Source organism: Dysidea avara, chromosome 3, assembly GCF_963678975.1.
Source record: "Dysidea avara chromosome 3, odDysAvar1.4, whole genome shotgun sequence".
NCBI lineage: Eukaryota > Metazoa > Porifera > Demospongiae > Dictyoceratida > Dysideidae > Dysidea > Dysidea avara.
Window position 1 is genome coordinate 1 of NC_089274.1, and position 101,971 is coordinate 101,971.

Sequence of the window (101,971 nt, forward strand, 5' to 3'; positions counted from 1 at the left end):
CACCTAACACCCTAACCCTAACCCTAACCCTCTAACCCTAACCCTAACCCTAACCCTAACCCTAACCCTAACCCTAACCCTAACCCTAACCCTAACCCTAACCCTAACCCTAACCCTAACCCTAACCCTAACCCTAACCCTAACCCTAACCCTAACCCTAACCCTAACCCTAACCCTAACCCTAACCCTAACCCTAACCCTAACCCTAACCCTAACCCTAACCCTAACCCTAACCCTAACCCTAACCCTAACCCTAACCCTAACCCTAACCCTAACCCTAACCCTAACCCTAACCCTAACCCTAACCCTAACCCTAACCCTAACCCTAACCCTAACCCTAACCCTAACCCTAACCCTAACCCTAACCCTAACCCTAACCCTAACCCTAACCCTAACCCTAACCCTAACCCTAACCCTAACCCTAACCCTAACCCTAACCCTAACCCTAACCCTAACCCTAACCCTAACCCTAACCCTAACCCTAACCCTAACCCTAACCCTAACCCTAACCCTAACCCTAACCCTAACCCTAACCCTAACCCTAACCCTAACCCTAACCCTAACCCTAACCCTAACCCTAACCCTAACCCTAACCCTAACCCTAACCCTAACCCTAACCCTAACCCTAACCCTAACCCTAACCCTAACCCTAACCCTAACCCTAACCCTAACCCTAACCCTAACCCTAACCCTAACCCTAACCCTAACCCTAACCCTAACCCTAACCCTAACCCTAACCCTAACCCTAACCCTAACCCTAACCCTAAACCCTAAACCCTAAACCCTAACCCTAACCCTAACCCTAACCCTAACCCTAACCCTAACCCTAACCCTAACCCTAAACCCTAAACCCTAAACCCTAACCCTAACCCTAACCCTAACCCTAACCCTAACCCTAACCCTAACCCTAACCCTAACCCTAACCCTAACCCTAACCCTAACCCTAACCCTAACCCTAACCCTAACCCTAACCCTAACCCCTAACCCTAACCCTAACCCTAACCCTAACCCTAACCCTAACCCTAACCCTAACCTAACCCTAACCCTAACCATAACCCTTTTTTAAATGGTCGCATGTCCGGTGCCCTAACCCTAACCTAACCCTAACCCTAACCTCTCATGAATTTACAGGCCCATAACTTATTCTAATGGAAACCAATCATATCTAACCTCACTATCTTGTACCTTCATCCTTACAATACATGTTAAACATAATAGAGAGGCCATATATATCAGTACTGTCCTTTTAAAATTCTTTGGTGTCCCTGAAACCTCAACAATGTCCGGTCCATATCTCACTCATTCATTAATCAATTTTGTATATTTTACACCAATAAGTATATCTCAGTCTAAAGTATGTTCTCATTGATTAATTTGAACCATACAAGTCATGGCTGATACTTGAGAATGTGCAGTAGTTTCCGTCCCCGAGCTCCCTCCGCGTCACATCTTCCAGCAGTATCCGGGCCACCAGAGCACCACCAAGCAATTTCTATGTTACTATAGGACTTTCTGTGAAGTACTGCACCTGGAAATCGTTTTACGTATTAAGGTTCTGGCAAAATTGATTCACCACGCAGTCGTCACGAGTTTGAATCGAAATACTCTAATAGAACGTTCAGTTGCTATAGTGATTTGTAATAAAGGAAAAGTAGTCTACAAAAACCTGCACTAAATTTTAAGAACATTAGCACGAAATGAAAAAAACTAGCCCTTGTAAGTTGCGACTATTCTAGCATACTACACCCCCTGAATTACATAGCAAGACGTTTGCAGGGCCAATGCAGGCTTTATAGGGCAATCCGCATCCACGAGAATAATGAGTGGAATTAGGGTTAGAGAACTTGTCTTTCTAAAGACCTGAGAATCAAGAGATTGATGTCTATGAGCACAGGTTGAAAAGTCGACGTACTCTAATAATAGAATGTTCAACTACTCTAATAGAGCAGTCAAACAGTGACGTCATCAACTTACTGTAGGAGTGCACTCATGTGATTGCCTAATATCGTGGTCGCACTTTTAGCATGAATATTAAAATAATCTTGAGCTACAGCAGTATGCAATGGCTAACAATGAGAATCAGTAGATTATTTGTGACATAATACATAAGAAGGCCCTCCAAGCAGTAATACAACAGTCTATGGCAATTTAGAGATATTCTAGTCCTAAAGCTGCTTATCAAGCAATCAGTTACTCGCAATAGATCTTTTTGGCATGTGATTGTGTAGATTGGAACATTTACTTTGCCTTTGTAGTTTGTGTGTGTGTTGTACTATAGCTTATTTTATTTTTGTAGCTTCCTACATCTCTATTGTTGCATGTGTCCGAGGTGTTGTACTTATCTGTTTTGAACATGTTTACTTTCTCTCATACAGTATAATTATCTACACCACTAGTACAATCAATCTAATAACATGTGCACGTACACATGCACCAAATACACACAGACACACTGCTCCTGATGAATTCAATATGGAACAATAAAAACATAGTTTAAAATCATGGCTAAATAGAACATATATTTGACTATACACAATAGAAAAAAATCAAGTTTAGTTTGTTCATTTCAAATGGCTACCTGCAACTAAAGCAAAATATGTATAGTGACGTAGAGGCTTATGCGAGACAGTGACACACTCACCACAATACACATCGAGACACACTACACAGGTAGACTCACACACTACACTACACAGGTAGTAGACACACACTACACTACACAGGTAGTCACATACAACACTACACAGGTAGTAGACACACACTACACTACACAGGTAGTCACATACAACACTACACAGGTAGTAGACACACACTACACTACACAGGTAGTCACATACAACACTACACAGGTAGCCTCACACACTACACTACACAGGTAGTAGACACACACTACACTACACAGGTAGTCACATACAACACTACACAGGTAGACTCACACACTACACTGCACAGGTAGTAGACACTACACTACACTACACAGGTAGTCACATACAACACTACACAGGTAGACTCACACACTACACTGCACAGGTAGTAGACACACACTACACTACACAGGTAGTCACATACAACACTACACAGGTAGACTCACACACTACACTGCACAGGTAGTAGACACACACTACACTACACAGGTAGTCACATACAACACTACACAGGTAGTAGACACACACTACACTACACAGGTAGTCACATACAACACTACACAGGTAGTAGACACACACTACACTACACAGGTAGTCACATACAACACTACACAGGTAGTAGACACACACTACACTACACAGGTAGTCACATACAACACTACACAGGTAGTAGACACACACTACACTACACAGGTAGTCACATACAACACTACACAGGTAGTAGACACACACTACACTACACAGGTAGTCACATACAACACTACACAGGTAGTAGACACACACTACACTACACAGGTAGTCACATACAACACTACACAGGTAGTAGACACACACTACACTACACAGGTAGTCACATACAACACTACACAGGTAGTAGACACACACTTCACTACACAGGTAGTCACATACAACACTACACAGGTAGACTCACACACTACACTACACAGGTAGTAGACACACACTACACTACACAGGTAGTCACATACAACACTACACAGGTAGACTCACACACTACACTACACAGGTAGTAGACACACACTACACTACACAGGTAGTCACATACAACACTACACAGGTAGACTCACACACTACACTACACAGGTAGTAGACACACACTACACTACACAGGTAGTCACATACAACACTACACAGGTAGACTCACACACTACACTGCACAGGTAGTAGACACTACACTACACTACACAGGTAGTCACATACAACACTACACAGGTAGACTCACACACTACACTGCACAGGTAGTAGACACACACTACACTACACAGGTAGTCACATACAACACTACACAGGTAGTCACATACAACACTACACAGGTAGACTCGCACACTACACTACACAGGTAGTAGACACACACTACACTACACTACACAGGTAGTCACATACAACACTACACAAGTAGACTCACATACAACACTACACAGGTAGTAGACACACACTACACTACACTACACAGGTAGTCACATACAACACTACACAAGTAGACTCACACACTACACTACACAGGTAGTATGTATCAGAAGCCATTAACAAAGTTGCCAAGTGTTTTAATCTTGAAACTCCAAATGCCACAATCCATTGCCAAGTTGTATCCACGGAAACCAAGAAGCACAAGACAAGTTGCATAGATGAGGTATGTGATCAGATGAGCCACAGCAGGGCAACCTGTGAACGATTTTACCAGGGAACATCCAACGAGCAATCATTTGCAGCACAAGAAACCATATAAGAGCTATGCTCTAATAAATACTTTAGAGTCACATACAACACTACACAGGTAAACTCACACACTACACTACACAGGTAGTCACATGCAACACTACACTACACAAGAGTATCTCAATCTGGTAGCTGTGTTAGAACGACCATTCTATTTAGAGTATCTCAATCTGGTGGCTGTAATAGAGTGACTGTTCTATTAGAGTATCTTGATCTAATGGCTGCATTAGAGTGACTGCTCTATAAGAATAAGAGTACCTTGATATGGTGGCTGCATTAGAGTGACTGTTCTATTCACCATCACTTTAGAGTACATACTAAACACACACACACACACACACACACAGAGGACAGATACTAAATTCGTACCTGCATTTTCAAACAACTCAAATCCGATACGTCTCCGCTTCACTGCTACAGTAGGGTACCACCTGTAAGTACACATCAACAGTACAAATTTCAGATATACAGAATCACTTTAAAATACATACCAAACACACATAAATATCAATACAGTACAGTATAGTGTAACACTATCATGTACCTTTATTTAGAAATAACTCCAACCCCCAAATATCTTCACACGGCTCCGACTCAATACCATTACCTGTAAAATTATGAATCATTGATCCAACATTTAGATGCATATATTATCCCTGCAGAGAATATTAAACACACATATACCATTTTCACACCTCAGATCAAAGGGAAAACCCAGTGTATATATCACATATTGCACTGGTTCTGGAATGTTAATGAGATATACGCTGTGCAATAACATTGATATTGCACAGTTAAGTGTGCATATATCTCATAAAACTTTCCTAAAATTCATCAGATGTCTTTGATACACCATTGTGCTCCCTTCTGTTATATATGGAACCAAAAGTATGGTGATTGTGGGATTGAATTTTCCAGTTCTCCTGTGGTTTACAATTGAGTCTCCTGTGGCTCTCAATTGAGACCAACTGAATCGCACAATCAAAACTGTCTCTTGGTGATGTAGGTTTGTTAAAAAACCTTACATAGTATAGTTGGAACTAATAAACTTTGATATAGTAACCATAATAATATATTAAGCCACTTCAAAGGAGTTTGACATAATACCAGGCCACATCAAAGGCACTCTCAAATACATCAAAGGAAAGTGGTATATTTATTTATTTATTAGTTTTACAACCACACCGTACATGTACAAAATTATAGTTGATTACAAGAGTGTCGATGATAATTGGTGATTGGAGTGGGGTGGCTGATAGCTAAAGGCACGAACTGCCAATAGCTAATTACAAAAACTAACTACCTACTTAAATATACTACTTAATTACATATAGAGTAAAAAGGGGTAGTGTGTGTGTTGTTTGTACATGAAGAACAGGGACAGCAAAAATATTAGCTATACCACAGGCACAAGTACATTTGTCTCATATATACGCACTCGTGCCTGTGGTATAACTATTACATATAATTAATATAATTGGACACCACAGCTAGACACACACTACGCTACACAAGTGTAGGCTTGCACCAATTATGCTGGTATACTTTTGACCATAATAGGCTAGCAAAAGCATCAAGCATTATGCCAGCATAATAGGAAAAATTGTAATTAAAATGTGCAATGCGTACTCCAAAAATATTGCACAACATGAACACACTGCAGATTATTACTGCATTTCATATCAAAAACCTTGTAGTGTTATTATTTTTACCATTTCTTGTCTGATTATTCACACTTCATGGCAATAAGATCGAGGTACTCTAATACAGCAGTCACTTACTCTAATACAGCAGTCAAGAAATGCAGATATACTCTAATAAAACAGTCAGTGCTTGAGCATAATCTAGATTTTGATTGAGAGTATAATTTTTAGCATAATAGGCTGGATTTTTGAGCACTGCTCAAAAGCATAATAGGCAATTTTCAAAGTATAATTGGCTCAAGCCTACACAGGTGGACACACATCACACTATATACACAGGTGGACACACATTACACTACACGGGTACACACACACACACACTACACTACACACTGCGAAATGTTTACACAAGAAAGAGCCAAAATAACAGATAAAAATCCGCTTTTGAGGGACACCAGTTACAGCCCTAACCCTAACCCTGAGTCAGGTCTACAATTATACATAGTATAGAAAGTCTGAAGAACAGATAGGCTTGAGCATTTTTATATAACTAGCTAGCAGTGAAACATTACTAAAATTGCATATCTGAGTGTCTAATTTTCAAAAATTTCCAGTGGGGGCATGCCCCCAGATCAGCCCCTAGAATGCTCGTACTTTGCACTTTGCAGAGTGTGCTTCACACACTGTGCAACAGCTCCGCTCTCATTGACATGTATGTAGTAGCAATTCCAACATTATAGCCAATGGCCTGACCAACTCAATTTTCCCTCCTCCAGCCCTGATTACTGAACGTTTGTGTAGTTCAACACCACTCTGGCAATGTTAAATCCTTGTCATAGACTACTTAGTACATACATCTAAGTAAACAGTAACTTTAAGAGTTTGGGCGAAGCTGCCTGATGAGCTTGACTGCCCCGGCGCAAGCAAAACGCGTAGCGGCGTAGAAACCCAAACCAGGATACAACATACCAGTTGTGCCAGTGCAGTGACTTAATATTTAAATTAGAGACATTCAAATAACCAGAGTGACTAGCTATATCACTAGCTATCTACTCCTGGAGATTGTGTATAATGGCATTGCCACCTGGTGAGATAGCATTCCACCATTACACAGTTACAAGTGTAGGTAGCTAAACAGCTACAGTGTGAGCCCATTGAACTAGTCATATAACACAACCATACTCCACTGATCTTCTTAAACCAACATAACTATACTCTGTTGCCATAGCTATCCAGCTATATCTCAGCAAACTCATAGTGACATACACTGGACCGGTGTATCATACAATCTTGCCTCTTCAACTGAACACAGCATAGTCTTCAATACAGCCTGAGGGGCCCCTCCTATTTTAACATTTCGTACATGACTGTTAAATCATACAACACAGCACAAATAGGCTGCGATTAAATACCAATGACTGTTGCTAAGCTGAGGATGGCCTTAAGAGTCTATCACAACAAAATTTCATGTTGACTTGCCATTACCTGCAAGAAACATAGCAGAGAGTATATACCAAACTGAGCTCACTTCAACCTGTAACTGAAACACCGTACAATCTTCATGCCTTTTCAAATCAACTGTACGGCAAATTGTATGAATCAATAGTGTATACTATGCTATCCTGTAACCAGTATAGACACATATACAACACTGCAGGGCATAGAGACATAATAGAAGAGAGAAGAGTAAGGAGAAAGAAAGAGAGAGAAAAAAAAAAAAATATATATATATATATGAAAACAAAACAAAACAGGCACATTGGTTGACATAACACTTTGGTGTCTATTCATCTATCACATCACAACTTAAGTTCATAGACACACTTACAGCAGTATAGAAATGGCCAAAACTCACTAGCCACTCTAAAACATTGCTGTTCAGACTTTATAAAACCTGATCAACTACAGAGATAACCTTGTTCACTAACTTGGTTGACAGGGTCGGGCGGCCATCACCATTTACAATAACCCTAACCCTAAGCAATGGCGGATCCAGGATGGGGCATTTGGGGCAAATGCCCCCCCCCTTCAAGAAATTGCATACAAGATCGAGATACTCTAAGAGCAGTCAGTTACTCTAATAAAGCAGTCACAATGTTCATCAGGCAGTGTAGCTTACCTATGAAGCTATAAATAGGATTTTATTTTACATAACAGACGTGATATATTTGGTAAAGGATCACTAGCTATTATTGTTGTGACCTTTTTTTTTTTTTTTGGTCTTCAATTGTTTTTCAGCAAGGTCCCCCCCCCTCTTACCAAACTCTGGATCCACCCCTGCTAAGTAGGCTTTGATAGGTAACAATATTACAGCAATGCGCTAGTTAAGTAACACATTGGTCTTCCATTAGATAACAATATTACAATAACAAGTAGTATGTGCTACTTTAGTTAACACATTACTTACGCAAAATAGCTACCCATTAGATATTACTATAGCCTAAGAAATGTAGTGCATTATATTACTTCGTTACTGCATTACACGTTATGCCCAACACTGACCCTGCTGTACAAATAAGCAATAATATATAATTAGCATTTGTCACTATTAATTTTTATACTCTGTACATATTACACACGATGTCATACTGTGAGTGTGTGTGCTGTGAACATTCATTGTCATTTTGGACAGAAATGTGATAGCTTGCAAGGCAGCCGGTCAGCATCTTTTGCATAATGATTAATCAGTTGTTGAATAGTAGAAAACTCAGGACCATCATCAATCCTGTACAACACTGACATCGATGAGCTGCCACTAGAGTGCTGTAAAATAAAACATCACAACTTGACAAATACAATAATCCAGGTGTACAGTATAGTGTGGTATAGTGATGTGCAATATATTGGAATATCATGATATTCTGGTTGTATCATGATACCAATATCATGCTTGGATATAAATACTTTAAAGCACTTACGTGGGCAAAGATCAAATGAACAAAAATGCTATTATTTCCATACAGCACTAAAAGGGAAATACAGTATGCATACGGAAAATACTGCACTATTGAATCCTAAGAACAAAGGTGACCAGAAAGCACTATAAACCAGTACAGCACTGCCACGCTCGTGCAATATGAAGCATAGCAGCACCCTGGCATAGTCTCAAGCTGAATACAGCACTTGCCTTTGCCTCATGCTGTATTAGTTTCTCGTTCACGCCCTTGTGCTATTTTTCCATATTACACTCACAGTGGTGCTTTAACTACTATGTGATTGTGAGACACGTTTTGTGCAGTTAACAGTGTAGCTTGCGTTACCAGTTTCCTAGACTCTTCAAGCTACTGTTAATACCAAGTCCTATGCATAACACCTCACAGCACTAGCATCTTCCTTTGTAATTTTCATATAATGCAAGCTGTGCATCATATATTTATAGTACAGCCTCATTATATCTCCTAATAGGAAGTATTTAGGCAGGAGTCTATTATGCTTTTAAATCTTCCAATTATTCTTTCTGGCAATTCTTTTTAAATTGACCTATTATTCCCAAAATTATTCCTGGAATTGACTACACAAGACAGTAATTTATGCCATGAGAAAAATGGTGCATAACACAATACACTTACAGGCTGAATTTGAAAGTTGCGAATAATTCCCTCAGCTGCCATTGTCAATACATATGTGCCAACACATGATTTACTTGTCCTTATGAGAAACGTCCTATGAAATATATATATATATATATAAAAAAAAACGTGTCACATACACTCCTACATTATTACTCACTCACTCACTCCACTCACTATCACCCACTATTATACACAAACACAAACAAGCAAACACACGAACACTAGTGATGTGCAATAATATCAATAGTCTGAATTGTATTGCAGTAATCCATTATCATGTTATGAGAACAGCTTATAAATGAAATACTCTTACAATTAAACTGCCTGTTGGTTTATTTCAATTATTTAATTAACTCACAAGATTAGATTTGCTATATTTCTAAGCTGTATTAACATTTCTTACATCTCAGTATGGCATAGGATTAATAAAATTACTACTAAATTATGCAACTTATTATTGGATCTACTATCATGATAAACTATCTGATCACATAGTCCCAATAGCAGGAGTACAATTAATCCAAAATTGCACTGGTAGTTGCTAAAATCGCACTATTAATCTGACAGTACGGTGTGTGCTCATAGCATAACAACATAGTGGTTGCTTAGCAATGGTTGCTAGTTAACCATTGCTAAGGTAAATGTCATTTTGCACCATAGCAACAGTTGCTAAGTGTGATTACCATTTTTCCATGATTAATTTTTAAATTTCTGTTGCTTAGTAACAGTTGCTAGCACGAAAGGTGGTCACTATGTGATTAGTAGGTGATCACACATATTTCATGCAAACTGGGAATCAAACCTGGAACCTTTTGATTACCAGGCCGATGCCCTAACCACTTGGCTATGCTCCCCCCCCCCCCCACACACACACACATACCCATCAGTCATGGAATATTCTTCTAATCTTTTCACTGCAATGTCACGGCTTATGTCACCGTGAAACCATGGAAACGACTGAAGAGATGAAGGTTGTGAGGGTACAAAATGAGAGCTGGATACAGCTGGCAGTGATGTAGACAATGCAGGAGGTGATGAAACCTGTGCTGGAGATGATGCAACATGCCCACTACTATGGCCACCTCCACTAGATTGCTTGATGGGTACTGCAGGTAGCACCCTGGGATGATGTACTGGTGACAAAACACTATGGCTTCCATTGGACAGGTCTTCACTAGGAGCCTTAGGATAACTAAAGCCAGCAGAAGCAGGTTTGACAACACCAGTAACAGGAACTGGAGATGGTTGTTTAACAGAAGAAGCTGGGACAGACATTTGTTTGGCTAATTGTATACGAGATTGTTCTTGCTCTTCCATTTGTTGTTTTTGTTGTTGTTGGTATTCCTGTCTGACCTTGTCTATATGTGTCTCAGCAATCATACCAGTTAGTTTCTGTTGTCTCTGTTCCACTGTCTGCTCTCCACCACCACCTTCCATTTCTTCTAGTTTGAATTGAGTCACATGTGACTTGTGATAGTTATCTCTCAACTGAAGACCATACTATTGAAACATCATATGACACCATAACTTTGTCATGACACATCAAATTACATACACTACCATCTCTCACTAAACACACACACACACACACACACTCACACCACACACACACTGACACACACACACACACACACTAGTGTTGCACCGATAAGAGAATTACCCGATATTCCGATAACCGATATTGGATAATTTTTTCAAGCCGATAAACGTAGCCGATCCGATATAGCAGAGAATGTCTATTTTGTAGCAATTTTTACTAGAAATTTGATTGTGAAGGACCAATTTAGCATGTTTATAGCAGCAGTATTGCTACAACAATAGCAAACGGTACACTGAAGCAGCAATAGCAACATTGTGATGCAGGAAAATGCAACACAATGCATTTATAAACATCATTTGGTGCACATGAGCATGTATTTCTAAACACATACATATATCTGTATCTGCTGCTTTTTTCATTGTGGCGCCGATCCGATACCGATATACAAAAACAAGCCGATACATGGTTTTTCCGATAACTGATCCGATTATCGGTGCAACACTACTACACACACACTCACACTGACACGCACTACTATAAAGGGATGATCAAAGCCATTTAAAGGCATTCTTACACTCAATGCGTACTGAAAGCAAATTGAACAAGTGAATCGACAAAGGTGAATTGAATGTGCATAAAAGGATTTCAAAATGGCACATTGAGAGCGCATTAATAACAATCATATGATATATTTATTGCTTATTTCAGCACGTGACTCTGTTGCAATGGCAATAGATTTCGCATCTGCAGCAGTGTCTTTATCGTGTCTACTACTGTACAGTTATTTTTTTACCCTTAGGCAGAGAAATGAACATTACAGACTTTGAAGATGACTGGACAAAATGAAGTGAATGAAATTCCGGAGAGCGATGCCAGAACAGAGACGAGTGAGGATGCAAGTAGCTGCTATAACTTTGTGTAACTCAATGTATTAAGAACATGTTTATTGAATATTCTTTTGTAAATATATACCACTTTAGCGTGTGTGTTCAAAGGTGCCGCTTGGGGTTTAACTCGTGTATTGCCCGGGCAATACAGTGGAACCTCTCAATAACAGACACTTCGGGACCAAAATTTTTAGGTTTTAATATAGAGGCTTTCCTCTTTTAGAGGTAAAATATATGGAATTGGACCTGTTGGGACCAAAATCCTTTGTCCTTAGTACAGAGGTTTCCTTAATTCAGAGAGTCTTTTAAGAGAAGTTCCACTGTATCATGGGAAAGCGGTTTGCCAATGACTTTGATGCCCAGCTAATTCAAAGAAACGATATGCTTTGACTCATTATATTATATTGAGCGACATAGAGCCTTATATTGTGGGACTCGTTTTTGTAGTGGTTGCTAAGCTGAATTAATTTGCTAAGATAGACTAGTCAGTTGTTAGTAAAGGATAATGAAGGCACAAAATAATTGTTTGGGCAATCGTGGATGCGTAATTCTACCCACCGCTTATCAGCCTTTGAACTGCTACGCTGAAATAGGTTAGTAACTTACAGTCTTAAGTACTTAACTTAATATAAGTTACTGTCCCAATAATGAAGTTAGTTGGCTTAACTTAGTACAAAAATGATAATATAAACTCCATCCCACAATCACATGTTTTCTAACATTACACGTTGAAGCTTAATAACGTATTAATGACATTTTAACATATGGATAATGTTCTAGCCCAAGTTATTAAAACCACGATTGATCTTCAGATGCTACTGTATAAAACAAATGGGGTGAGTTTGCATTAGTTGTTTCACCTATTGGGTAAGTGTGCCCTAAGTGATATATATCACTTATACCACGGCTGCTTGGTATTTGCTGATAGTACATACCAACAGCCCAAGGGCTGCACCCTTGGGCTTTGGGTGTATATATCAGCAAATCCCTCACAGCCGTGGAATAACTATTAAATTCAACACAATTTATTCCTTTTGTATTGCACATTTTAATATAAACAATACAATTATACTTATAGGATTTATTGGCTAACCTTACTGTGTCAAGGTAGGGTCCATCGTAGCACATGGGTTAACCCTTTATTACCAAAGTTTTTTTTACAAAACCGCAAGTGTGAAAACTTTTATGGCTTGTGTGAACTGTGGGCAATACGAGTGGACCCCACCTATTAATTAACCCATCAAGCTATATACCGTTTGATAGCCATCTCTCTCTTCTACCAACACAGCTAGAATACTTACAGATCACACACACAACTCACGCACTATGAAGCGAAGAAAGCGTATCTTCTCCGTATCGCCATGGCATTGAAAGATGGGCGCCGCCATCTTACTAATCAACGCGATGACATCACACTATTTATTTTTAGAATCCTTATCACGTGGGGAATGGAGTAATTCCAACTAAAGCCTCCTAGTAGCAGGGAGAAGGCGAACATGGAGTTTTAAACAGGTATTATTGTTTTGTATACGCTATTTTATATTGCCAAGTGCCATAACTTTCCCATGCTTCTTCCTATCGCCGAACGGTAAACTTCATTAAAAACGCCCGGTCCTTCTGAGCAGTTTGGTAGCAATTTCAGCTTCGTAGCCCCTAGGAAAAAGGAGTTATGGCTCCGTTTATAAAGGGCACTCGTTATGGTAATATATTAGCCATTCGATAATAAAGGGTTAAACCAAGACCTCAAGAATACTGGAATGCCGTGAAAGGAAGTTTGCTCGGAGAAGATTGGTGGGTGGAAAACTTACAAATGACCAAGAGAACATTATTTTATTAAAGTCGCCAATGAGTTACAACCACACTTGACAAAATCTGCCACCAGACTCCGAAAGCCGATTCCTATATAGACCTACAGCTAGCTGTGACAATATGGAGGTTGGCTACTAATGTGGAGTACTGTACTATTTCAGCATTATTTGGAATAGACATTTCCACCGTCTGTGACATAGGTCATTGATCTTGCCGTGCCATGGCTGAACACTTGGTGCATGGGTATGGAAAGCTGCCACATCAGAAGAAGGACTGAAGAATATCATTGAAGAATTTGAGACTTTGTGAAGTTTCCCCCAGGAGTCATTCCATGTCAAATCACCAAGGAATTGTAGGGTCACCTCTTGGATTTTGACGAAACTTGGTGTGTTTGTAATACCTATGGTGCTCATCATCCATACCAATTTTTAGCCTCATACACCACATAGTTTCTGATTTATGACCACAAATATTTTGATATTTCATGAAAAATTATCTCATTTTGAGTTACAAAATCAACTGTAGCTCACCACTGTGTTAATATTTTAAAATAAAATTTCTACAATTAAAGACTGTTAATTGATCTTTCAAGTAATCCATAAACTATGGGGTATCAATTCAATTGAGGTTCAAAAAGGCTCCATTGAAAACTTTAATCCTTAATATTTCAAAAAGTGCTGCTTCGAATTTTTTAGTAAATAATAATTAGGTTATGGTCTATTGTTGGTAAATTTTTTTGTGGTGGGGCCACAATGGGTTCAAGAGATATAATTAAATATGTTGTGGTATGTAGTGGAATTTTATAGCCTATTGTTACTATATGGGGTGCACACCTCTAATAACCACTCCTGATAAGGCCATACCAACTTTTGTCTTACACAATGAAGACATTGCAACCTGTATTAGTGACCACCTGTATTGAAAGACCACCTTTGTGCTGCAATTTTTTAGTTGGATTGACTGTATGGATAATCCATATCAGTTGACCAAAGTTTTCAGAATTGGACAAAATTTGGTGTGTGGGTAGCCTAAGTGGTCGTGTGTCCCTTCAACCATTGCTTGTATGACTTCCCAGAATGGCTTATTAAGTATTCTATTTTTTTGCTGTACCATTCAAAGCATCATAACTTGGGTGTTTTTATAGCTCTAAGAATAAGCTTTCGTTTGGTATATTTAATCCCATCCAAAAACAGCTTGTAGCTGTAAAAAAGTGCGCGTCCAAGTAAAGCAGCAAAGGAAAGGCGGCCAAACTCAAACTATTTATTGCTATCAGAGAATCTATACACATTGCTTTATTGAGAATCAAATTCATATGGCATTTATGAAGATGCTCACACACTTAAAAACTAGCAGCATCACATAGTTCTCATTAACACTTTAACAATAATATTGTATTATCCGATTAGCTAATATTAATTTTACAACTTGCACACCTCACACATGGCCGCATTATAATATCATTACTTTTTGTCGCAGTTAACTCTGCTTTACTTCGACGTGCACTTTTTTATAGCTACAAGCTGTTTTTGGATGGGATTTTAATACTTTTTGTTAGAGTAAGCATATACTGTTGAAAATAATAGGTGAGTTTCCATGGTTTTGACAGAAACCCCAGATTACAGTGATAGAATATTAAAATACAACTGTAATTTTATGGCATGCAACTGCAGTCAACTAATACTAGTAAACCCTTAGTAACACTTTGCCTTTCATCTTGTACTGCATCAAGATACTCTTAATAGAGCAGTCACAAAACAGCTGTAACACAGCTATCAATATTACAGCATATTTACAACTTCTGCCTAACAGTTGTATAGTTTAAATCACTAGCTACTTACAGACTTTACAATATAAAAATACAGCACTTGTAGAAACGTGACTGTTCTGTTGGAGTCATTGACTGCTCTATTAGAGTATCTCGATCTACTTCACGCATTGACTAATTCAAGCGGAGAAACCACGCCTTTGCAATAGGAACTCTTGTGAAATGAAATAAGAATAGTAGAGAAATGGCAAGTATGTACAGAGACAATAGAGGGGCGCGTAATTATGTACTGTTGTAAATAAACGCCGTTAAAATTTATATTACTACTAAATAAGTGCACCAGAATAGGCTGTGATCTTTGAGAGGCTGTTGTCTCATTGCTTGCCTTTTCGTGTAGAAGGGATTTAGTGCTACTGAGACACAATTGGTGAGTCTAACTATACATGTATTTGTGTTGTAAAACTTAATTGTAAAAAGGCGATTAGCGCATACCAGCATGATAAAACATGTGTTTGTATTTAGAGTCTCTCACGATTATTAGAGATAGAGTAGTAATACCTGACGTCACAGTCGTTACATAATCACTTCCCCGGGGCAGAAAATGTACGCATACCATTGGGGCACGAGTTTACTTTGCCTGAGGTTTGCTGAGACTGTCTTTCTAAATGAAACCACGTTGTCAGGAACAAAGAAGAGAGTAGTATAACAAATATTTAAGTAGTGCAGGTTAGTTTGATCCGTGCTGGGCGAGTTATGGCTGATAATTGTGTGGGAAGCCGTTTTATCCTTTTAACCTGGGTAAAACCAACCTGACAAGATTGGGCAGAGTTTGTCTCTGTGCCCACTGTGAGCATTTATTATTGATTTATATTATCAAAGCTGCTAGCTACCTTTTAAACCAACCTGATGCCCAAGTGATGTTTTTCATCATGTTTCTCATCTATGTCCTGAGTAAGTTTCATGCCGAATGGAGCACCAGAAGCCAAGTTGCAGCCTCTTGAAGGTGCTCCACCATTGAATTTGCCCCACTTTTTGTCCCGCGGAAGTTGCGGTTACACATTTTAACATAATTTTGTGACGTAAAAGTTATCGCTCTATTGGACCAGGGTAGAAATTTTACTGCTATATTTAGAGGTTGTAGCATTTGTATATCTTAGTATCTTAATAAATAATCCTCCATGATCACTAATCACTAATAGTACAATGAAAACTGGTCATTATTCAGGTACAGACAAAATTTTCTGACCTAGCTTATTAAGGAGGTGGCTGCATTTTGCGGCCTTACAATGGTAAGAAGCATGCTGTTCTAACTTGCTATAGAGATGGATTTAGTGTGAACAGTGTATGAGACAGTGAGTACCTGCAGCAAGGGGGTAGCCAATCTGTTAGAGCACAAAAGGCACTGCTTCAGACATAGGCAGTTGGCTGTCAGCCCAACGTGTAAAAATTTTCACTTTTGGTCCTTATAAGTGAAAGTGATGAAGTCATTATCCTTAGGATATTATATTATTTTTCAGAGTATCCCTTCAGTTCTACTACATAGTAGCCAAGCATAAGATGAACATAACACAGCATTCCAGTGGTTTAGTGGTGACCACAACACTGCCTGAGTTAAACTGGTGAGATTTGAGACTACCAGAAGCCCTGGAATGCCTTGAATACATGAAATACCAAATATCTAATGCCCGGCTTTCATCCACAGTGGACCTGTCTTGGTGGCCACTTGTACAGAAGGGGAACAGCTGCCACACAGTCTTGCGAGCGAAACAGTTGCCATACCCTTAATTATCAATTTTTAAAATTTTGAGCAAAATTGTGCGTGCAAGCAAGTGCGATGTTGTGCTTTGGCAGTGCTGTGTATATGGTAGCCATATCAGATACTGCCTAGCAGTGACACATCATGAGTATTTAAGTCATAATGCGTTACTTTATCATCCATCTAAATACTATCCCTGAATGTGTCATTTTGTGTACAGAGCAATCTGCCACAAGAAGTGACCTGAGTAAGGTTTCAGCGTATTATTGTTAACCATTAATATTGTTCACCATTGTTAACCATATTATGTATAGTGAAACCTCACTTAGTGTCCACCTCTTCAATAAGACCACCTCATTATATTGGCCACCTATAGAAGGTTCAAAATATAGATAAACAGTACATTAATAAGGCCACCTTGTTATTCAGGCCAAATTTTTTTTGGTCCCAGAGCTGGCCCTATAAATGAGGTTTCACTGTATTTATGTGCATTTTTATTTTTTGTAACTTTTCTTCAGGTTTACTGATGGGCACTATGAAGCATTGTTGACTGGTCCGTACATAACGTGGTGACTTGAAATGCTAAAACGGTACGTAGCATGTCTTGTATGCACATGTTGTAATGTGTTGTAATGTGTCCACACATCATTGTGCCACTGGGTCATAAGTGGGTTGAGTATGGATCAACCAGGACATTTGGGTCACATTTTGTCCTGGCCAAGTGGATCTCATCCACTGACAGAATATACAAGATCAGATCGGTGGAACTTGTTTATTGCCACTTTCACTCAATAAGCAGGTAGCAGTGTATAAATTCTCAATTTGGAATTGGCTTTTCAAGAGAGGTTGTATTTCTATACTGGTGACCATTAAGATAGGTTGTACTGATAGAGTGTACATACTAGAGATGCAACAATATCCTCCACTTAGTGTCGTTTGATAGTGATACAATGGAGACTATGTATTATTGTAAACTATACTATTATATTGCAACTCTAGCACTTATTTATAACAGGAATGTTTGTTAACTGTTTAGACATACTGGAGCCACACCCACTCATCTGGATTCTACAAATGGAGTCATACCAACTTGTGACTGCACTTATTACTCGTTACTCCCACTGTGTTTGGATGAATATACATGCCATCATGTGAGACTTGCTACCATGGCGGGCCACTGGAGAAGAGTTTCATAGCAGTTATATCACAGTCATTGTTGTACAATTCTTACATTATTGTTGTGAAAACTATTTGGTATTCATGTGTCCTCTGTTGTTGTAATTTCATGTGTAATTTTGTGTGGGGGTGCTATAAAATGCATGGTGACAATTGCAAATTTTTCAGGTGGTTTTGCATACTTCCTTCAGCTACATGTGCTAATTACTTACAGCTTGTGTCAACAACTGGTAACCGCAGTTGTGCTCTGTGCCATTCTTTAAGCCGCGCACTTAGAGAGCAAATTACGTGGGGGCGACTAATTTCAAAATCGAACGATGGTATGCAGCACCATAGATTATAGACTATAATCTATGGCAGCACACTTCTCTTTGTGGCTACATGCACTGATTAACTACACACAGCGCCAGTTCATCAATAACCAGTGACCGCAGTTGTGCTCTACGTCATTCTTTAAATTCCGAGTTAAATTCTTACAGAGAGCAAATTACGTGGGGGCGACTAAATTCAAATTTCAAACTAGCCATTCTCGAAAACATATGTTTCAATCTAAACAAAATTTTTAGAACAGTTTAAAGACGCATTGCCCTACATGCCAAGTGAGTATTGCGGAAAACAACAATATGGGGCTTGTATTTGGCCTCTAGGTCGACTGAGGACGACTGAAACTTCGTTTGGTGCTGAGATTACGACTGTAGGGTAATGATGTCCGGTGAAATCAATGATGTGAATCTTGAGACGATCGAGATAGTACTGAAGCGATAGCAGGGCAATCAATGTTCGGAATGCACAAAGGAACGCAATGCATGCACCTGCGGTTGTGTCTAACCACATGCAAAAAAAAACAAAAAAAAACAAAACAAAACATCCCCTTTCATGTTGGCAATCTCGATCACAAAACAGTCGGCATGGATTTGCTTCACTGCTTGTGTGGTAGTTACTAGTGACACGATAAGTTTAACTCTAGAGTTTCAGAGCGATAGCGTAAAAGATGGGTGAGTTATAGACAAGCCAAATTTGACAACGTTCGTTCCTGTAAAATCCTCACGGTAGTGGTTGCGTCATTTATTGCCTGCGGTACGCGTTTCTGCTTTACTGGCTGCGCGACTCACTACCGTGGGTCTTGATTTGATGAAGTTGATAATCAGCCACATTTCCAAATCTTTGACTTTTGCCCTACCAAAAAGTGCTGATTAGAATTTTATTGTGGATACTCATCAGACATTCACCTATTAGTTGCAAAGGTTTCAGCTTGGGGTCTCTATGGGATTATGAGATAGGTAGCTAGCAGTGTTTATGGTATTATAGCAGATATCTCATGTAGTATTGCACACCTTGAAGCCCATTCTGCTGATTTAGGTTGGCAGACACAGAAGACTCTTTGCAAGTTAAATGCATGCATGTATAAACAAGTTGTGACAAAGGCATGTAATACAAGTTTGTTACTGTGGTGATACAGTGTGATGCTGTTTGGTAGCAAAGTCATATCTTTTTTGTCAGAGTACACACAACCACTTCTTGTCCTTGGGTCTACAAGAGTTAGATTGTCATCCATTGGTATAGTGTGGATATTGTGGGGCTCTGGGTACTTGAACAAGTTTTACGGACCGTGTAAATGCAGGAACGTCAGTTTAACTTCCTCAGTGTCACTGCAAACGTCAAGCAAATGAGCTAACCACCAATTCTCTTCATGCCAACAAGTGATAAATCCAGCAATCAATTCTGGTGAGACATCATTCTTTGCTAGAGCAACCTGCTCTTTCCTGAAAACATCAGATTATGAGTGAAATTTTATTTCCACTGTGCTATCTGAGATTGGCACAGTTTTCTCATACCAGGGATTGTACATGAGAGTTGAAAGCGACATCCCTGTTCTCTTGAATAATCTTCATTATTACAATTACCCAAAGTAAGCAGCAGGTATGTTGCTACATGCTCAATCAAGCAACTGACGTGGTGTCATTAGTTGGTCATTGTACTTCTTTTGCAAGTTGTACAAGCTGGCTGCATTTGAAAAACTATACAACTAAATAAATAGCAGCACAAAGGTGGTCTTTCAATACAGGTGGTCACTAATACAGGTTGCACTGTACGTGGACACCTTCATTGTGTAAGACAAAATTGGTAATAAGGAATAGTCGTGGTTTCTATCACCTCCACAAAAACTTCCACCCATTATACGATTGCCAACACGGATTCTATTCCCGGTGAGTGCAAAGCCTTAGGCCTTGTAGTTATCTCAAACATTATTTAATATTTATTTATTTATTCATTATTATTTATGACGTAATTTTAACCGCATCTTATATTATTCTTAGTACTTGGTTGTATAATTACTATTTTTTTACAGGCATAGCAAAGTTTACAAGGAGAATCCTGGGATAAAAAGTAGCAAGGCTTGCTGAATGGATCATTGTACGTGTCCATGACCTATTTTTGATTTCGTTTTCGGATGGAAACAGCCCAAACCAGGCCGTTTCTTCTTGCCAAAAACACCATTATGCTCGAGAAGTCATACAAGATTGTGCTTATAGTTACGTTTTCTGGTATGCACTGCTTGTGGTTAATAGAATCTGTCTTTATTAAACTCAGTATAGGCCAGGAAGCTTAATCTGTGCTGAAGACTTTGTTGCAAGGAGGTTTTTTTTTTGCTCCGTGATTATTGTACGTGGGCGGGTTATCCAGATTAAATACTCTAATAGAGCAGTCATGTAAATACTCTAATAATGCAGTCAAGTGTATAACAACAATCCTTGCATTGAATTTGACAGCTACTAAAGGCACCAGTAATGTAAATTGTAGCTCATATCAGGAGACTCTCAGTCTGTATACACATTACAATTTGATCAGTTTCATGTTTGTACTGAAACGTTGACAGCGTTACTATGCAGATTGTAAATTACACTATTCACCAGTCTTCATTATCAATCAAAGAAATTCATGTTAATTTGTACACATGATATTGTAGTCAATAGTGTGAGAAGATATTGCTGAGGAGATGATATGTTCCAACAACTTGCAGCAAATACTAGTCAATGATATAGGTCTATAGTTCAATGGATTAGTACATGGGCCTTTCTTGTATACTGGTGTTACACATGCCCTCTTCCAGTCTGAAGGGAGCTCACCCTGATGTATAATGCAGTCAAGTGTATAACAACAATCCTTGCACTGAATTTGACAGCTATTAAAGGCACCAGTAATGTAAATTGTAGCTCATATTAGGAGACTCTCAGTCTGTATGCACATTGCAATTTGATTAGTTTCATGTGTGTACTGAAATGTTGACGGTGTTACTATGCAGAATGCAAAATACACTATTCACAACAGTCTTCTTCATAATCCATTACTGGATTAATAAAAGTACACAAATTAGATGAATAAAATTGCTGCCTGAATCGTCCATACTAAATGTATGGGATATTTTTAAAGCCTCATAACTCACTTGTTCTTACCCGTATCAAAGCGCGTTTAAAGGGTTTCACAGCGCTACTAAATGTTTGGGAAGCTAGCTCATGTAACAAGTGTTATTAACAAGAAACGAGGGCTCAGGTGAACACGAACACACTATATAAAACCGCTTAAAAGATACACCTGTGCACAATATGTTGTTAAAAGCGGTTTGTGTAACAAACCCTCACTGAAGACACACATCACAACCCCGTACAGGTTCAGTAGCTATATACATGATAAATCATTTTATTCAATACAATACATAGATTCGCACAAATAACAATCTTCCATGATTCCTGAAAAACCAAGTTAACCCTTTATTATCAAATGGCTAATATATTGCCATAACGAGTGCCCTTTATAAACGGAACCATAACTCCTTTTTCCTAGGGGCTACGAAGCTGAAATTGTTACCAAACTGCTCAGAAGGACCGGGCGCTTCTAATGAAGTTTACCGTTCGGCGGTAAGAAGAAGCATGGGCAAGTTATGGCACTTGGCAATATAAAATAGCGTATACAAAACAATAATACCTGTTTAAAACTCCATGTTCGCCTTCTCCCTGCTACTAGGAGGCTTTAGTTAGAATTACTCCATTCCCCACGTGATAAGGATTCTAAAAATAAATAGTGTGATGTCATCGCGTTGATTAGTAAGATGGCGGCGCCCATCTTTCAATGCCATGGCGATACGGAGAAGATACGCTTTCTTCGCTTCATAGCGCGTGAGTTGTGTGTGTGTGATCTGTAAGTATTCTAGCTGTGTTGGTAGAAGAGAGAGATGGCTATCAAACGGTATATAGCTTGATGGGTTAATTAATGGGTGGGGTCCACTCGTATCGCACACAGTTCACACAAGCCATAAAAGTTTTCACAATTGCGGTTTTATAAAAAAAAACTTCGATAATAAAGGGTTAAAAGCTGGGAAGCCTCAAAGCAACCCTAGGCTGGCTTTGGGACTTACAATTACAAACAAAGCGATATCCTTACCAAAACAGCCAAGCTGTGAAAAAAGGGTGCAGCCCTTCTAAAAGGCTAGGGTGAAAAGAAATGCAATAATGCTAGTGCCAATGTTGGATTTGGCATTATAGAAAGTTAGATATAATACAAAACACCTAGCAACCATACATCAAAACACTGCTCATGAACTGCATAAAATAGTTCTTATGTCAGTTATCCCATAACTCTTACCAAGTCGAAGCAACAGGCTGATTTCCCCAAAATAACTATTCACGCATATGGCGGCGACTGAAAATATTGCAGGTGCACTTTCACAATTGGCTGAGGTAAGTCACAGGCATCAAGGAACACCATCATACCATTGGCGGAAGTAGCGATTAAATCCTGCGGAAGATACAGTCCTTTATTGTAGAAGCCATCTTCCCCATCGCTGGTTCAAACAAATGCGCATGCGTATAATACATTGCGCACAAAAATGGAGTTGCCACACCGTGAATGTAATCTGTGTGAAACTAAACCTATCGTGGAAGATTTCATGTAAGAAAGACGTCGCTGAGTACCCAAAAAGTTTGTTGTATCTGACATCATATTCTCGCCATTAAACAACGGAAACTTCACCCAGACGCCATGCCAGTTTTAGCCAATTATCTTCTCGGAAAGAAAGGTGTGTTATACTGTCTTGCTTTGTTTACCACTGTGATATTATTACTATTAGTTCATTACATAACTTAATTGGACGGTTGTACACAATAATAATACTGTAACTACTATATATATATATATATATATATTGCAAAGTATACAATATACTTATTTGGCTACATGTAGCTAGCTAGTCAGTCCAATATTCTAACTTGGTATGATACTTGGCGAAACAGTTTCTGTCTTTTTCAATACACAGGTATACATCACAATGGGAACACTTATTTCTTGTCTGGTGGCGGACTTCTGCTCTTGGTAAGTTTAGTCTGGTGTTTTTTCATACATACGATACAATCACGCTTGTTTTCCACTTTTGTAGGCCAGTGGCCAAGTCCCACATTCCTCCTGGTCAAACAATCACTGTCTTGGTTGGCAGCCCTTTGCCTTAAGCAAAAACTATTTATCAGTGAAGTGGCCACCTCCACCCGGAATTGCAAAAAGTCAATTTTTTTTTGTCCTTTGGCCTGGTGGAGATGAGGATATGCCAATCCATGGAGCACATAGGCATTCAGAAGGGAGCATTTTAGCAGGTATGAAAAAACATCTCTTCCACCATTTTCTAGATCTTCTCCCAACATTATAGAAGCCCACCAGCTGATCACCTCTGTCTACCCCCCTCATGTATTGCTGGTAATCAGGGAGCAATGGAGGACATGGTACATCCAAACGAGACTCATCCTGATTATGCTGACGGATGGTACATGGTTCAGTCATCTCTACTCGGTGCATAGTGGTGATGAAGTAGACATACTTCTGATCAAACCATGCTACTGCCAGAAGAGATCCGTTTTATCTATAGTCATAATATCTTCTGTTCTCCTTTTTTTTTACTAATACTTTTGGAAAGCCTTTTCTATTAGTTCTAGCTATTCCACAGCAGTTGACACCTTTTTTGTGGAGGGTCAAAAACAGTTGTGGGCTTGTATAATAATTACCTGTGTACAGCTCAAACCCATGGTCTTCTAGGCCTTCCATGAGTTCCAGCACTGCCCTAGAGCACAGCCCCACTTCAACACCCTGATCCATGCTCTTTCTAGCATATATTTGAAATCTGTAAACATACCCATTGCTGGCATCACTTAGTACAAAAACCTTTATTCCCCACTTGGCCGGTTTGTCCTTCATGTATTGTTCGAAGGACAAGCGTCCCTTGAAAGGGATCATAGCCTCGTCTACTGTAACAGTTTGTTGTGGTATCTGATGTGGAAACATATTTGTGTAACTCTGATGTACTCCAATACATCTCAAGACGAGGCAGTCGAAGTATTCCCATCAAGATAAGTACTCCAATAAACGCCTTCATCTCATCGATGTCAACATCATCATAAATCAGAGCATTGGGTTTTGTGGATGGATGATTGTGAGCATATCTATTAGTCTCCGTTACTAGTAGGTCCCACACTTCATCAGTGAAGAACCTACAAAATAAATCTAGTGAAGATGTACCATCTGGAATTGGCACAGTGGAACCTGGAGTCTTATTGTATACGTAAGTGCAAGAGTCAGGTTCTCTTTTGTGCCAGTTATCAGACACTGCCTCTAGGTAATTTGTTGACCCTGGAGTTGTTGTTGATCCTGGAGTTGCTGTTGTTCCTCGTCCTCTACCACGGCCTCTAGTGCTGCGGCTATGACTTCTGGCCGTGCCTCTAGATCTGCTGCGACCTCTAGATCTTCCTCGTCCACGCACAGGTAATGCTACTTGTTCATCATCACTGTTTTCACCCCCCCTTGTAGCTGTTACTCCACGTCCCCTGACTGCTGGTATCGATTCTTCATCATTATCAACTGTATCTCCACCTCTTCTAACTCTTCGTCCTCGTCCAGCACTGGTATCCACGTGATCATCCGTAGGTGTATGCCTTGTAGTGCAGTCACACCGTGGCATACGGCGTTGAGCTCTGGTTACTAGAGCTCGCCTTGGCCATTTTGGAGCACTTGGATGTGCATCATCGTCACTGTTATCATCACTACTACTACTACTACCCTGAAATATAGTTATTGTTTTGTAAACAATGTAATAAATAATAAATAAATGGGTACAATATAATTACATGTGTGTCATTTGTTATTACCTGTAATTAGATAGTGTTGTACATATGTAGCTGATTTGTAATACATGATTGTTTAGATTTTCATGTTATCTATTGTATTTATGCTAATTATGGTTTTATTCTTACCGTGTATGCTGCCAAAACCTCTCTGTCAGATAAATCATTTTCAATAGCGCTAGTGTCAGGGTTAGCATTGCTTGAGCCAGTCGTGCTAGCTACTAATGGTGTGCTACTGACTTCTTCGTGTTCTTGATCACCTCCAGCTATACTAAGGTAGCCAGCCATCAGATCAGCATGATCAAATTGGTCTTCCTGTTCTTCTTGATCCTCGCCTTCGTCCTCAACAAGGTTTGCCACCATCAGGTCTGCTCGCCGTACTGTCGGAGTACCCAAGAAGGTATAGATTTTGTTGTCTTCATTGTTATCACTTTCATCTTCTTCAGAAAGCCCATCAAAAACGGCTTAAATCAAATCCTCTTCTAAAACCTGTGTAGACGCCATTACATCACCTTCACGCAAAATGAATCGACTTTGCGGGAGGGATCCTTTCATCATAGTTACGGGGGGTAGGTGGGCGTGACCCTTTGCGACATCGTGCGTCGGCAGGAAACTTGTCAAACTGACGTTGAAAGAATTCCCAGACGACTATTGTACGTTACTTAGAAACAAAGCCTCCATAAGGCACCAATGACGGTTAATGGGTTAATGATGACATTAGCATCAATGCAGCCATTTCTTGGCTGCCACCTTAACTTTTTTCAACCTGGCTTTTTAGAAGGGCTGTACCCACTTGGATGTTTTGGTAAGGATTCAATAAATATTCAACACACATGAAGCATACACTATTATTGGTAACAAGAAAACATTTTCATGAGTACACCGAACAACTTGTCTACAAAGTACGCTAATGGGTTCTGATAATTACCATCTAGTGAAGGATAGCTTTCACCAGACACAATCTGCTGGTACAACCTGCTGTTTCCTCTCGTTTCCACGATGTAACAATCTACACATATTGCAATAGCTGGAAATTTTATTATCACTTTTGTTGATGATGCCAACAGCCAGTACATTCCTCCTATGCAGGCAAGTGTCATTCATTATGACTATAGATACGTTCTTCTGCCTTCTCCACATGCCTGTGTTTACCTCACTTGCATCACAGTAGAATTTTTTGGGGTGGCCTGTCATTATCATTGCCACCATGGATGATCATCACGGGGGGTAGGACAAGCCCACGTGAACTAATGTACATTACGCAATGCACTTAAGTGATGCTTGAAAATATTTCACGTGAGCAAATGGTTACTGTACAAAATATCAATGAAGACGTTCAACAAGGTTCGATAGATATTTGAGTTCTACCATGTTTGTACTTTACGAAGGTGTGATTTTCGTGCAGAAATACAAAACCGTTACTAAGAAATCAGCGTTCCGAAATGATGACACATGGTGATCACCAATTCGCCACTAACAGTCTCTGCATTTATCAAACAATCACAAACAATCGTCTGTGTTGGATATATCCCTACAGAGAGGTAGAAGAATCCGTTTCTTTTCAATATATTTTAGTAGCACTAAGGGCCTTACATAATGCCATTACGAATTGATGTGGGCTTGTCCTACCCACCCTGGATGATCATCATTACAATTATATTACTCCTTTGTAGCATACCCTTTGCCAACTCCATCTTGATCCCGGAGAAGCTTTATTAGTAAGGACTCTTGCTGCCAACAGATTAAACCAATAATGTTCAGATTTGATTTCTTAGTTCACTATATTATTTCTTCATTTCCTATGTGCTTGTTCGTATCATTTCTTAAAAAGCACGAAGATAACGTCTCTTCTTTTACTGGTTGACTCTCTGGACCTTACTCACCTTGATTACCAGATCATGCAAAATCAGCCATTTCCTTTGTATGGGCATTGTTGTGTTCTCTTACACGTGGACTTGCATTGGCAAAACTACACCGCACGATAGGAAGCACGTTAACATAAATACTCGACTATCTGAGTTGTGTTCATCATGATTAACAGACTCTTAACTCTTCCTGCTCTTCTTACTAGCACGTCTCGGCAAAACATTCAGCCATTATGTCCACGGCAAACATGTGATTACATTACACATAGCAAATGCATAATCATTGGTGTTTACAAAACTTAAACAGCTTCAATTATTGCACTGTCGCTTTAACACTACTTTAACACACACACACTACACACACACACACTACACTACACTACACTACACACACACTACACTACACACTACGCTACATATACACACACACACTACACTACACACACCACCCACACGCTACACTACACTACACACACACACACACACACACACACACACACACACACACACACACATTACACACCCACACACACATTCATACATACACTAATTCATATAATTTACAGCCCCACCTTAGCTAATCGTATCCCAGCTACCCAGGTCTTCAAAAGTTGCTCGGATTCACAGCAGAAAACTTTGGCATCTTTTATGCTTGTTGGTGGGTTGACTTGAGCAGATGACTGGAGAAGAAACAGTGACCCCATAACAAACAATAAATGTCCATTACTTTCAGACAAAAGCAGTAATCAGAAGGAGCTGTCAACATCTTCTTCAACCCAACACCATAGTACACATCGTGTCCTTCAAACTGTACGAACACTCGCAGGTTCTTTGGTAACTAAAGTGATACATGTATAACAATAATTGCCTTTTACTAACAAGATAATTCACCTTTGATTTTCCTTTGGTTGAATAGTATACACCAGAAGAACGCAATATGAAAAAAAATTTCTTCCAAGGCTTCTTATAGCCTTCCTTGGAATAGAGAATTCCTTCAATCTCCGGTACTCGATGAGTAGAGGAAAAATATTCTTGTAACAGAATCTTTCTTGCCTTCTCTGCTCTTTCCTGAGCTCCATGTTTATAAGCTGACTCAGCACTCAATGATAAATGGGATGGAAAATAACCCTACATGTCCCATTATTATAAACACAATCTCCTCAACTAATTGACTTACTATAGGATTCTCAAATAAATCATATTTAATGTCTAAATGTTTGAAAATGAAAGTATTAGAGTTCTGTCGAGGCCATGTACAGTATATATCCACTACAATCTCATGGTCTTCAACAACTCGTTCTAGGTATAAAACAATCAACTAACATACACTTGACAAGACAGCATACCAATTCCTAGATCTTCCCACTTCTCAACTAATGCCCACTTGGGACTCTCTTGCGCCATATTCTTAACAACCAGCAAATGGCAAACAATGGCTGCAGTCATTCCTTCTTCAATCACTACAGTCTTACTACTGCCATCTGCATTAAATATCTTTACTGCAACCTGACAATATCAGTAAACACTAAATTAACATTCCTTAGCAAAGTGGTATCCACCTTCTTAACATTAGCAAGCTTCATTTTCTCCAGAGCAATTCTCAGTTTTTCATCTTTCAACTTCTGCTGTATCTCTGCCTGAATTGAGCATGTAGACATGGTAACCACTCATACAGCATATCCCATCAGGTACCTCTGACAATGTGTGACTCTGACGCAGGTCTTCAGCTAATTTATCCAACCGTTGTTTTACTTCTTCTTCACTAATCTGTAATAACAAGCAGTTAGCCTACTAAGTACAGTCAAACACAGCATAGCTAGGGTGACTACACACTGCTGAGATGCTAGAGTTGGCATGGGTAAACCCTCCTGGGACAAACTATTAACCAACAGGAAGACTGTGCCAGCATAATCCAGCACTGCTATGCAAGACATGAACCATACTGCGTTTGCTTCCCTAGTGGACACCAGGTCCCATTATACAGCTACACGACTTATCCTTGAACACGCATACACGTACACATAACTATACCATCATTGAAGCACTTCTCAGGTCTGGCATCACAATAGTTTCCACATTTTCTATCAACACATCAACAATGCAAGGTTACCAAGAATATGAACACATTACATTACAGGGTGTACACCTGTACCTTCTTCCTGCTGCTCAGAGGGAGGGGCTTCACCTGCAGCAGCATCATGTGTCACTACTACCTCGGATCGTATACTCTTTACTAAAGGGACACCATCAACCACATCTTGTGGCAGCTGCTGAGGTGACTTTTGCTGTTGCTGTTGTTGCTGGACAATTTTGTTTGGATCAAATTTTACAATATCATACAGGAGAGAATCCAGATCAAAATCCTCTATTATAGAAGAATACAATGTAAATTGTGTTCCCCAATCCTAACCTTAGGGTGACTACCTTCTGCTATTCTTGTTTGGCCAGTTTCCGTCTCCACCTATAGCACAACAGTGTAAGGCACCTATAGCTACAAGTAACTTCTACTCACAAAAACGGTTGATGTCCTCTTTACTGGAGATACCACAGTTACTTTAGTTGCTGGTTCACTCCCATTAGCAAATGGCTTGGGAACTGGTTTAGGCGCAACTGTTGGCTTTGGCTTCACGCTGGGGGCAGGAGCACTAGGCTATTTATATGTTGGATGTACGGCACAATAAAGCGTTGCGTGTAAGTACAAACTCACATTTCCAAAGGCGCCTAATTCTCCAATAATGCTATCCAGATCGCTTAACACATTTGCAAAGTCTAAATCACCACCCGAATCTTCTACGGGCGTTTCTGCTTCACCTTGCTGTTGAGAACGAGTTTTTATTAACTTTCTATGACTGGGATCCGTAACACCGATAGCATCCAGATCTTCATCTTCAAGGTACCTACAAGATCAGAAAAATTAAGCAATTAGCGATCCCACGTCCCCCACCCGTGCCTAACCGTATCGCATCCAAGTCGTCATAACCGTTATCGATAAAACCTTCATAGTAAACTACTAGATTTAACCCGCTAAGCCATTTCTTCACCTCCTCCATTTTAAACGTTTTGACACTAGACACACACAAATGTTACCATATAAGGTAGAAAGTTAGTGCGCATTAATTCAGGTGTATGTAATTGCAATAATCTAAAGTAAAATACACTTTCTTTTCTTTTTCTTGTGCTTGTCTTGTTGCTGTTCTGAACCATGCTTCCTCTTACTGATGTCCGTCATTAATGCCAGGTATACTTTCTCAACGTTGACACGAGTTTTTGCTGAAGTCTCAACATAATTGACACCCCATGATTGGGCCAAATCCTCTGCCTCTTGCTGTGACACCTCCCGACGATCAGCCAAGTCTACCTTATTACCAACCAGGATCATGGGAATTTGTACATCAACTTTGACACGGAGTATCTGTTCACGAAAGTCACTCATTACGGCAAAAGATTCCCTTTCTACAATGGAGAATACGCACAAAAAACCTTCTCCGCTTCTGAAGTAGTTGTCCCTAATCACTGCATAATCTTCTTGCCCGGCAGTGTCTAGGATATCGATTTGGCACTCTGCACCATTAAGCGTCAGTTTCTTCCTATAACTGTCCGCCTTAGTTGGTTCGTAGTCTTCCACGAACTAAACGGAACAGTTGCAATAATATAGACCGCTATAAATTAGACGAAGTTACCTCGTCATACATGAACTGCAGCGTTAAAGCCGACTTGCCGACACCTCCGCTACCAACCATTATCACCTTATGTACAGCCAATTCGCTGGCCCTCTCCTTGCCCCGTGACATTCTTAATACAATAGAATGCGTCAGCAACTCTACACTTCTGCTAGAAACGCTATGTTGTCGCCATATTTTATCCTCAAGCGCTATTAAAACATATTACAGACTTTTGGCGTAGGCTTGCCTTTCCGCTATGTTGTCACTATGGCAACAGGTTGCGCAAGCTATACCTTAGGTGATAATAGGGCTGTTTTTAATGGTTATAGATTGTAAAGCGTATGTATTATTGTTTGTCATCCAATTCTTTTTCATCATCAGTTACAAACGATTCTTTATCCAATCCAAGGAACAATAAGGCATTATCAGCCCTCAGTTTATTCTAAAGTGGTAACATACACATAAAGTATTAATTATAGCACAGTACCTTTAAAACATCCGTCCAGTCTGTGATGGATTCTATTAGCTTCCCAGGATGATGTTCCCCAAGAGGAAATGGATAGTCACTGCCTAGTATGATCATATCCTACAACAACAATGACCACTGTGTTGATGTGATGTCACAAACCTCGCCAATTGTGGACACCAGGTACTTCAAAGCAGCTTCATCGTGAACAAGGGAGTCACAGTAAAACTGACCAACATATCTCCTGTAATCAAGTACCAATGAACACAGAAATAAAAATACTTTGTTAGCTCACCTAGGATTAAATGGGTTCTCTGTTGCACACAAATCAGGTCGCACATTATAGCCATGTTCCACTCTACCCACCAAATAAGGAAAAGCCCCTCCTATGATGACAATTAAAATAGTTCCACAAAATACCATGTAACTGACCTCCATGTGCAAAGCACACACGTAACTTTGGAAACCGCTCAAATACTCCACCAAATTCCATTGAGCAAATAGCCACAGCTGTTTCACTTGGCATGCCCACCAGCCATGGCAACCAAAACTTTGACATTCTTCCATCACGCTGCATATCCCAAGGATGGACAAAGATACAAGCTCCAACCTCTTCAGCAGCCTGAAAGTGTGCTACAATCATCTTCACCAACCACAATAACATACACCTACTGCAAAGACACACTGTAACTCTGGAGCATCAAGGTTCCAGTCATTGATGTGAGAGCCAATCTCTACACCAGGAAGGCCAAGTTCTTTGACACATCTTTTCAATTCTTGAACAGCTAGTTCAGGGGCCTAACAAACAAGGCATATGACACTCGCTTACCACTAGGATGAGCTCACCTGCATTGGCAGTGTGCCCAAACCAACAAATCTGGTTGGGTATTTCTTGACAGTATTGGAAATATCATCATTAACTATTTGACACAAATCAAGAGTGTCCTCTGGCTTAGCCTAGTAATGTTACCATGGTTACTAGTACAAGAGACAATAGCCACTTACCCAATAGCTAAACATGATAGGAACTGTTGACAACACTTGCACACTAACACCTACAAACACACCAAAATGATGACAGACTATGCCAGTACATGTACATACATACAACTGAAAACTTACTACCTCGCTATTACAAAGCACTAGCTCTAACACTCATATGTGACTGAATTTGACAAAACCCAGCTTCGACGCACAAAGCTTCGTTAAGAGATATGGCAATTTTAAGTAATCATTGTGTAATAACTTCCCAGTGCCTACAGCTGTGCAAACACAATTTGCACCAAGTACGCATCTATTTACTAGCTATCACTGAGTGAGTGTATACATTTCTGATACCCAAAATTAGCCCTGTTTTGGGCAACTTTTCTCGAGCGGGTAATAATATCACAGGTGGTAGTAATAGGGTGGGAGGGTGGGCTTAAAATAGGGGTATAAAATGAAGCAAGAAGACGATTGGAATCCAGAGGCCAAGTTTGGGCTCTCCATGGCTGTCCATGGCCCTCAAATCACTCCAAATTGACTGAGAACACTATTGGCGAGCTCTATGTGAAGTCCCAGCTCACTACACATGATTATCACAAAGCCATGGCCATTCAATGGCACCAATCTCCCACTCGTGGCTTTGACAGAGTCGGAAGAAAGCTGCCACAGAAACCAGACTTACCAGTCCTGAATGAAGTACAGTGTGGAATATGATAGTGTATTAGGCCAGCAATCCATTTCTGGTAAAAACGTAAGTTTGATTTTGTGTGTGTGGAAGCCTTGTTATGTGAAATCCGGTCACATATGATGAGTAAGCTGAATGGCTCAGGTCTTTACCTGCAGTTCACTATGCAAAGAATTCCAGCAAGTTTTGTTCTACACACCACGTAATAGACAACAAACAGCAGCAGTTAATACTTCTCTTAACTCAGTGAAGTCAGATGATAAACACTTTGATACATGCACCAGTCGGAGAGATAATTCACTGACCCAAAAGGAGTACAGATGGTAGGGCATGAACAAATTTCAAACATTCATATGAAAGTTCGTTAAGCATTATTCCAGCCACACCGTAACAGACTGGGGCACCCTGTCACAGCACAAGGACTGGACAATCTGGCCGCAATACTCTTATTAATGCAACCCTGAATATACACTACACGCACGAGTCCACAATACTCCTCCCCTTCAAAAGGTTGGACCTCAAAGCTCCATTCTATTCCATAACACATGCATGCATGGATCATCACTCTTCTACATTTAAACTGTAATAGATTACATTAATTGAAGATGCTGGATGAAGAATGTTGAGAATAAAAGTGAAGTAGGGGTGGGCGGTATCAAGAGTTCATAATATATATACTAAGGAGAGTATCCTACTCTCATATACCCCTGTAGAAGGGCGTATCGTGAAGTTATGACGTAACGACAAGATGTTGTGGTTTGTGACGTACGAGCAGCCGTAAAAGTGAAAGTATCGTTAGCACCATTTCACACTCGCGACGCTCAGAATAGCCGTATTCACGAATGGCCAAGCAAGAAACACCTACTAAGCGGTCTTAAGCCATGAGGGAACAATTGTAGTTCGGTGAAACGCTTAGAGCTGGAGATGATTTGGTTGCTAGCGACGTTGTTAGGCACGCGCTCAATCGATACCATGTTCAACTAATGACATCATTAATTATACAAAGAAAAACGGGCAAACTCAGAAGTGTTACGTCATAACTTCACGATACGCCTTTCTACAGGGGTATATGAGAGTAGGATACTCTCCTTAGTATATATATTATGAACTTTTGGCGGTATTGATCAATATCATACCACGGTATTTGGTATTTTGATTATAAATATTGCGGTATTACTAAATACCTACTAAATATGTACAAGCCAGATACTGACTATTACCCACAATTAATGCTTAACTGTGTTTCTTTTTCTTTTTAGGATTTGGAATGCAGTTGAACAAGTTTTAATTATTCACAATTATAATGTCATACTGTAAACTGTATACAATCACAATTAACAATATTATTTGTCTTGATGAGTTCTATAAGGTTGATAAGCCAGTCTTTCGTCATCAAAAAGTTGTACAACAAAAAGCTAATACTTTTATAGATCATTAACTTACAAGTTTTTGATAAAAAAGACTAGCATATCAACCTTGTCAGGTTTCATAGTAGCTCTGAACGGTGAGACAACATTTCCTGCTGTGCTAAACAGCCTCTCTGATGCCGAACTGGTGGCACAAACACACAAATACTTTTGTGCAAGCTTTGCAAGTACTGGAAAGTTAAACTGCTGCCTTTTCCACCACATCAGTGGATCCTCTTCAAAATCTAGCCTGTGTCCTGACAGATATCAATCTATTTCCTTCATCACAATCTGTCTATGCTGCCCCTCTTGATTGACAGGGGAAGCGTGCTCTTGTTCTTGTTCTCTAATCCTAGACTCAAAGTCCTTGAACAAAGTTCCAAGGTTACGTTTCTTCTTTGGGGCTGATGGCTGGAGAGAAGAGTGTGCAACTTCTTGTGTTCTAGATGATTCTGCTCTAGAACTATTCTGCTGTACTTCTTGTAGTTCGTGGCAAACTTCTAAAGCATCATCAGTCACTTTCTGCTTAATGGACATCAACTCAACTTCTTGCACATGTTCAAAGTATTTTACCTTGAAGCGAGGATCTAAGAATGTAGCTACTTGAAGAATTTCATTCACGGTGTCATTTAATCTGCTATAGCGGCCTTTGATGTCATCAACAATACGATGCTTGATATCCCTAGTTAACGCTGTATCTTCAGCACCTTCCTTCAGCAAGTCAGTTTCCAACAAATACAGCATTGGGATGACAGCTGACACTGTACATACTGCTCCCCTGATAAGATGTCTGTCAAGCCAGACAGTAGTGAGACTGCACTATCAATTGATTCCAGAACATCAAGGTCCTGTCAAGTAGGTACCAGATGGCTAGTAATGCGGTCACTGCTCAGCACTAATCTGATAGGCTCCTTCTGTTCCAAAATTCTTGATACCATTTTTGACATTGAACCCCACCTGGTAGGGCAGTCCTACAGGTAAAAGAAATATTTCATTTTTTAATTTGTACAAACATGTTTGTACAAACATTGAAGCCTTACTTACTGCAACTAAGGAATGCTGCTTGACATCCATGGTAATCTGAGCTTTTGTCAGTTCCCTTTTCCTCTTCCAGCTCATTGAAAAAGAACTGACAATTTTCCTACACACACCAAGTGCCCGACTGCATCAACTGTCATCTTGCACAGCTTTAGTGACAGCAAGGTGTAAGTTGTGGCCAAAACAGGGAAGCCTTAGCCAGTCCAAGATCTTCGCAGCAGAAATGATGTTGCTACCATTGTCTGTTGTAAGGCAAATTTGGTTAACAACATCCAAGCTCCAGGTCTCCAATGCTGCTTTCATTGCTTCTGCCAAATTAGCTCCTGTGTGATCCTCAGGTAAATATTGGGTCTGTAAGCACTTATTACACAGCTGCCATTCATCATTGATGTAGTGTATGGTGTAGCTGATATAAGGTACCATCTCCAAACTTGACCACATATCTGTAGTTGATGAAAAATGGCTTATCAAGCTAATTTCTTGCTTAACTTGCTGCTTCACGGTGGCATGGAGGCTTGGTAAAGCTATTCTTGAAATATGATTGCGACTTGGAATGTCGTAGTGTGAATCAAAAGTTTTAACCATTTTTCTAAAGCCAGCACCTTCGACGGTATTAATAGGTAAGCAGTCTTTGGCTATGAAATAAGTAATAGAATCGCTTAGTTCCTTCTATTTCTTTCCCTTCCGATCGTATGGCTGTGAGCGGACCATCGCTTCTTGATAAGTAGGTTGATTAACCGGTGGAACGCATCTTGCTCGTCGTTCAGTGGAGTCCTCCTTAGCTTTCACTGCATCCATAGCCTCTTTGTACACTGTTGAGTGATTATTCTTTAAATGTGAAAACAAATTCGAGGTGTTTCCATGTATAGCCAACACGCGTTTACGACAAAGACGACAAACGGCACTTCCATCGTCAACCACTCTCCCATCAGCACCTTTCTCTAAATCGAAATAATCCCATGCTACACTCTTCGTTCCAGTTATATTAACAAGTTCTGCCATACCGTACAAGCAACTAGCACCAGCTGGAATAATACGTATACCGTTCGAGAACCAGTTATTTCCGGTATTCCAGGTATATCGGTATGCGGTATTTATAAATGTTAAACATTTAGTTAATCGGTTTTAAAAATATATTTCACAACAACTAAATACCGGTATACCGCCCACCCCTACTGTTAAGAGAAATTACAATCCATCTCTTGACTAGCTAGGTGCAGGCAATACTGGTAAACACATTGATCGCAGAACCTCTCAACATTTCTCCCAGACGCTAGTCCGACTACTATCCCTTCAAACTAGTGGCCTAGTGTCAACTGGGGAAACAGCCCACCCAGCTGTAACATCAATGGGTATCTGGGGAAGTAAATGTCCAACTGCCCTTGTCTCGCTTAGTGGTGTTGAGGTCGTTGTGGAACTTTGGGTTCCGTGACCGCTCTTCATGAGACCTGGACAGTCCTCCTGTGGGTTACTAGTCCTGCCCCAGGAGGATTTGCCTACACAAGGCTCAAGCGCCTGAGTGGTGCACAGGTATCCCGGTGCTGGTTTACTGAGTGTGTTTCATACAACCTGTGCATGTGTGTGCGTGTGCGTGTGTGTGAATCAGCTCATGTTGTATGGACTGAGCTGGTTGACTCACACCTGTGCATGCACCACTAGTAGTTATATCATGCTGACACATTCTGTACTTGTATTCTAATTATATTGCACACTGCACGCATGCGCGAGAGAGTCAATTAGTAATGTTGAGCACATGTTACATGGTGTCAGAAGTGCCTTTCTGAAATCAGTGAAATTACTGCCTCGAACTCTACGTACAACGTATCTCTCCAGTCTCTGCCACCATTTAACTTCAGTTCTCCAGATGAATGGCCCAAGTGGTGTCAACGCTTTGAACAGTTTCGAGTAGTGTCTGGATTGTGTAAAGAAGACGAAGAAAGATAAGTTAGTACGCTTCTGTATTGTTTGGGAGATGATGCAGATGATGTCCTTACTTCCACAAATATTTCTGGTGACAATTGCAAGAAATACGCCGAGGTGCTGGAGAAATTTGATGGCCATTTTAAGGTGCGGAAAAACGTGATATTTGAGCGTGCTTGTTTCAACACCAGAGTGCAAGCTGAGGGGGAATCCATTGAACAATACATCACTAGTCTCTATAATTTTATAGAACACTGCGAGTACGGCACCCTAAAAGAAGAGATGATCAGAGACCAGATAGTAGTCTGCATCCGTGATAGTAGTTTGTCTGAACGACTCCAGATGGATGAATCATTAACCCTAGAGAAGGCAAAGAAACTCGTTCGCCAAAGAGAGACAGTTAAAGAGCAACGGCCCTTTCTAAAGAAGGATGTACTCTGGAGTATGTTAAACAGAAACCTATGGGTAACCCGGCCCGCACCAAGACAAAAGCATCACTGTGCTCCAGATGTGGTAAAAGTCACCCTAGGGACCACTGCCCTGCTAAAGATGTAACATGCTTTAAATGCAACCGACGTGGACATTTTGGCAAAATGTGCTTTTCTAAAACAGTGGCTATGGTATCCGAAGACATTCCTGATCCTGATGACGATGGCCAAACAGAGACATCCCCTTGCTACCTTGATGCCATAAATGACGAGTGTGAACAATCAGTTACAGCCTGGTACATCCGAGCAATGGTGAACAATAATGAAGTGGTGTTCAAGGTTGATACAGGAGCAGAGGTCACTGCAATTTCAAAGGAAGTCTATGATGCCATTGGTCAGCCCAGACTTCACAAGCCAACAAAGGTACTTTGTGGACCAAGTCGACAGCCTCTGGATGTGTTGGGCAGAATTACGGTACAGCTAAGGTACAAAAACAACACAATAAAACATCACATGTATGTTGTAAAAACACTGAACCAGAATTTGTTAGGTCTCCCAGCTATTTTGGCTTTAAATATCCTTACAAAGGTTGATGCTGCTGGTGACACTACCAGCTGCATTCCTTCCCAGTTCCCAGAACTGTTTCAAGGGCTTGGAACAATGAAAGATGAATATGAAATAAAAATCAAACCAGATGCTATGCCATATGCACTGTTCTCAGCCCGCTGGATACCGATTCCCCTTAGACATACGGTAGAACAAGAGCTTAAGCAGATGGAGGTCACAGGAGTTATAAGTAAAGTTGACCAACCAACAAATTGGTGGGCAGGCATGGTAGTAGTCAAGAAAAAATCTGGAGGGGTTCGTATCTGTGTTGATCTAAAACCATTAAACCAGAACGTGCTTAGAGAGGTACATCTCATGCCACATGTGGAAGACACCTTGGCTCAACTTCAAGGAGGGAAAGTGTTTTCTAAATTAGACGCCAACAGTGGCTTTTGGCAAGTGCCTTTAGCTAAGAACTGCAGACACCTTACCACCTTTATTACACCTTTCGGGCGTTATTGCTTCAATAAACTCCCGTTTGGGATATCTAGCGCCCCGGAGTTTTTTCAGAAACAAATGAGCCACATTTTAGAAGGTCTGCCGGGTGTCCTTTGTCATTTAGACGACATATTAGTGTTTGGCAGTGACAGAACCGAACATGACACTCGACTACGAGCTGTGCTGCTTAGAATTCGTACTGCTGGAATAACTCTGAACAGAGCCAAGTGTGAATTTGGGAAACATGAAATTACCTTCCTTGGCCACATTATCAACCAATCTGGTATCTCTGCTGACCCTGAGAAGCTTTCTGCCATTAAAGAGATGCCTCCCCCTACTAATATTACCAAACTACGTAGGTTCATGGGGGTAATCAACCAGCTTGGAAAGTTTTCTCCAAACACAGCCGAACTCTCTGCTCCATTACGTACACTGCTCAGCACCAACCAAGCTTGGTTTTGGGGTCCAGACCAAGATATAGCCTTTAATCAACTGAAAACAGAACTCATAACACCTCACATATTGACCATGTATGACCCTAAAGCACAAACTAAAATATCCGCAGATGCTTCATCTTTTGGTCTTGGTGCAGTACTCCTTCAGGCTAAGGGCACATCCTGGCATCCAGTTGTATACGCTTCCCGTTCTATGACCAGCACTGAACGTAGATACGCCCAAATAGAAAAAGAGGCGTTGGCTATCACCTGGGCTTGTGAGAAGTTTAGTAGCTACATTATTGGCAATCAGATCCTCTTAGAAACGGACCATAAACCCCTTGTACCACTGCTGACTTACAAGCACATAGAGAATCTTCCTCCAAGAGTACTTTGATTTCGACTCCGTCTAATGAGGTTTGATTACAATATTGTTCATGTTGCTGGTAAATACCTTCATACTGCTGATCTACTTTCCAGGGTACCACAACATACCTCTCCGGATGCCCAGACAGCAGGAGGATATTGAATATTTCATACAAAGTGTTACCTCCTATTTACCAGCTAGTGAGAAACGTTTACAAGTCTACCGTCAAGAGCAATCTGAGGATCCAGTCACGAAAACAGTCATATCCTATTGTCAATCAGGGTGGCCTAAGCACTCTTCACTTCAAAAGGACCTCAAACCTTTTTGGCCATTTCGTGGTGAGTTGAACCTATACAATGGGTTGTTGCTGTATGGGAGTCGCATTGTTGTACCTGTCAAACTTCGTACTGAGACTCTAGAAAAAATCCACCACGGTCATCAAGGGATAAACCGGTGCCTCCTTCAATCAATGTCATCTGTATGGTGGCCTGGGGTGTCTAAAGCTGTTGAAGCTTATGTAAAGAGCTGCCCCCACTGTCAGAAGACATACATTCCTCCCCGAGAGCCACTGATCATTTTGCCACTACCACAAAGACCTTGGGAGAGAGTAGCTGCAGATCTATTTGAACTGGATGGCACCCAACACCTGGTAATTGACTACTACTCAAGATACCCAGAAGTCATTCAGCTACATGGCACTACTTCAACCACTATAGTGAATGCCCTCAGATCAATTTTTAGATGACATGGTATCCCGTCAACACTAGTAACTGACAATGGACCACAGTTTAACTGCAGTACCTTTAAACAGTTTTCCTCGCAATATGGCTTCCATCATGTTACAAGTAGCCCAAGATACCCACAAAGCAACGGGTTGGTGGAGAGAGCAGTGAGGACGGTTAAAGGGTTACTGAAAGGATCTTCAGATCTGCATATGGCATTACTCAGCTATCAAGCCACCCCACTTCCATGGTATCCTCTCAGCCCTGCAGAGTTATTGTTTGGACGGAAAATTGCCACAGACTTACCTCAACTTTCCCCTCGGCTGACTCCCCACTGGTCTCACTTAAAACATTTTAAGAAAACATATGAAGCCTACAAGTTCAAACAGCAAATACAATTCAACCGCAGGCACAGAACTAGATCCCTTCCAATGCTTAGCACCAATACTCCAGTTTGGGTGCGAACCGGGAGACAGCAAGTACCAGGGACAATAGTTTCAAAGTCTCTCATGCCTAGATCCTATACAGTTCGGACTTCCTCAGGATTAGTTCGCAGAAACCGTTATCACCTAGCACCCAGGATAGGAGGTCCTTCACAATACTACAGAGATGTAGACCTTGAGATTGACACACCTCTTCCAGAGGAACCCATAAGTGAGGGAGCAGCTAATGCTACAGAACATCAGACAGTGCCAAGATCTCCGATCCGGACTCGTTTACAAACTGGAACTACAATGAGACCCCCGAAACGTTATTCTTAAGAAAGGGAGATGTTGTATGGACTGAACTGGTTGACTCACACCTGTGCATGCACCACTAGTAGTTATATCATGCTGACACATTCTGTACTTGTATTCTAATTATATTGCACACTGCACGCATGCGCGAGAGAGTCAATTAGTAATGTTGAGCACATGTTACAGCTCACTTGATCAAAGTTTGACTACACTGGCTTGCATTATTTGCTGTCAGTATTGCTGTAACAGTCACCTTCACTGCTTGCACTTGATGACCACCAACATTGCTGCAGTAGGCTGCTGACCATATATCATTTTAAACTGAAAATTCTCCATCCTCACGTCTTTTGCTGTCTTTTTGTTGTCTACCTTTCTGCATTTTAACATATTCAAGTTTTACTCTCTTCTCCTCCAGATCAGCAAAAATGCAGTCATTCTCTGCCTGTTGGCTACTAGTCTAACTATAAATCTTCTCTATAACCTTTCTACATTGTCATGTTTCCTTCAACCTGTGCTTTTACATCATCATCTTTCTCATTAGCAGCTGCAACTTCTCCATTATCGTACACTCTATTCATCACAAAGTAGAGAAATAAAAAGTTTCTGCAACGACAAAGGGAATTGGAAGACTATATCTTCGATTGGTATACTACATGAGTGCTCCAGGAGAAATGCTGGTAGTGCCCAAACGGTTCCCAAGTTGCATGAGTCGATATGTTTTGTGCGACTCCTGGACAAAATTTAATGTGGCACCAGTAATAAAAAATTATGCAAGTGAGTTTGCAGAATATCTTTCCAGTTTAGTTGCATACTGCTATATAGCAAGAAGTTTTGTCTGAGTAGTACAACTACATATACATTACTCAGGATCCCCTACCAGATGAATCTGACTCTAAAATTGTCAAAGCAACATTAGCGCTACCTTGAAGCTGGTAACAAGATATTTGAAAGAGGGCTGTTGAGCCATTGTGATCCAAGTAGCAAACAGGGATTCGTTTACTTTAAGAAATTCATGGCATAGTGGTCTATTAAAAGACAGTAATGTTTTTTTTTTTTTGTATAAAGTGTAATGATGTGGATAAATTTTATACAAAATAGATGATGTTGGTGCACTTGATAAAAGATTTATCAGCTGGCAAAGTGATGTATTGACCCTTAAAACTTGGGAACACTTGCGGAGCAACTCGCCATATACTGTACACAACTACAGTACATTATAAGGAAGATCTTCGATCTCTCTTTTCGCAATAAATACTTTGTTGAAACTGGGATCGATACAACATCAACTAGTTTGAAGGATGCAGCTCTATCATTGACAATTCACAGTTCCAATCAACCAGAAAATAGCTGCAGTAGCGCGATGCCATTTTAATTGGAACTGAAGATATCTGCTGAGATGGTAGCACATTCTTCATACAGTATCACAAATCTTCTTGAAAGGTTTTCAGGTCTTCGCTTGAAAGGAGCAATTGGTTGCATACTCCCATCATGGTAAGCATAGACAGCATCACATTGTGCATGCTACTCACGTGATCGACAACACTAGTCTTCTTGGTCTTATTCAGAGCTTTTCTTTGTTGAGTTAATATTCGGCCCATCTTTCTCTGTATTATGGTCCGCTACAGTGGTCTTCTTCCTCCCAGTAGAACCGGTTAGACCTTGAGTAGAGCCATCCGTAGTGTCTTCTGCAGACGACTGAGTGCGTTTACTTTTATGAGTGGGTTGCACAGATGCTCTTTTTCATGGCTGTCTTGACGTTCTTACTTCGCGGTCTCTCCACGTGTACCTTAGTCCCCTCCACCCTAGTCCTCTCCTAGTCCTCTCCTAGTCCTCTCCTAGTCCTCTCCACTTGTACCCTAGTCCTCTCCACTAGAGGTGTGCGATATATCAAAAATTTATCGATATCACAATAATTTTCTGGTATTATTATCGTATCGAATTCGATATTGCAAATGCTGATCTCGGTATTTAATTGATTAATCAATATATCGAGAAAATTTAGATAAAGTTATAGTATTTTGGTCTGTGATTGTGCAATTGTGCTAGAAATAAAGGTCAGTTATGTGCAATTTAGTTTTAAAAGCTTATCTATTGGTTTCCTAGGCTTGTTAGTAGTACTACATATTATGGTTTTAGTGCATCTATTGCATTTAAAGCACATATCAACCGCCCACCCAATTGATCCACCCACACTATTTAATTAATTATAGAAATCGAATCGATATCACAATATTTTACTAATTATCTATCGATATCGTATCAAAATCAAAATCCTGATATCGCACACCCCTACTCTCCACATGTACCCTAGTCCTCTCCACGTGTACCCTAGTCCTCTCCACATGTACCCTAGTCCTCTCCACATGTACCCTAATCCTCTCCACATGTACCCTAGTCCTCTCCACGTGTACCCTAGTCCTCTCCACATGTACCCTAATCCTCTCCACATGTACCCTAGTCCTCTCCACGTGTACCCTAGTCCTCTCCACGTGTACCCTAGTCCTCTCCACATGTACCCTAGTCCTCTCCACATGTACCCTAGTCCTCTCCACATGTACCCTAGTCCTCTCCACATGTACCCTAGTCCTCTCCACATGTACCCTAATCCTCTCCACATGTACCCTAATCCTCTCCACATGTACCCTAATCCTCTCCACATGTACCCTAGTCCTCTCCACATGTACCCTAGTCCTCTCCACATGTACCCTAGTCCTCTCCACATGTACCCTAGTCCTCTCCACATGTACCCTAGTCCTCTCCACATGTACCCTAGTCCTCTCCACGTGTACCCTAGTCCTCTCCACATGTACCCTAGTCCTCTCCACATGTACCCTAGTCCTCTCCACATGTACCCTAGTCCTCTCCACATGTACCCTAGTCCTCTCCACATGTACCCTAGTCCTCTCCACATGTACCCTAATCCTCTCCACATGTACCCTAGTCCTCTCCACGTGTACCCTAGTCCTCTCCACGTGTACCCTAGTCCTCTCCACGTGTACCCTAGTCCTCTCCACGTGTACCCTAGTCCTCTCCACCTGTACCCTAGTCCTCTCCACGTGTACCCTAGTCCTCTCCACGTGTACCCTAGTCCTCTCCACGTGTACCCTAGTCCTCTCCACGTGTACCCTAATCCTCTCCACGTGTACCCTAGTCCTCTCCACGTGTACCCTAATCCACTCCACGTGTCATCATCTCTCTCACGTAAAACCACTGGAGGTAGAGTTTACACATTGAATGTGTTAAACTGCTAAGATTCACAGCGATTTTGATGGAATCAGTACAGTTAGACACTATTTTTATTATGTACTCTTGACTCTTGGTTTACCTGATCAACACAATTTGATATTCATCAAAAATTTGTCATCATAATACCGTATAGCCTAAATATTTTGAGGGGGAAAATTTCACTGATTTCACGATTTTGAGAGTTATCCGCAAAAATTTTAGCCTCAAAATATTTAGACCTCCATATAGTGTAATACATTTTGGGAATGTTTGCTCAACCTCGAAATATTTGGCCCTCGAAATATTTAGGCTATACGGTAAACAATACTAGAAAATATAAGAGCCCCTAAATAGAATTTTTCATAGACTAATTATGCACCTATCTGTAACAAGTGTCACTATGGACACTTAATGCCTCAAATCCTCAATATGGTTTAAGAAGATAGCAATATGCACACAACAAGCATTTGCAAGAATTCAAAGAGTACATGCAGCAACATGGTGGTTGTAGAATAACAACCAGGCAAATGGTGGTTGTAGAATGCCTCTAGCATAATCAGGCTGGCAAACAGAACAAGATCTACAAGTAGGTACAACTCTACTAGAGACCGAGACAGGTAACCCTCTAACTGTTGGGTTTTCAGCAAAGCACATTGTGGACTGAAAATGGGGCTGTATTAGCCCACCTGTACGGATATTCACTGTAACTATATATCAAAATGCTTCCTATGGACTAAGGAACTTGATTAAGGTGTTTTTGCATACACAGTGTAAACTGCAAGATTATTATTAAACAATAAAATTTAAAACGGTAAAATCAGCTGTAGACATGATCCTATCTCTATCAAACCCGAGAGTATAATACTACTTGTGTTAACTCACGAAGCTTCAAATTTTCCAATGTCACGCCCAATGCACATGGCCACCATGCCATTTCAAAAGTAGCTTGAAACTGTCTCAGTGTCTTCTTTATTAATGATAGACATGATTCACAATTCAAGGAACTAACAAACAAGTTTTCTTTCATGACATTTTCCACTATTATGTAACTCTCACACAATAATCTGTGAGGGATCCAACTATCCCAGTAACCGGGAACCTGTGCGCATGAGGAATTCAGCGCAAGCGCACTGCATTATTAAATGCACAAACAAGCTGTAGTGAAGTCGGAATTATACTCAGCGCATAAGTTATTAGTTTGATCTGCCATTGTGATGGTGAGAGGGTTAATGCTAGCCCTAAAGTGAGGTCTTGATACTCTACTAGCAGCTACCCCCACCCTCCCCTTACAAACTAAGATTAGCTACCTGCTACAGACCATCAGGTGCTAGCAAAGGATTAGTGTGAGCTGTTGGACTAGTTAGAAAAGCTAGGGTATCAATAAAAGATAATGGGAACCTTTTCTTATCGTGGGGCAAACCCCACTGAAAGCCAAAAATGGCAATGGGATATACTGAAGACATCCATTAGGCAAAGAGAAGTTTGGAAAGCAAATGGCAACCAGTGCAAATAAGTGTCCAGCAAGTTTCATAATCTGGTGTAAAGTTCTGCATACACTGACTAGTTGTGATAATGTGGTTTGGCTGACTAGACAGAAACTGAACAACGGTAGTTCTTTATTAGGCAGTTCTTTATTAGGCAGTCTAGTACTGTTTATAATAACACAATAAACATCGACAGTTGGAGCGATTATCTCCCAAGTCTAGTTTTCAGGCATTTCAGCAAGCACGCATATACACAAGGCTACTGATTCGACGCATAGAAAGGCCACTCTAACCTACATAATCCATCTCCTTTAGTAGTGCCAATATCACTTTGAAAAAATGTCTACAATGTTTATTATCGACCATTAAAAAGTGTGTGATGATGTCATCTTTCCCACAATTGTGTGTGAGGGACCAGTTATCCCTGCTCCCATAAGGGCATGACTGATACAGGTAAGCACAGGGGCTACTAAAACGTAAGGCAGAAGCTACAGAATGCTTAGAAAGTGATGCTACAAGTGTTTATAATCAATTGCGCCATATGGTGGTTGTGGCAGTGAGTGGGTTATTTAATGTAAGGCAATTTAAACAACGGCCTAGCCTAAACCAAGGACTACTGAGAATGCGTTTCTACTGGTATCTATGGAACTAATTCTTTTAAACTGAAGAAACAAATTGATATTGTGTTATGTTACTTCTAAAAACCAGGTGCCAACAACCATTTTTGAAAAGTTCACAGAAAATTTTCAATGGGTCTTTTCAAGTGGAAAAATGTTTTTGCATATAGGGTTACTTCTTGTAAATTCTGGAATCCCCTATACTAGCACATGATCATATACCAACAGAACTAGGTAAGTCAACACCTGAAAATAGTGTTTGCCTAAATTACTCATTAGCATTAATAGTGAACATTCTCTTCCCCGCAGCTGTGTAAATCAACCAACTGCAATGGGAACATAAGATATGTAACACTTTCACACCTCAGATCAAAGAGGATACATTTGCCATGAATGCCTCTTCCCTAGTCTCGTGTTCAGATAGCTTTTTTTGTGTGGGGGCAAAGAAAAAAGGGTCTGGTGGATCGAATCTCCCAATAGAATTTTTGTGCAGCCGGATCTACAACTTTTGGGGAACATTTGGTTAGCAGTGACGAATAGCAAAGGCCTATTAACGAAGCAACAATGGAAATACTGAGGTTGTGCCCTTGGATGTAGAATTGCACAGCTTTCTCATTGTTGCTTCACTAACAGGCCTTTTCTATTCATCATCACTAACCAACAACCCCCAAAAGTTGTAGATCCAGCTGCACAAAAGTTCTATTGGAGAACCACCAGAGTCCAGACCCTTTTTTCTCCACCCCCACACAATAAGAATGCGGTCTGGGTGCACGAGACTACACGGGGATAACTAAATGTACACTTGAGATGTATCCCAGGAAAGTGGTTGTACTTCAAAAGAGCAAGCCACTTTCAACAAAGCAAGCATAGCCTTGAGGTATAGTGGTACCACCCTGTTTAAAAGCTCAGACTAAAATCAATTATGGGAAATGCTTAATGCTCATGTGACTATTATCACAAATAGGAGGCATTTCAGTATCCTTACCATTCTACAAGTAGTTTAAGATGAGAATGAGTTATAACGCATTCACAAATGTTCCGGCACATTTTCGAATACAGACCACGTGTACACCCACATTACAGATAATACCAGATAACCACTCTGTATATATATATATATATATATATATATATAAATAAGCTAATTCCTATAGTAGATGTTGGAATTAGTCTTATTGCATGCTGCCTAGCCATAATCGAATCTTTCAAGCATTAACGAATCTAGTGGTTGTACTCATGTATCAGTCCTCACCTGGTGCAGGCTATTAGCCTGAAACAGAAACATTACATATTAGCTGTAACATGGGCACTTGGGATATGCCTGATATGCATGCCCACAGCCCTCGGATGTATCAGGCAGATCCCTCATGCCCATATCACATATCCAACGAATACCAGTCAGTTTTAGCAATATTTTCCACTGGCCTAACATCAGAAAAGTTTGGCCATATGTATGTAGTGATTTCCAGGTTGAGACAGAACAGTTATAGATACAGTTCACTTGCCAACTACTATACTAGGCCTGGCCGACTAGGCCAGCCATGACAACTTAAATGCTATTCTATATGGTATGCCAGCTAGCCTGTACCTGTTTCATCCATCTCCTTAATTCTGGCTTCAGGCGACCAGCAATTCTCATCGATCTCTCTAAACAACTGCCCATCTCTCATCATCTTCGCTTTACCCTTGCAGTGATGTTGAAGTTGTATCCAGCCTCCGTACCCGTAGCGCTAAGTTATTCATCATCATTAGACCATTCTACTATACACACCATACCTCCTTCAGGTCTGGCCATCGCTGAGGTAGAATATGAGCGTGAAGGTCGATCTTTAGCGACATCTTTTTGTTATTACAGTGTACGCCGATTGTTCAGCGCTACGCGCCTAAACACATTGTTTTTGTGACGTAATTTGACCACAAGTTCAGCATTTTTTTCTTCCGAGTTATTTTCTTCAAGATGCTAGTAATTGCGTTGTGTCTAGGTGTCTTAATAGTCCAAGGTGTATCTGGTAAGATATTAGAATAGTTAATGTGTTAGTATATGTTCACAATAGGCCAGCCTTGTAAGGGTTACACTACATGTAATGACTGTATACGATCCTCGCCACAATGTGTCTGGTGTGACAACTTGGTGAGCGGTTATTGCTCCACCATAGATTTATAAACCCCAGGTACCTGGGGTTTATAAATCTATGGCTCCACACAATATTGCGTTAACATCTGCTCCCTCCACAGACATACGAGAACGATAGCTGTTTCGAGAGAGACAACAACGCCAGCCGTCTAATGTGCGGAGCTAAAAATGTCGTTGATGTTGTGGGCAGCTTAAACATCACCGAGGTGAGAACAATTGGACATATGCAGGCGTCCCTTAAGGTGTCACAAGAAATGATTCAAGTGTGACAAAGTGTAATCACATCTGTTTCATTACAACATTAGCTACAAGTTGGAATGATGATAACATGTCTTATGTCTATGATTAGAACTAAATGGCCACAACAACTAAAGCTCTACTGGTGTTTGAAGAATTCCACACAAAACAAATTATGACGTAAACAGCAAAAATGTTGATTGTCAGATATTGTGAGGGTCTGAAGGTAAAGCCTACAGGTTTTCTCAATGGTTCAGTGTGTAGAGAGAAGATATTCACTAGGTTTAGTCACTTGCATTAATTAAAAAACTGGTCAAACACGCACATGCCCTTAGTTTAAATTCAATATTTGTGAATATTAATGCTTTGTGGACTTTTGCCTTCAATGTTTGTTTCTAGCATCTACAGCGATATGTGTTATGTGTAGTGGGTGACTTAAAAGTGACCAGCAACAGTGTTCATCCCATTCCATACCATTGAAAGTTTGTAATGAGCCACTATATTGTTTTGTGTGCAAACCTTCTATCATTATTCTGGCCCATACCATATAGAGAGGAAACTTTGGCGAATAGCAAGCTATACTGCATTTGGCAAAATAAACTTTGGCTAATTCAAGCTCGATGTGTTTACAGCTATGAAGATGTTAATCTGTGGCGCTATGAGTAATTGATGGGTTAAATATTGGCAAATTTGTAGCAAATCGCCAAAGTTTTCTCCTGCCAAAGTTTCCTTCTATGTGGTAACATTTTTTCAAGTAACAGTAATAATGCACGTTTTCTTGTAGCCGGCTAGCTATAGCTATTCTGATAAATTACAAAAATTTATATTTGAAAACACATTGTAATGTATAGCATGCTGTGGTTAGCATGCTGTGGAATGTATGGCTTCAGATAGTATGTATGCATACATGTGACACAACAATGTTGCCCTGGTATGAAATTAATATACTGTGGTTAAATATAGGTACCATATTTCCTCATATAAATCCCTGGCTTGTATTTCTTTCCCAGCATTTTTGACCAGCCTGTAAACAAATAGGGCCTTTATTTGAGACCGGCCCTTTATTTGAGACCGGGCATTTATTTGAGACCGGGCCTTTATTTGAGACTGGGCATTTATTTTGGATTGGTCTGACCGTTTAATCAAATTCCGGTGGTGATAGAATGGGATTACTTTAATGGAAGCTTAGAAAACAGTGATACAGTATGTTGACTAGTCAAGGCTTAAAATGATTGTAAAATAGTTGTATCATACATATCTGCATGAATGAGGACTCGCCCAGACTACTCGCATGATTACTCGTAGTACCTTTATCCCTCAGAGAGTTCTAAACTCAAGTATGAAGAAGCAGCAAAAAGGGATACAATTAAAGCCATCAACAGTACAGCCCGGGCCTCTATTTGAGACCAGGCGTTTATATTCCAAAGATGCTGGAAACCCCTCGGTTTATAATCGAGACAGGAGTGTAATTGTACAGTAATGATTAGGGTTTCCAAATGAACACGTTAACATGAATAGATTGGATACTTATTACCACATATTAACATGTTGCATAGACCAAGTCAAATCAGTGAGAAGATGCATTGCTGCATATACAACAATGTGTAACCACCTCCTGTATGTTGTGTACGCATAATATTATAGGCAGTGATCACTGTGTCAATGTCACACCGCTTATTTACTAACACATCACCAGTGGCCTGTAGTTACAACAGAGTTGTGCCTTCACCACCTTTTTGTGCTTCATGACTCACACCTAAATTGCAAAGTAGGTAACTGAACCACATTTTTTTTGATTCAGACTAAAGGTTGTTTATGACTGGTGTCTTCTTGTTTTACAAGTGTTCAGTCTTGTTTCCAGGTGGCACAGTGCGTAATATCGTATTGCCTCGAATTACGGCCAGTCTCGTATAAACGCCTGGTCCCATTTAGTCACCAGGGGTACACAGCATCATAACAAAAATAAATGTTGGGTCTCAAATAAATGTCTAGTGCATTCATTATTTTTAACAATTCCGGGCGGTGTTATAAACGAGGAAGTGAAGAACTTTTACAGAGTTCCTTTTAAACTTGAATCTGCAAAATATGCTGAGGGGAACATCAAGGAGAGTACAACACCAAGGTATGAAGTTGACTCGTGAATGCTGATCAGGTATATAAATTCTGGTCTCGTATAGTTGCCAGTCTCATTTAGTAGCCGTGGTAAAAGTTGCTTGAAAGAAATAAACGTCCAGGCCATAATTTGAGACAATACGATACATTGCTGCATACACTACCCCTGCTTTAATGTGTATCTCCAGTATGTCATCTCTGGTTCAGTATGTTGTGTATCCACATAGCGTATGTACATCAATGTGACATTACCACACCACTGAAGTACCAACACTTCGCTACCAGTTGCCTTTAGTCTGTGCCATATTTTCTTGATTTGAGACCATAATGCTGATAGCCTTCACCACCTTGTCGTGCATAGCCTCACTTCTTAACTAGGGCTCTCAGTTTCCACTAGTCATCAATTATTAAATTGATTAATCTATATTTAGTGAACACCATGCATATAGCATCAGCCACACTTAATCACCACCCAGAATAACATTATAGTGGTAAAAGGAGAGTTGAAGGAATGGCAGATCTGTCATGGATGTGGTGAGCCAACTAGAGGTGTACTGTAACATTGAGAAAAGAGAAGTTATGTAACTTTTGCTATAAAGCACAACAATACCTGGTTACCTGTTTTTTGTAACACGCTACAAATTTCAAAAAATAAATGCTAGAGTGACCAGACCCTTCCCTTTAATGCGCAAAGGGGGAGGCGCCGCCAGACTAACTGTTAACCCTGTTGTCATGGTGTTATCTGTTGGCTTTCAAGGCTAACTCAAGGGCGCCCTGACCCTGCTGGCCTCCACCACATTGTCAGGATCAGGGCTGCCACCATTAGCCACACCATCAGAGTGGCATGTTACTAGACCTGTTTTGTATACTCACATTATACACATATACTCACATACATACCCATGTAAATACATACTCGTACACATGTACACACTCATATACATGCTATACATATATCACACACCTGTGCATACACACACACAAAACAAAGCCTCCAGCAGCCTGCAAAACAATTATTACCATCCAATAAGCCAGCACTGTGCACCACCCATTCACTCAAGTCTTGTACATGCTAATCCTCCTGGGGCTGGACTAGTAACTCACATGAGGACTGTCCAGGTCTCAAAGAGAGAGGTCACAGAACCCAAAGTTCCATCACTGCTAAACGACAGTTGGGCAGTCCCAGTTGACACCAGGTCCCCATTTAAGCAGCTGGAGTAATGTGAGTAAAACTCAAGGAAACACCAACACCAGCTTAGCATCACACCTGGAATTTTTGAATTACTATGGCAATTGCCACTGCTAAGTGGCTACGCACGCATGCACACACTACACACACGCGCGCGCACATGCATGCACACCTACAAACACAACCCACATATTTACCGTAGTGGCTACTAGTGCAACCTATCACGCAATATATCACCCGTAATTGTGTCATCAGAGGCTTGTCTCCTACAGGTTGACAAAACACTCGACACAATTGTGGATCTTGAGAGGGTGGCTATACGTACTCGGCCCAGTAAGTGCTCAGTTGTAAGTATGTTGTTATTGTCACACTCGTTAACAGACAAAGTTAATTCATTTATTATCAACATCCACATCCCTCTTAATTATCCGCTGGACTTCTACTATTTGATGGACTTCTCCTGTTCCATGGCTAACGACTTAGAGACTATTCAAGGACTCTCTACAGATATTAGTAAGTATGTCATGGCACCCACTGTTACTGTGGTAACCATTACAGTTGGCACACTGAAGAATTTGACAACTGATTTTCGGGTTGGATTTGGTGCCTTCTCAGATAAAGAAGCTCTGCCGTTTACTTTTGAGAGAAAGTATGTCATTAATATTGTTTGTACAATTGATGTCATAGCATTTATAGGGAATCGCCATTTTGTGTTTCTGGTAAGGACAGGACTGTTCCGTTAGATCCTCAACATATTCCATTTAACTACATCCATTATTTGTCATTAACTGACAACCAGACTTTATTTATAGTGAGTGATAACTGCTTGTTGCTAGGCTGTTTTTTATGGTCATATAGGATAGCATTTCTCAATTAAACATCACATCAAATATCGACAACCCAGAGTCTACTTTGGATGCTTTAATGCAAGCAGCAGTGTGTAATGAGGTAACCACACCCCATTTTCCTCGTATGCTACTAAGAAACCTTTATAGCTGATTGGCTGGCGTCCTGCTGCTAGTCATATTGTGTTAGTTGCATCGGATGCTGCATATCATATCGCTGGGGATGGCAAGGTAACTAATAGTGGTTATCATGTTGATGGTAACCATGGTGACTGTTAACTAGGTGGTTGGAGCACTGAAACCTAACGATGGAAAATGTCACATGTCACGGAGTGACGAGGGAGAAGGAATATACCAATATGATCAGAGCTTGCAGTTGGTAAGAAGCATGTGGTAGCATCTATATCATTTACCTTGCCACACGACATATTTGATGATACGTGCACTTACTCTGCAAAATAAGCTGATCCAATATAGCCCTGTTAGCAGAAAATCTCAAAAGTTTGTAGGTATGGAGATATCCAAAGTTTATTGCTACTACGTAATAATTTGGTGCACCAGTTAGACACTGCTAATACCCTACATGTACATATATGGTATTGCTATATGTAGGACTATCCCTCCATTGGACAAGTAGAGGCAGTCTTGAGGCAGAGAAATATAGTGCCAATATTTGCCATCGCTAAGGACGTGCAAGCTAGTAAAAGTGTTGAGCAGTATATGGTTAGTCTGGAGTTGTCATGGGAACAGTGTAATTGAGTGTGGTTTAAAGGATCTACGCAGTCAACTGCAGACAACAAGTTTCTTGGATGAATTGGAGCCCGATTCTGGAAATATCTTGCCACTAATTAGGGATGGATACAATGTGGGTCATGGTTGTTATTAACTGGTTGCTATAGTAACACTGTAGAGTTTGTCGCAAAATATTAGGCTGTCCTTTAGTACTCCTGAAGGTGTTAGTATTGAGATACAGCCACTCTGTAACCAGTAAGTGTTCCTTACTCTACCTTAACTAGAGTGTACTTGTATGTTGCTAGAACGGACGGTTCTGCATGTACGGGTATTCAACGTAATGAAACTGTGAGTAGTATATTGACTATTGTACCATATCTATGTGTGTGTGTACTAGTGTGTAGTGAGTGTAGTATAGTTGTTTTGGTATGATGTTACAGGTGGAATTTAATGTGTCAGTTACTGTGACAGACTGTACCAAGTTGAAATCACTTCGTCAAAAGTGAATTGTTTTTGTTTATCACTATGCATTATGCAGTATTATAGCATATTGTTGGAGTATGCATTCCTCACTGTTTCCGTGCCGATAGAATTGGAAGCTTTGTGTGACTGTGACTGTACAGCAAACAGGGTTGGTTGGCATGGTAATTGTACTGGCTGCTATTTTAATTATTAGGGTGAGAGAAGTGGTAATTGCAGTAACCATGGAGACATTGAGTGTGGGCGTTGTCAATGTGATGATGATAGGTACAATGTTGCCATAACATTTCCATAGGATGTTGCCATGGTGATCATTTGTTGTTAGGTTTGGACGGTTTTGTGAGTGTGAGTTTGCAAGTGGAGCAGATCGTAGTGTAGACCAGGGGACTGGACATGACCAGTGCATGTTTGTTGTGTTCTAATTGTCTTGGTGATGTGTTTACTGCAAATTTTAGGAGAGGAACTAATGGTTTACTCTGTAGTGGACATGGGGAATGTGTTTGTAACCAGTGTATGTGTGAGGTGTGTATAAACAATGTGTGTTGTGTTTGTGTGTAGTGTAGTGTGTGTGTGTGTGTGTGTAGTGTTTGTAGTGTTTGTAATGTGCATGCGCAACAAGGTGGTTGGTGTACACACTATACACTAGTAGTGATACAATAATAGTATTACAGTGTAGCTCTGTGAGAGAACCCCTACCTTGGCATGTTATAATGTTCAATTATTTTGTTTGGTTGGTTTTACCTGTAGGTTATATCCATACACGTGTTACTTTTCTATTAGAGGTGACTTCTGTATTAGAGTATTTCAAGTTTGCCTTCACCCAAGGACATATCACTATTTCATATTTTCACTGTGGTGGACCAATAATAAGGGGGTGTGGTCATCATGATTGAGTAAATGGATTGTTAAGAGGTGTGGTCTTCTCACTTGATGGACTTTATCCACAATGACACTACAAGCACAAAATGGCCATGTTGTTTGGGGTACTAATGTACAGGGGCCTATGGAGAAATTGTTTTGATTGATCATATTTCAGCCAGGGAAGGAGATATCGAGCTCTAAGCAACGGGTATGGGTACAAGACAACACAATAAACGATTTGTATAGCATGGTTGAAAATTTTTGAGATAATGCTTGTTTGCAATGGCTTTTTGTTACGTTATACCCATACCTGTTGACTACATGTCGGTATGTTTCTTCACGAGTGAAATATGATCAATCACAACAATTTCTCCATAGGTGCCTGTACAATAGTATCCCAAATAATGCGACTATCTTCTGCTCACGACGTCATAGTGGATAAAGTCCAATGCTATTTATCAACCAGGATCGTTAATAGGCAAATGGTCTCAAACCTATTATGAATTTACAGGTATCTATTGAGCATAAATACTTTGAATAATTTTACCTCTAAATGTGCTGCTCAAGATAAGTGTTGATACGGAAAATTAACACCTCAATATGGTTTCATTGCATGGAGAAGACAATGACCAACCTGATTAAAGATAAAAGGAAAAGAAGGCACACACTCATCAGAACCCCAAAAGGCACATCCCACTGGTGACTTGGTGAGTTTGTTATTGTGGCATAAAATGGTGGCTGTGCTCTGCTTCATTTGGCATCCAGCCTTGTGACCGTAGTCTGGCAGGCAAACAAAAACTGAAGTTTTGATGGGGGTTTTTTTGCAGGTTTTTGCAATTGAATTCATCGCCTTTGCGATTGAATTCGTCGGTTTTGCAGTTGAATTAGTCAGTTTTGCAATAGAATTCATCGCGTTTGCATTACAATTCGTCATAAACAAAACAGCTCCAAGAAATCAACCGTTCATTAAGAGATGAATTATTTATGTCATGGAGAGTTACACTTGAGACACTAGAAGGTAATTGAAGCTGGTAGTATGCGAAGTTGATAGCTGTCTGACAAGTTAATTAGCTTGCTCGCGAGTGACCACATCCATCACGAATGGCGTAGTAGAGTTTGGAATGTTGCTGGATAGGCTGTAGAGGAAGAATTATTGCCTTATAAAGAGTTGTTTACTACTGTTGTACTTGAACAAGTTCTTGTAGCAGCCGCTACATCATGTTTTCGTGTTTGCTCCAGCTGCCATTCTTGTTGGACGAATTTAACTGCAAAACTGGGCAATTGCAAACGGGACGAATTCAATTGCAAAAGCGACAAACTCAATTGCAAACAGGACAAATTCAATTGCAAAGTCGCCGAATTCAATTGCAAAAACCTGTAAATTCTATATCCGGCTACCTGTAAGTGTTGTCTTGTTTTTTAATGCTGTATTTGATGTTAGATGGACTAATATTCTGTAAAGGTGACTTTCATCACATAAGATGTCTCTAGGATAAAGGCAGCAGCGCATCACTTTGGGGCAATCCCTACTTAACAGTACCACCATACTGTTTGATTCATGTGAACTTATAATTGTGGGTTTGAGTTTGTCTTTGCACCACATTAAGGCTACTAACTTCACTAGTAGGACAGTAAGTACACTGTAGCTATAAAGTATTTAGGACTATAAGTTACCAACCTATTTTCAAAAGAGTGATCTTGTTCTGTGGTCTGCTCAATGGCTAACATGTGATGTGTAGAAGTACACATTCATGCATCACCCAAACAATTATTTAGTGATTCTCCATCATTAAACAGAGTAGTACTGTTTAAGTAAGGATCCCCCCCAAAAGTGCATGATGAGTGCCGCCTAAAACACCACTTCAAAAAATCACCGTTACAGAATATTAGTCTATTTAACATCAAATACAGCATTACAACTTTTCGTCTGCCTGCCTGCCTACCTGCCAGACCACAGTTGCGAGGCTGGAGGCCAAATGGAGTAGCGCACGGCCACCATTTTATGCCACAATAATATACTCACCAGTGGCATGTGCCTTTTTGGGGCTCTGATGAGTGTGTGCCCTCTTCACCTTATCTTTCTTTTAACTTAAGTCAGGGTAGTTGTTCGTCTTCTTCACCATATCAACTCAAGTCTTTGATTTCCCCTATCAACACTTTCCTTGAGCATCATATGTATTTAGACGCCACCAACTTATTTAAAGCACTTACGCTTGGTAATGTCATGATAGGTTCAAAGTAATGATCTACCATGATCAAGCTACACCTCTAATTAATAATCTTTACTTGATCACAACATTTGAGGACAGAGAGACCACACCTCTTAATAATTGATTTACTCAATCACGATGACCGCACCCCCTTATTATTGGTCTAGCTAGCAGAGTGAAAATATGACTCACCACAGAAGGCTAAAACTTTGGTGATCCATTCCTTGGACGTAGCAGATAATGCTGAGAAAACAAAAAAAAAGTTGTGTGAACAAATCGGGTTTTTTGCTGAGACAGTCACATATTAGTTTGTTTGGTTTTCTTGTTATAGCATACGGCTATACACGTGCGTCTGTTCTATTAGGGTGACTGCTGTATTTGCTGTGTTAGAGTATCTTGAGTCAGCTTTTCACCTACCAGAGACACATCACTATTTAGTTTTGGAATTACAGTAGGAAAAGCAAGATAATCAATTTGTACAGCAATTATACTGAAAATATACTACAGCATAACTTCCATTTGCTAAAACTCCCCATGAACAGGAAAATAAGATGGTGTATAGTTTTAGTCAATCAGAGTCTTCCTTCTTCGAGTAATGACCAGATACAAACTTGCATACATTTTACAATTTTTTTTTTCCGTTTTTCTCAATACTTATACTTGTGTGAACAAGTCAAGTTTTTACTGAGATGGTCACATGTTAAAAATGATTAATTTAAGGGATCCAAGCAATAAAAAGTAGTAAAACAAGAGATGAATGATGGTATTACAGCATAGCTCAGTGGGAAAATCCCTACTTTGGCATTGAATTGTTATAACATGCCAATGTAGGGATTTTCCCACTGAGCTATGCTGTGATACCATTATTCATTCATCTCTTATTCATTAATTATTATCACTTGAATCCCTACTTCATTTTTAAAGTAATAAATTTTAATATACTTGTAGAAAATAGTTTAACAATCAAGTCATCATAATTTTGCGACTACACTCAGCCTGGCTAAGAAACTGTTGCTGAATCCCACAATGTATTCCTGTGTGTCACTCATTGTAATGTGGAAGTGTTTCTGTTTGTACTGAAGGCACTTTTGGGCTTGATTATACCTAACCAATGCTGCCAAGATGCCATGAAGGTATTGTGAGGTAGCTGGTTTTAGGGTGATATTTTTGGCCAAAAAGCCCAAACCTTCATGATCCCTAATATACAGTACCATCGTATATGATATATATATATTATTACGTGTGATTGTACAACCAAAAGATGGTGCTTGAAATTATGCTTGAAATTAGCACCATCATTACGAAGTCTTTAGTCACATTCACAACAGAGGAAGTTGGTCACGCATCATCAAACATCTCGTGATCTCAAAGAAGAGTTCAACTCATTCAACCTGACACCTCAGTATCAATATAAAGTTTTCTAATGCACAAAAACTGATATCAATAGATTACAGTTCCCAGTACCCTTGTTTCAGCTGCCCAACACTTTGTGTGGTTTTTATAACCAGAAACTAACACTACATTATGCATACTTCTCGTTAATGTGACAAAACACTTCATAATAATGATGCTAATTTCTAATTTCAGGTGCCATGTTTTATTGTGTAATCACACATTGTAGTACATCATAGGGACATGACATGTGACCAATCTCTTCCAAGTATGTGTGATGAAGCACTACTAGGAAAGCCATACAAAGTGTTAGGGCTGGGAGGTTATATCGATTGTGGGATTAATCGTGATTGTTTCTGAACATTGTGATATTGATATGTACATCTGTATTATAAATAGTTGTGATGCTGTGACATCACATGTATATGGTGGCACATACTGTTGTGGGAGAACTTGTTCTGGACTTCACTTCTGAGACAGTTCATTGTGTGAATAAGTTTTATTACATAGTTAAAAGCTTACCCATGAGAAACTATGAATTAATTTCAAAGGATACCATTATTTATTATACTGTTTGACTGTTACTGTGTGGCCTAAATTGTGTTAGAACAGTTTGTACACAATTTCACCGTGTATTGTTAAAATAAATGTTTTATACAAAGTTGAACATACACAATGTTAGTGATACATGTGAGTTATAACATTGTGATATTTATCATAATCGTGGTATGTTGCATCCTACAATTGTGAAAGTAGCAAATGTCACAATCTTTTAGCCCTACAATGTGTTCTGTATCTGAAAGAAGAGCACTGATAATATCAATTTGCCTGTTGGAATACTTTACATTACTAAGGTGTTCTGGTTGAGATCACATGAGAAGGTTATAACCACACTATTGGTGATATTGATAAGGCGTGTATTCATGTGAAGTGTGTAGTATGCGCTTAATGTCATTGTGTGTGTCTAGCTTAACTTCAAAGGAGAAGCTTGTGAGGACCAATGTCGTTGTCCCACAGATGAGAATGGCATGGAATGTGGAGGTGTGCTCAACATGTCATGTGACATCACATGAGGTGTATATTGTTATTCCAGGTGCAGACAATGGTAACTGTTCATGTATTACTGATGTTAATGCTGATGTTAATGCTGGTGTTAATGGAAAGTGTGAATGTAATGATACAAGGTTTACTGGAGACAGTTGTGACTGTCCTATTGACACAACTGCATGTATGACTGAAGTAAGTTTCTATTTTGTGTGGCGTTAGCTTTAGTTGTGTCATTTAGTCTACTCTGTGTTCTGGAAATGGAACGTGTGAATGTAACAAGTGTACTTGTGCACCGACATGTCTTGGAGAGGTCTGTGAACGCTGCAGGGACAAGGTATGATGTCACTGGTGTTTAACAATGCTTTCACTATTTTGTTACACAGCTGCTTCAATGTGCTGCCCACCGACCTTGTGTGCAATGTGAATTATCAAGTGCAAACTACAGCAATTCAATTCGTCGTAGAATAACTCGTCCTGAAAACTGTGAAAACCAATGTTTTAGTGAGACTGTCTCAATTGCCCCAGTAGAGTCTTCGTTGGTCACAACATACACAATTGATGGTAAGAAACTATTGTTTTGCCTGTCATCTCATTATCCTCATTGTTATAGGTTCTGAGACAATACGTTGCAGATTATCTGACAGGGACAATTGTTTCTATGTTTATTATGTAGCATTAGATAGTGAGAATAATCTACACCCAATCAGGATTGAAGACTCACTGAGTTAGTATCATAATGCCAACTCTGTCACTTTACTCATTAATATTGTAGGTTGTGAGGGTGGTACCAGTGATTCCACCAGTAACCTTATATGGATAATTCCTGTTGCCATTGTAATTGGGCTGTTAGTAATTGGACTGATTATCTTACTAATCATCAAATTGTGTTTAATAATGTTGGTACGTAATCCAACCTCTGTGTGTGCACATATAGTAGTTTATTTGTGTGTGTGGTAGCGTGTGTGTGTTTGATAACAGCTTTTATTTCAGGATTATGTCGAGGTGAGGCAATTTGAGAAGTCAGTTAGAGATGCTGAAGGAAAACTAGCTCAGGTATACACCATACTTTAGTATTATGTATGGCCATCTATTACTCCATACAGACATCACAGCCATTATACCAGTCTCCTGTCGTTGAATATCAGAACCTTGCTTATGGCAAGGAGAAAAAAGATGAAAAATAGTTGACATGCTGAACTCATCCACTCCACATTAATTTTTGTACCTATATTATTGTATGTATGGCAGCCACTGAACATAAGTCTCGTGCCCAGACCGCCTTTTTTCTTTTTGTGTGAGAAAAAAAAGCGGTCTGGGCACGAGACTACTGAACATGGCAGCCACTACACCACGTGATATACTCTGTAACCATATGCTGTAACCTATCCGTACCCAAGGGAGTGCCATTAGGGGCGGGTTAATAAAAATTTTGTTAACAAGACCGCATTGATTTTGCGAATGGGGCGGGCCACGCCAACTAATCCTTAGTACGACACCTGCGCAATTTATAAATTTTTGCGCATTTTATGAATTCACAAAATGCGCAGCGCAATTTATAAACTGCGCAAATTCACAGATTGCGCCTAACAGATATCTATGGGTAGATCAAGGTACAACGAACTAGAGGAGCCGCTGAAGAGAAGGATTAGAGTTTGTTTATTAGTCGCCGGTGGATGGCTAGGCTTACTGATGTTGGGAGCAGGCAGCTTCATATTAACCAAACCGTTACTGGACAAGCGAAGAAAAGAACGAATGGCGAAGGTTGAAGAATCGGAGAGACAAAACAGTGACTAGCATATGCTAAATTTGTGCCAAGTTCAAAAGTTATAATTTATTATAGTCAACCGCCCACTGTTTTTTTTTGGGGGGGGGGGTTACGATTATATGCGCCAGTGCCGCGCAGTCATGCTAAGAGCTGTGCAGATTCCAGTCTGTTGTTGTTTATACAATTACATTTCATATTACCAACCGCTAATACCTTAGAGTTAGGAAACAAACAATGCTTTTTCTACAGAACTGTACAAGAAACTGAGGAATGAGCTGCCAGCACCTTCCATGCAGTTATGATGAACATATAGCTGAGTACAAGAGTCAATTTATATTGGATGTATATCAGCACATTGCTGTCTTCCCATGTAATCATAATCTTGGTCATGGTTTTTGCTTGAAATTGATGGTTCCCAATTCCCACAATTATCCTCCTGTTATTGCTGGCTTTCATTAATTATATTAAGTGGCTGGAGCCAAATGACAAACAGCCTATAGTTACCTGGATGGTATACCACATGTTAAGGTGTTAGAATATTCTGGTGGTGGCTCTCGAAGTTGTAGTACACCTCTCAAGACTAGATGTAGAATGGGGTACGTTATCAGTGATCTGTTATAGCCAGTGAAACCCTATAGTAGTTGGAAGAAAGGATTTTTTTATAGCAATTCAGTGGTGGCAGAAGGGGGGGGGGATAGCCCCCCAACAAATGTGTTTTATGATGTCATAATATATATCACGTGATCAACATCGTATACGCTTGTCAGCATGCTTACAGGGTCACTATAGCGAATAATAGCTCAAGTATTTAATGCTGAATTATAGTAATGCTTACTTGTTATATATATATATCTAGCATTAATATTACTGTGATTAAGATTATTGGCTAAAATTGCCTCCAGACTCAATCTCACAGCACTTATTTTTCAAAAATTTTCTGGGGGGGGGCATGCCCCTAGACACCCTAGAAGGAGAGCATGTACTTTGCATGTATAGCCACAATAGCTATACTCAGTCCCACCAGCTTTTCATACCTTTCTCTGCCACTGCAATTCTAAGGAAAGTTAAGTGAAGGACTATGCAGATGATGCCACACCTCGGAAGAGATCCGTACTACATACAGTTTTATCCGAAGTTGATTAAACCATCTAAACATAGATTTATAAAACCCTGGGGTTCAGTATAAATCTATGATCTAAATGTGTTTCAGTAGTATATGCATAGTGAGATTTCACCACCTCTTGGGAGGTGCAACTAAGTCAATTGCAAGCTAATTGACATTCCAGTAAAGTTGCAGTTTAGGGTCAGGTGAGTGAAGTAGGTCTGAATTTACACTTCTTGAAAAACAGGAACAACTGAAGCTGCTTCCAGACCTCTGGTAATGTACCCTATCCAATGAAGCTGGGCAGGTGCAATCTCAAAGCTAAGAAACGGGCTGGGAGATTATCAGGGCCATTAGCCTTGTTAGGATTAGTGTTATTTGTAATAATTTACGATTACTGTACAAACTTTGCTCAGCGAAGGCTGTGCACAGGAACAGAAGAAAAAATGCACAATTACAATTATGATTTAAAGATATCTAGTTAAAGGAGTCAGTTGAATTACTTTTCACGATTTTCTTCAGGAAGCTGATTCCACGGAGTAGACATTTGAACATACTAATTAAATGGGATGCTAGCCAAGTTGTGAAAGATTTTATAGTAAACACGTTGATCTTCTACGGTTTCCCATTTCAGTGCATCAATCCTTTCAGTCACACTAGAGGTATAGTTATAGTCATTGCAGACATAATGAGCTGGAATGACACTGCACTTATTTGAAATCATCATAGATACTCGGTGGGTAGAGTATCTATGATATCATTGATAAGACAATTTTTTCATTGGCACTGATTGGTGACCATACAGTAGATGCGTACTCTAATTTGGGTCTCACCAGAACTTTGTAGGTAACTTCTCCTACATGAGTTAAAGAAACTTTAATATCACTACATATCAAACCCCAAAAATAGAATTGGCATTTGCCACTTTCTCTTTGATGTGCTTATCATCAGGGGGATTTCTGAGGTTTCCGCACGTTTAGATCGAGATACGCAAACTATGAAGTTGTGAATAAAGATGTTTATGTGCTTTGCAAATATTATTTAGTGGAGAATAGCCATTCTTAGGAGGTGTCGACCTTTATTATTATTTTTTTGGTCTTCACTTAAAATCCAGCTGTGTTTTTGATCAGAAACCAGTCACTGGAGCCGCCTATATTATCCTATTTAAAGTTTGATTGTAGAGTAATACCTAAGTACTTGAGGATATCAGTGGGGTGCCATAATCCAGCAACACTTTCTTGATCCCCAGCTAACCCTTACTGGGTTTTGCAACTTAAACTTATGTTCAGTAATCAATAAATGAATAAATAAATACAAAAACAGGTTGGACTCAGTAGTTCCAGCCTGTGCCCATCAATGTGACCAAGTTTTTGAAAAGTCAAATGTAACTGGTGCCGCTCCTCCCCCGGACACCTGCCGTATGCACGAGGGGCATCTCCATCCTTACTGAGTTTGGACATTTAATGTTCATTTTAGCTGGTCTTTGGTTGCTAGCAGATATATTAACCCTACCTGTGGATAGTATATCTATGATTTTGCTTATAAAAATGCATATTAGTGCAGTTTTAAATATCGGTGAAAACCTGCAAGAAATAGCCTCCTGGGGTTTATAAATCTTATGTAGGGTGCGATTGATATACTCTAATAGAACAGTCAAATAGTAAATTCAAAAATTTTTCTAGGAGCAATGTTACAAACACTGGAGGTCCACAAGGAAGCCTAATATTTCAAGGATAAAATTTTTGCTGGTAACCCCCAAAACCACTAAATCAGCAATGTTTTGGAAACAGCATAGATACTAGAACACATAATTAATGCTTCATAATGGTCAGTTTTTCATCTATCTCACCTATACGTATATGGTTTAAAATCCACAAACTTGGCATCAAATTAATGCTCTTGCTCTGAAAAGTACACTACCATTTTAAGGAATGTCCATAGCTTTTACTAATTCAAAGTTATAACCATTTATAAGAGCAAAATGTAGTCCTATGTGTGACCCGGTCTGTGAAACTGAAAAGGGGTCTTATAGCCTTTCCAAATTGTCACGTTTGACTAATCATAATTTCTTATATTTTCAACGTATCACCTTCATATTACACCAAGCCATAGTGCTACGTTTGGGGTATAAGGGGCCAACTAAATTTCAGGGTGATACCACATCCACAAGTCATGTTACAGGGTGCCAAGTACATGCAATTGAAAAGGCTATAAGATCCCGTTACACAGACTGGGTCACATTTTCTCCTGCCCACGTACATCATGTAATATAGTACAGTACAATGAGTACATAATATGCATTTCCAGCATAATAATGAGATGCTGAGTTAGATATTTGATATCATTTATAATTGATTATTATGATTATGATTAAATTGTATTGTATTGTATTAGTGCTTTACAGTGACCAGCACTGAAGGTCTGACAGCAACATGTGCTGCAGCCTTAGGATTACCTAACCTAATTTCAAGGACTTAGACTTAGTGACTTATAGCTGAAAAGGTGTAACAGAAAAGGGGCCAAAGTAAGGAAAAAAATCCCTCCAACCCCAAGATTAAATACGGGTAAAGGCAAAGCCTGTATACCCACCCAATCAATGCGTTATACAAAAGTAGATCTAAAATCTAAAAAATAATTATCTGACAGTGATTTAAAAGTGTTATTATTATTTGTTTACTGTACAGAAACCTCCATATGGAGTATATAGTACAACAGATTAAATTAAGAATAAATTGTAGTGATTGTACTTAGCTATAATTAATACATTGTTTAAATGTGCTTAAGGTAGGTGATTCCACAGTACTGCTAGATAGGTTATTCCATAATCTAATTGTAGAGGGGTAATAAGAGTAAAGGTAAGAGTCAATTCTGGAGTGTGGCTGCAAAAATCGTTGATCGTGACCTCATGTTTGGCTTGCTGTTGGGATTAAATAGTTTCTATTATCGATGTGAACTTGTCTATGCACCATTTTATACATCATAACTAGCTTCAAATTGTTCTGTCGCTGTTCAAGAGTTGGTAGATTTAGGTGATCTAGTATCTCAGTTACACTAGCCCAGGGTGAATAATTGTTTGTAATATACCTTGCAGCTCTTCGTTGGACCATTTCTAACTTGTAGATGTTACTGTTAGTGTATGGAGACCAGACAGTTGATGCATACTCTAAGATAGGACGTACCATTGCTAGATAACACAGCTTCTTAGTTTGTTGAGTGCAAGAGCTAATATTACGTCGCAAAAAAAGGTATTGGCTGAGTTCGCTTTACAGGTAACAAGTTGGATATGGTTTGTCCATTTCAGGTGTTCATCTATTGTTACTCCCAGGTAAGTGGCATTGTTAAATCTACAAATTTGATGTTGTTTCAGAAAATATGTTGAGTTAGTTGTTAATATCCTGTTAGTGATCTTGAGGTGTACACATTTGCTAAGGTTGAAAAACGTTTGCCAGTCTTCACTCCACCTCACTATGGCATCAAGGTCTCTCTGCAATGCTAAAGTGTCTTCATTTGAATAAATTGGTCTAAAAATAAGTATATCATCAGCATAGAGTCGTATCTGAGAGTTCACTAGAGCTGGTAGGTCATTGATAAAACAAGTAAATAGTAAAGGGCCAAGTGCTGTACCTTGCGGTACGCCAGAGATAACTTCACACTGCTCATGCACTAGTTACACCATTCAGAACTACTTGCTGTTGCCTTTGTCCAAGAAAATCTTTTATCCAATTGACAAGTTGTGGACAAATTCTGTAATGCTCAAGTTTTTGAAGAAGTCTTACATGTGGAACTTTATCGAAAGCTTTGCTAAAGTCAAGAAATAAAGCATCCACTTCTCCACCGTCATTAAGTATTGTGTAGATCAGTTGTGTTTCACAGGACTTATTTTTCTGAAAACCATGCTGTTCTTCTCGAATAAGTTGATGATTTTCCAAATGAGAGCTGATGGAAGAATAGATGATGTGCTCTAGAACTTTACAACAGATTGATGTTAAGGATATTGGGTGGTAGTTAGATGGTAATTTAAATGAAGAACTTTCTACAACAGAGGTAGGTAAACTGTTCCACTCATTAATCACTCTGTTCATAAAATAATTAGATCTGCATAACCATCTTGAATGTTGCTTGAGCAATAGTAGTAGTGCATGGAGTAGGTGTATAGATTAGTAAAGTCAGAGCTGAAGTAGTCATTAAGAATTTTGTATAGAACAATTAAATCACCCCTCTGGCGTCTGATGGTAAGGATAGTATTGACAGCCTCTCAGTATAGGATTAGAAAGGTGGATATAGTGGGCACCTATCATATCTAGACCACATCTATGTATTCTAGTATCTATGGTAACAGGCAGACGCTAGTGATTAGAGTGCGCGAATTTGAATAACAGAGGGCGGGAATGTTCACGACGTTTTATTTATTGCTGGTCGCCATTAACTTATCACTGTCTCAAATTGATCAGGATCAAATGTCAAAGTCTCTGGAACATGGCAGAAGTCAATTAGAGACTTACCAGGAACAAGCAAACAAAGACGAATGTTGGAGACTGGCTGTATCTTACCTCAACGAAACTTGTAGTACTATTAGTCAAAGTGCTCAACAAAGATTAGCCATCGCATTTGCCAACTGTCACTGGCTCAGCGCTGGACGGCGTTCATACGAGTGTACTGAAGAAATGTCCATTAGCGAGTGTACTAAGGACATGAGCGAGTCAGCCTTTGATGTATACACACAATTTTATAATCATATTGAAGACGCTTGTTTCTATTTGCAAAGTCAACTGTGGCAGGAGAAAACAGAAAAGTTGATAGGAGATTTGTCAGACACATCACAACATGCAGTAGAGAAGATTACGGAAAGTTTGGAACGACATAAGATATTGGAGAAGGGCCAGGTGAGTCTGTTCATTATGCACCTGTCAATGTCATCCCCCACTGGGTGGGGCAATAAAGGGGATTTGGCACAAATTCCCCAGTACTGGGGCTAAGAAGCTTGCCAAAACCCCACTATGTCCCCACCTCAAGAGGGGTTTGATTTACCTATTAAAAGATATTTAGCCGGTCACTGGTCACAGTGCAAATATTTATTTAGCCTGTCACTGTAGTTAAGAAACAAGGTTGTGGGATTAGGAACAGCACTTCTAGGATTAGGAAAAGTGCTATTAGGCTTGGGGTCAAATACTTTGAAAAGTATTTAAATACGAATACTCTGAAAATATGAAATACAAATACTTATACCCAAGATGTATTTCAAATACAAATACAAATACTTTTAAAAGCATCTAAATTACGTCTGTACTTTGATCTAAACTACACGTTACACAACCACCCAATAGTACACACCTGTTTTAATATTGTTTTAATATTGTTTTAATAAACTTTCAAGTGTATGGTAAAAGCAACTGACCACTCATAATAGCTTAGTAACTAGCTAGCTACTTAACTTATTGAATACATGTCTTATAAGCATACTGTATATCCCTCAAATTGTTTGTCAGTTAAATGGCATCGATCAGGGTGAAAGACTTTACCTGCTACATTAAACAGTCTTTCTACAGTGCTGAGGATGCAGGTATGCAGAGAAATCTACAAGCCATTTTGGCTAAAGGTGGAAATTTTGTTTGATTTACTTTCAAAAACACAAGTGGGTCTTCTTACAGTATGCAGGGTGAAAGTAAGTATTTTTCAACAATTGTGTTTAAATCCTTGGAAGTATTAGCAGTTGCAGGTCAGACTCATTTTATTAAATCACTGGAAAAGGTTTTTATTTTCTTGGCTGGAGGTTCAGATTCTTCCTATATTTGTTCAGAAATTTCAGAAGCGAAGTATTTGTAGAAAGTATTTTAAGTTTTTACACAAAGTATTTAAGTACAAATACATGTTGTTTCAAAATACAAATGCAAATACTCAAAAATAGTATTTAAATACAGCTAAATACAAATACTCATGTATTTGACCCCAAGCCTGGAAGATACGCAATTAGGATTAATTTTTAGTCGTTATATTAGGACTAGGGCATAGGTATACTGTACTAACCCCAGGTACGGGATTGAAAACAAGCGGCACACCTCAACAGTGCTGTTGACACACTCCATGTCTGATCACCTTTGCCTGTCTTCAGAAATCGTGCTCAAGCGTTCTGGCAGGTTTTAAACAAGTTACTGCATGCAAAACTAGACATTGAACTACTGTTTAAGCAAAACAGACACCTCGTAGACTAATCCAGTGAGGCAGTACAAGCAGACAAAATTTTTCCACTCACCTTTACAGCCATTTCTTGTTTTCTCATTGAAACTCGCCTGAAAAGTCATGCAAAAGAGTACTAGTGGAAAGTGATGGCAAGAGTTAATAATAACTCTTGGTGACGGTCTATTCAACTCAGTAACTGTTTAAACCTGCCAGAATGTTTGAGCATGATTTCTAAAGACAGGAAAGGGTGCCGAATTCTTAAGATTCATCAGACATGGAGTGTGTCAACAGCACCATTGAGGCATGCCGTTTGTTTCCAATCCCGTACCTGGGGTTAGTATGTCTACTGTTAGGGTATAGGCTAGACAATATAATTGTAACATTTAAATAGTACAAATTTAAGAGGAGTGAGGAAAAAAGAACAACACAACTCGGGCTTGGACCCGGATGTCATGGTTTGGAATACCTACGCCCTACCACTGTACCACTGGTGCTTGCTGGCCACTTCGTTTCTTATACCAGTGCATTGCAATGGCCGGCTAAATATCAACAGCTATTAAAATAGTTTTTGGTTTAACAAACTGCCACCATCAAAAGCCCCAGGGGGTGGCAAATCCCCAGTAGATTTATGGGGACCCTAAGGGGTGGGGCTTGATTTTGATAGGTGCATTAGTCCAGTCTTGTTTACTAGGAGAGATCACTGAGTAATCAAGATCAACTGATCAAGGGAAGTCAACAATTGCAGGATCAATTACAATCTGCTAGAGAAGAAGTATCTAGTGTATTCAGCAACATTCAACAACAAGCGTGGTCCTTCAAAGAACAGTTTAATGAGGTAAACTACAAGCTTGTATCTGTACAAACTGATACGGTGTATCCATTCATTGGGTTCACATAAAGTTTGCTTTACCAACTCTTAAAAGTGATATCATTGTATACCACACTCAGGCTTCTCAGTATCTTGTCTTGCATTTTACAGGCACATTCAGGTACTAGCTTTAATGGTATGATAAGTTCATAATTAATAGTTTGTACATGTAGTTTTTCACAAAGATGCATCCTTACCTGTTAGATAGCGTGTGTGTGTGTGTGTGTGTGTGTGTGTGTGCATTAGGAAGTGTTTCTCTGGCTAACTATTGTCTTGTCTGGCTTTGTCCATTGTTTTTGTAGTACTATTTATACAAGCTAGTAGAAATATGGTTAGGGGTTGGTGATGTATACCTTAGCAAGCTATAACCAAATGATCTATCCCAAGTGCAAACTACATACATTAATTGCCACATCAATTTGTAGATAATTTTTCATGATGTTTTTAAACCATCACATTTGTGAAGTATAGGTTAGGAGCCTAGACTGAGGTAGTCTCACGTAGCCAGACCACTACCTTTTCTTTTGTGTGTGGGCAGGAAAGAGTAGTGCCTGGTATGAAATCCTGTTCAGACTTTCACCAGTTTTCAGTGAGCAAAGCCCTAAACTTCTTATCACAATGATGCTTGCACCATTTACAATAACAACTTAACAATACCTTGTTCACTATAGCCACTTGAGGACTAACAGTGCTAGGCATCTTCTTTAAGTGTTGTTGTAAACGGGCTGCGTATCACTTGTTAATTAGGGCTTCACCAATCAACGCTCACTGAAAACTGGTGAAAGTCTGAATGGGATTTCTATTGTCAGACACCACCCACACACAAAAGAAAAGGTAATAGTCTGGCTACACGAGTCTAAGACCGAGGTTCTTCATACATTTAGAAACCGAACGTAGCTTAACTATGAAGAACTGAGGACATGGTTCCAAGCCAACTTATGTCGGTATATAGGTGGAGTCATTGTGGGATTGGATTATGTAATATAACATCTTTAAACAGGCTGTATAGACCAGGTGTCTTACAGACCTTCAGTGCTTGTGCTGTAAAGCCTTAAATACTACAGTTGCTGTATGCGTCTCTAATATGCAAGACAAGGCATGGAGAGTCCTAGCTCCATGTTTGGGGGTTATCAGCAAAAATTAATATTTAGACTTCCATATAGTCTAATACATTTTGGGAGTGTTTGCAAATCCGTAAAAGAATTATTTTTAGCAACATTACTCAACCTTGAAAAATTTGCCCCTCGGCTATATGGTATTCTTGTAATCATATTTAGTGGTTGAAAAGGTGTTTGAGCAAATTTTGTTAGTCCAGTAATCCAGTCCAGTGAATGGATACATCCTTTATATTGAGGTTGAGTTGTGTAGCAGTAATGGCCAACTTTATTTGTTGTGTGTAGATATTCTTGTCTCTGTCCACTGGTTTGGACCATATCCAATTCATCCTCACTTGGCTGCTGGGAGAGTTCATTATCCTCGAACGTATTGTTGTATTTATAGTTGGCATGGTGATATCATACCTGCTAACTTGTAGTAAGTATACAGCAGGGGCCAGGCCCCTAATAATGGTGATAATTGTAGTGGAGTGTCTGTTTGTGGAGAGACAATTAGTCAACTGGTACCTTGTGGGTATCAATGTAGACACCAAGTATGATATTATGGTGAGTAGTGATTGCTGGGTAACTGGTGTTGAATTACTAGCGCAGGAGAGCCTTCATTTTGTGTTATGGATTGCTCGCTATACAATGGTCTTGTTATGTCTTGGTGTGTTGGTACACTGCTATATGACTTATCGTAATTACGAAGTTGTCAATTATCAACTGCTCAACAAGATCATGGAACAGAATCGTCAGATCAAAAGACATCTCAAATTGGAGACGGAAGAAATTAGTGAAGAGAATTGGCCAGTCACTTCTAGTAAGGATTAGCATTATAATGATACTATATGTCATCCCTTGCCTACTGTATATAGCCCCTACTCAACCAGTTATTAGTCAAGAAGCATTCATCATGCCCACACCTCAACACCCTACTACAATTACTACTACTGCTGGAGGGGTTATATCAGCAGAGAGTGGTAGACATGATCAAGATTCAGTAGATGGGGACCACCCAGACTCTGGACTTGGTGAAGACAATTTGGTATGTACCAACACCTGTTAATATCACCATTGGTTACTGTCATAACCAGTTCAACAGGACAACCAGGTGCAACTCCAGGTACAACTTCAGAAAGAAATGTCTACACACTGACCAGCTAACAAGACAAGGACTACACACACCAAGGTACAGAGGTTATATTACTTGGGGTCATATTTATATTCCAATGTATTGGTAGAGTGAGTAGCAGCTCACAAGGTAAAAGACATTCACGTAGACTAAGCAAAGATGACAGCACATAATAATATATTTTATCTAGTTTCTTGTGTGAGGTAGATAAGTTGATGTTTCTCTACCATGGCTATATCTTGTTCCAATTGTTTCATTTCAGCCTCCATGTGTTCCTTCCTACAACTACACTTAACAACTAGTGATACAGCAGCAGCAGCTTACCTGGCCTTCTTTGGTACAGTATCAGTCACAACTGATAGTCCTTGATATTGGTGATGTAACTGTTCCCAGTTCTTCTTCAGTCCAGCTAATATCTCTTTCCTACACCATTGTCATGTTAGTTATACGTATGCTACATATAGCCACACCTTTCATCATCAGACACTTTCAACAGAGCTCCCTGTCTCATAGTCTCTTCTATGTACTTGTCATATTCAGCTTGTGCTTGGGCCACTTCTTTCTGTCTTTGTTGAATGTAGTCAGGTAGTATACCATAGTCCTATAGTAGTAGTACACGCACAATAGATTAGCATACTAGCACGACCTAACACCACCATAATATACTAACATGTCTACCACAACAATAGGCCAGCGTACTAGGTTACTGTAATTTATTAGTGTACTAGCAAGAGTTCATTATTATTTGTATAAAGGAGAGTGTCAAACTCACAAAGGCACTGCTACCATACAGTGTGGTAGTATTGTACAGTAGGGATCCCCCCCCCAAACCCCTATGCTTCCCATCATAGAAACATCATGTGATCAAAACGCCTTAATGGAAGAGTCCTAGTGCTACTATAGCATTAAAACCTTACAGAAAAAACCGTCTGCCATGTTACACCACAATAAAAAAACTTGCTAGTGCTATGTGCCCTTTGGGTCCCTGCCCTCTACACTTTCCATTAATCTCTTCTAGTCATCTTCATTCAATGTGTCAAGTCATTTCTGCATTGACACTTTCTGTATTTAGACACCACAAAAATTTGAAGTGCTCGCATATTACTAGCTAGTAAACTCTGTAGACAATAAGATATAACAGCACCAACATTGATCAAGCATTGTGACACACCCCTTAATCATCTTAGCTGTGTTTATTTCAATCAGTCAACTAATGGAAAGACCATGCCCCTTGAAAAAATCACGTGAGCCAGCTGTCTGAGGCCCACTTGAGATACTTTAATAAAGCGGTCACCCTTGATCACTTCATTTTTTAAATACAGTAGGGTAATATATGTGACTACTGGGTCTGAGAAAACCTTATCACCCATGACAGCAGATTCCAAGAACACAAAGCTACATTAATAAACTATCAAATTTCATTATCAGTTAGACTTGAGTGGTCTGCTTTTGCTGGCTGCTTTTCCTAAGCAGGCAGCGTATTGAATAAAGACCTGTGCTGTAAATATCCTTTCATTTTAGCCAGTTTTGATTAGATACCTGAATGGCCAACATTCATCCCTACACCTTCCTCTTAAACTTTTTTAAACAGCCCCTTGCCCTCCAGCCTCCTCCTCACATACCTTTCAGAGCTCACCTGATACTGGTTTAAAATCTATTTTAAATGGTGGGAAACTTAGCTGTTGGCTACTTGTATAGTGGATGCTGTGGAAGGTAAGGAACTGGTGTAACAGTGAAAATTTGGTACACAGCTTCATGCTACAACACACCAAATACTTGAAGCTAGCATTTCTCGATACTATTAAATAGATGATAGAACCGATTTTCCCAGACTGTGTCACATATGTTAACACTACAACAGTTTATACACTAACACCACAATAGATTAGCACGCTTAAACACCACAATAGGTTGACACAATGAGTTAAATACAAGCACAACAAGCTGACCGATTTGTTAGTGTAGTGTGGGGTTAATCCTGATGGATCCAGAGGATGTTTCTGTCCTTTACAAGTGTCCACATAATGAGCCACTGGCTTCCTAGGAACTACACACAACAAAAGTCTGTAGACACGCAATCACACCATCTCTGGGTTCCCCCTAATTTATTCATTGCATGAGCCATCTGCTGGAGCAAAACTTAATATCTGAGTTATCCAACCATCAATGATGGTTGAATCATTTTTAAAATCATTATTTAGTCAGAAAATCTATTAGAGTACTGTATAATTATTATTATTAATAATACTTTACAATACAGTAAACGTATTGAGGGTCAACCAATAAGAGGAAAGGATTGATTTTAACGATTTAGAGAATACCTCCTCAACCATACAATGTAGTTAGGGGCATTTTCTAGGTCTGAGTATCGACGTTTCATTAAGAATTTTGTGGTTCTGACTCAACCCTTGACAGCTCTCAATAAGAAAACATGACATTTAAATGGACACCAGGAGCATTAAGAAACATTTGACAAGCTGAAACAATGTTTGATAACAGTGCTGGTGTTGTGCTATCCAACAGGAAGGCATTGGTGGGGTGTGAGTTACAAGTAGCAGAAGATGGTTACTGCTATTGGCAAGTTATTGCAGACTAAATTACCACAATAAGGAGCAAAGGAAAATACTCAGGTTAGCAAATTGATCTATTTCTTGGAGACTGAAAAGCTGCTAATAACTGATCTTCTCAAGTGAGGAAAGAAGATAGCATCTCACAGCACCATGTAGGAACCTGGGCCGGTGACAACCCAGGTGGTAGTTGGTTAGCCTAGATAACTGATCATGATGTATATTGACATGCTATTTGTACAGACAGGTGGTAATAGCTACCATACAAGTACAGTCACATGATGTATTAATTAATAGGTAGGAATGCGTGATTAGTCAATATCCTACATCAACAATTTGCTATCATAGACAACATGTCTCTTCCTCAAGCACACTTATCGATTTTAGATTATAAGCGCACATTGGAAAGGGTCTGGTGAGTACCCCCATCCAGTCTTGTCCAGCCAATCCCCAGAATCTAGGGAGTGTTAATTGGTGCTGAATGACTATACAAGAGGTGAAGATTATGCCATTGCGTCACAAAGCCACAAACCTCTGTAAAGATCTTGGAGTGAACTGAGAAACGGCAAGCCCACCACCTCTACGATGCTTACAACGACTCCCTGCCACTTCCCAAGTAGGCCAGCTTTAGTAGTGAGGTTTGTTGCCCCGGAATTATCGTGACAAGCCCCATATGAGCACTCTACTTACTTAAGAAGTGGCAGGGAGTCTTTGTAAACATCGTAGAGGTGGTGGGCTTGCCAGAGAGTACTGTTTCTCAGTTCACTCCAAGATCTTCACAGAGGTTTGTGGCTCCGTGACGCAATGGCATAATCTTCACCCCTTGTATAGTCATTCAACACCAATTAACACTCCCAAGATTCTGGGGATTGGCTGGATAAGACTGGGGGTGCTCACCAGACCCTTTCCAATGCGCGCTTATAATCTAAAATCGATAAGCGCACTTGAGGAATGGTCTGGGGGACAAGACTAATGTTGTACTATGTTGATCCTAAACTTTCGGGAAAGACTCCTCGGAGAGGCACACTATGGACTGACGGGTGGTCATCTATTAGGTAGGCATAGTACTTAACTAAATACTGGTGGTGTATGTGTAGCAGCTGGCTTTAGCTACAGAGAAGCCATCACCAGCTATGTGAAGAAGCCATGCTACAAGTGACAATAGACTATTGATTGCACACACCTTTTCATGCCATAGGTAAACAACATCTGTTCATTGTCTTTACTTTTATATAAATGTTTTACATGTTCACATTGTCATCAGTGGTTGTCCAAGTCATCATAAGAACACACTACCTCACCTGCAGCTGATCCTTCAAAGCCACGACACTCATTACCTACATATGCATGTCAAGAGTGCACCATTGCCACAAGGACAAAGATAGGTGGAAAGATCTAACGCTGCAGCTACATTTCTTTTATAAGGTAGAATGCCGATATCGATTATGGAACTCTAAAACGACATTATTACGTATCAAGCATGGCCTTGACCATACAATATCACATAGCAACGCCACAATCGATTGTTATGGTGAGTATCAATTAGAATAATATTTTAAAAAGCAATTTGTTACGGTGGAAGCTTTGATCAAACTAGTAAGGTATGTAACTACATTTATATATATATATATGTAAATAGAGTTTTACCTGCCGTGTTCGCCTCTTTGATCACCATTGGCTGCTTTTAGATCGCATGTGTAACGTAGTAGCGACGTTTCCTGTATGGCCCCACAATTGAATTACGCATGTTAGGCTATATAAGAATTTGAGTAAACAGTGTAGCGTCTTGCCACCTATTAGGTGAGGTGTCCTTAGCCGCTGGCACTTGCGCAAAGTAGCACAAAACTGCAGCCAGTGCAATATAAATATATTTAGTACAGCAGTACTATATACGAATTATAGCACCCGCGGCGCCTTTGAACTGCCCACGCAGAGTGGTACATATAACTGATATACCACACTTTGTGGCTACACTTACCATATATGGTGTATCTTTGCACAGTCCATGAAATCCTTATCTAAATGGTAAACAAGTCTCTAAATCAGAGGAAGTTGGAAATGATTAAGTTCCTTTAGAAATAAATTATCGGATAAAGTCAGTTTTCTATGATGTACTAAAAACATGTGGACAATGGAATGGAGTGTAGCATCATTTGTTTTCTTTAAAACAATATACATACCTCTAGGACATCAGAATAAAAGTGGTAGCTAAGGTTCAGTCCAAATTAAAGCATGGGTTTGGGGGCATGTGTCTTCCCCCCATCCCAGGAAAAATTTTGCACTATGAAATGTTGTCATATAGATGTAGGTAATTTTGGGCTGTAATACAGTCAATTGCAGAATTGTTGAAAATTCTCTTCCCGTGCCATAAACATTCCGTGCACTGGAAAACTATTTGTAATGATGCTGGATCAGCTGGAAAGAGGAAAAGATCAGTGTGGTTCAATTGCTGTTGAATCTGTGGCAAAGACAACAAAATTTACTCACAAGGAGCCTTACGGAAACACTCACAGTACGGCAATCAACTGTGGCTACGTACTGTGTGCAATGTGTTAGCGCTCCCTGACAAGTATTCAATGTTAGGGATAAAACTGGGAACTGCACCAAAATACCTTTTAAATATTAATAAACTGCAAGGAATATTTTCACATGATTACATTATCAGTAATAACATTACCAAAAAACACCATAGCAGGCTTCTTAGGCTACTAGGAAATGCATATCTCTTTGACTCAAAAGGGGCATGTCCCTACATACGCGAACGAAAATGAAGGGTAGCCTTGAGGTTTGTAGAGAGGATTTGTGGGGGGAAACACTATAGACAAACTATAAAACAGTTGAGAAGATACTTTTGTGCGTAAAAAGTTGTTGAAAGCAGTTTGTTCAAAATGCGCTTCCTTAGCAATGCATAGCAACGTAATTAGAGAATTAATTCACCAATCACGAAATCTGAAATTACAATAACTTGCATTATTACAAAACAGAAGCCTTAGTTAAAATATATTTCCAGCTATATAACTAGCACCTGATTTTTAGAAGTAGCACAACAACTTGTTTTCCAAATAGTTATATTGACAAGGTCCAAAAATAAAGAGCTTTTTACATGCCTCCCTTTCTAGTTTATGCATGTGGTACAAACTCCATTTTATACATTATTATTTGCCATTGTTATCAAAACCAATGTCATCTAATATTTTAACAATACCTGACATGATTGCTGTGGTAGCATTGGTAGATACAAAGTTCTTATTGGATTGAGTACCCATTAGAGGCTTGTCACTCGCTCGAGGTACTGCAGGCTTCCTCTTGTCACTGTTTGGATATTTGAAGTCTCTTTCTAAACATAGGATGGTATGATACACTTGATGCTGTTAGCTGTACCTTACTTTCTGGTAGTGTTCGGTCGTTCTTCCTTAAATAACCTTCTTCTGGCCCAGTATTGACTTTGGCCGGTCCCTATTAGAGCCCATGGCACTCTACTATTAAACGCTCCAAGACTCACCATGGTCTTTGCAGGAGATTTTGTTTGTATCACTTCATTACGTACGGAACTGTTGAACTTAGAAGTATGCCTGTACGGCGACTTCATATTAAACTACCAAAAATAACATGGAGGTCATACCTGGGTGGCTTTACTAGCGGAGGGACTGGCTTAGGAATAAGATTGTATATGCTCTCCTCTACTTCGGCCGCCATTGTTGTAGCTTCGTTACTATAGAAACAGCGCTTTTGAAATTTGGGGTACAGTTTAATTGATTAAAGTACTACCGTATTCAAGGATGCCTTTGAGGCAAAGGATTAAGTCGCCGAAAAACAAGCGTCATGAAATTCAGACTAGTAGGACAGAGAATTTACAGGAAGATAAGCGATCGTCCACTGTTAATTGGAGAATTATAACTGGTATCGTGTAGCTACTAATTACCTGTGTGGCTATTAATTATATAATTACAGTGTTAGCGGTGGCGGTAATTGCGGGGGTGTTACATGGGTAAGTGTTTATTTCCCATAGCGAATGTGATATGATAAAAGAACAGGACACATCTATACAACATGTTTGAAAATCAACGATTCTTCTCGCATCTTTCACCATTAGAACGAGAATTATCATTCAGAACTGAAATGGTATTTACTATAATACAAATAGTGCATTGTTCACAAATTACAATTTAGGGGTTGTACTATTCCTACTACAAGACTGTTGTGTATAGTGACTCATTCACTGCTGGCCTGCGCCAATTACTACAAGATAATGTCACAGAATATCCTGATACTATTAACACATTTAGAAGGTTCAACTTGTTACCAGAGGTGTGTGCGTGGTCTATTTGATGATGTCTAATAATGTGTTCTGCAGGTGATATTGTCTGCTGCTTATCGTGTCTTCCAGCAATTTGGTGGTGCTGGCTGGAAGGAATGTTACCAGATAAATCGTGGGTTTGGCCAGCCACCAATACACTCCTGTGTTGGTTAGTAGTATGGCTAGCAACATGTGACCAGAGTTGGGGTAGTTTTAGTTCTTTACTATTGTAACTTAGTTACTTTTGGACAGTTAGTCCTAGTTACTAGCTACAAGAACTGTAACTAGTTACATTTCTAGTTGCTAATCTATTATGTAACTTAGCTACAAACTCTGCATGGTACACAGTGGAACATGACATGTTTAATACTCTAATTAAACAGTCACCCTTAGGCATAGCCATCTAGTTCGAATATAGTCAGGCTAGTTTGAGCTGTCTTGAGTCAGAGCAATTTTCCAGTTAGTGTAAACAGGTACCGTATCAAACCAAATCATCCTGAAATGGTCTTGCCAGTGCATCTGGTTCAATCTACACTTACCCAGTATAAATGGTTGCAGCCCTGCAGTTTGATTTGGCTTTAATAAATGGAATAAAGGTACAGTAAACTACAACTAAAATGGCAACTGTAATGATGAAAGTATTTAGGCAATGATATGGAAGGATAGAACAAATACACTGTAGGTACACATGAGTAAATAGTCCACAGAATGGAGAGGTTGTCATGCCTACTAACCTGACAATAATAGAGGGTCCATCAACCATCTCTACTTTGATGAAAATTATGATTGTGGTTTTTGCTGATTGGAGTGGGCCTAGCCAGTACTGGGCCTGGCAACAATTGAACTCCTGGAGGAAGACTGAGTGTGGCCCCGACTAGACATTGGGTGACCTGCAGTTCGGATCCTGGGGTTGGAGGGATTTTTTTCCTTACTTTGACCCCTTTTTTTGTTACACCTTCTTTTTTGTCACACCTTATCAGTCATTAAGTCAAGTCATTAAATCTTTAAGTCCTTGAAATTAGGTTAGGTAATCCTAAGGCTGCAGCACATGTTGCTGTCAGACCTTCAGTGCTGGTCACTGTAAAGTGTTATAATAATAATCCCATCTAGTGTAGTATAAATAGGTTGTATGTACCCTAACTTGACCCTCAGGGTTATTGTGTGATTGTATGGTATCAACTTGTGCACCTTAACCTGTAGTCTACATCACTTGTGTTTCATTAGGATTGGGAGAGCCATCATATTTCTACCTCTATGCTGTGTTCTCCCTCAATGGCGTCATGTTAACTGTGTTTTGTCTCCTTTGTTACCTCGTCAGGTGAGCACTGACCACTTATCATGGCAACCTGTTCATTGTTTACCTCCCTAGTGACAGTGTATTGGCAGCGTTGCTAGGGACATTACAGTTCTTCTATAATCATGGAGAGGTATGTGATGTTGTATGTCAGTCAGTGTGTATGTTCCATTGTCAGGCTACAAGAGTACAATGGACACCTCCTTTGAGAGAAAGTTTTGCTTTTCCTTTTTTGATATTGCAACTACTGTTGCTTAGTAACATATTACGGTGGGTGTATTGCCATGTTCACAATGTGACACATGCAAAGTAATAGGAGTCGTCAAGGAACAAGATTAATGTATCTCTGTCTGTCCGTTGCTACCCTGTGCTTTATGTTGCCATGGCAATTTGCACAGTTTGCCCTTCTAACACAGGTGAACCCATGTGATCAGTAAATCACATGATCTTATACTAACAGATACTTTCCCTATTTGGAGTCTACCTGCTACGACTACTAAATATGGACAAGTTCCAGTTGATTGTAATGTCATGTGGTGTAAGTGTGTGTGTGTGTGTGTGTGTGTGTGTGTGTGTGTGTGTGTGTGTGTGTGTGTGTGTGTGTGTGTGTGTGTGTGTGTGTGTGTGTGTTATATAATTGTCACATGTACTACTGATAGGTCAGCTTTATACTAAACGTCATATTACAATTTGGTAACACCTTATTATTAAGGTTAGTAACATTATCACTCATGTAATGTACTACCACTACACATTATAGCTCTTATTATGCATCATGTCTACTGGCCTGTCTGGTAAGTATTATATTAGTGGTACTTGTTGTCATGGAGACCACTACAGCTGGTGACACGATTATTATCTCCTACCATTCAATATTGGTTTCCATGGTTACTAAGTATGGTGAGTTTACATATTCCATGTGTACAGACTTGTTACCATGGATACAGTTGATGGAGGTCTCATTAGTGTTGGGGGGGACAGTCGGGATCAAAATGTTGACCAGTTTAGTGATGGATATTAAGGATGATGTGAGTTTGTCCTTCTATGGTTTACAATGAACAATTTAACAGCTAGATCATTAAGAGGCGTGCCATAAGGGAGCATGTCACTTGATTTTTATTGTTCCAGCTAGTGTGTAAAAGGTCCTATCATGCAGCCAGTGCAGGTACAGTGTCTACCAACTATCTACCGGTAACAAAAGTCACTATTATAATTCTTGCCAGTGATGTATCAGCATGAGCGCTTTAGCTACAGTAGCTAAATAAATTTGTGGCATCTCAAGTGTTGATACAGGCATCTTGATAAGGTTTCCTAGCATGAAGGAAGACTACAAGCAGATTGAAGATAGAAGGAAATGTAAGGTGCAGAAAGCAAGCACTCATCAGAACCCCTGAAGTCACATTCCACTGGTGAGTTGGTTATTGTGGCAAAAAAAATGGTGGTCATACAATGCACCATTTAGCCTCTAGCCTTGCAACTGTGGTAAGGCTAGCAGGCAGGCAGACCAGGTTTGGAAAAGTTTTTTCAAAATTCAATATTACAGTTTATGTGTACGATTTTACTGCTGTATCAAACAATACAGCACAGCAGTACTGTTTACAATACAGCACAGCAGTACTGTTTAAGTAGGGATCCCCCTTGAAAATTGACAAGCGCCACCTAAAATTCTGCCTTTAAAACCTGGAGACGTCTTGCGCGATAAAAATCACCTTTACGGAATATTAGTCCATCTCACATCAAATAAACAGGCAGACAGATATAAAACTCTTTTTAAAAATCACGAATTTTTGCCTGCCCTGCCTGACCACAGCCACAAGGCTGGAGGCCAAAAAAAGCAGTGCACAGCCACCATTTTATGCCACAATAACAAACTCACCAGTGGCATGTGGGTCATTCCGTGTCAAATCAACAAGGAATTTAGGGTCACCTCTCGGATTTTGACGAAACTTGGTGTGTTTGTAGTACCTATGGTGCTTATCACTCATGCAAATTTTTAGCTCTATACATTCCATAGTTTCTGATTTATGACCACAAATATTTTGAATATTTCATGAAAATTTGGTCCATCTCTTGTTACAAAATCAATTGCAACTTTGCACTGTGTAAATATTTGTAAACACAATTTTCAGTGATGGAAGACTGTTGATTGAACTTTCCAGTGATCCCTAAATTATGGGATATCTACTTAATTATGGTTCAAAAGTACTTCATTGAAAACTTTAATCCTTTATATTTTGAAATATGCTGCTTGAAATTTTTCGAATTCTTTTGTGAATAATGATTGGGTCATAGTCTATGTTTGATAAAAATTTTGTGGTGGGACCACAATGGGCTCAAGAGATATAATGAATTATGTTGTGGTATGCGGTGGAATTTGCCGTCTATTTTTGCTGTATTGGAGTGTACACCTCCAATAACCACTCGCAACAAGGCCATGCCAAGTTTGTCTTACAGAGTGAAGGTGTCTAGGTGCATTGCAATCTGTATTAATGACCACCTGTATTGAAAGGCCATCTATGTGCTGCAGTTAAGTTATACTTCATTAATGTATAGCACCAAAGCATCAACCCTTTCTAGCAAATCCAAAAATGGTCCTTATTAGACAGGTTGACTATAAATTACAGATCTGACCACCATGTGTCCATGAACATCATGTAAATGTACTATCTCTTCACAAATACCTTCTTTATTAAGTTGAATACCACGTAGTGGACTTAGCCATATTTAAGCAGCGTATGTGGCTACATAGATACATACAACAGAATTCCTCAGAAGGGATACCTGGATATCTTGATAACCAGGACACCTGTTTATACACTGTACTCCCACTCTAGTGGTGCACATACATTTAGACCAAGATACTTCTGTGGCTTCTGTAATATGAGCACTTCATTATGTTCCTAGCAATGGAGGGGTTTTACCATACATGCATTAATTGTACCTCAATATGTGAAATTAATTACTACATTACTTTACATTCATGACCACTTTGAAGATCAAGTCATAAACTCATGCACATACTCACATAGGACATGCTGACCACATACTTAACATTTGCTTGTACTGATTTTCAAAGCGTCAACCCAAAATACTTTGAAAAACCATTTTAGTAATTACAGTACTATAAATCGCACATTGAGGTGCAAGCAAGTGTTAATAATATAAAAACTCTGGGTACAAGTAATGCATCTACTGTATATAGTGTAACTATTCTATTCCCTGGACCATTGATGAAGTGTTCATTTTTGAGAAACCACAGACTTGTCTTGGGCACAAAATGTACGTACAATTATAAAGTAAGATCATGAGGCTATTAAGGTGCCCAGGTATCCTTTTTGAGGAGGTCTATTGTACCTATGCAGCCATGTACGTAACTTGAATAGTGTAGAGTTGGGATATGTATGTGAGTGCACTATAGCGAGATTTTACTTAATAAATAAAGTATAACTGAAGAGATGGTATAACATTAATGTGTTTATGGACGCATGATAATCTCATTTATAGTCAACCTGTCTAATAAGGACCATTTTTGGATTTGCTAGAAAGGGTTTATGCTTTGGTGCTATACATTAATATCCAATTAAAGTATAAATTAGCCACAGCTTATAGATGGTCTTTCAGTACAGGCGGTCACTAATACAGGTTGCAATGCACCTAGACACCTTCACTCTAAGACAAACTTGGCATGGCCTTGTTGTAAGTGGTTATTGGAGGTGTACACTCCAATACAGCAATAATAGACTGTAAATTCCACCGCATACCACAACATAATTCATTATATCTCTTGAGCCCATTGTGGTCCCACCACAAAATTTTTATCAAACATAGACTATGACCCAATCATTATTCACAAAAGAATTCGAAAAATTTCAAGCAGCATTTTTCAAAATATAAAGGATTAAAGTTTTTAATGAAGTACTTTTGAACCATAATTAAGTAGATATCTCATAATTTAGGGATCACTGGAAAGTTCAATCAACAGTCTTCCATCACTGAAAAGTGTGTTTAAAATTATTTACACAGTACAAAGTTGCAGTTGATTTTGTAACTAGAGATGGACCAAATTTTCATGAAATATTCAAAATATTTGTGGTCATAAATCAGAAACTATGGAATGTATGGAGCTAAAAATTTGCATGAGTGATAAGCACCATAGGTACTACAAGCACACCAAGTTTCGTCAAAATCCGAGAGGTGACCCTAAATTCCTTGTTGATTTGACATGGAATGACCCATGTGCCTTTGGGGTTCTGACAAGTGTGTGCCCTCTTCACCTTGTCTTTCTGGTCGTCTGTCTTCTTGATGCAATGAAGCCATGTTGAGGTGTTAAATTTTTTCCATATCAACACCTTCCTTGAGCAACATGTTTAAGCACCACAAAATCATTTCAGAAAGCGCTTACGCTTGATAGATACCTGTGACTTCGCAATAGGTTCGACACAACACCCATTAACAATCTTGGCTGATTAGTAACAATCGAGCACGGGTAGCATACCTCTTAATAATCTATGTACTTGATCACAATGACCACACCCCTTATTATTGGTTTAGCTGTATTTATAATGCTAGTGTATTGAAAATATGAAAGTGACATGCTCCTGGTAAGTGAAGGCTGACTCTATTACATGTACAGCATTCACCCTAATAAAACAGTCACACATACATAGCTGTATACATGACCAAAAAAACCCAAACTAGTGTATTAAAATTTATTGAAATGTAGTGAAACAAGAGATGAATGATGGTATTACAGCATAGCTTGGTGGGACAATCCCTACTTTGGCATTGAACAAAATGATTGTTAATTATAACATGCCAATGTAGGTATTTTCCCACCGAGTTATAGTAAAACCATCATTCATCTCTTATTTTACTACTTTTTATCGCTTGGATCCCTACTTCATTTTTAATATACTAGTTGACACTAAGACTGTTCTGTAAAGGTATTTTTGCCCCATAAGATGAGAGGCGGCATTTTGGCGGGCACTGTTCAGTGTTCAATATTGGGGTGATCCCTACTTAAACAGTGCTACTGTGCTGTTTGATAATGATAACATTTTATATGGGTATGTACCACTCTGTGTGGGCAGTTCATAGGCGTCGCCAGTGCCATAATTTGTATATGGCACTATTGCAGACCGCAGTGAGTACATCATGAACCACGATAGTGGATTCATAATAGGGATCGCCCATGTTTTTTTGCAAAAACTCTAATAGAACACACACCTAAAAACCACCTTGGAAAGCATCCTCCAACTCGAAACAACCCTCTGGTGGTTCTTTGCAATGAGTATAAGTCCACTAGTAAGTATCAAGTGAAAAGGAAACAGTATCTGTATTTGAGACAAAACTGAAATTTGCCATTTTGTTCATCATGAACCACGATTGTGGGTTCATAATAGGAATCGCCCATGTTTTTTGCAAAATCTCTAATAGAACACACGCCTAAAAACTACCTTGGAAAGCATCCTCCAACTTAAAACTACCCTCTGGTGGTTATTTGCAATGAGTATTGGTCCACTACTAAGTATCAAGTGAAAAGGAAACAGTATGTGTATTTGAGACAAAACTGAAATTTGCCGTTTTGTTCATATTATCATTATTCTTATTATTCATAATATTATTTTGTTTCACTCATGTACAGCAAAAGTTATCCACTTTTTCGTGCTAAAAACTATATAGCCATGCTTACCGAGTCCTTTTTCATGTCCATGACCTATTTTTTGATTTCGTTTTCGGATGGAAACAGCTCAAACCCGGCCGTTTCTTCTTGCCAAAATGCTATTACGTTTGAGAAGCCATACAAGATCGCACTCAAAGTTAAGTTTTTTTGGTGTGCACTACTTGTGGCTAATAGAATCTGTCTTTATTAAACTCAGTATAGGCCAGGAAGCTTAATCTGGGCTGATGACTTTGTTGCAAGGTGGTTTTTTCGCTCCGTGATTATTGTACGTGGGCGAGTTATCCAGATTAAATACTCTAATAGAGCAGTCAAGTAAATACTCTAATAATGCAGTCAAGTGTATAACAACAATCCTTGCACTGAATTTGACAGCTATTAAAGACACCAGTAATGTAAATTGTAGCTCATATTGGGAGACTCTCAGTCTATGCACATTGCAATTTGATCAGTTTCATGTTTGTACTGAAACATCGACAGCATTACTATGCAGAATGCAAAATTACACTATTCACCACAGTTTTCTTTATCAATCAAAGAAATCCATGTTAATTTGTACACATGATATTGTAGTCAATAGAGTGAGAAGATATTGCTGAGGAGATGATGTGTTCCAACAACTTGCAGCAAATACTAGTCAATGATATAGGTCTATAGTTCGATGGATTAGTACACAGGCCTTTCTTGTATACTGGTGTTACATATGCCCTATTCCAGTCTGAAGGGAGTTCACCCTGATGTATAATGCAGTCAAGTGTATAACAGCAATCCTTGCACTGAATTTGACAGCTATTAAAGGCACCAGTAATGTACATTGTAGCTCATATTAGGAGACTCTCAGTCTGTATGCACATTGCAATTTGATCAGTTTCATGTTATGTGTGTGCTGAAATGTTGATGGTGTTACTATGCAGAATGCAAAATTACGCAATTCACAACAGTCTTCTTCATAATCCATTACTGAATTAATAAAAAGTACACAAACTAGATGAATAAAAAATTGGAAATTTTAAAATGGGAATAGGGATCGCTGAAAAAAGCCACAAAACAAGAAGGGATCACTGGGGTGGTAATGTAAACCACAAATCCCTATTTTGACTCACTTTAAAGTGGGAATAGGGATCGCTGAAAAAAGCCACGAAACAAGAAGGGATCGCTGCAGTGGTTATGTAAACCACAAATCCCTATTTTGACTCACTTCAAAATGACAGAGCATAACTAAAGATTTATGACAGAGAGTCAAAATAGAGATTTGTGGTTTACATTACCACCCCAGCAATCCCTTCTCTTTTTTCAGTGATCCCTATTCCCATTTTAAAATTTCCAATTTTTTATTCATCTAGTTATAAGGCCAGGCCAAGTTGATTCACAGTTTATCGTCCGGGATATTTGAAAAAATCATGCAGGTGGGAGGTTATTTTTCATATTTCATAAATTTTTAACATGGAAAAACATTTAAAAAGTAGCTTCACACAGTTACTAGCTACTTTAACAATAATTGCAAGCTTATTTGATTACGTCACTGTTAATACTTAGCTACTCGTTTATGCAATCTCTCTTTAGAAATCCATTTATTGAAGGTTCTAATGAGTCCAGGCTGGGGATAATCGTCACGTTTGTTGCACACACCATGTTTTAATACACAAAAACGAGTTCGGAAGCGTAAGAAATGATTATTACGTGAGAAATAATGAATTATGAAATTATTGCTCTATTCCTAAACATTCATGCGGGCGGGGATGATAAACTGTGAATTAACTTGGCCTGGCCTAACTTACAATGCACTGGTTGTGGTTTTGCAGACTGCAACAAGTGGATTATACATTATAATGCACCGACCACAGTGCAATACAGATATTGCACTGACTGCAGTTTTGTGCAGCATTGCACAAGTGCCGGCAGCCGAGACCACTACAACACCTCACCTAATAGGTGGAAAGACACCTCTTTTATAGCCTTACATGTAAAAGTCGATTGTGGGCCATAACGTCATCAATATGTATAGTAAGTAAGCAGCCAATGGCAATCGAAAAGCCAACATGGTGGCCACAACTCTAGTCTACATCTATATATATAAAGCTGAAAAGTTGTCTGTCTGTCTGTCTCCAACGTCCGTAACTCAACAACCAAAGCACGTATTGACACAGGACTTTAACAAGATTAAGCGCTCATCATCTGGCAACTCCACGTTTGTTGTTACAAACCGCTACTTGCTTCCTTTCGTTCTCTATAAGGCTACTATAAATTCTCTGTTTCCCGTCCTGGACTCAGACATATTTGCATGTGGGCGGGTGGTCCATTTCCATTATTTCATTATAAGATTGGCAGCTTTTCAAGCCATTATTTGCCTGGAACAACCATAAAAAGCTGCATAAAAGCATGCTTAAGCTTGTTCCTTCCTTTTTAAGTTGCAAAAATAACACAAACGTGAAGTGTGTGCCAACTTGATAGCTCTGCTGATACGCAAGCTTACACCGTTTCGAGATGGCTTTTACTGAGCCTGTCAGTATGCAAGAATAACCGGAAAATAATGGAAGAATACGGAATAATGGAAGTTTTAGAGCTGACAGTAACCAGATGTGGCCGGTGGACGGGAAACAGAATTTATTTGGAGTGGCCTAAAGCGTTGAAAGCATTTTATTTATTTATTATTTTTTATCTAATTCATCCAAATAGGAAGGGGTGGCACCAAAAGGCTAGGCCTGCACGAGGGTGCGTTGGTGTAGAGGAAAGCTTGAGCTACCCCTGTGTCTATGCTTGTACTGTATATTTTGTCTTAGTCATTAAGACGTTTATTCTCCCTACCATGTGCTGATGGAGCAGTACAGGAGCCCTGGCAAAACCACGAACAAACAGCCAAAGCGTTAGCGCATAGAACTGTTAACCCAGAGGTCCCGGGTTCGATTCCTGCCCATGACAACTTTTTTTTTCTTCTCGGTGCCACCTTTTCATGACACACGTTTATTGCAAGCTTCTACGTGCGTTCCTTTGTCCGCTACAGCACCTTGAAGGCCATGATGTAGAGAAAACTTCAGCTGCATTCCGTTGCTAACCACACGATAAACAGCTCAGCTGGTAGCTGGTAAAGCACCTCCCTGAAGTTGTTGTGGTTACTGCTGTGTAGTGTGTGGGTTCGAATCCCGCCAGTGACAAAACTTTTTTTTTTGTTTTATGTACCTTTTTGGTGCATACTTTTTCTAACTGAACTTTTTTTCTCATAGTAAGTTCATAGCATCCTGGTATTGCTACACTACATGTGGACTGTTGGAAGGTATACAGTAGCACATTTGATAAGTATACGGGCAGGCCAATTAGGTGCAGTCTGTATGTTTGTCCCGAGTGTTCTATTAGAGTAAGAGCCTCCTTTTTGTAACTCCAATTCTTTGTGATGTGATGAAGTGTGTACCTGTGTATTTGCTCAAACCTTCAGTTGTTTGCAAATACTGTTGACCATGTTATTGCAGTGCTTGCATGCAAGGATAGCACCACATAATTCTGCTGTTTACTTAACTCCATGTTCACATCACTTTAATTATTAGGCTTGCATGGTGGTGAAATAAGGTTCATGATATCACCATGCATGCTACTCAGTTTAGGACATGATCTTTAATGCTTCATTCCTAAAGCACTGATTCATGTTATTGCAGTTAATGTGAAAATGACAGATGACTTTGATTAGTCCCGCTGACATGACAGATGACCTTGATTAGTCCCATTGACATGACAGATGACCTTGATCACACGCTTGTTTCCCATGTTACACTATAACTATACTCCAATTACCTTTAATCCACAAAAGATTTGAGCTGCAACACTTAACCTATCCACATTATTCCTACGAGCAGATTTACTCTGGACAACGACCAGTCCATTTATTCAGTCAAAGAAGAAACCAAGTTTAGGTTGGAGCTTGTATATCAGGCTTCCTGAAGAACACAATTTTCATTGGCACAATATAATCTATTTTTCTAGGTTAGAGATCTAGCACAATAACCTTTGTGGATTAAAAAGCCAAGGTTTTTAAAACTGTTAAGTTAATTCACCTGTTCAATGGTAGCAACTGGTCAGTTTCCTTGTCAAGATGATTATTTTAACTAGTGTTTATCTTCTGGAAGCAGCGATGAGGTGCTAGCTTCGATATCTCTTCAGCTCTTCGACAAAAATATGCTCCATCTTCTGCACTATGTTAACATTGTATGATGATTTTAAACCAACGTCTAATCCAGTCCACCTATGTGCCCATATAAAGCACTTTCATTTTCTGAGTCGGTTAGATACCACGCCCTTGGATCTTCATGTTAAACCTTGGCTTTGCCTCGGATTTTAAATCCACAAAGATCCTCATGCTAGGTCTCTAACCTACACTTAGTAACTATCTCTCTAGGGCGATCTGCCACAATAGGAGTTACCTTAAGGTGACTAAATTTAGCGATTTAGGTTTGTTCGCTAAATTTAGTACACGCTAAACCTGCAAAATGTATGGTTAATTAATTACATCAATTCACAAATTCATAAAATCGCTAAATTTGTATGCACTAATTTCACCAATATACAAAATTGCTAAATTTTGTGTATCGCTAAATTTAGTCACCTTTTAAGGTTTTTGTTTTCTGCCAGCAGGATTTTAGCCATTTTAAGAACCTGGCAGATCTTTTAGTACATTTTAAAGCCCACCATCTCCCAAAGATTTTATGCATACCGTTTCTAATAAGCAGGGGTTTGTAAAACGCAGAATAATGGTATAAGCAAAACTTATCTTCTGCAGATTATACAAATAGTTATATACCTACTCTATTATTTACTTTGTAGCAGCTTTACATGGCGTGCCACGATGATGGATAAACAGCAGCTAGGTAAGCATTAAATAGGACGAGCACACAACAAATCATCCTAGAGCGATTTACCTTCACTAAACTTACTTACCTACACTCCTTGGTTCAAACCTGAAGCGTCTTGAAATCCTTTTTAAGGACAAACAAAACCACTGGACTCTGATATTGTGACTCTAATAAATTTGGTCGGATGAACGTGAAGGCCAGCTAAGAATAGAACTAGGCCTTAGTTTTGTAGCAGTATCAATTGTAGATCATTCTAGGAGGATTGGTTGTATGCTTGTCCTACTTAATGCTCGCCCAGCTGCTGTTTATCCATTGCCGTGGCGTGCTATGCAGTGCTGTTGCAAGGTAACTAAAGTATAATTACTATAGAGTATATAACTATTGCAGAAGATAAGTAAGTTTGGCGAAGGTAAATCGTTCTAGGATGTGCTCACAGCGTGGCGTGTCAAATAAAAGCTGTTACAAGGTAAACAGTATAATTACTATGGAATATAACTATTTGCATAATCTACAGAAGGTAAGTTTTGCTTATTCCGCTATTCTGTATTCCATGTTTTACAAAGTCCCCAAATAAATAATAACCAACTGATGTTTAGCATATAGCCGCACAATTAATTTACTAGTTATGGTATATATTGTGACAGGTGCACATTGGAGCCCTATTACTAGCCAAGTTTACCAGTTACCAAGACTTTCATACTCAGTTGTACACTTGTGCTGCTGAGTTTGACTTTCTGTCTTTTGAGGTAATGGTGTACTTCAATTAGAATTGTGATAATGCCTACATTGTAGACCGTGCAAAAGTTGACTACAACAGTTCTCCTTCCATTGGCTGGATTATCTGCTATCTTTATCATCACTAAAGTGTTGTCAAGGCAACATAAAAAGTGTGTTATAATTATCACATGATCAGTAACCATGGTTACCATAAGGAACGATGATAAGCAGGATGATGGAGATGTTGCTATGGTAACTGAGTGTGTTGTGATCAATTCTATAATTTTGTTGTAGCTGGTTTATCATTTAGTACAGTGTAGTGCATTTGCAGTTATGGCTATTCTAATAATGAGGTTGAAGTTATTTCTTACTCCACAACTTGCAGTAATGGCTAGTATAGCAATCAGTCCTAAAGTGAGTGATCATTAATTGTAATCTATTTGTTAGTTATTTCAACAGGTTTTGTCACTACTTAGCAACCGTCAGTTTGTGATGGTTGCTATAGTAACTCTGTGTGCCTCATCCATTGTGGGAGTACAAAACTTGAGAGAGCAAATTGTGGGTGTGTCATGTTTGGTAACCATGATGATAGTATACCCACAGAACATACTTGATGAGTTTAATGCTTTTGAACAGGAAGAGTTGGTGAGGGTGTAACCTTGATGATCACATAATCCACATTGTTACTTAGGTTATGTGGGTAAACAACTCGACTCCACAAGGTACATACTACTGATTGATTACATTTAGAGTAGACTTTGCAAGTGATTATCAAGGTGTCCTTTAGTGAGGTGTCCTGATTTCAGGGGTCTAAATGTGTGTCCACTAATGCAATTGGGACCATGGACAAGTGTAGGATAGTTGCTAAGCAATTCCTCTATTATAATCCCACAATTGTACAAATGCTGCGTTTGCTTCTCAGATAGTGACATCATCACTTACTGTATAGCTGGCAAGTGAGTGGTGTTTCACCGAATTAAAATTCGCCAAATTGTTTGTCCTATACAAATCTGTATTAGCTCTACTAACTTTTCTCGCCAAAATCCTACGGTGGCAAGTTTGCCTTAAGTTTCCTCCTTCCAAACTGTCCAGCTATTCAGTACAACTATTGACATTTTGGCATAAACCTGCTTGCTATACTCACAATTTAGATTTACCTGGATAGTAAATATTGCTATGGTTATGATGTTCTTGGGTTACAGATGCAGTGTTTGCTGGTGCCATGCCAACCACAGCAACAATCAAGTTGACAACAAACCGACCAATTGTAAACCACCCTCATTACGAGGATGCAGGGATCAGGTAATCCAGCTAGTATTCATTGTTATCCTATTACATCACATGTCACAGACACAGGACAAAGCAAGTTTACCAGATTTATAGCCGTCACTCGCCACAAGAAATCCATCGTACACTGCGAGAGATGAAAGTGGACTATGTAATCATTGAACCATCATGGTGTAATAGGCAATACCGACCAGGCTGTGCTGTATATCAATTGTGGGATTATGAAGAACCTGATAATGTGCACAAGCCAATCTTCTGCCAAACCATACAGCATCAAATACCCAAGCCATTTCAACAAGTCTTCAACAATAACATGTACCAAGTACTCAAAGTGAATTAGTGTGTATCAATTAAGTTGTTGTACAATAGTTTTAGCATTAGTTGCTGACTGTTTAGATTTGCGAACTTCATCATGAGCCTTACACCTCTCCACACATTTGTTCTCTTCAAATCTTCCTTCATTACGGGGTCGACCGTGCGTTCCATCTGAGAATGTAACTAGTCCGGATCCACGAACCCTGCAACAAAGAGAACCATTACTAATACACGTAGCTGATTAGCGAGATGAGAGTCCTTGGACACGCAACCACGTATAGTGGTGGGTGTGACAAGAAAACAAAATTCACACCACCATATAAAGGTGTGATACAATCAACAATAAATCACCTTCCATCTTGAAACTGGCCTTCATATTTCATCCCATTGGCCGCACTGTACACTCCGTACCCGTGGTATTTACCCACTTGGAAATCGCCTTCGTACTTGGCTCCATCTGGTTGAGTTAACACCCCGCTACCATCAAAGAATCCGTCCTTAAACTGCCCCGTGTAGGTGGCCTTGTTAGCAAATACCAATTTACCGTTGCCATTTCTTTTCCCGTCCTCACTCCATTGTCCATCGTACACGTCACCGTCTTGATAAGTGACCTTCAGTTGTACGGCCATTCTGTCTAGTATTATTAATTTTTAGGCTAAGCCTTAGCTAAGTAGTTTACGGAAAACTCCGAAGATAAGGATAAGTAGGAGAGGAATGTCTATCAAGTTAGCGAGTGCCGGAAGATTGACAGTAATATTGCTAACGATATATTTACTACACCTGGTAAGTGTTAATATTCGCGATTGATTGATCGTTCGTTCGTTGAGCGCTTGAAGGCCACACCCACTGTATCTGAGACGTTATTGTTTCACAGGTCTGTGCTACAAAGTATTGTGAAGACAAACATGGTACTATGAGAAAGTGAGTTATGTAGTCTATCTGTGCCTTATTATGATGTCAATGTAAGTATGAACCAAATAAGGAGGCCAATATAAATTTTTAAGATGCCAGCCTTTGTAATGTTAAGACATAGATGTATATAATATGGCTAAGGGACTGCCCTTGCCTAACCTCCAGCACTGGCTGTCAATTGCAAGTGCTGGACAGCTGGAGGTTACTAGCTAGTTAAGGGTGAAGTTGTTATAGGTCAATGGTCCAAGACCACAAAATTGATGATTTGACGAGGGCCCAAGGGGCCAGAAGTTAAATCAAGATTATATGAGTGAGATGTGCAAATCACTGGTATTCTTTCACTTTAGCACAAAATACAGCACTTTAGTAGCTCAACTAATTAGAAAATCTGTCACATATATGGCACAGCCGCCTATAAGAGGGCACCGCATGTTCCAGATCCCAACACTGCCCAAAGCCCTCCCTCCCGGTACATGTTACATTGCTCCTTTTATCACAGGATCACTTCCGTGTAGCAGGTGGCAGCAGGTTACATTTACTCATCTCATATAATCTTGGGCCTCGTCAAATCATCAATTATATTTCGTGACATTCGCTGCTTGTAGATTTCAAAGCCCTTTGTACTCACGAACTGATCACAGATCCACTATCAACTGACAGGTAGCAGCATTAGTTGACCCTACCTTAAAGCCACATGCCCCATTTCTACCTTGATCCTTGTACAGATTGTTTGTGACAATACCATACCGTAATATTATGCATGTGCAGTAAAATATTAAAGCAACAGCAGATATAACACTCAATGTAAAATACATGACCACAAGTGAATAACAGATACTGTCATTATAACAATAGTGACAGTTGTGTTGTTATACAAACAAGCTATTGAGCACTATATGAGCAAATTCATTCTCGGTTGTGGATACTGGTCTGCAGTAGAATTGTTTGAATGTGGACTCCTTACTCCAGTCTGCTGTCTTCAGAACATCTGTGAAATGCAGACCCCCACTTGCTGCAGCTGAAGCTGAGGCTCCTCTCACCATATATATACAACTCGAAACGGCATCACGTGCCCAGTATGCTACCTGTACAATTAACGTCACTGGTTAGATACAAGGTGCATTTCACTTGTTACTGCTTTGAAGAGCATGAAAAGACTAACATTTCTCTTTACTGTCGACTATCAGTGTAGGTTTAGTAGAATATGAAAGTTCTCTAAGGTTGAGCAATACAAGTTGCTTTGGTGGAAGTTACTGGCTGGCCTTTTCCACAGAAGAAACTCGTCATATCGTGCCATTTCGGTATCGCTTCTACACCAAGGTAAGTTTCTGTTCCTGTAGCAGCTGTCAGCTGTGTACACCTTCTGGTATCGACGATACATGGCTTTTTAGAACCCCTTTGGTCATTAGAATTGAACAGTGTGATTTGTAAGCCACACCTCTAGTTCAAACGTTGCGTATTTCCTTGGTTACAACTTGGCAAGGTGTTGTTGTACTGTCATGTTTCTGTTCTATCTCTGCACAGCTGCTGTCTAGCATAACCGTTTGTCTTTCAAGCTTTAATCTAATGCCAAAGCTATGGAACAAAGCTAGAAGGATGGTAGCACACTTCAGTTCTAAATCACTCTCACAAAACCTTTAAAACTTCATTAGGAGCCTATTAAATTAGTATACGATACAAATTATGGAAACCACCTGTATCATTCGAAACAAGCCTATTTCTGGCACATAACACCGTTTCCAATCCCTATTAGAAGTCGCATGCACTCACTGAGTGAGCTTTAAATGTACCTGTGTCCACACCTGCCTCTTTCAGGGAATCCTTGATCCAGTGAGCAATTCTTTGGGATGTCACTGGCTTGTGTGGCTTTACATAAGAGAGGAAAAGAGGAGCTGCGGTATCAGGCTGTATGTTCCTTTGACTCTTCATAGCCTACTCATATGCTTTGAGGCACCTTACTACACAGAGACGACTGTCCTTTGTAAATAATGCATTGAAACATTGTCTTAAAAGGAGCTCCTGTTTAGTTAATGATACTAACTTGTAGAGATGTACCGATTCAACTTTTCTGAGCTTTACCGATACCAATTCGATCTAGGAGATTTATTCCAATCCACTGATATTAGACTGATCTGATATCAGTTAACTAATACGGTGACTGATATTGTACTGGTAGTTCTTATAGCATTTTATAATTTCTAATTGGTCAATTGTTAGCTGAATGGAGTTTAAAAGGAGTTAATCTGAAGTCTAATGCCTTTAGCTGCAGGCGTGATAGGCGCCCTCAAAGTCATGTGCATGCAATGTGTTTTTAGGCACACTAAATAGTGTTTTGGCGCAATTTATATCAGCAAATGATTCATTCTGTCAGCCCGATTAGTGGCTTGTTGTTGTGAAGTGATGTCGTTCTAACTCGCAGCCTACAAACCAATGATGTGATACTACAACTGGATATGCGCAGGATAGTCATGGGAGTAGGAGAATACCTCTAGGAATGCCTTCAGAACATTGGGACCAGTGAATTCACGAGTCAGGGAGAGCAGTCCTTGTTCCCTCATCCTCGACTGTATCTCAAGCTGTTACTACTACTAGCGACGTAGGTGAGTAGTGCAACAAATTGCGTGTTACTCAGGTTCAGGGTTGAGAATGGTCTTCGCGCATCTGCCTGGCGTGGTTGCCAGTGATAGCCGGTAAGGGGAAGGGTTGGAGCCAAGGATCAATCCCTACCAGAAGGATGATCATAAGAAATCTCTGAGGATGGCACTTGGGCGAGGAGTCCCCTCCCTCCCAGTCTGTTTCTCCTCCTTGTTTACACAAGGAGTGACAATTCTTCAGGCTGGGATTCTAGGGGGATGGCTCCCCTTCCAAAGAATTGTCAGCCTCAACATATATATATATATAATGACCCTGGGTTGGCATCTCAGCCACAATTAGCACCTGCAATGGTTTGTCCCAAGTAACAACAACAAAACTTGGGTAGCAATCCAGCACAAAACCAGATGGCAGCTTGGACATCGGATAATTGTCAGCAGCCATGATAGGGAGTTGAGACTGCAATGGCAGCCAGCCAAGACAGTAGTGGCAGCAAGCCAGGCAGCTAGCTGAGACAGCCGGGGCAGCAAGCTGAGACAGCCGGGCCAGTAAGCCAAGACAGCAGTGGTGGCAAGACAAGAAGGGTAAAAGTGGAACCAGCAGTAGCAACAGGCTGAGAGAGAGCAATGATATTGTACCATGGTAGGAACTAAGACAGTGGGGGCAGCAAGCCGAGACAGCAGTGGCGATAGTCGTGGCAGCAAGACAGCAGTTGTAGCAAAACAGGTAGGGTAGAAAATGGAGCCAGCAATGGCAACAGGCTAAGAGAGAGCAATGATATTGTGCCAAGGTAACGGTGGCAGTGAACTAAAACAGTGGAGGCAGTAAGCCAGAAAGCAGGGCAGAGAGCAGTGCAGTGAGAAAGGGCAGCACGCCATAGCAACAGTGGCAGTAAGCCATTGCAATAGCAACAGTGGCAACAAGCCATAAATAGTGGCCCATGCTGTGGCGAGGCAGTAACAAGTGCAACAGTTATGTAGGTATAGAGTAGCGACCCCCCTGCAGTAGATACATGTTTAAGTTCAAATGAATATGTTCTGTGAGAAATGCCCTCTCAGCTGCTAGTGTTTACCACTAGTAGGACACAGAGGCAGTAGTCCATACCCAACCAGCAACCACAAGGAGGAGCATGTCATACTTCCACCCATCAAATGCCACTGTTGGCACTGAATTCTAGGCCATCAGAATCAAGTAATAGGAAGAGTATGCTAGTCTTCTGTACCTTGCATAAAAATTAATGATAGTCAAGATTGTGGCAGAGGAGCTTAATGCAGGGGACTGAGCATGCGTTGCTGGCCCACTGTATCTGGAAGGGCACACGATTGTGGTTCAAGTGGAACATTCAATGTCTCCGAAATTAATGTCAAGCTTTGATATTTGATCTGCAAGAGGACTGCAGAGCTACAAGGAGATGGGATGACATATAGCTATGGCTATGTCATTGCTAGTATGGCCAAAAGTATTCTTAGATTTTAATTGTTCAAAAAAGGGACCTAGAATACCAGTATGTTTGTAGGAATGGCTATGTCAGCATATTATGCGAATTGCTTTAACTGGGGTCCAGAAAATTAGGGCATTATTTGGAGTTAAAACTGCCAGTTATTGAAGCACCCAACTGATAGATGCACACATGTACATAAGCCTCCTTCCACAAAGCAAACATGTAAAAAGGGGTGATGCCTACATAAGCCTCTTTCACAAAGTGCTGAAAAGGTAAAGGGGTGAAGTCAGAGGTAGTATTCCACCAAAACAAAGTCAAGTAAGTAATTATATAATATAAAACATAACTCCTAATACGATATGCAGTGGTGAATATCTTTTTTACCATTACAGTTATGGATAGGTTGTTTATTTGTTGTTCAAGGCTTTACAGCACAAGTGCTGAAGGTGTGGTCCTACAGCCTGTTTATATATAAGTGTGTTTCAAAAGGTGCATGGAGAAAGGAGAGAAAAAATCCATGACTGGACCTGGGCAGCCTCAAACCTGCAGCCATCCAATTAACACTCGAACGCTTACAGGAGTCTGTCAGGCGATCAGGATGTTTTCTCCTTGTCAATTTCATGTGTATGCATCCATAGGAACTCTAAAGAGTGACTTATTATCTCGAAGTACCCCATGTGGAACCAAATGGACATTAGTAATATTTGCACTAACAAAAGTAAATATCTTTTGAGTTAGCAAAGCATAATTGTTCTGTTAGGATATTATATGTGCAGTGATTGTTCCCATTAGAGTGTCTTGATCTCTCTTTCAACGACAAGTGGCAGTTGCTTCCAGGCGATTATGCCTTAAGCTCTGCTAGCATAGCACTTGTGATGATGACAGGTTGGGCACATGGCATCAAATAGCTGAATAAGCAATTCCATTAAATACCAAGAGGCATATATTGGCTATAATTTGATCCTGATTCGATTTTTGGTGGAACACTAGTCTGAATAGCATTGCAGGGAATTTAATGACAACTGCAGTCTTGGTGCCAAATACAAGGCCTCCCACAAGTGGTCTTTGAAGGGTTAATCCTTGACGCCCTTCCCAGAGCTCTAAAGGGTCGGTCAGGGGAAGGACAGAAACACCCTTCACTGAGAAGAAAAAATATTACAATTTATGTATATAATCTGTTTTTAGTGTGCTATAACTATGGCAGCATCAGTGATAGTAGGCCACTATTACAAATGGTTTTGGAATAGCTGAATAACCGATACCATTCAATACCAAGATGCATGGCTATAATTTGATGCTGATTCATTTCAGTGGAACGCTAGTCCAAAGACAGGGAATAGCTAGCCAGAAGGTGATGGAGGGGCAGGCATGCCCCCACGAAGTACTCAAAATCGTTCATGTTTGCAAAAAAGGCTAATGACCCAATCATGGGCTAGCCATCATACGGTGTTGTATTATTACAGCTTCCATAACTAGCTATGTAATTTTCATTACTGATTGCTATCAGTTATCACTTATCAATGGAGGTCGAGGATGGATGTATATTCGTTGAGCATAATCGCACGTGCCACAACTGTACTCCCAACAAATTCATCCATAATCCGGTAGAACTATATTATGAATATTTTAGTGTAAACACAATGTATCACAGTTACTTACATTAGCCACAGCCTGTGCTGCAATCCTAGCGCACTGACAGTATGACGTGTTCACTCACTTCAGCCGGCAAAATCCAAATGCATGAAATCCCAGTTCATACGCGAGTTCATAACCTGTCTTGCTAGCAGAACTTTTAAGCTTATGACGGATCCACCTGACTGACAAAGTAAAAAATATTTATTTGACAGGCATGCCACTGCACTGCCATACGAAGATCCAGTGTGATCAACTCGAGAAAATAAACTTGGTAAGTTATATTTAACACTTTATCACCTCGTAGGCAGTAGGTTCTTAGCGTCATCTGCCTGGTCGCTCTCCTTTGTCACTTGTGAGATGCAACTCCTGCGAGGTCACTTCAAGTGAATCACTTATCTTTCAGATCTTTTTAGGTTCGAAAAATGCTCTATCATGTGAATAATTTCGGCTAAATAGAGAAGTGTGTCTATAATTTTCATTCAGTGGATTCATGAACAAGTTGAATGTTGTCTGCCTATTCACTAGCAACCCCTGGTGATACCTCGTAGCTAGTAGCACATAATTTCATAGTCATTTGCGTGTCAGTCACTGGTAAGCTTGCGACGGAGGTTTTTTTTAAATGATGGGGGGAGGGGGGGGGGGGGCAAATGCCCCCCCTTAGCCACCTACACCTCTGTCTGAAGAGCATTGCAAGCAATTTGATTGCAACTGCAGTCTTAGTGCCAAGTACAAGGTCCCCAGAAGTGGTCTTTGAAAGGCTAATCCTTGCTGCCCCTCCCAGGCCCCTAGGGCAAAGAATGGGTCAGGGGAAGGACAGAAACAGCATTTACTAGGAGAAATACTCCAATATTACAATTTATGTATAACTTTTTTTGTGTGCTACACAATTCCTCACATGATCTACAAAATGCAGTTAAGGTGGATACAACACACGCCGCCCGGTGGGAATTCCTCCTATGGCCAAACCTTACTCTATATACTAGTTAAAGCACTGCCGCACGTACAATATGAAAATAAAAGCACGAGGGCATAGGCTATATTAGGCTCAAGATCATGCCCGAGTACTTTTATTTTCATACTGTACAAGCGTAGCGGTGCTTTAACTGGTTTAGAGTGCTTTCTTGTTGTTTTGCTTGGAGCATTCGTTTCGTGAATTCAAACCGTGTCGGTTTTCAGCCATCAGACAATCGGTAAGTGTCTATGTAGAACAGTTGTGGTAGTAATACAAGCAAACAGTATTATTTTGGCTACTTTTGGCGATTAGAAATGTTATGCACGTGATCTTGTTTTTCGTATTTATTTTCCAATCAATGCATAAGTGTTCTTTATTTTCCATAACTGTACTTTATTATGACACAAATGGAAAATATAGCACACTTGAATGCATTACGGAAAATATAGCACTCTTTTCACTTTGATCTCGCCAACGCAAGGTACTTTAAATCCTCTACAGGTATCTATATTGTTCAACTCTCATAAGACATGAGATGCACACAATTAATCACAGTATTGTTACTGGAGTCAATACCAATGGTGGTGTGGCCTCAATTACACCACCCAGACAATTAGCAGTGACAACACCCACAAATATTTTAATGCATGCTCCTACCAAGACTTGCCTGGAATGGTTTGTAGGCTGTTGTTGCAGAGATTCTAATAGTTTAGTCTATTTGATATGGTGTTGCACTCTTCATTGTTTTCTGCCAAGGAGCTCTGGTAAGTTCAACGGTAAGTTTCAGTATTTAAACAGCTAACTCGCACATATTTATATGGCTTCTCATAGTTTCAATGGAGATGTGGCACTAGAAGTCTAATATGTTTGAAGAATGGTGATTAGAAAGATTGGTATCATGAATTGGTGGCTTCAACAGAAAATTGATATTGCTCAAATTGTCGAGATTGGTACCGATCCGATTCTAGATCGGTACAACTCTACTAACTTGAACCACACCCCATCCGTTGCATATGATCTGAATCGGAGGCCTAGGGTGTGCAGCAACTGCAGCTCAGATGTTCTATTTGCACTTACTAGAGCCATCAAGACTGCCAGTTTTGTAGATAGATCCTTCAAGGATATATCTTCATTTCTACCTACACCCTTAATCAATTCTAATGATTGACACATCCCAGGTAGCTGCATATTATGGTTCCGGAGGTTTTGAGTTTTATAAACACCTTTCATCAGCCTTGACACTAGTGGGTGCTGGCCTATTGGGATTGATTCAATGGGGTTATGGGTCATGGA

At 39.8% G+C, this 101,971-nt stretch overlaps 9 protein-coding genes and 1 long non-coding RNA gene across 14 annotated transcripts; 3 read left to right on the forward strand and 7 right to left on the reverse strand.

Annotated features, from left to right (window-relative positions):
• Nucleotides 1–2,492: 2,492 nt before the first annotated feature.
• On the reverse strand, nucleotides 2,493–5,749 carry LOC136251638 (uncharacterized). The gene is made up of 3 exons (XR_010699131.1): nucleotides 4,924–5,749; nucleotides 4,749–4,810; nucleotides 2,493–2,578 (listed from the first exon to the last, which is right to left on the reverse strand). It is a non-coding gene; the product is annotated as an uncharacterized lncRNA (long non-coding RNA).
• Nucleotides 5,750–8,537: 2,788 nt separating this feature from the next.
• Nucleotides 8,538–30,647, reverse strand: LOC136248626 (growth factor receptor-bound protein 14-like). The gene is made up of 16 exons (XM_066040384.1): nucleotides 30,508–30,647; nucleotides 30,260–30,449; nucleotides 30,065–30,202; nucleotides 29,977–30,013; nucleotides 29,705–29,917; nucleotides 29,584–29,633; nucleotides 29,245–29,319; nucleotides 29,112–29,189; nucleotides 28,899–29,058; nucleotides 28,730–28,851; nucleotides 28,444–28,680; nucleotides 28,280–28,390; nucleotides 28,125–28,232; nucleotides 10,475–11,094; nucleotides 9,592–9,685; nucleotides 8,538–8,785 (listed from the first exon to the last, which is right to left on the reverse strand). The coding sequence occupies exons 1-16, from the start codon at nucleotides 30,600–30,602 to the stop codon at nucleotides 8,642–8,644; spliced, it is 2,472 nt and encodes an 823-aa protein (XP_065896456.1). The 5' UTR covers nucleotides 30,603–30,647; the 3' UTR covers nucleotides 8,538–8,641.
• LOC136248629 (piggyBac transposable element-derived protein 5-like) lies at nucleotides 11,101–28,085 on the reverse strand. The gene is made up of 2 exons (XM_066040388.1): nucleotides 13,758–28,085; nucleotides 11,101–13,158 (listed from the first exon to the last, which is right to left on the reverse strand). Exon 1 carries the CDS (start codon nucleotides 25,522–25,524, stop codon nucleotides 24,715–24,717), a length of 810 nt encoding a protein of 269 aa, XP_065896460.1. The 5' UTR covers nucleotides 25,525–28,085; the 3' UTR covers nucleotides 11,101–13,158; nucleotides 13,758–24,714.
• On the reverse strand, nucleotides 30,598–31,446 carry LOC136248630 (ras-related protein Ral-A-like). Its single transcript, XM_066040389.1, has 2 exons — nucleotides 31,233–31,446; nucleotides 30,598–31,180 (listed from the first exon to the last, which is right to left on the reverse strand). The coding sequence occupies exons 1-2, from the start codon at nucleotides 31,341–31,343 to the stop codon at nucleotides 30,695–30,697; spliced, it is 597 nt and encodes a 198-aa protein (XP_065896461.1). The 5' UTR covers nucleotides 31,344–31,446; the 3' UTR covers nucleotides 30,598–30,694.
• A 67-nt stretch (nucleotides 31,447–31,513) lies between these two features.
• LOC136248628 (2-amino-3-carboxymuconate-6-semialdehyde decarboxylase-like) lies at nucleotides 31,514–48,702 on the reverse strand. The gene is made up of 10 exons (XM_066040386.1): nucleotides 48,548–48,702; nucleotides 48,360–48,501; nucleotides 32,686–32,735; nucleotides 32,527–32,637; nucleotides 32,353–32,478; nucleotides 32,113–32,302; nucleotides 31,976–32,066; nucleotides 31,843–31,924; nucleotides 31,702–31,800; nucleotides 31,514–31,656 (listed from the first exon to the last, which is right to left on the reverse strand). The coding sequence occupies exons 1-10, from the start codon at nucleotides 48,608–48,610 to the stop codon at nucleotides 31,561–31,563; spliced, it is 1,050 nt and encodes a 349-aa protein (XP_065896458.1). The 5' UTR covers nucleotides 48,611–48,702; the 3' UTR covers nucleotides 31,514–31,560.
• Nucleotides 48,673–61,854, forward strand: LOC136248627 (integrin beta-1-like). Its single transcript, XM_066040385.1, has 27 exons — nucleotides 48,673–48,780; nucleotides 48,826–48,902; nucleotides 49,007–49,111; nucleotides 52,716–52,776; nucleotides 52,825–52,956; nucleotides 53,002–53,092; nucleotides 53,140–53,254; nucleotides 53,302–53,391; nucleotides 53,439–53,519; nucleotides 53,572–53,667; nucleotides 53,901–54,011; nucleotides 54,061–54,153; nucleotides 54,199–54,275; nucleotides 54,326–54,368; nucleotides 54,461–54,522; nucleotides 54,567–54,651; nucleotides 54,697–54,767; nucleotides 54,826–54,906; nucleotides 54,956–55,022; nucleotides 59,932–60,004; nucleotides 60,057–60,202; nucleotides 60,249–60,344; nucleotides 60,394–60,571; nucleotides 60,621–60,734; nucleotides 60,783–60,910; nucleotides 61,001–61,063; nucleotides 61,114–61,854. Exons 1-27 carry the CDS (start codon nucleotides 48,729–48,731, stop codon nucleotides 61,192–61,194), a joined length of 2,469 nt encoding a protein of 822 aa, XP_065896457.1. The 5' UTR covers nucleotides 48,673–48,728; the 3' UTR covers nucleotides 61,195–61,854.
• A 5,381-nt stretch (nucleotides 61,855–67,235) lies between these two features.
• Nucleotides 67,236–72,436, forward strand: LOC136248632 (uncharacterized). 4 transcript variants are annotated; one of them, XM_066040396.1, is made up of 8 exons: nucleotides 67,236–67,760; nucleotides 69,746–69,889; nucleotides 71,323–71,455; nucleotides 71,504–71,583; nucleotides 71,629–71,839; nucleotides 71,895–72,064; nucleotides 72,114–72,208; nucleotides 72,261–72,436. In XM_066040396.1, exons 1-8 carry the CDS (start codon nucleotides 67,266–67,268, stop codon nucleotides 72,322–72,324), a joined length of 1,392 nt encoding a protein of 463 aa, XP_065896468.1. In that variant the 5' UTR covers nucleotides 67,236–67,265; the 3' UTR covers nucleotides 72,325–72,436. The 4 variants fall into 4 exon arrangements, with proteins under 4 accessions (XP_065896468.1, XP_065896465.1, XP_065896466.1 ...); XM_066040393.1 differs by having other exon boundaries at nucleotides 71,323–71,583; XM_066040394.1 differs by having other exon boundaries at nucleotides 71,504–71,839.
• LOC136248634 (enkurin-like) lies at nucleotides 72,252–78,477 on the reverse strand. The gene is made up of 8 exons (XM_066040398.1): nucleotides 78,341–78,477; nucleotides 78,221–78,290; nucleotides 78,105–78,174; nucleotides 77,924–78,055; nucleotides 74,101–74,198; nucleotides 72,622–72,752; nucleotides 72,476–72,574; nucleotides 72,252–72,430 (listed from the first exon to the last, which is right to left on the reverse strand). The coding sequence occupies exons 1-8, from the start codon at nucleotides 78,412–78,414 to the stop codon at nucleotides 72,334–72,336; spliced, it is 771 nt and encodes a 256-aa protein (XP_065896470.1). The 5' UTR covers nucleotides 78,415–78,477; the 3' UTR covers nucleotides 72,252–72,333.
• LOC136248631 (protein C-mannosyl-transferase DPY19L1-like) lies at nucleotides 78,445–93,226 on the forward strand. Of its 2 annotated transcripts, XM_066040390.1 has the most exons (23): nucleotides 78,445–78,618; nucleotides 78,670–78,706; nucleotides 78,753–78,840; nucleotides 78,889–79,026; nucleotides 79,073–79,184; nucleotides 80,240–80,333; nucleotides 80,385–80,442; nucleotides 80,488–80,579; nucleotides 80,626–80,725; nucleotides 80,770–80,847; nucleotides 80,969–81,021; nucleotides 81,070–81,103; nucleotides 81,150–81,209; nucleotides 81,257–81,337; nucleotides 91,472–91,573; nucleotides 91,620–91,714; nucleotides 91,760–91,796; nucleotides 91,839–91,958; nucleotides 92,004–92,102; nucleotides 92,148–92,189; nucleotides 92,236–92,266; nucleotides 92,747–92,846; nucleotides 92,895–93,226. In XM_066040390.1, the coding sequence occupies exons 1-23, from the start codon at nucleotides 78,498–78,500 to the stop codon at nucleotides 93,169–93,171; spliced, it is 2,049 nt and encodes a 682-aa protein (XP_065896462.1). In that variant the 5' UTR covers nucleotides 78,445–78,497; the 3' UTR covers nucleotides 93,172–93,226. The 2 variants fall into 2 exon arrangements, with proteins under 2 accessions (XP_065896462.1, XP_065896463.1); XM_066040391.1 differs by lacking the exon at nucleotides 78,670–78,706 and having other exon boundaries at nucleotides 78,468–78,618; nucleotides 78,728–78,840.
• LOC136248635 (MORN repeat-containing protein 4-like) lies at nucleotides 93,133–93,924 on the reverse strand. The gene is made up of 2 exons (XM_066040399.1): nucleotides 93,498–93,924; nucleotides 93,133–93,349 (listed from the first exon to the last, which is right to left on the reverse strand). The coding sequence occupies exons 1-2, from the start codon at nucleotides 93,773–93,775 to the stop codon at nucleotides 93,178–93,180; spliced, it is 450 nt and encodes a 149-aa protein (XP_065896471.1). The 5' UTR covers nucleotides 93,776–93,924; the 3' UTR covers nucleotides 93,133–93,177.
• Between the last annotated feature and the right edge of the window lie 8,047 nt (nucleotides 93,925–101,971).

Bases quoted from the DNA above. Each gene is read 5' to 3' on its own strand.
- LOC136248629 (XM_066040388.1), bottom strand. From the start codon at position 25,524: ATGCCACGGTGTGACTGCACTACAAGGCATACACCTACGGATGATCAC.
- LOC136248626 (XM_066040384.1), bottom strand. From the start codon at position 30,602: ATGGAGGAGGTGAAGAAATGGCTTAGCGGGTTAAATCTAGTAGTTTAC. The intron at 29,320-29,583 runs GTATAGTTATGT...TTGTTATTACAG, and splicing joins TGAGAAGTGCTTCAATGATG to ATTAGTGAAGAAGAAGTAAA. The intron at 28,233-28,279 runs GTAATGGACATT...TTTCTTCTCCAG, and splicing joins ATTACTGCTTTTGTCTGAAA to TCATCTGCTCAAGTCAACCC.
- LOC136248630 (XM_066040389.1), bottom strand. From the start codon at position 31,343: ATGTCACGGGGCAAGGAGAGGGCCAGCGAATTGGCTGTACATAAGGTG. The intron at 31,181-31,232 runs GTAACTTCGTCT...TGTTCCGTTTAG, and splicing joins TGCAGTTCATGTATGACGAG to TTCGTGGAAGACTACGAACC.
- LOC136248628 (XM_066040386.1), bottom strand. From the start codon at position 48,610: ATGTCGCTAAAGATCGACCTTCACGCTCATATTCTACCTCAGCGATGG. The intron at 48,502-48,547 runs GTATGGTGTGTA...TGAATAACTTAG, and splicing joins GATGGCCAGACCTGAAGGAG to CGCTACGGGTACGGAGGCTG. The intron at 32,638-32,685 runs GTAAGTGGCTAT...TAACATTACTAG, and splicing joins CTATCATGTTTAGCTATTGG to GCTAAGCCAGAGGACACTCT.
- LOC136248627 (XM_066040385.1), top strand. From the start codon at position 48,729: ATGCTAGTAATTGCGTTGTGTCTAGGTGTCTTAATAGTCCAAGGTGTA. The intron at 48,903-49,006 runs GTGAGCGGTTAT...CTCCCTCCACAG, and splicing joins GTGTCTGGTGTGACAACTTG to ACATACGAGAACGATAGCTG. The intron at 54,369-54,460 runs GTGAGTAGTATA...ATGATGTTACAG, and splicing joins GTATTCAACGTAATGAAACT to GTGGAATTTAATGTGTCAGT.
- LOC136248632 (XM_066040392.1), top strand. From the start codon at position 67,266: ATGTTCACGACGTTTTATTTATTGCTGGTCGCCATTAACTTATCACTG. The intron at 67,761-69,745 runs GTGAGTCTGTTC...CTTGTTTACTAG, and splicing joins AGATATTGGAGAAGGGCCAG to GAGAGATCACTGAGTAATCA. The intron at 72,065-72,113 runs GTATGTACCAAC...TGTCATAACCAG, and splicing joins GACTTGGTGAAGACAATTTG to TTCAACAGGACAACCAGGTG.
- LOC136248634 (XM_066040398.1), bottom strand. From the start codon at position 78,414: ATGGCGGCCGAAGTAGAGGAGAGCATATACAATCTTATTCCTAAGCCA. The intron at 78,056-78,104 runs GTAAGGTACAGC...TCCTATGTTTAG, and splicing joins CGACCGAACACTACCAGAAA to AAAGAGACTTCAAATATCCA. The intron at 72,575-72,621 runs GTGTGGCTATAT...ACAATGGTGTAG, and splicing joins AAAGTGTCTGATGATGAAAG to GAAAGAGATATTAGCTGGAC.
- LOC136248631 (XM_066040390.1), top strand. From the start codon at position 78,498: ATGCCTTTGAGGCAAAGGATTAAGTCGCCGAAAAACAAGCGTCATGAA. The intron at 80,443-80,487 runs GTATGTGATGTT...TTCCATTGTCAG, and splicing joins TCTTCTATAATCATGGAGAG to GCTACAAGAGTACAATGGAC. The intron at 81,338-91,471 runs GTGAGTTTGTCC...ATATTGTGACAG, and splicing joins TGATGGATATTAAGGATGAT to GTGCACATTGGAGCCCTATT.
- LOC136248635 (XM_066040399.1), bottom strand. From the start codon at position 93,775: ATGGCCGTACAACTGAAGGTCACTTATCAAGACGGTGACGTGTACGAT. The intron at 93,350-93,497 runs GTGATTTATTGT...TCTTTGTTGCAG, and splicing joins GGCCAGTTTCAAGATGGAAG to GGTTCGTGGATCCGGACTAG.